We start from the raw sequence: 144,179 nt of genomic DNA on the forward strand, positions 1-144,179 counted from the left end.
AGCAAAATATGTGAGAGTAATTTTCTCCATTTGCTAGAACTATTTGAATTAAAAGATTAAGGAATTTAAAAAAATAAATAAGAATCAAATTAATTAAGTTGTAAGAAGCAAGAGTACCTTGATTTAAAGGAGTGCATTTGCCCATGCGAGGGGTGGTGCTAGCTTCCAACTGCATCACCATACATACCCCATTCAGTGAATAATAATAATAATAGTAAAGATTTTAAGATCAAAATCTACAATATTTATTAGTTTAAAAAAGAGTTTTACCAACTATTCAACTAATTAAATAATTAATTAAGTAGACACATATACCAAACAAATATATATATCCTGCGAATTGATATTTGGTTAATTAAATTATTAATTACTTATCTATAAGAGTATGAATTCAAATTAGATTATACATCTCGTGACATATAATTTACTGATTAAACTGTATAAATTTTTACTAACAAAACTTGTACTTGAGAATTTTTATTATTAAATATATATTATAAGATCAATAATAACATACATAAATATATGAAATTAAAGAGTTTTGTGCTGTGATGATTAGTATTAATTATATATCTTGAGGAGGCTTCTTTAATCTTGAAGAAAGTTCACAAATGCTAGAAAAATATGCATCAGATACTTTGTCTCTGTAAATTAAGAGAAGAAAACCAAATAATTAGAACCCATTAACTAGTCAAACGTGGTTAATAACTACTCAGATCTTTATCGAGATGTATATTATCTACACATACAAAGCTTTAGTCAAGTCTGATAAGGCGATTTCAGATTCAACTACAAAAGTAGAGAGCAGATCAGAGAAATAATTAGGATCACAAACAAGTACTCCTTTCATTTCATATGCTATTCCAAAAAAGTGATCTATCGTACCCATTAAAAAAAATCAAATGCAAATCAATCAATGGTATCGATATATATACATGATCGGTAAACAGATATGAAAAAAATAGATAAGATGTTTAAGCACTAAACCTCTTGTTCCATCGAGTGGATCATGTTGAGGAGCTGCGTGCTTCGATCCACCCTATTTGAAACGATTGGAGAAGAGAAAAATGGTTTTGCCTAGAGATGGGAGATTGTTTTTTTTTTTTTGAATCTGTAATGCTCACCGAAGTGGCAGAGAGTTATAATGAGTTTAGTATTTATAATAAATTGGTAATAATCTAGGTCATTTCTAGTGATTGATATTTAGGTTATAGATATTCTATGCATTAATGAACTTACATATTTTTGTATTTTGTGTTATGAGTTTGGATTAATCTTGCGAACAGTTTTACGAGAAAAAATATAAGTTTAATTTAATCCATTTATAATATTGTATAAACGAAAAAATTGGGTTTTCTCCAAATAAATTACTTCAACTGATAAAAGGCATTATATTGGCACCTTAACAACGGTTAATTGCTATTAAAAATTAGACAATAGACGAAAAAATTTTACCAGCAGATTTATATTGTCACTAAAAGTCAAAATGCCACAAAGTAAATTTGCGGTAGATAGAGGAAGACATATCCATTTCATGCACAACCTTTCTATTTCTTTATTTGAAAAAAAAATTATTTAACTTTTATATTGACAAAAAGAAGTACAAAAGAAACCGTAAATAGTTTATCCTTATGTTCTAAAACCTAAAACAAATTCAATCTCCTTTGTTGCAAGACCCTAAAACTTCTCTCTCTCTGTTAGTTGCATCTCATTGCAATCATCACCATCACCTCTCGTTATTCAATGGAGTATAAACCTTATTAATCATTAAATATTGTATTTTAAACAGTAAATTTACGTTACTTAATTCACTCATTAGTATGAGATTAAATTATTTATTCAAGTTAAATCATATCTTATTATTTGACTAAAGTACAAATGTAGCCATATTTCTTTCTAGTACTGTAAAAGTCAGTAAACAACGTAAGTTAGTATAATAACATCCAATACAACATATACTTTTTCCTTTTAAAAAAAATCATGGATAAAAACCATTCTGCTTAAGCAAGTGAACAAAAAATTGAGACTCATGAACAACTATATATCTTTCATAAGTCTTTGCTACATCTCTAGCTATGTTATATGCTATATGATTACACTTTTACATCCAATTAAGAAGAAAAGAAACAAAATGTGGAATGAAAGTTACTTTTAAATCCAACTAAAAATTAGACAATAAATGACACAATTTTAGTGGGTGATAGAGGTTATCACTAAAATTCAAAATGTTGCTAAGTAAATAAATATATAGCAAATAGAGGAACCCACTTGTCCATTTCATGCACAATCTATCCATTTATTTAGAAAAAAATTATTTAACTTTTATATTAGCAAAATAAATACATAAGAAGTTGGAAAAAAAATAATTCATTTTTATGTACTCAAATCTAAAGAAAATTTGATCTCTTCTATTATAAGACATCAAAGCTTCTATCTTTGTACTAGTTGCATCTCATTGCAGTCACCATCAATCACCTCTCATTTTTTATTAATGCATCAGTTTTCCTGATCAATTGTCAAAACACTGTATTTTTAACAATAAATGTACATCATTTGATTCATTCATTTGTATGAGATTAAATAATTTATTCAAGTTAAGTTCTACTTTCTTATTTTATTGACCTACAAAATTAGTCGTATTTCTTTCTAGTAGGGTATTAGTTTATATAATGGAAGTCAATACAATAACAACGATTACTACATTTACTTTTTTTTCAAGAAAATGTCATCATCCATAAATAGTAAAAACCATTTTTGTAAAAACCCGACCTGAGAGAAACAAACCCAGTCCACCTGCTTCTTAGAATTAGGAAGAGCCAAAATGACGTCGTTTTGGGAAACCCCAAAAATGACACCGTTTTGACATGAAGGAAGGAAAACTACAAGCATGTGAAATGACGTCGTTTTGGTGACAGAAAACGAAAAAAATATTAGGGCAACCAGAGGCATGTATGCCTCTGGCTACCAAAGAAGAAGAGGAAAAAGAGGAGTGTATGCCTTTTACCTCCACCGAAGAAAGACGAAGAAGGTCGTATGGGGCTCTCCTCTCTCTAACTATAAAAATAGTGAGAGAGCAAGCCATGGAAGAGAGATCCCATGCATGAAGAGAAAAAGAGCGTATGTAGAGAAAGAAAGTAAATCGAAGAAGAAAATCGGCGTGCGGCGAAAAGGGTCGTTCGTTGCACGAAACTAAATGTTGGATCTAAGAGACCAGTCCGTCTGCATCAAAAATAGGAATCTGAAAAAAGAATACTGCAACAGCATGCATGGGAGAAGGAGACCCGCGCAGTGCCCAGGTGCGACTTCACGATTTATGGTGCGTTCCAGACCCGATTCCACAAGATCCGTGCCATAGTTGGATGCACGAATAGTTCTATGGTGATCTCTAGTCGAAACGTAGTAGTTTGTGGCTGGTTTTGGTTGTGCGTTTTGATTCTCGTAGCCGCACGTGAGGCGAGTGGCACTTCGACAGCGACGCATAGTGAACCGGTAGCACACGCATGGTGACACGGGGTGACTTTAGAGATTGGGATTGCATGCCCAAGGTAAAACTAGTTTTGTTGGGTTTGTTTCTAAAAATTTCTCATCGTTTACTATGCATGTTATATATTTATGAATGAGGAAATTAATCAAGTGACAATGAAGATTCAGAAGAGAGCGTAGACCCAAGTCAATAAGGATTCTGACACTTTTTCTGACTCGACTATAGGTAAGGGATTGGGTTACTCTAATTCAGAGGCCCCCATGTTTTTATGAAACCTTATTTTCTATTGAGATGACTTGTTTATAGACTGTTTTGAACTGTTCATGTTTTCCACTACGAGTTCTATGAACTCATCATATTCGAATGTGCACAATTGCATATGATTGGAAACCTACATGATGTTGTGTATGATGTATAATTGTGTATTCATAGTTACTTGTATGTATATGCAGATTTTATTCATGCTAGTTATCGAGTTATAAATGTGTGTGACGCATATATATATATATATAAATGTATAATTGTAAGTTGTGCCATGTGTGTACGTATGAGTGAACAATTTGTATGTGTCTGTTTATGGAATATATATATGTCTTGTGTGAACATACAAGCATACTTATGTTATATGTATTGCGTGTTTATATATATACTTATTTGAGTCCATAATTATACATATAAAGTATATGTATTGTGCTTATTATATAGGCTTTTTGATGCATAATATATATGATATATAAGCAGGTGCATGTCTAAGTAGGTCATCTAGTAGCAAACCTAATTAGCAAAAGAATAACATAAGAATCTTTAAAAGACAAAAAAATTCATTTAACCGGTATCACCAAGGGGTGTGTGTGTGTGTGTAGCCTTTTGGCATGTGACTGTGGTGAACCCTACCCATGGATACGGCTTCAGCCAGACAAGGCAAAGTGATAAGAACTGTAAACTGTATGCTGTGTACTGTAAACTATATGCTGTGAATTGAACTGTAATGTATTCACGTGGTAAAGGAGATCCTTACTGCCCTCGTTGATGCCGGCAGAAATGACATCGCGTAGTGAAACTATTCTTAATAAAATATGAGCTGATAGGAAGTCATGAGTGAAGTTTACGATACTAAAATACAAAAATTGATATCTACTGACTTGCTTACTACTTAAATTATGATACTAAATACTAAATTATGTTATTTATGGAATTATTATGCCCTAAGTTATGATACTGAAATAAAAAATTCTGAATGTTTACTAAATGAACTGATTTAGAAGATTTGGTGATTGAGTGTGTGCATGTCTTTGTTATGGGCACTACTCCTTTTCCTTAGTGAGTCCGTGAAGCGCACCCCAATTCACACCCCCAATGCATATTAGTCAAGATCAAGAGTAAGTTCAAGGTCGAAGGAAGACTTTGAAGAATGTTAGTAATTGTAAGAGTTCATCTTATAAAGTCAGTTAATTATATGATATCGATGTTATGTAAAGAATCTTGTAAACCTTATGTCTTGTAATTCCGTATAGGGATGATTGAATCTTAAGTTTTTGTTTATTACTGCGTAAATTTTATCAGGCTATATATGTGGATTATTGCTCATTTCTCTATGGAGAAAACGAGTCGTTACAATTGGTATCAGAGTTCACGTTCCTCGGAACCATCCCTTATATCATGAGGTTTAGGATTCCTATAAGGTTTAAAGTCAAAAGAAATTAGATAATACACACCTTATGAGATGTTTTGGAACTTCCTCCAAAACATCCGCGGATGTGAAGTAGGATTATAGTCCCAAAAGCCTGAAAGAATAAAAGTTACAAGAGTTAGAATATGATGAATCTAGAGATCCAAGAAGTAGGGCTTCACTCCAAAGCTAACTGGAGATGGTGAATAAGCAATAACCATAATCTACCATATTACATAAAACTATAGAAAGCTTAAGTACTACCAAATGAGATTATCTAGTAGGAGTAAGTTGATAAATTTTTGGGGAAGACCACAAATTTCCCTTAAGTAAGGAAATGAGTTTTAAAATAGGAAGATTCCCAAAGTGAGAAAAAAATCCCTCGAATGGGAGAACGACCTTTGGTGGGAGAGAATTCTCCTAAGTGGAAGAAAACCCCCCAAGTAAGTGGATTTTGGAAAGTTCTTTTATATAATCAGATAATTACTGTAATATTCTAAAGGGTTAAATGATAAGAATCTTCTCTCATCCTTGATGCATCCAATATAACATTATTTCTTTTAAGATAAAATCATTATTCATTAACAATAAAAACCATCATGCTCAAGTAAATGACCAAAACCATCATGCTCAAGTGAAGCAAAAATTAAGGAGGTTCATGACCAATTATCTATCTTTCAAAAGTCCTTATTCATCTCTAGCTAAGCTATGCATTATTCTTATTATACTTTTGAATCCAACTAGAAAGGAAACAAAATGCAAAATGAAAGCTTAAACATCCTCAAATATAAACCTAAACTCATAAAAATATTCATGAAGTATAAAATTTATACTTGGTACAAAATTTACCATATAATTAAGTAAAACAAAATCTATACTAAATTAGGTTTAAGGACAAAAAATTTGTATCATAGTGCAACACTAAGAAAAAAAAGAAAAGATTAAAACCTTAAGATTTAGATGTAACACCGTAGTTTTAGAGCTTTATTAAGACTTAATACAAGCTCAAAACTTCATAGTTGTCTTAAGAAAGGTCTACAATGTGAGAATAGTTTTAAAACCCTACACAACCTTTTGGTAAAGCTATCTTGTAACCTCATAGGTATCTCAAAATAACTCTACAAGCCATAAGTTTCCTTATCCTCAACTACACTTGAACCTTAACATTGTTTATCCCAAATTAGGTAAGCAGTAATGAAGCACTGCACAAGGACCCATGAGTTTCCTTTCTTGATGTTATCATGACCATGATGCAATACATTTTGGTTTTATCTAAGAAATACCATAAAAAGAGTATTACTACCTCTTATACAACATATTAGAGAAATTAATATTACTTTTAGACTGTTAAGTAAAGACATTAATTGAGAACAATTGAAAATGCTATATCATTTGTTAGATAAAATGATCAAGTAAATTCTTAATTATATATTTTTATAAATATTGAACCTTTCAACATGAATTTCATTAAAATTTCTTGCGCCAATATACAAATTACTTAAATCTCACTTAAGTTTGGTTATTAAAATTTGATATACATAAAAAAAGCATATATCATGTAAATTAAAGAATAAATTTTTGCTTCCTAGTAATACTCTATTGAACTCTCTATAGTACTATCAAATGCAACAAACTCCTTACAAGATACAAGAGATGGAACAAATGGTGATTTTATACATCTCAAAAGTTGGGAATTAAGCCCATTAAAAAATTGATGTTTTTTTATTACCGTTGCACCCATTGTGGACCCTATTTTCCTGGTAGGGTCCTTGATTAAAGTCGTGTGATCAAATCCTTTGCTGGCTCCAAAACCATAGTTTCTTTAGGAAACTCAAGTGCTCGAGCCACAATATTCGCTAGGGGCAACTCCTAGTAAACTCCCTTACACGATGTTATCCCATATAACATTTTAAATATGAATATCCCTAGTGTCCATCAATCAACCGTGTTTTTATGCCTTTCACCATACACAATTTCTAGTGCATAGTACTCATGGGTCCCAACAAAAGACATTCATTGGACATTGATTGACTCTGTGATGACTTCCACAATCGTGTGATATGTTGACTTTTTTTCTATTTGTCTTGGCTAGGGTGTAAGCAGGAGGCTACTGCAGGTGCAATATAATTGGGTAGAACGCATGATGAATTTGAAAAGTTGGGTTGCTCATCAAGATAACATTTTTTGTGTGATTGATGATGCATTTTGATCAGAAATTATATGGATCGTTGATGTGGAATTATCGTCTTTTTATGAGAGATTGAAGTCAGTCAATGGAATGTGGCATCGAATCTTAATAACACATTTTTGGGCTTCAAATCATGGTAAACTATCCTCATCATATGTAAGTATTCTATGGCCACTGTAACTTCAGATGCATAACACTTGTGTAAAAAAGGGAAGATCACAAATCTTTTAAAAGAATAAATAAATGAATAAATTTAAATGACTTTGAAATATATAAAATTGAGTTTGATAAGTTATGCGAATAGCTTGTTGAAAATTTTAATACTTTATTCTATTTAATAGATTTAAGAATATGTTTAATATACTATTGAAATATAACTATCTCTTGTAATATTAACTAAATTAGTAAAAATATATAATACATTTAATTTATTAATATATAAACATGTTCATGAACTTGTAAACCAAATTTGTTCATATTTGAATTTGGCTCTTATACTTTAACATTTTGGGACCATATGAAAAGAAGATTTTATTAATTAATAAAGATAAAAATGAGGATGGTATCTATATATATATATCCATAAATACGATAGAATCAAGAAAGTGCAAAGGGGGTTAGAAACTTCAAAGAAGATACTTATAATGTGGAATTATATAAATATATTGATATAATATCATCCTGTTCGAGCTAAATAAATTAAAATTTTATAAGAAATTCTAATTACAAACTGATATGGGAGAAATTTGTTTTATTAACTTCATTAACTATAAATATTAAAAAAATGATTATTACTTGATGATTATTTATCAATTTTCAATTGAAAATACTTTTAAAATTCAAATTATATAGTTTCTAAAATTAACACCTTAACAAAAGAAATTGCAAGATTATCAAACCTAGTTAATGTAAATATAAGTGTTGTATCATATTTGTATTTTATAGCTTGCAAATCCATCATATTTCCTGCTTGGTTCATATCTCAAAAGGAAAAATAATTTACTCTATAATTAAGAAAGGTCTCACCAGGAACATAATTGCAAGATAATTAATGAAAATGCCACAAAGGAACCAAAAGTGAAACCCCACTAAGCTTATATTTATTTATTTTACATACCATAAATCTTACGTATATACTAAAATTGCACAATTCAAATTAGAATTGAAAAAGTTTTGAATTTTCAAAAACCTATGGTTTCAAAAAATTGTGAACACGACAACACTAGAGTTTTTTGCCATTTTGTATTTTTTGCCTAAATTTTGTCTATAAAACTAGTTTATCCATGTATATTATAAACTTATCAAAAATACAAAGATTGCATAATTTTGGACTAGAATTAAAGAACTTACAAATTCTAAAAATAAGGTACTGTTGTAAAATGTACTTAACATGCATTAACTTTTTTGCCGCATTTTTTTATTTCTTTGGCAAATTTTTGGCTACCAAACTATTTTATTTACATTGTAAGCATTTCATAATACTAAAACTATATGATTACCATTAGAATTGGAGACTACATGAATTTTAAAAAATTGAATGGTGTAACTAAATGTGATTAGCAAGTAGTAATATTTCAGTCACATTTTTTATTTTTTTAGCTAATGTTTCATCATCAAACTATTTCAATGTCTTTTACCATACATAATTTTTGGTGCTAAGTACTTGTGGGTCCCAACAATGTGATGATTTCCATAGCCACACAATGTGTTGCCTTTTTTTTTTGTTTGTGTTGACTAGGATGTAAGTAGGAGGCTATTGTAGGTGTGATACAATTGAGTAAAATGCATGACGAATTAGAAAAGTTGGGTTGATCATTATGATAACAACTTGTATTTATGATTGATGATACATTTTGATTGGAAATTATGTGGATCTTTGATGTGGTATTATTGCCTTTTAGTGAGAGATCAAGGTTAGTCAACAAAATCTGGCTGTCGAATCTTACTAATACATTTTGGGGCTTCAAATCATGGTAAACTATCCCTATCATGTGTAGGTATTCTAAGGCCACTATGACTTCAGATGCATAAAACTTGTGCAAGAAAGAGAATGTCACAAATCTTTAAAAAAGAAAATAAATGATTAAATTTAAATAAGTGCGAAATATATAAAATTGAGTTTGATAAATTATGCAAATAGCTTATTGAAAATTTTAATATTTTATTCTATTTAATATATTTAAGAATATATTTAATATACTATTGAAATATAATTATTTCTTGTAACAATACACGCAATAGTAAAAATATATAATATATTTAATTTATTAATATATAATAGGTTCATGAACTTGTAAACTAAATTCCTTGGTATTTGAATTTGGCTCTTGTACTTTAACATTTTGAGACCATATTAAAATATGAAAAGAAGATTTTATTAATTAATAAAGATGAAAATGAAGATGGTATCCATATATACATATATATTTATGCAGAAATATGGTAGAATCAAGAAGATGTAAAGGAAAAATGTTAGGAACTACAAAGAAGATACTTATAATTAGGAATTATATAAAAGCCGGAGCTGTCTTCACATGTTTTGGGGTCACCTTCGATTCTTTTCACGTGAGATGTTTGGATTTACTTCCTTAATCCTCCACTTACCTCTACTATATATATATATGTATATATAAATTGTATTAAATTAATTATATTTTATTCAACAAAATATTTTATTTCCAATTATGGTGTCTTCTATAAGATAATTATCAATTTCAAAATATGTGGAATTTGTCTATGAAAATGAAAAAAAGGGTATAGACATACCAAGCAATAGCTTCGTTGAATCGTTTCTTCAACTGCTGTTGACGGAGGAAATGGAGATCACGGTTTGGACAAAACTCAGTGAGTAAATAGGACCACCGATCACAATCCAAACTCACATAAAGACATGACAAAGATGGATGATCCAATAATTCCAATATTTCCCTCTTTGTCCTTGCTCTTCCTTCCTTATTTCTACCCGTCAGCTCCTTCCTATCCACCAACTTTGCTGCAAACCATGATCCCTTTAACTCCATCAGGTAAATACTTCTAATGTTGCTGCTTCCTAGCTACCAGAGAAATCGTAGGTTGTTTAGAGTGATAACGTCAGGACCCTCATCGAATTTTGATGACGGTGTGTGGGAGGAGGAGGTGGTGGTGCGAGTGGTGGTTTTGAGCTTGAACTGGTGGTTGAGTTGTCAAGAGAGTCGACGAGGTTTTCAACCATGGTGGTGGTGGTGGTGGTTGAAGGAGTTGTAGAAAAAATGAAGGCTTGCGAGAGGGGGAGAGAGGGAGAAGAAACAATAATAGGAGGAAAGGGAAAATAGGAAATGAGGGAGGAGAGGAGATTTTTTTAATGGACCAAAAGAATAGGATTGGGCCATTTGGTGGCCCGTTGGCCTTGGTGGGTTAATGTGGGCCCATGATTATATCATTGTTTTTTTTTTACTTTTGTTAAGTCTTGACATGGAAAAGTTGTATTTTTTTGAAAAAAATAATAATTTTAATGAAAATCACGAGGGAGATCTTGTGAAATAAAGAAATGTCATAAGGTGTCCTGTAATACTCGAGGCCAAAAATTGGCCCATGATAATTTTCCTATTAGATTAATTATCTAAAAATTATATAAAAATATATATTTAATTTATTTTTTTATTTTATTAAAGTTTTGAGAAAAAATGAATTAGAGATGAGATTTAAAATAATTTTGGGGAAAAGAGATTAAAATTTGAGTTCGAAGGGTGTTTTTGAAAGAAAAATTAGAAACAATGGGTCAAAGTTGAAAAAAGAAAAATTTGGCCATGTGGGACGATCCAGTCAACAACCTTGACGAACCAAAGCACACCGCGTGTCAAAACATTCTAGTGTCAGCGCCACGCGGGTAATCCGCGTGCCCAGTGATTCGGTGGCCCAGGTTTGATCTTGCGTGTGTAAACGGCTTATATTCGTTCCCTCCTTAAGCGCGATTAGACGAACGAGATCAATCGTGATGAGCAGCCTAGATTAGATGACCCTCTTCACTCCATGTCGACATAAATGGATGGTCCAGATCAACACAGGATTGGTATAAATACCTCACGTCATAGGGGAACCCAAACCCTAACCATCAGTTCCCGCAAGAGAAGAAGAACCAGGCGCCGCATTAGAGCCATCACCGACTGTCAAAAAAGGTAAAATTTTCCCCTACCCGCTCAGAATTCCATTCCAAGCCTCCCTATGGCCATATGGATCAAGAGGGACGGCGAGTGAGCCAAAAATTACAAGCAAAACCCGGCAGAGTTGTCGTGGACAAAACCCAAAAATTCCTCCTATGAGCCCCTTCTCGCTTCCTATTTCACATGAATTTCTGATCATTATGTTCACTATCTTTTTCTATGTAGGGTAACTAAAGCATGAACCCCAGCCGCGAAGGAGGATCGGTGAAGTTGCCCCGCCCGGAAACTCCTCTGCCGGTAGGTTTGCGTTTTTATGATTTTTCGACCAACCAATGTCCTCTAACGTATTTTTCCGCAAGGATACATGTAAAACTTGCCAAAACCAGCCAAAACTAGCTAAGCTGGGGCAAACCATTGTTGTGGGCGGTAGAACCAATGCCGTAGCACGGCGGCGGAGCCGTGTCGAAACCCAAAATTGGCTGGAAAGAGTTTTAGACACCGATTTTGGATTTTTGGAGTATTTTTAGGTACGTGACGAGTATTTTGGATTCCACAAAAATAATTCAGGAAACCCATGGCACGTTAGGAGGTGTAGTAAATAGTGCAGCGTCTCGAAACACCGATCTAGATAAGGGTCCCTCACCTTATTCCCCGTTATAGTAAAATAAGACTTAACGATGTATAATTTTGTATTTTTTATGAAAATTTAAAAAACCTTAAAAATAATTACAGGTCACTAGTGGAGCCAAAACTGGTTAGTTCACAATGGTCCTGATTTCTTGTTTATTTTTCTATATTATTCTACTTGCTTGTTATCATATTGTGCATGTTCTTAATTTATAGTTTCTATGGTCTTATCGATTTATATGGTTTATTTGATTTATCTGGTTACTCGATCCCTTGTTATAATAACTATATCATCTGCATAAATGTCTTCTAATTAATCTAGAAATATAATATGAGGTATTGATATGTGTTTGTTGGTTATTTTGTTGATGGAAATCTTTATGTGAAAGACTTATTAGGTACCTAGGGAAAAGGTGGACAGGGTCAGTACGTAGAAAACCCTACCGTGAACGTTATCTCAGTTGAACAGGGTTAGAAAGCCCCTTACTGGAAAGATTTAGGAGATATCGTTTACCCTCATACCGAATGGGTTATCAAGACAATAGAATGTTTGACACCCATTACCAGACTGGATATAGGGACGATCGGTTAATTGTTAAAATTAGACATTAGGTTCACGAGTAGGAGAACATCCTTATAGACCCTCAGGAGTACTAGACAGCAAGTAAGAAAAGAAAATTGTCATTTCTTGTTCTCTTGTGCATGAAAATGAAAAGTGGTGTAGATATAGGTCTTTATAGGTTATTTTTTTAGAAAACGCATAACGGTAAGTATCAAACAAAAGTTTTTAAGTTAAATGTATTTAATTAAAGTAAGGGCTCCATTAGTTATTTTTCTGATTTTTACAAATCTTCAGTTTTCGTATCAGTGAGTAGTGTGATATTCTTATTGGGCTAGTGTAGCTCATCATTTCATTAACCATTTTAGATTAAGAGAACCAGAATCGAGACCCCGATCAGTAAGAAGGCTATGAGTAGTTTACCTCCCAGACTCCTTTAAGAGTTAGTGGAGGTTAACCCTAAGATATTTATCTATTTTTTTAAAATCATTTAATTGCTTCCTTTTTTACGAGCCACTTTAGTAGGGAGATTCCCATAGCCCTATTGGGCATTCTAATTTACTATGTAAGAAATGTAAACCCTAAAATATTATTCGCTTCCACATTTAAATTATAAATTCATTTCCATTAAGTTTTGACCCTTTAAAGTTGGTATTAGAGTCGCGTTCCTCGGAACCATTCGTTACACAAAGACTTAAAAATACCAAATACAAACTATTGCTCAACCCTTCCTTATGAAATGTAGGTAGAAAGATATGAGGAGAGGAATTCCCCCACTAAATCGAGTAGTCCAGGATGGTTCACTTCGAGAGGATGTTGACCGACTCTTTGAGATGCTGGACAGACTCATCTCTACCCAGTAGGCCTGGGAGGAAAGGAAGGAGTTGTCTGACCCTCCCCAACTACCACAATTTGCACCACCCTTGCAGTGGAAAGATCCAGAGCCACCCCGGTACAACCCTGCTCCTTTCACATATCATTTCGAACCACCATAATACAATCTAATGCCTCTACCACATCATCTGGCACCGCCTCAGGGCTACCCAATCCCTCCACAGTGTAATGCAGTCCCTCTTCCACGGGACCCAGTTCTATCCATGATGGACTCAGGCTACATTAAAAGGTACAAAAGACTAAAGCCATTTATCTTTGTAGGGATATCCTCTTTTGAAGAGGCCGAGTGTTGGTTAGCTGAGACAGAGAAGGCCTTTGTGACTCTTGGGGTAGTTCCTGAACGAAAAGTTGTACTTGTCACCTACATGCTTGTGGGAGAGGTAGGTTATTGGTGGCAGCTTAAGCTAGCCACCCTGCCCGTTCCAGTCTCTTAAGAACAGTTCTTGATTGTTTTCAATGTAGAGTACCTCCTAGAGCACCTCCGGTATTTGAAGAAAATAGAGTTTGCACACCTAGTTCAAGGTGATATGACTGTGTCAGAGTATGCCTGAAGGTTCCTACAGTTGGGGCAATATTCCCCTGAAAGCATGATGGATGAAGGCAGGAAGGCAAGGAAGTTCGAGCGGGGCCTCTGTCCTAAGATTAGACAGCAGCTATATATATTTGAGCTCAGTACCTACTCAGCCACTCTGACCAAGGCACAACTAGTGGAGAGAAACCTTCGTATCTTTCCTCTAGTAGTGGGGAATCCTAGACCCTCAGTTTCACACCGAGACCAGCACCCACTGCATCGGTTTAGTATAACAAGAGGCCTAGGCTAGTGACTCAAGCTCCTCCTCAACCTCTAGTAATAGGACGTGGTAAGACTTACTAGTATTGTGGCAAGGATCATGGGGACTGACCCTGCTATCATCTCAACAATACCTGCCGCATATGTAAGAGTGTCCAAAACTACATGACAGAGTTCCCACGAAATCAGAACTAGGTCAGACCTCCTATTTAGGGCAGAGCTTACAATCTCACTCAATAGGATGCTGAAGCCATCTCGTAGGTGATACAGAGTATATACACTATCTGTAATTACCTTACACATGTTTTGATTGATACTAGTGCTTTACATTCATTTGTCTCACATACTTTTACACAAAACTTGAATATATCACCTGAAATACTTGATATGTGTTGTTTGTGTCTACTCCTGAAAGTAGGACACTACTAAGAGAGGTTATATATAAAACTTGTATCATAAATATAGCAGATAGAAAATTGAGTGTGGACTTGGTAGAGATTGACACAGGGAACTTTGATGTAATCCTAGGAATGAACTGGTTAGCAGCATACCATGTTCCCGTAGATTGTTTCCACAAGAAACTTGTATTCAACCCTCCTAACGAGGAGCTGTTTACAAGTTAATAAAAAAATTTTAAACGTTATTTCCTCATGGCAATTTCCTTATTATATAATGATTTAACTCGGTTGTCTTCTCTATATTAGGCAAACTTAAGAAAGAATTTTGTATTCAAGAGGTCCTGGTAGACAATGCAAGTAACTTTCAAATAATGACACACATGAAAGTACAATCTGACTCGAACTTATGATCTCTTGTAAAAGAAGAAATGTATCAACTATTCAACTAATTAAGTAATTAATTAAGTATACACGTATACCAAACAAATATATATATATATATATATATCATGCTAATAGATATTTGGTTAATTGAATTATTAAGTATTTATCTATTGGGTGGATTTCTATATACTTTATCCTTATCTATAAGAGTATGAATTCAAATAAGATTATACATCTCATGACATATCATTTAACGATTAAACTGTATGAATTTTTACCAACAAAACTTGTACTTGATAATTTTTATTATTAAATACATATTATAAGATTAATAATAACACACATAAATACTCCAAATTAAAGAGTTTTGAGCTGTGATGATTAGTATTAATTATATATCTTGAGGAGGCTCCTTTAATCTTGAAACAAAGTTCACAAATTCTAGAAAAATCTGCATAAGATACTTTGTCTCTACACATTAAAAGAAAAAGACCAAATAATTAAAACCCATTAACTAGTCAGACGTGGTTAATAACTACTCAGATCTATATCGAGATATATATTATGTACACATACAAAGCTTTAGTCATGTCTGATAAGGTGATTTCAGATTCAACAACGAAAGTGGAGAGCAGATCAGAGAAATAATTAGGAGCGCAACCAAGTACTTCTTTCATTTCATATGCTATTCAAAAAAAGTAATCTACCGTACCATTTAAAAAAATTCGAATGCAAATCAATCAACAATATCGATATATATACATGACTGGTAAACATATAAGAAAAAGCTAGATAAGATGTTAAGCATTAAACCTCTTGTTCCATTGAGTGGATCACGTCGAGGAGCTGCATGCTTCGATCCACCCTATTCGAAAGGATTGGAGAAAAGATAAATTGTTTTGCCGAGAGAAAGGAGATTTTTTTTTTTCGAATCTGCAGTGCTCATTGCAATCCTCATTAATCACCTCTCATTATTTATTAAAGCTTCAATTATGCTCATCAATCGTCAAATATTGTAGTTTAAAAGTAAATGTACGTCATTTTATTTATTCATTTATATGAGATTAAATAATTCATTCAAGTTAAGTTTTACTTTGTTATTTGATTGACGTACAAAATTAGTCGTATTTCTTAGTACTACAGTATCAGTTTATACAATAACATTCATTACAACATTTACTTTTTTAAGAAAAAATCATCATCCATTACTAGTAAAAACCATTTTGCTCAAGCAAGTCAACAAAAAACTTAGGCTCATGAATAAATATATTTCTTTCAATAGTCCGTACTACATTTCTAGCTAAGTTATATACTATTCGATTAAACTTCTAAATCTAATTAAGAAGAAAAGAAACAAAATACTGAATGAAAGCTTAAACATCCTCAAGTAACAACCCAAACTTTAGAAAAATATTCATCAAGTATAAAATTTATACCTGGTACCTTTAAAAATGGTCCTATTACAGCTAAAAGTTAGATAATAAACGATATAATTTTAGTGATTGATTTAGACTATCACAAAAGTTGAAATGTAACACCCAACATTTCATTATTTTTAATTTTATTAATTATAATTATTATTTTTTATATAAATATAATTATTATTTATATTATTTTAATTTTATTTATTTATTTTTAATTTGATTTAATAAAAATAATAATAAAAAGGGTAAAAATTAGTTAGGGATTTAATTGAAAATAATTTTGGAAAAAAGGGATGAAAATTTGGGTTCTGGAGGTATTTTTGAAAGAAAAATAAAAAATCGAAGGTCAAAACATACTTTAGAAAAGTTACGCAGCTGCCCAGTCAGCAGCCCCGACCAACAAGGATGCGCCAAGTGGCAGAGGTGCTGATGCAGGAGGCCACGCAGAGGCAGCCACGTGGGCAATCCGCGTGTGTACGATCAAACAGCTGAGATTTGTTCCTGCGCACACGGACGACCCAGATCAAAAATGCGCACGAATAGCCGAAATTGCATCACGCACAGACGGTTCAAATTGAATCGCGCACGGACGGCCCAGATTGAATCGCAATGAACAGTCCAGATTCACTCCTTATTTAATCGCGATCAAACGGTTCAGATTAAAAGTGATGGACGGCCCAGATCAAAAGCGGATGGGTATAAATAACCCCATTCGCACCCAAACCCTAACCCTAGCCGCCAGAGCCCCTCGCCGGAGAAGACATCCTAGCTGCCGGGGAGCCGACCGCACCACCCACCGCCGTACTGGAGCAATTTCCAATTGCCAAACGAGGTAAAAATTTTCCCTCTTGCATGAAATTCAATTTTAAACCCACCCATGGCCCAGTCGGAGCGAAAGAACCTGCCGATTGGCCGAAAAATACCACCGCAATCGCGATCGAACGATCTAGATTTAATCTTGATGGACGGTTGAGATTAAAAGGCAAAGGGTATAAATTCCCCCACCCACACCTGACCAAAGAAACCCTAGCCGCCAGTGCTCGCTGGAGAAGAAGAACCAGACGTTGGAGGAGCCGGCTGCCGCCACCCGCCGCCGCACCGGGGAAGTTTCTGACCGCCGATTGAGGTAAATTTTCTCCCTCCCACTCATTTTTCGACGCTGAGTCCGTCTATGGCCAAACCAGAGCCAAACCAACGGCCAAACGGCCAGAAAACCCAGCCGAAACCCAGCGGCGCCGCCGCGATCCTCTTCGGTTTTTGCCTCCGATGAGGCCCTTCCCGGCCTCCGTTTGATGCAAATTTTATACCACTGTGATCACCGTTCTTTTCTCTACAGGTTGATCAGAGCAAAACATCAAAACGCAACTCACGTTAGAGGAGCTGCCGCACCCGAGAGCACCGCCACCGGTAAGTTTTAGTTTTTCGTAATTTTTTGGCCCACTGAGGGCCCTAGGGTTGTTCTATGGCAGGGACCGATGCAAGCGTGGCCGAATTCGGCCGAAAACAGCCAACCCGAATGTGAGCCAGAGAAGCTGCCGCACCGGAGAGCCCCACCGCCGGTGAGTTTCGGTTTTCTTTATTTTTTTGGTCCACCGAGGGCCCTAAGTGTGTTTTCTCGCAGGAACCGGTGCAAGTTCGCCTGAATTCGGCCAAAAACGGCCAAAGATAGCCAACCCAAGCCAGAGTGCCGCCACTCGTAGGTACCGTAAGCACGTTTCAGTTCCCGAAGAAAAATTCAGAGAACCTAGGGACCGCCCATTTGCGCAGTAACCGTCTAGTTTTTGGCGGCGAATCAAATAAGGACCCCTCACCCTATTTCCTATCATCAAATTAAAGGTCAAATAAATAATAATACAGTGCTTTGTACAAATTAAATGGATGTGATTGATTAATTACGGATTGCTAATAGAGCCCAAATCGGACATTATTTTCTGTCAGTTACTGTTGATTTATTGTACAGTATAAAAGCATGATGATATTTGTTTGTCTATTGTATGGTTTAAATGCATGTATATCTGTCTTACTTGACTACTGTTTGATTTTGAAAATCTAAGATATGATTGCATTGTTGGATGCATGTTACTTATTTATGTATTTATGTTTGATTTGGTGACGGAGACTAAGGACAAACAGGAATAAGATGTGATCTGATAAATGGATAAAATGACAGCCTCACTAGATATCCTGGGAGATGGTGGACAGACCAGGTTCATAGGGAACCCTACTGTGAACGTTGTCTCATACCGGACGGGGTATGGAGACTTGGTCATTTGGCGCTCATACCGGACGGGGTATGGGGATGGCCTGCTTCACCTTCATATCAGACGGGGTATTAAGGTTTAATGTCTTAGTGCTCATACGGGACGGGGTATGGGGACGGCCTTGGAATCAAGATTGTTAGGAAAAATGGTTCACGTGTAGCAGGGACACCCCTATAGATCACCATGGATACTAGTAGGCTGGTAAAACGAGAAACGGTAATAATTAGTTATTGTTAATGAATACGAATTTATGATATGTTCTATGTTACTGATTTTGCATCAAATTGTGATCTGTATGATATTATTGCTTCTATAAATTATTTCCATAAATTCCCCAATGGTAAGAAAAAGGGTAAATGGTTTTATTTTAAATAAATGTATTGGTTTAAATCAACTGCTCCATTGGTTGTTTTAATTTTTTACCAACCTTTACTTCTGTGACGATGATATAGTGTGATGTCCTTACTGGCCTAGTGTAGCTCACCCCTTATTTAACCATTTCAGATCAAGAGGACCCGGTTCCCGAGCCCGATCCGCAAGAAGGCTACGAGTAGATGTTAGATACTTTATAGTTTCCTTTATTTTTCTATTTTTCGTATTTCTTTCAGAGAATTTGTTTCGTGATGTTTGTTAGTACTTTTGAGTTATCGTGTAAGGGATATTAACCTTAACTTTTATTTCACTTCCGCACTCAAATTATTATATGCATTTGCTTTTTAAATTTTCGGGGTCGTTACATGAAAAGTTGCTAGGTAATATGCGAAAAATAGAGGAATTCATATGTCCATTTCGTGCCCATCCTATCTATTTCTTTATTTGAAAAACAAAAGTTGTTTAACTTTTGTGTCAACAAAAAGGAGTGCAAAAAAAATTTAAAAATAAAATAGTTCATCTTTGTCTTAAAACCTAAAGAAAATGGATTCTACTTAGTTGCAAGATTCTAAAGCTTTTATTTTTGTGTTGGCTGCATTTCATTATAGTCACCATCAATCGCCTCTCATTATTTACTGAAGTGTCAGTTCTCATAATTGGTCATTAAATACTATATTTTAAACAATAAATATACATCATTCGATTCACTTATTTATTATAATATTAAATAATCCATTCAAATTAGGTTCTATTTTATTATTTAATTGAACCATAAATTTAGTGCTATTTGTTTTTAATACTGAATCAACTTATACAATGGAAGTCAATATAATAGCATCCAATAAAACATTATTTCTTTTAAGATAAAATCATTATTAATTAACAATAAGAACCATCATCCTCAAGTAAATGACCAAAACCATCATGCTCAGGTAAGTGAAGCAAAAATTGAGGAGGTTCATGAACAATTATTTATCTTTCAGAAGTCCTTACTCATCTCTAACTAAGCCATGTATTATTCTTATTATACTTTTGAATCCAACTAAGAAAAAAAAAAACAAAATGCAAAACGAAAAGTTAAACATTCTCAAGTAATAACCTAAACTCATAAAAATATTCATGAAGTATAAAATTTACACTTGGTACAAAATTTACCATATAACTAAGTAAAACAAAAATCTATACTAAATTAAATGCATAAAACCTGTGCAAGGAGGAGAAGGTCACAAATCTTTAAAAAAAATACATGAATGAATAAATTTAAATATGTTCAAAATATATAAAATTGAGTTTGATAAGTTATGCGAATAGCTTGTTGAAAATTTTAATACTTTATTCTATTTAATATATTTAAAAATATGTTTAATAAACTATTAAAATATAATTATCTCTTGTAATATTATTTAGATTAGTAAAAATATATAATATATATAATTTATTAATATATAAACAAGTCCATGAACTTTTAAACCAAATTCCTTCATATTTGAATTTGGCTCTTATACTTTAACATTTGTGGACCATATTAAAATATGAAAAGAAGATTTTATTAATTAACAAAGATGAAAATGAAGATGGTATCTATATATACATATGTATATATTTATGCAGAAATATGATAAAATCAAGAAGGTGCAAAGGGAAAAGATTATAAACTTCAAAGAAGATACTTATAATTGGGAAATATATCAATATATAATGTGTGTGTGTCTACATATATATATAACCTTCTCAATTTATAAATATATATATGTGTGTGCCTGTGTATATGAATAATGTATGTACGTATATTTACGATACTAATTGCGCTGAATATTATAATAATAAATTAACAATTTATATAATCATATAATATCTATTAATAGATATAAATAATTAATACTGTTGTACGTACGTACCAAGCAGCAGCTTCGTTGAAGCGTTTATTCGGCTGCCTTTGACGAAGGACGTGAAGATCGCCGCTGGGATAGAACTCAGTGAGTAAACATGACCACCGATCACAAATGAATTTCATACTTATTGGTGCCACATATGATTTATACCAAATATGATTGTCCATACACCATCATGTATATGAATTATATGTTTATATATATATATATATATATACGCACACATATCAAAGCATCTAATGAAAAGAGTAAGGAAGAGTAAACTTTCATACATAATTAACAACGTCATAAATAATATCAATTAGTGAATATAATAAATGAATTTCATATTTATTTTTTATTATACATATTATTTATAGATATTTTTTACTGAGTTTTTTTGAAACTTTTTAAATTTTTTTTAAAAAGGTGCATAGGCAGTGAATGCAATCAAACATGAATTTTCAGTAATGAAGGAAAAAATAAAAACTTTTCTTGATGTAATATTCTATTTTATATATTTTATAAAATTTATTTTTATATATATTTTTTTCTCTTATAAATTTCGTAAAAATTTTAATTGATTTTAAATTTAAAGACTTATACAGTATAAAATATTCTATATTTTTAATAAAAGTTAAACTCATAAATTTTAAATAGAACATAAGAGTTTCAACTACGATCATATTATTATAATTCATTATAATTATCAATAGCTATAATTATGCACTAGGCAAAACAGATTTTTAATGAAGTAAAACTCATGCTCTATAAGTATACAAATTTAAATTCAGTTAAAATTTTTACAAAGTCCAAAAGAAAAAAAATATGAATGAAAATTAAATTTCATAGACTATATAAAATAAAATATTACCTTGAGAAGGATTTTCATGTTTTCCTTCACTAATGAGAATTCATGTTTGATTGCATCTAATGCTTCCATGCACTTTTTTGTTTAAAAAAAGAAATTTTAAAAAAAGAATACTCAGTAAAGAGATATATTAGTAACATCTGCAATAAAAAATAAGTATAAAATTCATTTACTACATGAATATATAAAGACCATTAATTGATTTATGACGTCAATTGTATATAAAAGCTTATCCTTTCTTACTCTTTTCATCAAATGCCTTGATGAATTCCTCATATTTCAATGCCATTTGACAAGCGCAAAGGCTGCAATTAATATCAGCTAATTATTTTTTAGAAAACAAAAATTTAGTACATCTATTAATTAAGTGATATGCATCAATCATAACACAATACAAATAATCTCCAAGTAAGAATACACATTAAAATACAGTTTGACCCGAGATTAGTCAAGTGATATAAACTAATTACAATACAATACAAATAACTTTTAAATGATGATAAACATAAAAATACAATTTGACTCAAACTTATAATCTTTTGTAAAAGAAAAAACACATCAAGTATTAAACTAATTATTTAATTAATTAAGTATACACACATATAGTTAATTAAATTAATAATTATTTATCTTTTGGGTAGATATCTAAGTACTTTTATCCTTATCTATAAGAATATGAGTTCAAATCAGACTATATATCTGATGACATATCATTTACTATTAAAATGTATGAATTTTTACTTGCAAAAATTGTAGTTGAGAAGTTTTATTATCAAATATATATTATAAGATCAATAATAACATACATAAATACTCCAAATTAAAGAATTTTGAGCTGTGATGATTAGTATTACTTCTATACCTTAAGGGGGTTCCTTTAGTCTTGATGCAAAATACACAAATCTTGAGAAAATCTGCATCAGATACTTTGTCCTTGCAAATTAAGAGAAGAAACCAAATAACTAAAACCCATCAATTAATCAACTATGGTTAATAACTACTCAAATCTATATTGAGATATATATTATGTACACATACAAAGCTTTATACATCTCTGATAAGGTGATTTCATATTCAACCACGAAAGTGGAAAGCAGGTCATAGAAATAATTAGGACTGCAACCATAATCTCTTTTCATTTCATGTGCTTCTATAAGAAAGTGATATACCATATCCTTTAGCAAAAATCGAATACAAATCAATCAACAACATCGATATATATAAAAAATCAGTAAACAAATAAGAGAAAAATAGATAAGATGTTAAGCACTAAACGTCTTGTTCTATCGAGTGGAGCATGTGGAGGAACTGTGTGCTTCGATCCTCGTATTCATTGGATAAGAGCTGTAACAACCCATACGGAGATAAGAAGTCGGGGTACCAAAGAATTTATATTCCCAGCACAAAAAATACAATAAACTTCTATCTCCAAATAAAAATAAGTACGTCCAAGCACAGTGTTCACATCCCTCTCCAGTGAGGGTTAACCATTACATCTATCTAAAATCAAGAAAACATCTAATTAGAGTTTGTGTAATTCATCCTTTCTTATACGTGCATCACACAGAACATTGTCTCTGCTCAACAAGATCAGCTCCCAGAGTTTGTTTGTTCTATTGTTAATCCCATTCCTACTTCCAAACAACATCACTTTCACCCTCACAAAAAATACTATCTCTACTCACCTAGATTTGCCTCCCAAAATTTTACATTTATTTTGTTTTTAATCCTTTTCCAGTTTGTTTCCCTATCTTTTCTCACCAATACCACCATTTTCCAAATAGACATCAAGAGAATTAAATACAAAAGATAACAGAATAATAATTCCCAAACAGACATCAAATTCAGACCACTATTTCCCTATTTTTTTTATTTCCTATCCCTCTCTCGTTCTCATCCCTTAAAATTTTCTCTTATGGTTTTAGCATATCTCATCTGTCCTCTTTTCATAGCTGTCCACAAGATAATTCCATCATTTCGTTTGATCTTCTGTTTATCTCCAAATCTCACTCTTCATTTTTTTTGTTTTTACTCCTGGTTCTAATATAATTTCAAGAAAATGTCCTTATTCCAAGATCAATACATTTCTACCCAAAAATACTTCAAAGAATTTAAAAGATAAATTCTACTCAAGCAGTGAGAGTCAAATTTCACTTACCTTTGTTCTCGGTGATGATGTTAATTTGATTGACAGATTCCTCCCTTGTTCCACTTTCGATTCCACTGCTAGTTGATTAGTCTGATTAAAGAAATCACATAAAAACTTCATCTTGGTTTACCCTGACTACGAATTTTCTTCCTCTCCCTCTTCCCGTGCAACCCAACATCTTCTTTTAAAGTGAAGGAGGAACCATCAGAACCGTTGAGGATGGCAGCGAAATCCCTAAATTAAATAGAGATTTCACTATAGTTTTGGATAATTGAGGCATAATCAATATTTTTACTTTTAATAATTAAGGTAGAAACTAATAATATCTGCTTAAATATAATTTATTATTAATATATTTACTTTTTAAAAACAAGATTTTTATCTCTTTAATTGCTTAAGTCGTAATCAAATATTTAAATTTTAAAGACTACTGAAGAAAAGAAATCTCTAAAATTTGACTTCTAATAAGTATTCAATTCTCTAAATTTAGATATTCTTTAAGTTTATTCTTATGATAGTTGTTTTACAAATAACATAATGAAAATAATTTTAAAAATCTAAAATATTTGATTACATAAGTTCAAAATAATAAAAATAAGATTTCTGTCTCTTTAATTTTTAAATTTTAAAGACTGATGTAGAAAGAAATCTCTAAATTTTGACTCCTAGTAAGCATTGAATTCTCTACATTTAGATACTTTTTAAGTAGAATCTTGCAATAATTCTTTTAAAGATTACATACTTTAGAATGAAAAATAATATAACAACTCTAAAATATTTGATTACATAAATTTAAAAATAGATTATGACACTTATATTTTTTTCTTCTTTTTTGATGCTTTCAGCATTTTTTCAATCTTTCTTTAATGTTATGATTTATATTTATGATGCAATATTTAGATAGAAAATAATAAGATAGTTTTTTTTTTATAAAATTAGCTCTATTAATTTCTTCACCACAATATAATTTCTTCATAATCTTATCCTCATATTTGTTATTGTGTTACAGAGTGATCGATTTTAGGTGATCAGGAAATAAAAGAAGAGTTAGAAAATAACTGGTAGAAAGAGGAGGAAAAACATAAGGAAATGAAATAGGAAAACAAGAGTTAAACTGGAAGCATTATAGAGGTAAGTTCTCTTTTTTTTTCCTAATGCATAACGTACAATTAGGTAGTAATTATAAAGCAGATTCATTATAAACAGTCATATTCTTCCTATGATTCCTAAGTTTCAGACTGCGAACTAACTCAAATTACAAATTTGACTTTCTATGAAATTACCTCTTTACTCTAAATAACATAAAAATAGAAAAGTACAATCTAAATTAAATATGTCAAAAAGTATATACGTGTACTTACATTAAGTGATATTAAATCTATCTTGTTCATTCGATTCAATTTTTACTTTTTATGTATTTACTAGTAATCCTTTGCATGCTGAATATATTCTATATTTTATTTTTGAACCACTTAGATTTTTAGCTTGAATTCATTGAATGAAATTTTATTTCATAATCCTTCATATATAAGAAGATCAATTAGAATTCAGCTCTTAAAAAACATAAATAAGAGAGTTTAAATATTAAAATTGTGATATATTTTTAAATTATAAAATATGGGAGAAATATAGCAATTAAATTTCTTAAGAAAATGATGAAGCTTGTTTAGAAATTAAAGCAAATGGGACAATTAGATACATATACAAATATTTTAACTTCTAATACTATACTATACTATAACTATTTTTACAATATAGTTTCTCAATGAGTAGTGTAATTTGACCCACAACCTAAAAATTTCTATGTAATTTCTTCATTTACAAATTGAAAATATATACATATTTATGAGGTTAATTTCTATTGTTGTTGGAAATATATTTATTTTTTTATTTTTGATATTTCTTCATTTGTGTGAAAGCAGCTTCAGAATCTTATATTACGTAAGTTTTTTAGGAGTTTTTCTGACCACGCTTTCTCTTAGAGTTAGCACTTATCATGCAAGAAAAGGCAAGATAAGCTCAAAATCCTCATCAGCTATCAGTATTTTGGCTGCATTTGGGTCTGCAAGTAGAAGCTTAGCGACAAGGTATCCAACAATTGACCATGTCTGGAATAACCGTGTTTGCTTCCTGATGAACCTTCCTCTTTTCATCTCATAGTATTAAGGCCACTTGTCTCTTGATATTCGCCTTTCAATAACTTCAACAGCTCTTGCAGTGATTTCTGGTCTTTTCATCTTTATGGCTGCAATAGTAAGCTGTAAAAAGTCCATTTTTAAAATCTTAAGCCGCACTGCCAACATTCCTTCATTATTGCTTTATTTTATAAAACATAAACAAGGTGCCATATTCTATTGGATTCAAGCATGACAACTCAGGAAACGTCTACCTAAATATAACTTCTACAAAGGGTTCTTTGGAGTAATGAACAAATTATTAGCAGCAGAGAGAATATTTAAGCATAACAAACTAACCTGCCATAATAGAGTTTGCCAAGAACAACCATTGTGGTAAGACCAGGGCTAGCATCAGAAGGAAATGTAGTGAGAAATGTTGAAGATAATGAAGAAATAAATCATAAATAAATAATACGAGAGTATCTTACGTGTTCTTAGGATCACTACCAGTGATTATTTGGCACTATAAACTTCAAGAGCAGGATAACATATTTTGAATGGCATGTTTCCTACCAAATCTGCCCATTTCACTTCAATAACATCAAGTATGGTATGTGACTGATCACTGTTGCCACACTACTTACAACATACCACATGTTTCCTAGAGAAGAAAATTAAAAATCCATATGTGTTGTCTGTAAATCTCCAATTAGATAATCTTCTTTATTAGGCATCCATTCCACCAACCAGGGAGAAATTTGGTCTGGGTAAATGTTGAACTTATTAACTGCATCATTTGAGTACTCCTAAGTCTTGTAACGATAAATATCATTCAGTTTTCGCAAATCAATCCAATAATACTCCCTTATGTGGAATGAAAGAGCAAGTAGGTAATTATTCAGTGCCTGGATAAGATCAGTTGATCCATCTTCTGGAGCAAGTATTTTGCGTGCACAGAGTAAGGCAGAATAAAATAGTGCTTGCAAGGAAAAAAAAAGGATTAACTAGAGATACCACAAAAAAAAAATTGTAAACAAATAAAATCTCTTAGTTACCAACTTATAAATTTAAATAATAGCCGATTCATGTAGGCTACTGAGTCAAATTATAATCTGTTGTTTCAACAACATGTTACAAACATACTTAATGCACAAACTAGATCTCTATAGTGTCAAACATTTAAGCTATGAATTATCTCAAAAAATATAAGCTATAAACAATACAATCTCCATCATTATGGGGAGTTACACTATTCGGAAGCTACAATGAGTAAAATTCTAATAGTTGAACATTTTCTGAATTGACCAGACTGGAATCATATACTTATTACACCTGCCAGAAAATCACTTGAGAGGCACCAAGATATGATATTTAACTCAAGCTTGTCAAGTACTTAATCCTTGCTTTATTTTCAAACTTCCACTATGAGTCCTACTTTGTTATTTGATTGACCTACAAAATTAGTCGTATATCTTTCTAGTACGATATTAGTTTATACAAAGTAAGTCAATACAATAACATCCATTAATAGTAAAAACCATTTTGCTCAAGAAAGTCAACAAAAAACTTAGGCTCATGAATACATATATATCTTTCAATTGTCCTTAGTACATTTCTAGCTAAGTTATATATTATTCGATTAAAATTTTAAATTTAACTAAGAAGAAAAGAAACAAAATACGGAATGAAAGCTTAAACATCCTCAAGTAATTACCAAAACTTTAGAAAATATTCATCAAGTATAAAATTTGTACCTGGTACCTTTAAAAATAGTCCTATTACAACTAGAAGTTAGACAATAGACGATATAATTTTAGTGGTTGATTCAGACTCTCACAAAAATTGAAATGTTGCTAGGTAATATGCGACAAATAGAAGAACTCATGTGTCCATTTTGTGCCCACCTTATCTATTTCTTTACTTGAAAAAAAAATTTGTTTAACTTTTGTATCAACAAAAAAGAGTACCAAAAATAAATAAATAAATAAAATAGTTCATCTTTGTCTTAAAACCTAAAGAAAATGTGACATACTTTGTTGCAAGATACCAAAGCTTTTATTTTTTTGTTGGTTGCATTTCATTGTAGTCATCATCAATCACCTCTCATTATTCACTAAAGTGTCAATTCTTATCATTGGTCATCAAATACTATATTTTAAATAATAAATATATGTTATTCAATTCACTTATTTATTATAATATTAAGTAATTCATTCGAATTACGTTTTATTTTATTATTTGATTAAACTATAAATTTAGTAGTATCTGTTTTTAATACTGAATCAACTTGTACAATGGAAGTCAATACAATAACATCCAATATAACATTGTTTCTTTTAAGATAAAATCATTATTCATTAACAATAAAAATCATCATGCTCAAGTAAATGACCAAAACCATCATGCTCAAGTGAAGCAAAAACTAAGGAGGTTCATGAACAATAGCTATCTTTCAGAAGCCCTTGTTCATCTCTAGCTAAGCTATGTATTATTCTTATTATACTTTTGAATCCAACTAAGATAGGAAATAAAATGCAAAATGAAAGCTTAAACATCCTTAAGTATAAACCTAAACTCAGAAAAAAATTCATGAAGTATGAAATTTATACTTGGTACAAAATTTACCATATAACCAAGTAAAACAAAATCTTTACTAAATTAAATTTTAGGACAAAAAAATTGTATCTTAGTGCAACATTAAGAAAAAAAGAAAAGACTAAAACCTTAAGATTTAGATGTAACACTGCAGTTTTAGAGCTTTATTAAGACCTAATAGATGCTCAAAATCTCATAGCTGTCTTAAGATAGGTCTAGAATATGAGAACAATTTTAAAACCCTACACAACATTTTGGTAAAGCAATCTTGTAACCTCATAGGCATCTCAAAATAGCTCTACAAGCCAAAAGTTTCGTTATCCTCAACTACCCTTGAACCTTAATATTGTTTATCCCAAATTAGGTAAGCAGTAATGAAGCACTACACAAGGACCCATGAGTTTTCCTACTTGATGTTATCAGGACCTTGATGCAATACATTTCAGTTTTATCCAAGTAATACCTTAAAAAGAGTATTACTACCTCTTATACCACATATTAGAGAAATTAATATTACTTTTAGACTGTTAAATATTGAGAACAATTGAAAATGTTAAATCATTCTTTAGAAAAATTGATCCAGTAGATCTTTAATTATATATATTTTATAAATATTGAACCTTTCAACATGAATTTCATTAAAATTTCTTGCCCCAATGTACAAATTACTTAAATATCACTTCTATTTAGCTATTAAATTTTGATATACATAAAAAAAGGCATATATCATGTAAATTAAAAAATAAATTTTTTACTTCCTAGTAATACTCTATTGAACTCTCTATAGTACTATCAAATGAAACAAACTCCTTACAAGATACAGGAGAAGGAACAAATGGTTATTTTATACATCCCAAAAGTGGGAAATTAAGGCCATTAAAAAATTGGTGTCGTTTGATTGCCATTGCACCCATTGTGGACCCTATTTGCCTGGTGGGGTCCTTGATTAATAGTCGTGTGATCAAATCCTTTACTGGCTCCAAAAGCATAGTTTCTTTGGGAAACTCAAGTGCTCAGGCCACAATATTCGCCAGGGGCAACTCCTAGTCAACTCCCTTACACGGTGTCATCCCATATAACATTTTAAATATGAATATCCCTAGTGTCCACCAATCAACTGTGTTTTTATGCCTTTCACCAGACAAAATTTCTGGTGCTAAGTACTCGTGGGTCCCAATAAAAGACATTTATTGGACATTGATTAACTCTATGATGATTTCCACAATAGTGTGATGTGTTGACTTTTTTCTATTTGTGTTGGCTAGGGTGTAAGCAGGAGGCTATTGCAGGTGTGATATAATTGGGTGGAATGCATGATGAATTAGAAAAGTTGGGTTGATCATCAGGATAACAACTTGTTTTTGTGATTGATGATGCATTTTGATAAGAAATTATATGGATCGTTGATGTCGAATTATCATCTTTTCGTAAGAGATCGAAGTCAGTCGATAATATTGAGGCCGTCAAATCTTAATAATGCATTTTCGGGCTTCAAATCACGGTAAACTATCCCCATCATGTGTAAGTATTCTATGGCCACTATGACTTCAGATGCATAAGACTTGTGCAAAAAAGAGAAGGTCACAAATCCTTTTAAAGAATAAATAAATGAATAAATTTAAATGACTTTGAAACATATAAAATTGAGTTTGATAAGTTATGCGAATAGCTTGCTGAAAATTTTAATACTTTATTCTATTTAATATATTTAAGAATATATTATCCATGTAACGACCCCAAAAATTCAAAAGGGAATATATAAAAAAAGATATGTGTGCAGAAGCAAAATAAAAGGTTCTAATTAATATCCTTTACACAATAGGTTAAACGTACTAATAATATCAAAGAATAAGTCCTCTAAAGGAAATACTAGAAGTGAAAGACTGTAAAGAAAACTATAAGACATCTAGGCATCTACTCACCATCTTCTTGTGGATCGGGCTCGGGAACCAAGTCCTCCTGATCTGAAATGGTTAAGTAAGGAATGAGCTACACTAGCCCAGTAAGGATGTCACACTATATTACTGTCACAGAAGTAAAGGTTGGTAGAAAACTAAAAACAACAAATGGAGCACAAATTTTAAACAGATTCATTTATCAATAATCAAACCATTTACCGTCCACTTACCTCAGTGAGATTTATAAAAAACAACCCATGAAAACAATAACATCATAGATATCATGAATTCATACATAATCTATAACATAGCACATGTCATACTTTTATATTTCAATCATCAAACTACAGTTGCCCCCATTTCATTAGCCTACTAGTATCCATGGCGATCCATAGGGGTCCCCGCTACACGTGAACCATTCCCTTAACAAACTTAATTTCCAGGGTCGTCCCCATACCTCGTCCGATATGAGTGCCAAATAATTAAGTCTCCATACCCCGTCTGATATGAGAGAATGTTCCCGATAGAGTTTCCTATGGACCTTGTCCGTCCACCATCTCCTAAGATATCTAGTGAGGCTGTCATCTTATCCAGTTATTAATTCACACCCCTTTCTGATTTTTTTCTTAGTCTCTGTTACCCATTCAAACATGAATACTTCAACAAGCAACGTGCATCCAACAAGGCAAGCATATCTTAGATTCACAAAATCAAGCAGTAGTGAAGTAAACAGTGATTCATGGATTCAAAACCATAGAATAAATAAACCAGATACCATAATGCATTTAAACTATAAAATAAATCAAACAGGAACTGACAGAGAAATATGTCCGATTGGGGCTCTATTATTATGCATATCTACTCAATTTGTACAAAATACAGTTTTATCATTTATTCAGACTTCAATCTCATGATAGGAAATAAGGTGACGGGTCCTTACTTGATCTGACGTCGAAAACTAGATTTTCACTGCGCCTACGGACGGTCCCTGGGTTTCCTGAATTTTTTTTTGGGAATTGAAACACGCTTATAGTATCTACACATGTCCCAAATAACCCAAAAATCAGACCCAAGGTCTACTCGGCCAATTTTGAAATTCTGGCACGGTGGCTTCGTCGTGCTCCGGCATCGGTGCCGCCGCTCACAGCGGTGATCCACCTTGGGTTGGATATTTTCGGCCGGATTCAGCCAAACTTGCATTGGTTCCTGTGAGAAAACACCCCTAGGGCCCTCAGTGACCTAAAAAAACACAGAAAACTAAAACTTACCGGCAGTAGGGCTCTCCGGTGCGGCGACTCCTCTAGCTCGCATCGCGATTTGGTATTTTGCTCCAGTCAACCTGTAGATGAGGGAACGATGGTCACAATGGTGGAAAAATTAAATCGAATGGGAATCGAGAAGGGCCTCATCGGGAGGCAAAAATTTAGACAACTCACGGCGGCGTCGCTGGGCTTCGGCAGCATTTTTCAGCCAATTGGCCTGTGTTTTTGCTCTAATTTTACCATAGGTGGGTTTAGAAATCGAATTCTGAGCAAAGGGTAGAAATTTTACCTCGTTTGGTGGCCAGATATTGCTCCAGTACGGTGGCGAGTGGCGGCGGTCGGCTCCCCGATGGCTGGGCTATTCTTCTCCAGTGAGGGGCTTTGGAAGCTTGGGTTAGGGTTTGGGTGCGGATGAGATTATTTATAACCATCCAGTTTTGATATGAGCCGTCCATCGCATTTAATCTAGACCGTCCGATCGTGATTAAATAGGAAATGAATCTGGGTCATTCATCGCGATTCAATCTGGGCCGTCCGTGCGCGATGCAATCTGGACCGTCCGTGCGCGCGGGAACGGATCTTAGCCGTTCGATAGCGCGCACACAAATTGCCCACGTGGCTCCCTTCTGCGTGGCCTCCCGCATTAGTGTCTTTGCCACCTGGCGTGTCCTGGTTGGCCGGGGCTGCTGACTAGGCAACTGACGTTGCACAATTTTTTAAAATTTTATTTTGACCCCTGATTTCTAATTTTTCTTTCAAAAATACCCCCAGAACCCAAATTTTCACCCTTTTTTTCAAAAATTATTTTCAATTAAATCCCTAAACAATTTTTATCCCTTTTTATTACTATTATTATTATTATTATTATTTCCATTAAAATAAATTAAACTAAATTAAATTCAATATATTATTACATAAATTAATCATTATATTCATATAATAATTACAAAAAAAAATTAAAATTAAAAAAAAAGGGTTGGGGTGTTACGACTCTCCCCCCCTTAAAGAAATTTGATCCCTCAAATTTGCCTCTTACTCTTGATCGAACAAATGGGGGTATTGGGCTCTAAAGTCTGATTCTAGCTCCCATGTAGCCTCCCTTGGTGTGTGGTTCTGCCATACGACCTTTACAAAGGATATTTTTTGATTGCAGAGTAATCTACTCTTTCGATCCGTAATGTCGACTGGTACTTCCTTGTAGGATAAGTCCTCTTGGAGTGGGAGAGGTTCGTGGGCCAAGACATGAGAGGGGTCCGGGTTGTACTTGCGTAGCATGGACACATGGAACACATCGTGGACCTTGGAAAGCTCTGGAGGTAATACTAGTCTGTAGGCGGCGGTACCAATCCTCCTCTTCTCATCTCTCCGTACTTGCATTTCACAAGAAAGGGTTGAGTAATGATTCATTGGTTTGGTATTTCTTTAAGTATCATTGTGTAAGGGACGAGTCCGAGGAACTTGGCTCTGATACCAACTGTAACGGCCCTGGAAATTCAAAAGGGAATATATAAAAAAAAATCTATGTGCGGAAGCGAAATAAAAGGTTTTGATTAATATCCCTTACACAATAGCTTAAACGTATTAACAATATCAAAGAATAAGTCCTCTAAAGGAAATACTAGAAATGAAAGACTATAAAAAAAACTATAAGACATCTAGGTATCTATTCGCTGTCTTCTTGTGGATTGGGCTCGGGAACCAAGCCCTCCTGATCTGAAATGGTTAAGTAAGGAATGAGCTACACTAGCCCAGTAAGGACGTCACACTATATCACTGTCACAGAAGTAAAGGTTGGTAGAAAACCAAAAACAACCAATGGAGCACAAATTTTAAGCAAATTCATTTATCAATAATCAAACCATTTACCGTCTACTTACTTCAGTGAGATTTATAAAAAATAACCCATGGAAATAATAACATCATAGATATCATGAATTCATACATAATCTGTAACATAGCACATGTCATATTTTTATATTTCAATCATCAAACAACAGTTGCCCCCTTTTCATCAGCCTACTAGTATCTATGGGGACCCATAGGGGTCCCCGCTACACGTGAACCATTCCCTTAACAAACTTAATTTCCAGGGGCCGTCCCCATACCCCATTCGGTATGGGCGCCATACAATAAAGTCTCCATACCCCGTCTGGTATGAGAGAACGTTCCCGGTAGGGTTCCCTATGGATCCGATCTGTCCACCATCTCCCAGGATATCTAGTGAGGCTGTCATCTTATCTAGTTATCAATTCACACCCCTTTCTTATTTTTCCTTAGTCTCCATTACCCATTCAAACATGAATACTTAAACAAGCAACGTGCATCCAACAAGGCAAGCATATCTTAGATTCACAAAATCAAGCAGTAGTGAAGTAAACAATGATTCATGCATTCAAAACCATAGAATAAATAAACTAGATACCATAATGCATTTAAACTGTAAAATAAATCAAACAGGAACTGACAGAGAAATAAGCCACGTATTATTCTTATTATACTTTTGAATCCAACTAAGAAAAAAAAAAACAAAATGCAAAATGAAAACTTAAACAACCTTAAGTAGTAACCTAAACTCAGAAAAATATTCATGAAGTATAAAATTTACACTTGGTACAAAATTTACCATATAACTAAGTAAAACAAAAATTTATACTAAATTAAATGCATAAAACCTGTGCAAGGAGGAGAAGGTCACAAATCTTTTAAAAAAAATACATAAATGAATAAATTTAAATATGTTCAAAATATATAAAATTGAGTTTGATAAGTTATGCAAATAGCTTGTTGAAAATTTTAATATTTTATTCTATTTAATATATTTAAAAATATGTTTAATATACTATTAAAATATAATTATCTCTTGTAATATTATCTAGATTAGTAAAAATATATAATATATATAATTTATTAATATATAAACAAGTCCATGAACTTTTAAACCAAATTCCTTCATATTTGAATTTGGCTCTTATACTTTAACATTTTCGGACCATATTAAAATATGAAAAGAAGATTTTATTAATTAACAAAGATGAAAATGAAGATGGTATCTACATATACATATATATTTTTATGCTGAAATATGATAGAATCAAGAAGGTGCAAAGGGGAAAGGTTAGAAACTTCAAAGAAGACACTTAGAATTGGGAATTATATAAATATATTGATACAATATCATCCTGTTCGAACTAAATATATTAAAATTTTATAAGAAAATTCTAATTACAAACTGATATGAGGGAAATTGGTTCTATTAATTTCATTAACTATAAACTTTATAAATGATTATAACTCGATGAATTTTTATCAATTTTCAATTAAAAATACTTTTTAAATTAAAATTATATTGTTTCTAAAGTTGACACCTCAACAAAAGAAATTGCAAGGTTATCAAGCCTAGTTAATGTAAATATAAATGTTGTATGATATTTGTATTTTATAGCTTGCAAATCCATCATATTTCTTGCTTGGTTCATATCTCAAAAGGAAAAATAATTAACTCTATAATTAAGAAAGGTCTCACAAGGGACATAATTGCAAGATAATCAAAGAAAATGCCACCAAGGAGCCAAAAGTGAAACCCAACTAAGCTTATATTTATTTATTTTACATATCATAAATCTTCCTTATACACTAAAATTTCACAATTAAAATTAGAATTGAAAAATTTTTGAATTTTCAAAAACCTGTGGTTTCAGAAAATATTAAACACTAGAGTTTTTCGCCATTTTGTGATTTTCTTCCTAAATTGTGGCTACCAAACTAGTTTATCCATGTATATTATAAACTTATCATAAATACAAAGATTGCATAATTTTGGACTAGAATTAAATAACATACAAATTCTAAAAATAAAGTACTGTTGTAAAATGTACTTAGCATGAATTAACTTTTTGGCCACATTTTTTTATTTCTTTGGCAAATTTTTGGCTGCCAAACTATTTTATTTACATTGTAAGCATTTCATAATACTAAAAGTATATGATTACTATTAGAATTGAAGACTATGAATTTTCAAAAATTGAGTGTTGTAACTGAATGTGATTAGTAAGTAGTAACATTTCAGTCACATTTTCAATTTTTTAGCTAACGTTTGATCATCAAACTATTTCCATGTCTTTTACAAGACATAATTTTTGGTGCTAAGTACTTGTGGGTCCCAACAAAAGACATTGATCGGACGTCAATTGGCTATGTGATGATTTCCACAGCCACACAATGTGTTGCCTTTTTTTTTTGTTTGTGTTGACTACGTTGTAAGTAGGAGGCTATTGTAGGTGTGATACAATTGGGTAGAATGCATGATGAATTAGAAAAGTTGGGTTGACTATTATGATAACAACTTGTTTTTATGATTGATGATGCATTTTGATTGAAAATTATGTGGATCTTTGATGTGGTGTTACTGCTTTTTAGTGAGAGATCAAGGTCAGTCAACAGAATATGGCTGTCGAATCTTACTAGTACGTTTTCAGGCTTCAAATCATCGTAAACTATCCCTATCATGTGTAGGTATTCTAAGGTTACTATGACTTCTGATGCATAAAACTTGTACAAGAAAGAGAATGTCACAAATATTTAAAAAAAATAAATGAGTAAATTTAAATAAGTGTAAAATATATAAATTAAGTTTGATAAATAATGCGAATAGCTTATTGAAAATTTTAATATTTTATTCTATTTAATATATTTAAGAATATATTAATATACTATTGAAATATAATTATCTCTTGTAATATTACCCAAATTAGTAAAAATATATAATATATTTAATTTATTAATATATAAATAGGTTCATGAACTTTTAAACCAAATTCCGTGGCATTTGAATTTGGCTCTTATACTTTAACATTTTGGGACCATATTAAAATATGAAAAGAAGATTTTATTAATTAATAAAGATGAAAATGAAGATGGTATCTATATATACATATGTATATTTATGCAGAAATATGATAGAATCGAGAAGGTGCAAAGGAAAAATGTTAGGAACTTCAAAGAATATACTTATAATTGGGAATTATATAAAAGCTGGAGCTGTCTTCACATGTTTGGGGGTCACCTTCGATCCTTTTCATATGAGATGTTCGGATCTACTGCCTTAATCCTCCACTTACCTCTACTATATATATATATGTATATATGTTACCATATCTAAGCAAACTATTACTTTGTATATAGCTCATATATTTGTAGTTATCCCATTGTCCATAGATAGCTTATCCAGCTGTAAATAGATAGATATCAGCATTAGAATACTGATCTCTTTTTTCATAGATAAATTCTACAACGGTAAATAGAGAGATACCAGCCTAAAAAATGGGTTTTTTGACTAATGTGTATATTCACCTATTTTTTCAATGGAAAGCTAGCAGATGAGATATAGAAAATCAAATTCCTTCACTTTTAAAAGTAATCAATATATACATTGTATTAAATTAATTATATTTATTCAACAAAATATTTTATTTCTAATTATGGTGTCTTCTATAAGATAATTATTAATATCAAACACATTAATCATACTATTTAGCATTCATTCCACTTTATTGATTTTAGTTGTAACTCTCAAATTCATAATTTGGTCCTAATTTTTAAATTTTATATTGATCTTAATATAACATAATCTTTTATATGTTTATTTTGCTTATAAAAATACTATAAATTATTAGTAAGTGAAATATAATATTTTTATTTAGGGTTTAAAATTGGGTCATATTTACATATTTTCTCAAAATATATTTTTTTTCTTTTCATAAAAGAGTGGGACAACATTAATTAAGATGGCTTTCATTGATTTCCTTAATTATATGATTTTCCAATTGTTAAATTTCCACCAGACAACTTAACCAGCGGGTCCGACATTCATTCACCTTAGCTAGCAAATAGTAAAATCAACAAAAAGCAACTTATGGTTGCTCATAAACCATCATATGTATGAATTATATGTTTATATATATATATATATGTCAAGGAGTAAGGAAGGCTAAGCCTTCATTCATATTAATGTAGCACTTATTTTTTATTATACATATTACTAACTTATTTACTCTCTATTGAGGGTTAACCCATCTATTTAAATTCAAGAAAACATCTAATTAAAGTTTGTGTAAATCATCTTTTCTTACACGTGCATCACAGAGAACACTGTCTCTACTCACCCAGATCAGCTCCCAGAGTTTGTTTGTTCTATTGTTAATCCCATTCCTACTTCCAAACAGCATTACTTTCAGCCTCACAGAGAATACTATCTTTGCTCACCTAGATTTGCCTCCAAGAATTTTAAATTTATTTTATTTTTGATCCCTTTTAAGTTTATTTCCCTGTCTCTACTCATCAATACCACCATTTCTGAAACAGACATCGAGAGAATTAAATACAAAAGATAACAGAATAATAATTCCCAAACAGACATCAGATTCAGACCACTATTTTTCTCTCTTTTTTTATTTCCTATCCCTCTCTTGTTCTCATCCTTTCAATTTTCCTCCTATGTTTTTAGCATATATGCTATATCCTTTCCTCATAGCTGTCCATAAGATAATTCCATCATTTCGTCCGATCTTGTGTTTATCCTTAGATCTCACTCTCTATTTTTTTTTGTTTTTACTCCTGGTTCTAATCTAATTTCCAAAAAATGTCCCCATTCCCATATCAATACATTTCTTCCAAAAAACATCTTAAAGAATTTAGAAGATAAATTCTACTCAAGCAGTGAGAGTCAAATTTCACTAACCTTTGTTCTCAGTGACGACGTTAATTTGATTTACGGATTCCTCCCTTGTTCTGCTCCCAATTCCAGCGCTAGCTGATTAATCTGATTGAAGAAATCGCATAAAAACTTCCTCTCAGTTTACCCTGGCTATGAAGTTTCTTCATTTCCCTCTTCCTCTGCAGCCCGACATCCTCTTTTAAAGTGAAGGAAGAACTATCAGAACCGTTGAGGATGGCAGTGAAATCCCTAAGTTAAATAGAGATTTCAATATAGTTTTGGATAATTGAGGCATAATTAATATTTTTACTTTTAATAATTAAGGCAGAAACTAATAACATCTGCTTAAATATAATTACATATTTATATATTTACTTTTTGAAAAGAAGATTTTTATTTCTTTAATTGTTTAAGTCGAATCGAATATTTAAAATTTAAAGATTAATGAAGAAAATAAATCTCTAAAATTTGACTTCTAATAAGCATTTAGATATTCTTTAAGTTTATTCTTATGATAGTTATTTCATAGATAACATATGAAAACAAGGTTAAAAATATAAAATATTTGATTACATAAGTTCAAATTAATAAAAATAAGATTTCTATCTCTTTAATTTTTAAATTTTAAAGACTAATATAGAAATAAATCTCTAAATTTTGACTCCTAGTAAGCATTGAATTCTCTATATTTAGATACTTTTTAAGTATAACTTGTAATAATTCCTTTAAAGATTAGATACTTTAGAATGAAAAATAATATTAAAACTCTAAAATATTTGATTACATAAATTTAAAAATAGATTATGACACTCTATTTTTTTTCTTTCTTGATGCTTTCGGCATTTCTTTCAATCTTTGTTTAATGCTTTGATTTATATTTATGATGCAATCTTTAGATAGAAAATAATAAGATCGTTTTTTTTTTTTTAAAAAAAATAGCTCTATTAACTTCTTCACCACAATATAATTTCTTAATAATCTTACCCTCACATTTGTTATTGTGTTACAATGTGATCAATTTTAGGTGATCATGTAACGCCCAAGTATTTTTTTTTAATTTTATTCTTATTATTTTTATTTTTACTTATTTTTCTTTTTTTTTGTATTTGAATTTTTTAGATTTTTATTTTATTTAATTTAGTTTAATTTAATTTAATTTAATGAAAATAAAAATAAAAATAATGATAAAATTAGGTAAAAATATTATTTGGATTTAATTGAAATTGATTTTGGAAAAAAGGGGTGAAAATTTGGATTATGGGGGTGTTTTTGAAAAGAAAATCGGAAACCGGGGGTCGAAACACAATTTAAAAAAGTTGTGCCACGTCAGCAGCCACGTCAGCAGCCTGGTCAGCAGCCCCGGCCAACCAGGACACAACGCATGGCAAGGAAACCCTGACATGGGATGGGCCACGTAGGCGATCTGCGTGCGTGCGATCAGACGGCTCCGATGAGGGCCCAGATCAAACGTGCGCACGGACGGCCCAGATTCACGCGTATGGACGGTCCAAATTCAATCAGGCACGGACGACCTAGATTTAATCCCAATTAAAATGCGATCGGACGGTCCAGATTTAATCTTGATGGACGGTTGAGATTAAAAGGCAAAGGGTATAAATAACCCCACCCACACCTAACCACAAAACCCTAACCGCCAGTGCCTCGCCGGAGAAGAAGAACCAGATGCCGGAGAAGCCGACCGCCGCCACCCACCGCCGCACCGGAGAAGTTTTCGACCACAGATCGAGGTAAATTTTCTCCCCCTGGCTTGTTTTTCGATGATGAGTCCGTCTATGGCCAAATCAGAACCAAACCACCAGCCAAACGGCTGAAAAACCCAGCCGAAGTTCGGCGCCGCCGCCACGACTCTCCTCTATTTTTGCCTCCGATGAGGCCCTTCTCGGCCTCCGTTCGATGCAAAATTTATACCACTGTGATCACCGTTCTTTTCTCTACAGGTTGATCGGAGCCAAACATCAAAACGCGACTCATGCCGGAGGAGCCGCCGCACCCGAGAGTACCGCCACCGGTAAGTCCCAGTTTTTTGTGATTTTTTGGCCCACCGAGGGCCCTAAGGTTGTTTTATCGACTGATGCAAGTTTGGCCAAACTCGGTCAAAAATGGCCAACCCGAGGCGGATCGCCGCCGCAGGCGGCGACGCCGTCATCGGAGCACGGCAGAGCCGCCGTGCCGAAATTCTGATATTGGCCAAAAGGGGCCCTAGGTCTGATTTGGGATTTTTTGGGACACGTGCAGGTACCGGTAGTGCGTTTCAATTTTCTGGAAAAAATTCAGGGAAATTAGGGACAGCCCATACGCGTACTGTAGAGTTGATTTCAGACCCCGAAACAAGTAAGGATCTCTCACCCTATTTCCTATCACGGTATTAAAGCTAAATAAATAATTAAACTGTACTTTGAGACTTAATAGATGTATAATTGATTAAGGTTGCCAATGGAGCCCGAGTCTGATACAGTGTTGGTATGTTATTGTTTGATCTAATTTTCAGTATTAAATACAGCATGATGCTTGATATAATTATGTTATGGTCTCGTATGCATGAATCATGACTTCTTTTATTATGATTTGTATTATGGTGAACCCGATACTGTGTTGTCTTGTTTGGTGTCAATTATTGGTTTACATGTTATGTATGATTGGATGATTGAGATTAAGGAAAAAGGCAAAAAGGTTATGTGAATTGATAAATAGAAAATATGGACAGCCTGACTAGATATCCTGGGAGATGGTGGACGGACCGGGTCCGTAGGGAACCCTACCGAAAATGTGGTCTCTCATACCGGACGGGGTAAGGAAACCTTATCTGTTTTGGCGCCCATACCGGACGGGGTATGGGGACGGCCCGTTTCACCCTCATACCGGACAGGGTTTTGAGGTTCATGGTTTTGGCGCCCATACCAGACGGGGTATGGGGACGGCCCTGGAATCAGGTTGAAATGTTAATGGTTCACGGGTAGCGGGAACCCCCTATGGATCCCCATGGATACTAGTAGGCTGGTAAAAGAGGAAAATATGTTGTTTAATGATTGGAATACAAAGGTGTGGTAAGTGTAATGTTATAAAGTTTATATGATTTCATGATGATGATAATGTTATTGCTTTTATATGTTGTTTTCATGGATCTCACCGAGGTAAGTGGACAGTAAAGATTTTTATGTTAATAAACGAGTTTGTTATAAATTATGCTCCATTGGTCATTTTTGTTTTCTACGCACCTTTACTTCCGTGGCGGTGAGATAGTGTGACGTCTTTACTGGGCTGGTGTAGCTCATTCCTTATTTAACCATTTCATATCAGGAAGACGTTGTTCCCGAGCCCGTTCCGCAGGAAGACGGCGAAGGGGACGCCTAAAGACTTCATAGTTATATTTATAGTTCTTATTTCGAGTATCTCTTTTAGTTAGTTTGTTCCTTCATGTTTTGAGTACGTTTCGGTTATTGTGTAAGGGATGTTAATCAAAATTTTTATTACACTTCTGCATTTGATATTTTTAATACATACATTTCATTTAAATTTCCGGGGCCGTTACAAATCAGGAAATATAAGAAGAGTTAAAAAATAATTGGTAGAAAGAGGAGGAAAAACATAAGAAAATGAAATAGAAAAACAAGAGTTAGACTAGAAGCATTATAGAGGTAAGTTCTCTTTTTTTTTTCCTAATATATAATGCACAATTAGGTAGTAATTATAATGTAGATTCGTTATAAGGAGTCATATTCTTCCAACGATTCCTAAGTTTCAAATCGCGAATTAACTCAAAACACATATTTGACTTTCTATGAAATTATCTCTTTACCATAAATAACAGAAAAACATAAAAGTACAATCTAAATTAAATATGTCCAAAGGTATATACATGTACTTACATTAAGTGGTATTAAATCTATCTTGTTCATTCGATTCAATTTTCACTTTTTGTGTAATTACTAGTAGTCCTTTACATGTTGAATATATTCATTAATTTTATTTTCGAATCACTTATATTTTTAGCTTCAATTCATTGAATGAAATTTTATTTCATAATCCTTCATTTATAGGAAGATCAATTAGAATTCAATTCTCAAAAAACATAAATAAGAGAATTTAATTATTAAAATTGTAATATATTGTTAAATTCTAAAATATGGAAGAAATGTAGCAATTAATTTCTTAAGAAAATGATGAAGCTTGTTTAGAAATTAAAGCAAATGGGACAATTAGATACATATACAAATATTTTAACTTTTAATACTATACTATACTATATATATTTTTACAATATAATTTCTCAATGAGTGTTGTAATTTGACCCACAACCTAAAAATTTCTATGTAATGTTTACATATATATGAGGTTAATTTCTATTGTTGTTGGAAATATATTTATTTTTTTATTTTTGATATTTTTTGTGGAACAGTTTGAGAGAAGGACAGCGACTAATGTTAGAACAAGATGACACAAAAGTTGTTGAATGCTATATGTTCAGTTTCCTTTATGAGCTGATGCTAAGAACTAAAAACTCGCAAGTCTGTAGTAATGCAAAAATATGTAATGAATAAAAATATGAGTTTACAAGAAATATCTTATCATCACTCTCTAATTATTCTCTCAGACAATGTTTTACAAACTAGTTGAATTTTTGCGACTGATCTGGAATCAACCCAGGAAATATGTTAAAAAGTTCTATTGCCAAGCATTAATTTAGATGGCATGGTGATGATTTACGAGATAGAAAAATACCATAACCAATCCAAAATGATTTACAAGATACAAAAAATATCATAATTGAACAATAGAGTTAAAATAATGTAAGAGTATTCTCGATTTACAGTAAACTCTTTAAAAGAATGCATTTCACTCCTATTGTACTGTGTATATGATTTAAAGTCTGTAAACAGAAAACAATTTGTTTAATCTCCAGTCCAAGAAAATATTTCAAGCTAATGCTAATGCTAACCCTAAATCAACATATCATCTTTACATTAAGATCTTATGATACCCGAATCACTGCTCAGAAGCTTTAGCCCCCAAATAAAATGAAAAATAAACCATTGTTATCATCACCATTATACATTTAAGTTGTTTAGATAGGTAAGTTGAGCCACAAATTGAAGTGACCTATCCTTGTGTGAAAGCAGCTTCAGAATCTTACATTATGCATAGCTTTTGGGAATTCTTTCGAGTATGCTTTCTTTTGGGGTTAGCACTTATCATACAAGAGAAGACATTGACAAGCTCATAATCCTCTTCAGTTATCAGAATTTTGGCTGCACTTGGGTCTGCAAATGGAAGCTTAGCCATAAGGTATCCAACAATTGACCATGTCTGGAATAACCATGCTTGCTTCCTGATGAACCTTCCTCTATTCGTGTCATAGTATTAAGGCCACTTGTCCCTTGATATGCGTCTTTCAGCAACTTCAACAGCTCTTGCAGTGATGTCTGGTCTTTTCATCTGTATGGCTGCAATAGTAAGCGGTAAAAATTCCATTTTTAAAATCTTAAGCCGCACTGCCAACATTCCTTCATTTTTGCTTTATTTTATAAAACATAAACAAGGTGCCATATCCTATTGGATTAAAGCATGACAACTCAAAAAACGTCTACCTAAATATAACTTCTATAAAGGGTTCTTTGGAGTAATGAACAAATTATTAACAGCAGAGAGAATATTTAAGCATAACAAACTAACCTGCCAAAGCAGAGTTTGCCAAGAACCACCATTGTGGTAAGACTAGGGCCAGCATCAGAAGGAAATGTAGTGATAAATGTTGAAGATAATGAAGAAATAAATCATAAATAAATAATACGAGAGTAGATATCTTACGTGTTCTTAGGATCACTACCAGTGATTATTTGGCACTTTGAACTTCAAGAGCGAGATAACATATCTTGAATGGCATGTCTGCTACCAAATCTGCCCATTTCACTTCAATAACATCAAGTATGGCATGTGACTGATCAACCCCTGATAAGGGCTATAATAGTCCATTTTTTCTCAGCTCTACAAAGAAAGTCAAAAACAAAATACGAATAAATTATGTTTGAGGTAATCAAGAGGCTAGGATATAATTTATCAAATGGTCATGGCCCCACCAAGGATCACTCATATGCATATTTACCTAGTACTCAAAGCATTTTCTAAATTACATCACTGCATGGGTTTCGTAGGTGCCAACAGTCACATTCTCGCAACTATAAAACAAGTAGTCAATTTTATTCACAATATGGTTACATATAAAGAATATTCATTAACATAATCATAGTCCTGCAAAAATATTATAGGAAAGGCACATGTTGTCCTGTGTACATTAGACCACACATAAAAACTAGTTACTAAGCAATTTATGGAATTATCTTGCCAGATTTAAAAGGGAGCTCATTGACAAAGGTTTAACTATGTGGACTACTTATGAGCAATTAGATGGATGCTTATTTGAAAAAATATATTTCTTTTATACGATGTTTTTTCATAATAAAAAAACACCTAATCAATAGAGGGATTTATTTGGAAAACCCAGTTGAGATATGAACAATAAAAAGAAAGATTCATATCACATGCATCTGTTGCACGTCTTAATTTGCAGAAACAAGCAAAAAAGTAATTTAGTCCAAGTTGCTAGATGCAAATGATTAATTGCTAGAATAGAAAGCAAATGTGATCCTGCTCATAAAATTTCACATTACCTGCAACTGAAGGGTATGAAGGATCAAATTCCAAACAATGTCATACTATCCCTTTAAAAGAAAGGCAACGCTAGAAGGTGTAAAGTCATGGATAAAGGCCTAATCATAATTCAACACATTAGAACTGGTGGGATCATTGGTAGCAATTGTTCAAATAGGACTCCCAGATTAATAAACCACAGAATCACGTAATAGGTCACATATTTCATCCTCAATAGAATCTACAATGGCCTTTTGAAAGTTAGTAGTACCTGGTCCAACTGTACCATTAGATGTTGAAATCTTCTTATACTGTTTCAATTGTTTAACATCCCTGAATTCCAGAATGTGTTTCCCCCATTATTCAATTTAGTTCCTTAGCACTATCCACAAACCATGCTCCATTTCCTTCAATAGTTATTCCCCTAAAAATTTTCAGCATGTTGTCATTTGCAGCTCAGAAGCTGGAACCTGTCAGTGGTTCTATTCTTATGCAATCCACTTCTTAACCCCTTAACTAGTTGGGATCCCATGGAACCTAGTGGCGGAGTAGGACACATGAAAAATTGGTTATACCTTCGTGCCCTTTTCTTCGAAAAATTTAGTTAGGATGAAATCTTGAATCCAATTTGCTAAAACATGGATCATAACTAAAACGACTAGGAATAATTCCAGATAAAATTGGCAGAATTGCCTCAGAAGTTCTCATATACATAATACTAATCAAATAATTATAACACTCTCAAACCTCAAACCCTTCTTTTATCAAACTGAACCCAAGAGATTCCTAACTCAATCGAAATAATACCTTCCTCCACTTCGATTTCAAGAATGATTAACCTTAAATCAAAAAATAAGCAAAAGAAACAAATAAAGGCATTAGATTCACTGCAAGTATTTTAGTGAAAACTTTCACCTAAATTAGACATACAGCGCAAAAGCCAAAAATTCAACAATTAAAAAGAAAATAAACTTTGACACTTAAGGAAGACTAATGAAATAATGCTACGAATCTATGTAATACAGACTTCTTCCCCTTTATTTTCAAGAACCACAGAAGAATTATCTTTTAATATCCAGAAGTCATATAATAAGAGTATTCAAACGGTGAGAAAAACTCATCAAAAGCCAAATTTTGAAACGATACCTTTTAATTTGTAATTATCTCTGCAGAATAAGTTTAAGTTTCAAAGTAAAAAATTAAAATTTAGGTCAAGAGTTTGACCTATTGTAGTTCGCTCAACTAAGGGAACTTAATAATCATGAAATATTTTTTTGCCTAAAAACATAATAGGCATGTTGAGATTTAACTCTACTTAATCACGACATCACCACCAACATAAAAAAAAAGTTAGAGTTTAAATTTTTTTCCATGAAAAAGGAATACTTATTACAACCTGTAGAGAATTTATTGGTATTGATTTTTAGAAGCTTTCATCCACCCCATCTGCCCAACAAAAGAAAACATAATTACTTTATAATATTGTTATTGAAAGAGATAAAAATAGATAAAACACTAATAGTGAAAAATTAAATATTGAAGTTCAATTTTATAAATTAAATAAAGGATCATAATTACTTTAGTTAACTTACAGTAATTAAAGAAAAAAATAAATCTTATTTTTTTCTTAATTAATTTAAAATCAAATTGAATTAGTTAAAAAGAAACTATATTTGTTACAATAGTAAAGTATTCGAGAGTAATATTCTCCATTTACTAGAACAATTCGAATTAACAGATTAAGGAATTAAAAAAAAATAAATAAGAATTGAATTAAATAAGTTATAAGAAGCAAAGAGTACCTTAATTTAAAAGAGTGTGTTTGCGTTTGCGAGGGGTGGTGCTTGCTTCCAATTGCATGACCATACATACCCTATCCAGTCAAGAATCATAATAATAATAATAATAATAAATATTTAACAATCAAAATCTACAATGTTTAATATTTTCAAAAAATAGTTTTACTTTTTATTAAAATATAAACTTTACATCTTCAGCGAAACTTAAACTCATAAATCATAAATAAAACACAAAATTTAGTTATAACACCCCAAGTGTATTATTATTATTATTATTATTTAATTTATTTTATTTTGTAATTATTGGAATTTTATTTGATTTTTTATTTAATTTAATTTAATTAGATTTAATTTAATGAAAATAAAAATAAAAATAATGATAAAATTGGGTAAAAATATTATTTGGATTTAATTGAAATTGATTTTGGGAAAAAGGGGTGGAAATTTGAATTCTGGGAGTGTTTTTGAAAGGAAAATCAGAAACCGGGGGTCAAAACACAATTTAGAAAAGTTGTGCCATGTCAGCACCACGTCAGCAGCCACGTTAGCGGCCCGGTCAGCAGCCCCGGCCAACCAGGACGCGCCGCGTGGCAAGGAAACACTGACCAGGGGACGGGCCACGTGGGCGATCCGCGTGCGCGCGATCAGACGGTCCAGATCCGTTCCCGCGCGCACGGACGGCCCAGATTCACGCGAACGGACGGCCCAGATTTAATCCTAATTAAATCGCGATCGAACGGTCCACACCTGACCAAAGAAACCCTAGCCGCCAGTGCTCGCCAGAGAAGAAGAGCCAGACGCCAGAGGAGCCGGCCGCCGCCACCCGCCGCCGCACCGGGGAAGTTTCCGACCACCGATCGAGGTAAATTTTCTCCCCCTTGCTCGTTTTTCGACGCTGAGTTCGCCTATGGCCTTCCGAACCAGGTACGAACACTATGAGTTCCTGGTCATGCCATTCGGGCTAACCAATTTCACGCGTATGGATGGCCCAGATTCAATCAGGCACGGACGACCCAGATCGCATTGCGATGGACGACCCAGATTTAATCCCAATTAAATCGCGATCGGACGGTCCAGATTTAATCTTAATGGACGGTTGAGATTAAAAGGCAAAGGGTATAAAAAACCCCACCCACACCTGACCACAAAACCTTAGCCGCCAGTGCCTCGCCGGAGAAGAAGAACCAGATGCCAGAGGAGCCGGCCGCCGCCACCCGCCGCCACCGTCGCCGGAGCACGGCAGAGCTGCCATGCTGGAATTACGATATTGGCCGAAAAGTGCCCTAGGTCTAATTTGGGATTTTTTGGGACACGTGCAGGTACCAGTAGTGCGTTTCAGTTTCCTGGAAAGAAAATTCAGGAAAAATTAGGGACAGTCTGTAGGTGCACTGTAGAGCCGTATTCAGACCCCGAAACAAGTAAAGACCCCTCACCCTATTTCCTATCACGGTATTAAAGCTAAATAAATAATTAAACTATACTGTGTGACTTTATAGATGTATAATTGATTAAGGTTGCCAATAGAGCCCGAGTCTGATACTGGGTTTGATTTAATTTCCAGTATTAAATGCAGCATGATGTTTGATGTAATTATATTATAGTCTCGTATGCATGAATCATGATTTCTTTTATTATGGTTGGTATTATGCTTAACCCGATACTGTGTTGTCTTGTTTGGTGTCCATTACTGGTTTACATGTTGTGTGTGTTTGGATGATTGAAACCAAGAAAAAGTGCAAAAAGGTTATGTAAATTGATAAGTGGATAATGTGGACAGCCTGACTAAATATCCTGGGAGATGGTAGACAGACCGGGTCCGTAGGGAACCCTACCGAGAACGTGGTCTCTCATACCGGACGGGGTATGGAGACCTTCTGTGTTTTGGCGCCCATACCGGACGGGGTATGGGGATGACCCGTTTTACCCTCATATCGGAAGGGGTATTGAGGTTCATGGTTTTGGTGCCCATACCGGACAGGGTATGGGGACGGCTCTGGAATCAAGTTATAAATGTTAAGGGTTCACGGGTAGCGGGACCCCTATGGATCCCCATGGATACTAGTAGGCTGGTAAATGAGAAAAATGTGTTGTTTAATGATTGAAATGCAAAGGCATGGTAAGTATTATGTTATACAGTTCATATGATTTCATGATGATGATAATGTTATTGCTTTCATATGTTGTTTTATGGATCTCACCGAGGTAAGTGGATAGTAAGGGTTTTTATGTTAATAAACGAGTTTATTATAAATTATGCTCCATTGGTCTTTTTTGTGTTTTCTACCCACCTTTACCTCCGTGGCGGTGAGATAGTGTGATGTCTTTACTGGGCTGGTGTAGCTCATTCCTTATTAACTATTTCAGATCAGGAAGACATAGTTCCCGAATCCGTTCCGCAAGAAGACGGCGAAGGGGACGCCTAAAGACTCCATAGTTATATTTATAGTTCTTATTTTCGAGTATCTCTTTTAGTTAGTTTGTTCTTTTATATTTTGAGCACGTTTTTTATTTTTGTGTAAGGGATGTAAATCAAATTTTTATTACGCTTCCGCATTTGACATTTTTAATACACATATTTCATTCTAAATTTCCGGGGCCGTTACATTAACTACTACCATATTGTTATAATTCATTATAATTGTTAGTAGCTATAATTATGAGACGGTAAAACAGATTTTCAATAAAATAAAACTCATACTTTATAAGTCAGCAAATTTAAATTCAGTTAAAATTTTTATGAAATCCATAAGAGAAAAAGATATATATAAAAATAAAATTTTACAAAATATATAAAATAAAATATTATCTCAAGAATGATGTTTATTTTTTTCTTCATAAGTAAGAAGTCATTTTTGATTGCATCCAATGCCGTTATGCGCCTTTGTTTAAAAAAAAAGAAATTAAAAAAGAAAACTTAATCAAGAGATATATTAGTATTATCTAAAATAAAAAATAAGTACAAAATTCATTTACTACATGAATATATAAAGACTGCTAATTAATTTATGACGTCAATTATGTATGAAAGCTTTCCCTTCCTTACTCTTTTCATCAGATGCCTTGATGAATTCTTCACATTTTAATGCCATTCGACAAGCGCCAAGGCTGCGATTAATATCAGCTAATTATTTTTTAAAATAAAAAATGCGAAAATATATTAATTAAGTGATATACATCAATCATAAAATAATACAAATAATCTCCAAGTAAGAATACACATAAAAGTACAGTTTGATTTGAGATTAATTAGGTGATATACACTAATTGCAGTACAATACAAGTAACTTTAAAATGATGACACACATGAAAATAGAATCTAATTCGAACTTATGATCTCTTGTAAATGAAGAAATGCATCAACTATTCAACTAATTAAATAATTAATTAAGTCTACACGTATACCAAACAAATATATATATCCTGCTATTAGATATTTAGTTAATTAAATTATTAATTATTTATCTATTGGGTGGATATCTATGTACTTTTATCCTTATCTATAAAAGTATGAATTCAAATCAAATTATACATCTCATGACATATCATTTAATGATTAAACTGTATGAATTTTGACTAGCAAAACTAGTACTTGTTCCTGCAAATTAAGAGAAGAAGACCAAATAATTAAAACCCATTAACTAGTCAAATGTGGTTAATAACTACTCAGATCTATATTGAGATATATATTATGTACACATATAAAGCATTAGTCGTGTCTGATAAGGTGATTTCACATTCAACAACAAAGGTGGAGAGTAGATCAAAGAAATAATTAGGACCGCAACTAGGTACTCCTTTCATTTATGCTATTCCAAAAAAAGGGATCTACCATACTCTTTAACAAAAATCGAATGCAAATCAATCAACGATATCGATATATATATAAATGATCGGTAAACATATAAGAAAAATATAGATAAGATGTTAATCACTAAACCTCTTGTTCCATCGAGTGGATCATGTCGAGGAGCTGCATGCTTCGATCCATCCTATTCGAAATTATTGGAGAAGAGAAAAATGGTTTTACTGAGAGAAAAGAGATTTTTTTTTCGAATCTGCAATGCTCACTACATCACCATCAATCCCCTCTCATTATTTATTAAAGCGTCAGTTCTGCTCATCAATCGTCAAATACTGTATTTTAAACAGTAAATGTACGTCATTTTATTTATTCATTTGTATAAGATTAAATAATTCATTCAAGTTAAGTTCTACTTTATTATTTGATTGACCTACAAAATTAGTTGTATTTCTTACTAGTATGGTATTAGTTTATACAATGTAAGTCAATACAATAACATTCATTACAACATTTACTTTTTTAAAGAAAAAATCATCATCCATTAACAGTAAAAACCATTTTGCTCAAGCAAGTCAACAAGAAACTTACGCTCACGAATAAATATATATCTTTCAATAGTCCTTAGTACATTTCTAGCTAAGTTATGTACTATTCGATTAAACTTTTGTTCATTACTCCAAAGGGTTCTTAGGAAAATTCGCATCAGATACTTTGTCCCTACAAATTAAGAAAAAAGAAGACCAAATAACTAAAACCCATCAATTACTCAAATATGGGGTTAATAACTACTCAAATCTATATCGAGATATATATTATGTACACATACAAAGCTTTATCCATGTCTGATAAGGTGATTTCAGATTCAGCCAAGAAGGTGCAAAGCAAATCATAGAAACAATTAGGACTGCAACTCGAATCTCCTTTCATTTCATACATTGCTACAAGAAAGTGATCTACCATATCCTTTAACAAAAATTGAATACAAATCAATCAACGACATCGATATATATACATGATCGGTAAAAAAAATAAGAGAAAAATAGATCAGATTTTAAGCACTAAACCTCTTGTTCCATCGAGTGGATCATGTAGAGGAGCTGTGTGCTTCAATCCTCCTATTGGAAATGATTGGATAAGAGTTGTAACAACCCATACCTCCATAGGGAGTCGAGGTACTGTAAGAACTTCTATTCATAGTGCAAAAAATACAATAAACTTCTATCTCCAAATAAAAATAAGTACGTCCAAGCATAGTGTTCACATTCCTTGACAGTGAGGGTTAACCATTACGTCTATTTAAAATCAAGAAAATATCTAATTAAAGTTTGTGTAATTCATCCTTTCCTATATGTGCATCACAGAGAACACTGTATTTCCTCACCTAAATCAACTCTGAGAGTTTGTTTGTTCTATTTTTAATCCCATTCCTACTTCTAAACAACATCACTTTCACCCTCACAGAGAATATTATCTCTGCTCACCTAGATTTGCCTCCTATAACTTTATATTTATTTTGTTTTTATTCTATTTCTAGTTCATTTCCTTGTCTTTGCTCACTAGTACCATCATTTTCCAAACAAACATCAAGAGAATTAAATATAAAAGATAATAGAATAATTATTCGCAAACAGACATCAGATTCAGACCACTATTTCTCTCTTTTTTTATTTCCTATCCCTCTCCCGTTCTCATTCTTTAAGTTTTCCTCCTATGTTTCTAGCATATCTCCTTTGTCCTCTCCTCATAGCTGTCCACATAATAATTCCTTCATTTCATTCGATCTTTTTTTCATCCTTAGATCTCACTCTCCATTTTTTTTATTTTTACTCCTGATTCTAATCTGATTTCAAGAAAATTTCCCTATTCCCAAATCAACTCATTTCTTCCCAAAAAAACCTCGAAGAATTTAGAAGATAAATTCTATTTAAGTGGTGAGAGTAAAATTTCACTTGCCTTTGTTCTCAGTGACGACGTTAATGTGATTAACGAATTCCTCCCTTGTTACGCATCCAATTCCACTGCTAGCTGATTAATCTGATTGAAAAAATCGCACAAAAACTTCCTCTCGGTTTACCCTAGCTGCAAATTTTCTTCCTCTCCCTCTTCTCCTGTAGCCTGATGTCCTCTTTTAAAGTGAAGGAGGAACCATCATAACCGTTGAGGATGGCAACAAAATCCCTAAATTAAATAAAGATTACAAAATAGTTTTTTATAATTGAGGCATAATCAATATTTTTACTTTTAATAATTAAGGTAGAAACTTATATCGTTTTTTTAAATATAATTATATATTTATCTATTTACATTTTAAAAAGAAGATTTTTACCCCTTTAATTACTTAAGTAGTAATCAAATTTTTAAATCTTAAAGACTAATGAAGAAAAAAAATCTCTAAACTTTGACTTCTAATAAGCATTCAATTTTCTAAATTTAGATATTCTTTAAGTCTAATCCTATAATTGTTTGTTTTATAGATAACATAATGAAAATAATATTAAAACTCTAAAATATTTTATTACATAAGTTCAAAATAATGAAAATAAGATTTCTATCTCTTTAAATTTTAAAATTTAAAGACTAATATAGAAAGAAATCTTTAAATTTTTACTCCTAGTGAGTATTAAATTCTCTATATTTAGATATTTTTTAAGTATAATCTTGTAATAATTCTTTTAAAGGTTACATACTTTAGAATAAAAATAATGTTAAAACTCTAAAATATTTGATTACATAAGTTTAAAAGTAGGTTATGACACTTCTATTTTTTTTTTCTTTCTTAATGCATTTTGCTTCTCTTTCAATCGTTCTTTAATGCTATGATTTATATTTATGATGTAATATTTAGATAGAAAACAATAAGATAGTTTTTTTTTTTTAATAAAATTAGCTAAATTAATTTCTTCACCACAATATGATTTCTTCATAATCTTGTCCTCACATTTGTTATTGTGCTACGATGTGATAAATTTTAGGTGATTTAGAAATATAAGAAGAGTTAGAAAATAATTGGGAGAAAGAGGAGGGAAAACATAAGGAACTGAAATAGGAAAACAATAGTTAGAGTGGAGACATTATAGAGGTAAGTTCTCTCTTTTTTTTTTTTCTAATACATAACGCACAATTAGGTAGTAATTATAAAGTAGATTCATAATAAAAAGTCATATTCTTCTAATGATTCCTAAGTTTCTGACTGCAAACTAACTCAAATCACGTATTTGACTTTCTATAAAATTACCTCGTTACCTTAAATAACAGAAAAGCATAAAAGTACAATCTAAATTAAATATTTCTAAAAGTATATAAGTGTACTTACATTAAGTACTATTAAATCTATTTTGTTCACTTGATTCTATTTTTACTTTTTGTGTAATTACCAGTAATCTTTTACATGTTGAATTAGGTATTTATTCATTAATTTTATTTTTGAACCACTTATATTTTTAGCTTGAATTCATTGAATGAAATTTTATTTCATAATCCTTCATATGTAGGAAGATCAATTAGAATTCAGTTTTCAAAAAATATAAATAAGAGAGTTTAAATATTAAAATTATGATATATTTCAAAATTATAAAATATGGGAGAAATGTAGCAATTAAATTTCTTAAGAAAATGATGAAGCTTCTTTAGAAATTAAAGCTAATGGGACAATGAGATACATATACAAATATTTTAACTTCTAATACAATACTATACTATATCCATTTTTACAATATAGTTTTTCAATGAGTTGTGTAATTTGACCCACAACCTAAAATTCTATGTAATTTCTTCATTTACAAATTAAAAATATATACATATATATGAGGTTAATTTCTATTGTTGTTGGAAATATATTTATTTTTTTATTTTTGATATTTTTTGTGGTACAGTTTGAGAGAAGGATTGTGGCTAATGCTAGAACAAGATGAAGCAAAAGTTATTGAATGCTATATATTTAGTTTCCCTTATGACCTGATGCTAAGAACTAAAAACTTACAAGTTTGTAGTAATACAAAAATATGTAATGAATAAAAATATGAGTTTGCAAGAAATATCTTATCATCACTCTCTAATCACTCTTTCAGACAATTCTTTATGTATTAGTTGAATTTTTTCAACTGATCTGGAATCAACCGAAGAAATGTATTAAAAAGTTCTATTGTCAAACATTAATTTAGATGGCAAGGTGATGATTTACAAGAAAGAAAAATACCATAACCAATACAAAATGATTTACAAGGTATAGAAAATATCATAATCGAATAATGGAGTTACAATAATGTAAAGGTACTCTTGATTTACAGTGAACTCTTTAAAAGAATTCCTTTCACTCCTATAGTACTATATATATGATATAAAGTCTATAAACAGGAAACAATTTGTTTAATCTCCAATCCAAGAAGATGTATCAAGCTAATGTTAAGGATTAACATCTTTACATTAAGATACTATGACACTCGAATCACTGCTCAAAAGCTTTAACCCCCAAATAAAATGAAAATAAACCATTCTTATCATCACACTTATACATTTATGTTGTTTAGATAGGTAAGTTGAGCCACAAATTGTAGTTACCTATCCTTGTGTGAAAGCAGCTTTAGAATCTTACACTATGTATAGCTTTTGAGAGTTCTTTCGAGTATGCTTTCTCTTAGGGTTAGCACTTATCATACAAAAAAAGGCATTAACAAGATCATAATCCTCTTCAGTTATCAAAATTTTGGCTGCACTTGGGTCTGCAAGTAGAAGCTTAGCCACAAGGTATCCAGCAATTGACCATGTCTTGAATAACCGTGCTTGCTTCCTGATGAACATTCCTCTTTTCGTGTCATAGTATTAAGGCCACTTGTCTCTTGATATGCATCTTTCAGCAACTTCAATAGCTCTTGTAGCGATTTATGGTCTTTTCATCTTTATGGCTGCAATAGTAAGCTACAAAAAATCCATTTTTTAAATCTTAAGCCGCACTGCCAACATTCCCTCATTATTACTATTTTATAAAACATCAATAAGGTGCCATATCCTGTTAGATTCAAGCATGACCACTCAGGAAACTTATACCTAAATATAACTTCTACAAAGGGTTCTTTGGAGTAATAAATAAAATATTAGCAGCAGAGAGAATATTTAAGCATAACAAACTAACCTACCATAGCAGGGTTTGCCAAGAACCACATTGTGGTAAGACCAAGGCCTGTATTAGAAGGAAATGTAGTGAGAAATTTTGAAGATAATGAAGAAATAGATCATAAATAAATAATACGAGAGTATATATCTTACGTGTTCTTAGGATCACTACCAGTGATTATTTGCCACTCTTGACCTTCAAGAGTGTTATAACATATCTTGAATGGCATGTCTACTACCAAATCTGCCCATTTCGCTTCAATAAGATCAAGTATGGCATGTGACTGATCAGTTGTTGCTAGACTACTTACAACAGACCACATATTTCTGAGAGGAAAAAAATTAGAAATCCATATGTGCTGCCTGTAAGTTTCCAATTAGATAACCTCCTTAATTAGGCATCCATTCCACTAACTAAGGAAAAATTTGATCTGGGTAAATGTTGAACTTATTAACTACATCATATGAGTACTCCTAAGTCTTGTAATGATAAATCTCATTCAATTTTTGCAAATAAATCCAATAACACTCCGTGATGTTGAATGAAGGAGCTAGTAAGCGATTATTCAGTGCCAAGATAAGATCAGCAGATCCATCTTCTGGAGCAAGCATTTCATGTGCATAGAGTAAGGCATGATAAAACAATGCCTGCAAGAAAAAAAAAAGATTAACTGGAGATATCACAAAAAAAGAAAGTAAACAAATAAGATCTCTTAGTTACCAACTTATAAATTCAAATAATAGCTTATTCATGTAGGCTAGTGAGTCAAATCATAATCTGTTGTTTCCACCAACATGTTACAAACATACTTAATGCACAAACCAGATCTCCATAGTGTCAAACATGTAAGCTATGAACTATCTCATAAAATATAAGCTATAAGCTATAAAATTCCCATCATTTTGGGGAGTTGACCATTCGAAAGTAACCACAAATATAATGAGTAACAATTCTAATAGTTGAACATTTTCTGAATCGACCAGACTGGAATCATGTACTTATTACACTGCTAGAAACTCACTTGAAAGGCACCAAGATATGATATCAATTTAACTCAAGCTTGTCAAGTACTTAATCCTTGCTTTATTTTCAAACTTCCACTATCTTTTTCCAAATTGATTTAGTTTTATAATTTCACTTCCAGCATAGTTGCCACAAAAAGCGCCTATTACACCATGTGCAGAATTATTCTGTATGACTACTGTTTTGCTACAAAAGTCACAAGCTCTAATAAATCAAAAATTGAATACCAAATGTCCATTATCATTTTAAATGAACCATAAAGGCAATTTTTTCTTTGCCTAAAATAAATAATTGATGAACATATATGTCTATTTAAATAACTGTTATGACAAAAAATGAATCTACCCAAATGATTCCTTTATTCCACATAATAGAGTTAATTACCCACCCTTTTTACTGAGATTGTTAGGTTTTAAAACTTACAAGTGTAAATAGAATGTAAATAGGAAATGACTTGGTCTAGTACCAAGTCAGTGTTGGATGACCCTCTTCTCCATTTGCTTTGTTTAGTTGCAAGAGGTTTTGTTTCCAGCAGTGAGACCTTTTTACACCATAGACAAGTTATTGTTGTTTCTCTCAATAGTCTGTCGATTGGCACGTAAAGGTGACTATTGGATATGGTGGATGACATAGCGTCGTTATCGATTGCAGAGGAGGATGATGGGGGTTGGGACTTCACTGAACTTATTCGTGAACAACAAGAGTTGTATGACCTCTATTTAGTAGGAAGATTCTTGACGAAAGTGGTTGTAAAGTTTAAACCGATGAAGAATACATTGGCAGACCTATGGAAGTTAAGAGGAGCAAATATTGTAGATCTCAGTTCTGGCCATTACTTATACAAATTTTTTTGTGAAGTGGATTTCTAAAGAGTGCTCAATAGAGGTCCATGGACTTTTAACAACCACTTATTGGTTGTGCACTGCCTTAGGGAGGGAGAACATCAATTGAAAGTAGCCATTGACACGAGCTTTTTATGGATAAATATTCACTCACTCGCACCGAATTTTGTATCAGAGACAATGGCTAGGTAGTTGGGAACCTATTGGGGGGCATTGTTGACTATGATACACGTTCATCTTCTATGGCTGGGATGGAAGGTTGTCTATGGGTTCGGGCGACCATTGATGTCCAAAAGCCTCTATTCAGAAAAAGAGTCTCAACCTGAGAAATGGGGAATCAACATTTGCAATCTTCAAGTACGAACGCCTGCCTTTATTCTGCTTCTTGTGCGGTTGGTTGGGGCATTCAAAATCTTTATACAAACTCCACATCTGTTCCAATACAGCACCGCTGCAGCGGGGGTGGGATGAGTCCCTCCATGCAAATCCCTGACGGAATTCCACTTTGATGAGTAGATGATTACGGGATGAACAAGAGGAAAAACTGACGGAATCATGAGCGAATATCCCAGCAAGTATCTCAAGGATAGGGGAAAGGAAGGAAGAGACGAGTATCTCGGCCGAAGCGGGAAAGAAGGGAGATTCTTCAAATTTTTATTAAAAAATATAAATTTATACATTTTATTAATTATTTGTTACTTATCCACTAATAATAACACAACTTATCAATAATAATATATAGAATGTATAGTTTATAGTCCGAACTATAAATACAACATTTATAGATTATGGTGAAAGTACAAATGATTTATCTAAAAAATTTAACAATTGATAAATTTATATTTAATTAAATTATAAAATGTTCAAATAATTTTTAAGAAATGAAAATTAATTTTATGTAAAATTAAAATAAAAAATTTTAAATTCTATCAATTTTTATTATTTTATAATTTGTTTCATCTCGTAATTGAATGAAATACGAATTTGCTAATCATCTTAGTGAATAAATTGGAATTCACTTATATTTTCTTATGATTCGATAATTGATACATACCCAATAAAAGTAACTACAGTTATTTAACTTTTCTTATCGTTAGATCTTTTTTAGAAATACACAGACAAACACACAGATATATATGTGTGTGTGTGTGTGTTTAATAAATTTAAAGAGCTATTGTAACTTGATATAATACTAAATCACTATAAAGTTTTCAGTGGAATTTATAATAGGAAGCTGATATGATGATGATGATTGTCATATCATACATGAGAATCAATAAATATATATATATATATATGAGAAAAAAAAAAAATTTTTGGTTATGATAACTCAAAGTTGAAAAATAAAGGAAATGAAAATTATAATATTTTGTTTGGGTTAAATTTATAAATGAAAAATAATTACTATAAGAAATAATAAATAATATCAGTTATTAATATAATGATGAGTTAGCTACCGAGATTCAAGATTGAATTTAAAAAGAAAATTAATCCTTTCCTCTTTCCTCTTTTGTTAAGAGTTCTTATGTGAAAAAAAGATTTATCCTTCATGAACGATAGCGTAATTACTATTGAAATAATTAATAATAAATATTTTAATATAAAATCCAAGTCTATTTCTTGTTCTTTAGTATTTATGTTAATAAATAATTTAAGAAAAATGCTAATTCGGATTTTTTTGCTTATTATAATTGTTCTAATTAAAAGAATCTGGTCATTACAGAATATTATTTTCATTTGGATATGTCATGACTCTTTAAGACAAAATGCAATTTGATTAATATATCTCTACTAACACAGTAATAAGTTAAATCTTTTGATTTTATTGAATCAAATATTGTAAATAAATCATCATTAATCCATATAATTAAATATAAAAAGTGAAAAGTTTTACATTTTATAAGATTAAGACTTGTTGTCTTCAAGAAAAATGTGAGAATCTTAACTATTCAAACATCATGTTTATGATAATTTATGAAAATTCTTAAAAACTTCATTGTAGTGTGTGCTTAATTGTGATAAATGAACAATTGTCTCTAACTTTAATGGGGGCATTTTTGGTGCATGAAATGCATGTTCCAATGTTAATGGATGTAAGTGGCTATTTTCTCTTTTTCAATTATATCTTCCTGTGTTTACCTTATAAATAGTTAGCTCCTCTACTCTATCCTATCTTATTACTACATTTCTCTATTGCTCTCCCTTTTATCTCTTTTCTTTCACTTTCTCTTTTCCTCAAATTTTCTTGAAAGATTTCTAACTTTTACTTTTCTAGTTGTGCAAATTAATAAAATCTATGATCTACAACTAAGCTTATTGTATCATGAAATTAACATGTCAAAAAGCTCTTTTCTATACTCACCTTATCTAAATGACCTCAATTCTTATAATGTATCCTCAAACTTCAATTCCTATTTGTATAGAAAGTAAATGTGTAGGGTAAATTCTTATATCTTTTCTCACCCAGATAGTTTTACTTGAAACTATTAAATATCAATAATTCATCTCAACCAACAGCAACAAAATTTACAATTTTTTGAAACAATACCCTTTAGTTTGTAACTATCTCTGCAAAATAAATTTGAGTTTCAAATTAAAAAATTAAAAATTAGGTCAAGATTTTGACTTACTGTAGTTCCCTCAACTAAGGGAACCTAATGATCATGAAATGTTTCTAACCTAAAAACATATAGGCATGTTTAGATTAACTCAATTTAATCACGACATCACCACCAATATATAAAAAAGGTTAGTGTTTAAATTTGTTTTTCTTGAAAAAGAAATACTTATTGCAACCTGTAAACAATTTATTAGTATTGATTTTTAGAAGGTTTCATCCACCCCATCTGCACAACAAAAGAAAATATAATTACTTTATAATGTTGTTATTGAAAGAGATGAAAATAGATAAAATTCTAATAGTAAAAAATTAAATATTGAAGTTAACTTTTATAAATCAAATAAAGGATAATAATTATTTTAGTTAAGTTACAGTAATTAAAGAAAAATATAAATCTTATGTTATTCTTAATTAAACTGAATTAGTTAAAAAAAAAACTGTATTTGTTACAATAGCAAAATACTCGAGAGTTATATTCTCCATTTACTAGAACTATTCAAATTAAAAGATTAAGGAATTAAAAAAATTAAGAATCAAATTAATTAAGTTGTAAGAAGCAAGAGTACCTTAATTTAAAGGAGTGCGTTTATACCTGCGAGGGGTGGTGCTAGCTTTCAACTACATCACCATACATACACCATTCAGTGAATAATAATAATTATTATTATAAATATTTTAAAATAAAAATCTACAATATTTAGTATTTAAAAAAAAGAGTTTTACTTTTTATTAAAATATAAACTTTACATCTTCAGTGAAACTAAACTCGTAAATATTAAATAAAACACAAAAATTTTAACTACTACCATATTGCTATAATTCATTATAATTGTTAATCGCTATAATTATGAGCCAGTAGAAAAGATTTTCAATATATATGAAAATAAAATTTTGCAAAATATGTAAAATAAAATATTACCTCAAGAAGGATGTTTATTTTTTCCTTCATAAGTAAGAAGTCATTTTTGATTGCCTCCACTACTGCTATGCACCTTGGTTGAAAAAAAAATTTCAAAAATTAAAAAAAACTCAATAAAGAAATATATTAATAATATCTAAAATAAAAAATAAGTACGTAATTTATTTACTACATGAATATATAAAGACTGCTAATTGATTTATTACATCAAGTATGTATGGAAGCTTACCCTTCCTTACTTTTTTCATCAGATGCCTTGATGAATTCCTCACATTTTAGTGTCATTCGACAAGCACCAAGGCTGAAATTAATATCAACTAATTATTTTTTAAAATAAAAATTGTGTGAATCTACTGATTAAGTGTTATACATCAATCATAACGCAATACAAATAATCTCCAAGTAAGAATACACACAAAAGTGCAGTTTGACTCGAGATTAATTAGGTAATATACATTAATTGTAGTACAATGCAAGTAACTTTCAAATGATGACACACAAAAGTACAATTTGACTCAAACTTATGATCTCTTGTAAAAGAAGACATGCATCAACTATTCAACTAATTAAATAATTAATTAAGTATATACATATACCAAACACGCACACATATATATATCCTGCTAATAGATATTTGGTTAATTAAATTATTAATTACTTATCTATTGGGTGCATATTTATGTAATTTAATCCTTATCTATAAGAGTATGAATTCAAATAAGATTATATATCTCATGACATAAAATTTATTGATTAAATTGTATAAATTTTTACTAACAAAACTTGTACTTGAGAATTTTTATTATTAAATATATATTATAAGATCAATAATAACACATATAAATACCCCAAATTAAAGAGTTTTGTGTTGTGATGATTAGTATTAATTATATACTTTGAGGAGGCTCCTTTAATAATGAAATTTGTTCACAAATTCTAGAAAAATCTGTATCAGATACTTTGTCTTTGCAAATTAAGAGAAGAAAACCAAATAATCAAAACTCATTAACTAGTCAAATGTGGTTAATAACTACTTAGATCTATATTGAGATATATATTATCTACACATACAAAGCTTTAGTCAAGTTTGATAAGGTGATTTCAAATTCAACTACGAAGGTGGAGTGTAGATCAGAGAAATAATTAGGATCTCAACCAAGTACTCCTTTCATTTCATATGCTATTCCAAAAAAGTGATCTACCATACCCTTTTAAAAAAATCAAATGCAAATCAATCAAAGATATCGATATGTATACATGATCAGTAAACAGATATGAAAAAAATAGATAAGATGTTAAGCACTAAACCTCTTGTTCCATCTAGTGGATCTTGTTGAGGAGCTGCGTGCTTCGATCCACCCTATTCAAAATGATTGAAGAAGAGAAAAATGGTTTTATCGAGAGATGGGAGATTGTTTTTTTTTTTTAATCTGCAATGCTCATCAAAGTGATAGAGAGTTACAATGAGTTTAGTATTTATAATAAATTGCTAATAATTTAGGTCATTTCTAGTGATTGATATTTAGGTTATCAGCATTCTATGCATTAATAAACTTACATATTTTTGTATTTTGTGTTCCAAGTTTGGATTAATCTTGCCAACAGGTTTATGAGAAAAAATATTTTCTTTTTTAAAAAATAAGAGTTTAATTTAATCCATTTATAATATTGTATAAATGACAAAAATGGATTTTCTCCAAATAAATTACTTCAACTAATAAAAGGTATTATATTGGCACCTTTGAGAACGATTACTTTCTGCTAAAAATTAGACAATAGATGATAAAATTTTACTAGCAGATTTATATTGTCACTAAGAGTCAAAATGCCACAAAGTAAATTTGTGGCAAATAGAGAAAGCCATGTATCAATTTCATGCACAACCTGTCCATTTCTTTATTTGAAAAAAAAAACATTATTTAACTTTTATATTGACAAAAAGAAATACAAAAGAAATAAAAAATAAAATAGTTTATCTTTATGTTCTAAAACATAAAAAAAATTCAATCTCCTTTATTGCAAGACCCTAAAACTTCTCTTTCTCTGTTAGTTGCATCTCATTGCAATCATCACCATCACCTCTCGTTATTCATTAAAGTATTAGTTTTTCTTATCAGTCATTAAATATTGTATTTTAAGTAGTAAATTTATGTTACTTAATTCACTCATTTGTATGAGATTAAATTATTTATTCATGTTAAATCATATCTTATTATTTGACTGAAGTACAAATTTAGCCGTATTTCTTTCTAGTACTGTATAAGTCAATAAACAATGTAAGTTACTACAATAACATCCAATGCAACATATACTTTTCCTTTTAAAAAAAAATCATGGATGAAAACCATTATGCTTAAGCAAGTGAACAAAAAATTGAGACTCATGAACAACTCTATATGTTTCAGAAGTCTTTGCTACATCTCTAGCTATGTTATATACTATCTGATTACACTTTTAGATCTAATTAAGAAGAAGAGAAATAAAATGTGGAATGAAAGTTACTTTTAAATCTAACTTAAAATTAGACAATAGACAACACAAATTTAGTGGGTGATAGAGGTTGTCACTAAAAGTCAAAATGTCGCTAAGTAAATAAATATACAGCAAATAGAGGAACCCACTTGCCCATTTCATGCACAATCTATCCATTTCTTTAGAAAAAAATTATTTAACTTTTATATCGGCAAAATAAATATATAAGAAGTTGGAAATAAAATAGTTCATCTTTATGTACTCAAACCTAAAGAAAATTTGATCTCTTCTATTACAAGACATCAAAGCTTCTATCTTTGTATTAGTTGTATCTCATTGTAGTCGCCATCAATCACCTCTCATTTTTTATTAATGCATCAGTTCTCCTGATCAATTGTCAAAACACTGTATTTTTAATAGTAAATGTACATCATTTGATTCATTCATTTGTATGAGATTAAATAATTCATTCAAGTTAAGTTCTACATTGTTATTTCATTGACCTATAAAATTAGACGTATTTCTTTATAGTACCGTATTAGTTTATGTAATATAAGTCAACATAATAATAAGGATTACAACATTTACTTTTTTTCAAGAAAATGTCATCATCCATAAATAGTAAAAGCCATTTTTGTAAAAACTTGGCCCAAGAGAAACAAACCCAGCCCACCTACTTCTTAGAATCAGGAAGAGCCAAAACTGCGTCGTTTTGGGAAATCCCAAAAACGACACCGTTTTGACATGAAGAAAGGAAAAATACAAGCATGTGAAATGACGTTGTTTTGAGAGCATCAAAACAACATTGTTTTGGTGACAGAAAAAGAAAATTAATATGAGGACAACTGAAGGCGTGTACACCTCTGGCCACCGAAGAAGAAGAGGAAGAAGAGGCGTGTATGCCTTTTCCGTCCACCGAAGAAAGAGGAGGAAAGCTATATGGTGCTCTCCTCTCTCTGACTATAAAAATAGTGAGAGAGAGAACCATGGAGAGGAGAGATCTTGTGCGTGAGGAGAAAAAGAGTCGCATATAGAGAGAGAAAATAAGTCGGAGAAGAAGACCGGCGTGCAGCGAAAAGGGTCATCTGCTGCGCAGAACTAAATGCCGAATTTGAGAGACTAGTCCATATGCACTGAAAATAAGAAGCAAAAAAATAAATAGTGCAATAGTGTGCGGTGTGAGAAAGAGACTCGCATGACGCTCAGGTGCGACTTCGTGATCTATGGTGCGTTCCCAACCTGATTCCACAAGATTCATGCTGGAGTTGGATGCATGAATGGTTCTGTGGCAATCTCTAACCCAAAGGTAGTAGTTCGTGACTGGTTCTGGTAGTGCATGTAGGTTCTAGTGGCCGCGCATGAGGCGGTGGGTGACACTCTGCTAGCGGCGCGTGGTGAATCGGGAGCACATGTGTGGTGACACGTGGTTACTCCGATGAGCGGGATTGCATGCCAAGGTAAAACTAGTTTTGTTGGGTTTGTTTCTAAAAATCTCTCATCGTTTAATACACATGTTATGTATTTGTGAACGAGGAAATTAACCAAGTGATAGTGAAGATTTTAAGAAAAGTGTAGACCCGAGTCAATAAGGATTCTGATGTTTTTATCCAATTCGACTATAGGTAAGGGATCGGGTTAGTCTCATTCAGAGGCCCCCATATTTTTATGGAACCTTATTTTTTGTTGAGATGTCTTGTTTACAGACTTTACTAACTGTTCACATTTTTTACTACAGATTCTGTTAACTCATCATATTCGTAAGTGCACAATTGCATATGATTGGAAACCTACTTGATATTGTGTATGATGTATAATTGTGTATTCATAGTTACTTGTATGTATATGCAGATTTTATGCATGCTAGTTATCGAGTTATAAATGTGCGTGACACATATATTTATATATATAAATGTATAATTGTAGGTTGTGCAATGAGTGTACGTATTAGTGAACAATTTGTATGTGTCTGCTTATGGAATACATATATGACTTGTGTGAACATACAAGTATACTTATGTTATATGTATTGCGTGTTTATATATATACTTATTTGAGTCCATAACTATGCATATAAAGTGTATGTATTGTGCTTATTATGTAGGCTTCTTGATGCATAATATATATGATATGTAAGTAGGTGCATGTTTAAGTAGGTCATCTAGTAGCAAACCTAATCAGTAAAAGAATAATATAAGAATCTTTAAAAGACGAAAAATTCATTTAACCAGTATCACCAAGGGGTGTGTGTGTGTGTGTAGCCTTTTGGCATGTGACTGTGGTGAACCCTACCCGTGGATACGGCTTCAGCTAGACATGGCGAAGCGATAAGAACTGTAAACTGTATACTGTGTACTACAAACTGTGAACTGAACTGTAACGTATTCACGTGGTAGAGAAGATCCTTATTACCTTTGTTGATGCTGACGGAAACGACATCGCACAGTGAAACTATTTTTAATAAAACATAAGTTAATAGGAAGTCATGAGTGAAGTTTACGATACTGAAATATTGAATTGATATCTACTGAACTGCTTACTATTTAAATTATGATACTGAATATTGAATTATGCTATTTATGGAACTGTTATGCCCTGAGTTATGATACTGAAATAAGAAATTCTGAATGTTTACTGAATGAACTGATTTAAAAAATTTGGTGATTGAGTGTGTACATGTCTTTGTTATAGGCACTACTCTTTTTCTTTACTGAGTCCGTGAAGTTCACCCCAATTCACACCTCCTAATGCAGATTAGTTCAGATCAAGAGTAAGTTCAAGGTCGAATGAAGACTTTGAAGAATCTTTAGTAACAGTCAGAGTTCATTTTGTAAAGTCAGTTAATTATATGATATCGATGTTATGTAAAGAATCTTGTAAGCCTTATGTCTTGTAATTCCATATAGGGATGATAGAATATTAGGTTTTTATTTATTCCTGTGTAAATTTATCAAGCTATATGTGTGGAGTAACACTCATTTCTCCACGAAGAAAGTGGGTCGTTACAATTTTGCTCAAGCAAGTCAACAAAAAACTTAGGCTCATGAATAAATATTTATCTTTCAATAGTCCTTACTACATTTCTAGGTAAGTTATATATTATTCGATTAAACTTTTAAATCTAACTAAGAGGAAAAGAAATAAAATATACAATGAAAGCTTAAACATCCTCAAGTAACAACCAAAACTTTAGAAAAATATTCATCAAGTATAAAATTTATATCTAGTACCTTTAATAAGGGTCCTATTACAGGTAGAAATTAGATTATAGACGATATAATTTTAGTGGTTGATTCAGATTGTCACAAAAGTTGAAATGTTACTAGGTAATATGCGACAAATAAAGGAACTCATATGTCCATTTCGTGCTCACCCTATCTATTTCTTTACTTGGGAAAAAAAGTTGTTTAACTATTGTATCAACAAGACGAAGTACAAACAAAATTTTTTTTAAAAAAGTTCAACTTTGTCTTAAAACCTTAAGAAAATGTGATCTACTTTGTTGTAAATACCAAAGCTTTTATCTTTATGTTGGTTGCATTTCATTATAGTCACCATCAATTGCCTCTAATTATTCACTAAAGCGTGAATTCTCATAAGTGGTCGTCAAATACTATATTTTAAATAATAAATATACATAATTTAATTCACTTATTATTATAAAGTTAAATAATTCATTCAAATTAGGTTCTATTTTATTATTTGATTGAACTATAAATTTAGTAGTACTTGTTTTCAATACTGAATCAACTATGATTTTTTTAAGGAAAAATCATTATTCATTAACAATAAAAAACATCATGCTCAAGTAACTAAAGCAAAAACTGAGGAGGTTCATGAATAGTTAGTTATCTATCTTTCAGAAGTCCTTACTCATCTCTAGTTAAGCAATGTATTATTTTTCTAATAATTTTCAATCCAACTAAGAAGAAAGGAAAGAAAATGCAGAATGAAAGCTTAAACATCCTCAAGTAATAACCTAAACTCAGAGAAATATTCACAAAGTATAAAATTTGTACTTGGTACAAAATTTTCCATATAACTAAGTAAAATAAAATCTATACTAGATTAAATTTTAGGATAAAAAACTTGTCCCTTAGTGCGACGTAACATTAAAAAAAAAAAGACTAAAACCTTAAGATTTAGATGTAGCACTACAGGTTTAGAGCATTATTAAGACGTAATACATGGAAACGTCATAGTTGTCTTAAGATAGGTCTAGGACACGAGAACAATTTTAAAACCCTACACAACCTTTTGGCAAAGTTATCTTGTAACCTCATAGGTATCTCAAAATAACTCTAGAAGCCAAAAGTTTTCTTATCCTCAACTACCCTTGAACCTTAGCATTGTTTATCCCAAATTAGGTAAGCAGGCCTGAAGCACTACACAAGGACCCATGAGTCTCCCAAATTTGTGTTAATTTAAAGGAGTGCGCTTGAGCTTGCAATGGGTGGTGCTTGTTTCCAATTGCATCAACATATAAACCCCATTCAGTTAAAAGAAGTAATAATAATAATAATAATAATAATAATAATAATAATAATAATAATAATAATAATAATAATAATAATAAAGATTTTAAAATCAAAATCAACAATGTTTAATATTTTTAAAAAATAGTTTTACTTCTTATTAAAATGTAAACTTTACGTCTTTAGTGAAACTTAAACTCGTAAATGTTAAATAAAACACAAAAGTTTTAACTACTACCATATTGTTATAATTCATTATAATTATTAATAGCTATAATTATGCAGTCAACAAAATAGGTTTTCAATTAAGTAAAACTCATACTGTATAATTCTACAAATTTAAATACAGTTAAAATTTTCATAAAATCCATAAGAGAAAAAAATATACATGAAAATAAAATTTTGCAAAATACATAAAATAAAATATTACCTTAAGAAGGATTTTTGTTTTTTCCTCCTTCAATGTGAATTCATTTTTGATTGCATCCAATGTCGCTACACACCTTTTTTAAAAAAAAGAAATTAAAAAAATTAAGAAAAAAAACAATAAAGAGATATGCTAATTGATTTGTGACGTCAATTATGTATGAAAGCTTATCCTTCCTTACTCTCTTCATGAGATACTTTGATGAATTCCTCACATTTCAGTGTCATTTGACAAGCACCAGGGTGCAATTAAAATAAGCTTATTATTTTTTAAATAAAAATTATGTAAATCTATTGATTAAGTATATACATCAATCATAACGCAATACGAATAACTTTCAAGTAAGAATACACGCAAAAGTATAGTTTCACTCGAGATTAATTATGGAATATACACTACTTGCAATTCAATACAAGTAACTTTCAAATGATAACACACACAAAAGTATAATCTGACTCGAACTTATGATCTCTTATAAAAGAAGAAATGCATCAACTATTAAACTAATTAATTAATTAATTAATTAAGTATACACATATACCAATCAAATATATATATTCAGCTAATAGATATTTGGTTAATTAAATTATTAATTATTTATCTATTAGGAAGATATCTATGTACTTTTATCCTTATCTATAAGAGTATGAGTTCAAATCAGATTACACATCTCATGATATATCATTTAACTATTAAAATGTATGAATTTTTACAAACAAAAATTGTACTTGAGAATTTTTATTATTAAATACGTATTATAAGATCAATAATAACGTACATAAATACTCCAACTTAAAGAGTTTTGAGTTGTGATGATTAATATTAATTATCTACCTTGAGGAGGCTCCTTTGATCTTGAAACAAAGTTCATAAATGTTAGGAAAATCTACATCAGATACTTTGTCCCTGCAAATTAAGAGAAGAAGACTAAATAATTAAAATCCATTAACTAATCAAACGTGGTTAATAACTACTTAGATCTATATCGAGATATATATTGTGTAACATACAAAGCTTTAGCCATGTCTGATAAGGTGAGTTCAGATTCAGCTATGAAGGTGGAAAGCATATCAGCAAAATAATTAGGACTGTAATCAGGTGCTCCTTTCATTTTAGATGCTATTCCAAAAAAGTGATCAACCATACTCTTTAACAAAAATTGAATGCAAATCAATCAACGATATTGATAGATATACATGATCGTTAAACAGATAAGTGAAAAATAGATAGGATATTAAGCATTAAACATCTTGTTCTATCAAGTGGATCATGTCAAGGAGTTGTGTGCTTCAATCCATCCTATTCGAAATGATTGGAGAAGAGAAAAATGGTTTTGGTGAGAGGAGGAGATTGTTTTTTTCTTTTAATCTATAGTGTTCACTAAAGCAGTGGAGATTATAATGAGTTTAGTATTTATAATAGATTACTAATAATCTAGTGATTAATACTTAGGTTATCAATATTGTATGCATTAATGAACCTGCATAATTTTTAATTTTGTGTTCCGAGTTTTAATTAATATTGCCAACAGTTTTATGAGAAAAACTATTTTTTTTTTTTAAAAAAGCTTAATTTAATCTATTTTAATATTTTATAAATAACAAAGATGGTTTTTCTCCGAATAAATTACTTCAACTGATAAAAGGCATTATATTGGCACCATTGAAAATAGTTAATTACTGTTAAAACTTAGACAATAAATGATAAAATTTTACCAACGAATTTATATTGTCATAAAAAGTAAAACTGTCGCAATGTAAATTTGTCGCAATGTAAATTTGTCGCAATGTAAGTGAATGGTAAAGGTTTTATTATCGATAAAAGGATTTGTTGTAAATTATGCTCCATTGGTCTTTTTGTGTTTTCTACCCACCTTTACCTCCGTGACGGTGAGATATCGTGAAGTCTTTACTGGGCTAGTGTAGCTCATTCCTTATTTAATCATTTCAGATCAAGAGGACATCGTTCCCGAGCCGCTTCCGCAGGAGGACGACGAAGGGGACGTCTAAGGATTCAATAGTCACATTCGTAGTTTTTACTTTCAAGTTTTTTTTCCTTTAGGTAGTTTAATCTTTCATATTTTGTGAGCACGTTTTGGTTTTAGTGTAAGGGATGTTAATCAAATTTTGTATTCACTTCCGCATTTAATATTTATAATATAATTTCCATTTTGAATCACCGGGGCTGTTACAGCTGGTATCAGAGCCGCATTTCCTCGGACCCATCCCTTACACTAATGTGCCTTAGAGAAATACTCACCGATATATTGTTACTCAATCATTCCTTGTGAATGCAGGTACACAAGAATGAGGAGAGGAAGGCCCCCACTGAACCGAGCGGCCCCAGATAAGTCAATTCAGGAGGATTTATATAGACTATTCGAGATGGTGGAGGCTCTCGCAGCTGCCCAGCGAAGGCAAGAGAAGAGAAGGGAGTTACCGGGACCTCCTCCGCTAGCGCAGGTTGAGCCCCCGCTACAGCAGGCTGATCCCGAGCCACCCCGGTAGGAGCCTGTTCCTCCACGATACCACCCGGCACCACAGCCGCGGTACGATCCGGTACCACAGCCACAGTACCAACAGGTGCCGCCACAGCACATTCCGGTGCCCCCACCACATCAGCAGGCGCCACCACAAGGTCTCCCAGTTCACCCTCAGCCGGCCCCAATCCCTCTACCTCGGGACCCCGCTCCCTCCTTGATCGACCCCGGCTTCATAGAGAGGTACAGGAGACTGAACCCTTCTACCTTTTCAGGGGGATCCTCGTTCGAAGAGGCCCAATACTGGCTGGCAGAGACTGAGAGAGCTTTTGAGACCTTGGGAGTAATTCTTGAGCAGAGGACTGCCATTGCCTCCTACATGCTGGTAGGGGAAGCAGTACGCTGGTGGGAGCTCAAGCGGGCCACCCTGCCTGTACCAGTTACTTGGGAGCAGTTCCTAGCGGCCTTCCATGCGGAGTATCTCCTTAAACACATCCAACATTTAAAGGAATTAGAATTTGCTCAATTGGTCCAGGGTAATATGACAGTGTTGGAGTATGCCCACAAGTTCCTGGAGCTGGGCCGACATGCCCCGGAGACATTGTTGGATGAGGGCCGAAAGGCCAGGAAATTCCAGTGGGGCCTCTGCCCGGCGATCAGACAGCACTTATTGGTGATGGAGCTCGAGACATATTCGGCAGTCCTGGCAAAGGCGTAGATCATAGAAAGGAGCTTCGACACCCGCCCTCAGCTAGCGGGAAGTTCCCGACCCTCAGCCCCGCTCCGTAGGCCAGCGCCTACCATGCTTGTCCAACCCAGTAAGAGGCCCAGGCCTGCCGTTCAGGCCCCTCCTTAGGCTATGGGGACAGCACGTGGGAAGATCTGCTAGTACTGCGGCAGGGATCATGGGGACCGACCCTGCTACCGCCTCAACAACACCTGTCGCATATGCGGCAGTGCCCAGCACTATGCGAGGGAGTGCCCTAGAAACCAGAATCAAGGGAGGCCTCCAATCCAGGGCAGAGTTTACAACCTTACCCAGAAGGATGCCGACGCAGACCCGGACGTGGTACATGGTATGTATACTATCTCTGGCCACATTGCTCATATTTTGTTTGATACTAGTGCATCACATTCTTTTATTTCACATGTTCTTGCTTCCAAAATTTGTGTATCACCTGATAGACTTGATTTATTATTGCTTGTATCTACCGCTGGGGGGGAGACATTACTAGGAGAGGTTGTCTACAGGGCATGTGCCGTGGAGATAGCAGATAGGAAATTGAGGGTAGACCTTATAGGGTTAGACACAGGGGATTTTGATGTAATCCTAGGAATGGATTGGCTAGCGGCGTATCACGCCACCATAGACTGCTTTAATAAAAAGATTGTATTTAATCCTCCCAACGAGGAGCCATTCACAAGTTAATAAAATTATTCGGTACTAATTTTCCCTAATGACAAATTCTTTTCTTCTTAATTCCCAGTGCCTTAATATTGTATTTTCCCTAACTAGGTAAACCCAAGAAAGAAGTTTGTATCCAAGAGATTCCAGTAGTCCGAGACTTTTCAGACGTATTTCCGGATGAACTGCCCGGTCTACCAGGGGACAGAGAGGTCGAGTTCACCATAGACTTACAGCCAGGAACCCAGCCCATCTCGGTAGCTCCGTACCGAATGAGCCGCATCGAGATGGAAGAGCTAAGGAAACAAATCACTGAGCTACAAAACAGTGGCTTCATTAGACACAGCATTTCCCCATGGGGTGCCGGGGTTACTTTTGCAAAGAAATGGGATGGAACGTTGAGACTGTGCATTGATTATAGAAGGATAAACAATGTAACAATTAAGAACAAGTACCCTCTTCCCCGGATTGATGACCTTTTTGATCAGTTGCAGGGTGCACAGGTCTTTTCTAAAATAGATCTACGATCAGGTTACCATCAGGTAAAAGTGAGAGCAGAAGACATCCCCAAGACGGCATTCCGAACCAGGTACGGACACTATGAGTTCCTGGTTATGCCGTTTGGGCTAACCAACGCCCCGGCCATCTTTATGGATCTAATGAACAGAATCTTCAGAGAATTCTTGGACCAATTTGTCATCGTGTTCATCGATGATATCTTAGTCTACTCAAAAAGTAGGGAAGAACATGCTCATCATCTTGCCCAAGTTCTACAGGTACTCAGGGAAAAGAAGTTGTATGCGAAGTTGAGCAAGTGTGGATTTTGGCTCGAACAAACCGCCTTCCTAGGACATGTTATATCGAAGGAAGGGGTGTCGGTGAACCCCGAAAAGGTTGAAGCGGTACTTGGTTGGGAAAGGCTGACAACAGTTAAGGAAATTCGCAGTTTCCTAGGGATGGCAGGTTATTACCGCCGATTTGTCGAAGGGTTCTCTAGTCTAGCAGCTCCTCTAACCCGACTCACAAAGAAGAATGCAAGGTTTGAATGGAATGAGAACTGCGAGAGGAGTTTTTCAGAGTTGAAGAAGCGACTGACTACTGCACCAGTGCTGGCTCTACCGAGTGGATCAGGAGGGGTACACAGTTTATAGTGATGCCTCCTATCTGGGCCTGGGTTGTGTCCAAATGCAGCATGGAAAGGTTATAGCATATGGGTCTAGACAGCTAAAGAATCATGAGAAGAACTATCCTACCCATGACTTGGAGCTTGCCGCCATCATACACGCCTTGAAAACCTGGCGCCATTATTTGTATGGAGAGACCTTTCAGATCTTCACTGATCATAAGAGTTTGAAGCACATCTTCACCCAGAAGGATCTCAACATGCGTCAGAGAAGGTGGATGGAACTCCTCAAGGACTATGATTGTGACATCCTATACCATCCAAGTAAGGGCAACGTGGTGGCCGATGCCCTCAGCAGGAAAAGTGCAGGCACCCTGGCCCATCTGATGGTTTCAGAATGTAGGTCTATTGGGGCTACACAGCAGGTTCGCCTGCGAGACCTGAAGAGAGTCACATGTTTGGGCCACCTAGCAGTCCAACCCGAGTTAATCCAAAGAATAAAGGAAGCGCAGTCAGTCGACCCCGCCCTGGTAACCCGCAAGAAGAGTGCAGAACAAGGAGTGAGCTCAGAATTTCAGATCTCCGCCGACAGATTGATTCGTTTTAGGGACAGAGATGACAGTGAGTTAAGAAGAGACATCATGACAGAGTCCCATAGCTCAAGGTTCGCCATGCATCCAGGAAGTACGAAAATGTACCAAACTATGCGACCTCGGTTCTGGTGGAATGGGATGAAGAGAGATATAGCCGACTTTGTGTCAAGGTGTTTGGTATGTCAGCAGGTCAAAGCAGAACATCAACGCCCGGGCGGGTTACTTCAGCCTTTACCGATTCCAGAGTGGAAGTGGGAACATATCACCATGGACTTCGTATCGGGACTACCCAGGGCACGATCGGGACATGATGCTATATGGGTAATTGTTGACCGACTCACTAAGTCTTCCCACTTCCTGGCCATCAGAATGACTGATCCTTTGGACAAGTTGGCAAGAATGTATATCCGGGAGGTAGTCAGACTGCATGGAGTTCCAGTAACCGTGGTATCTGACAGGGATCCCAGATTCACTTCTCGGTTTTGGAATAGTTTCCAGCAAGCTATGGGAACGAAGCTGTCTCTTAGTACTGCTTTCCACCCCCAAACCGATGGACAATCAGAGAGGACAATTCGTACGCTGGAGGATATGCTCCGAGCTTGTGTCCTTGACTCCGGGGGCCATTGGGATGACCACCTACCCCTGATAGAGTTTGCCTACAACAACAGTTACCAAGCAAGCATCGGCATGGCCCCATACGAGGCGCTATACGGGCGTCCGTGCAGGTCGCCGATATGTTGGGAAGAAGTGGGCGATAGAAGATTGTTTGGCCCGGATTTGGTAGAAGAGACCACGTCCAAGATAGTTAAGATCAAGAAGAACATCCAGACAGCTCAGAGTAGGCAGAAGAGTTATGCCGATACCCGAAGAAGAGACCTGGCCTTTGAGAAAGGCGACCGGGTGTTTCTTAAAGTCACCCCCTTCAAGGGAATTAGTAGGTTCGGCAGGAGGGGAAAATTAAACTCCAGATATATTGGACCCTTTGAAATCTTAGACAAGATTCGCACCACTGCCTACAGACTTGCACTGCCTCCTGAGCTCTCCCGGGTTCATAATGTGTTTCATGTATCTATGCTACGTAAGTACAATCCGGACCCTTCTCATGTCTTGGCTCATAAACCGCTTCCACTACGAGAGGACTTGTCTTATGAAGAAGTACTGGTCAGTATCACGGACCGAGAAAGCAGGATACTCCGCAACCAGGAAATATCATTTATAAAAGTCATGTGGCAGAACCACACGCCCAGGGAGGCGACTTGGGAACTGGAATCAGAATTTAGGGCCAAATATCCTCATCTGTTTGATCAAGAGTAATGAGGCAAATTTGGGGACCAAATTTCTTTATGGGGGGGAGAGTTGTAGCACCCGGAAAGGAGGAGGAAAAAAAAACAAAAACAAAAAAAAAAAAAAAAAACAAAAACAAATGCCACGTCAGCAGCCACGTCAGCAGGCCCGGTCAGCAGTCCCGGCCAACCAGAACCTGCCACGTGGCAATACCACGTCGTTCCAAAAGGGCCATATTGGCGATCCGCATGGGCGCGATCGGACGGCCCAGATCAAGCGGGCGATCGGACGGCCCAGATTTAATCGCACGGACGGCCCAAATTTAATCAAAAACGGACGGCCCAGATTAAAACAAAATGGACGGCTGAGATCAAAGGGCAAGGGGTTATAAATAGAACCCCCACACCAGACCACAAACCCTAGCCGCCTGCCGCTCACCGGAGAAGACGAACCAGAAGCCGGCCGCCGCCACCCGCCGCCGCACCGAAGGAACTTCCAACCGCCGATCGAGGTAAATTTCGTACCCCCGACTCATTTTTCCACGCTGATTCCTCCTGTGGCCAAATCGGAGCCAAAATCCTGGCCAAACGGCCGGAATACACGGCCGAAGCCCAGCGGCGCCGCCACGCCCCTTCTCGGTTTTTGCCTCCGATGAGGCCCTTCCCGGCCTCCGTTTGATGCAATTTTTATATCACCGTGATCACCATTCTTTTCTCTACAGGTTGACCAGAGCCGAATCACCAAAACACGAACCTCGCCGGAGAGCTGCCGCACCCGAGAGCGCCGCCGCTGGTAAGCTCCGTTTTTCCGTGATTTTTTGGCCCCCCGAGGGCCCTAGGGTTGTTTTCTCACAGGGACCGATGCGAGTGTGGCCGAATTCGGCTGAAAACAACCGAAAACAGCCAACCCGAGGTGACTTGCCGCCGCCAGCGGCGGCGCCGTCGCCGGAGCACGGCGGAGCCGCCGTGCTGGAGTTGCGATTTGGGCCGAAAGAGGCCCTGGGCCTAATTTGGGTTTTTTTTGGAACACGTGCAGGTACCAGTAGTGCGTTTCAATTCCCCGTGGAAAATTCAGGGAAAATTAGGGACAGCCTGCAAGCGCACTGTGAAGCCGTGTTCGGACCCCGAAACGAGTAAGGACCCCTCACCCTATTTCCTATCACAGTTTTAAAGTTCAATAAATGATAAAACGGTATTTCATGAATCAACTAATGTGTGAAATTGCTTAAGGTCGCTAATGGAGCCCGAGTCTAGTGTGTTTGTCGGTTAACTGTTATTTGGCCTGTTTTACAGTTTTAAATGCAGCATGAGGTTCAATGTTTCATTTTATAGTTTCGTGTGCATATTTTACTGTTTTATTAATTATGGATTGAATGACCGGGATATTGATGCTGTATGTTGTTTATTTGGCATAAATTATCGTTTTACGTGTTTGTATGTGATTGATAATGCTGACTGAGGGAAAAAGGAGAATGAAAGACTATGTGAATGGAAATTGTATAATGTGTTCAGCCTGACTAGATATCCTGAGAGATGGTGGACGGACCGGGTCCGTAGGGAACCCTACCGGGATTGTGGTCTCCCATATCGGACGGGGTATGGAGATCTTATGTATTTTGGCGCCCATACCGGACGGGGTATGGGGACGGCCCGTTTCACCCTCATACCGGACGGGGTAGTGAGGTCTATGGTTTGGCGCCCATACCGGACGGGGTATGGGGACGGCCCTAGAGTATGATTTCAAGTGTTAAGGATTAACGGGTAGCGGGACCCCTATGGATCCCCATGGATACTAGTGGGCTGGTGAATTAGGAAAATATGTTGTGTAACGATTGAATTACGAAAAGTGTGATAGGTATTATGTTATACAGTTCATATATATGTTTTCATGATGATGATGATGTTATTGCTTTCATATATTGTTCTATAAATTTCACCGAGGTAAGTGAATGGTAAAGGTTTTATTATCGATAAAAGGATTTGTTGTAAATTATGCTCCATTGGTCTTTTTGTGTTTTCTACCCACCTTTACCTCCGTGACGGTGAGATATCGTGAAGTCTTTACTGGGCTAGTGTAGCTCATTCCTTATTTAATCATTTCAGATCAAGAGGACATCGTTCCCGAGCCGCTTCCGCAGGAGGACGACGAAGGGGACGTCTAAGGATTCAATAGTCACATTCGTAGTTTTTACTTTCAAGTTTTTTTTCCTTTAGGTAGTTTAATCTTTCATATTTTGTGAGCACGTTTTGGTTTTAGTGTAAGGGATGTTAATCAAATTTTGTCTTCGCTTCCGCATTTAATATTTATAATATAATTTCTATTTTGAATCACCGGGGCTGTTACAACTTATCCATTTTATGCACAACCTATCCATTTCTTTATTTGAAAAAAAAATTATTTAACTTTTATAGTGACAAAAAGAAGTACAAAAGAAATCGGAAATAAAATAGTTTATCTTTATGTTCTAAAATTTAAAGAAAATTCATTCTCTTTTGTTGCAAGACACCAAAACTTCTCTCTCTTTGTTAGTTGCATCTCATTGCAGTCATCACCCATCACCTCTCATTATTCATTGAAGTATCAATTTTCCTTATATGTCGTTAAATACTGTATTTTAAATAGTAAATTTACGTTACTTGATTCGCTCAATTTTATGGAATTAATTTTTTTTAATTTAAATAATAAATTTAGTTGTATTTCTTTCAAGCATTGTATCTCAGCAAACAATGTAAGTCAGTACAATAATATCCAATACAACATTTACTTTTTCCTTTTTAAAAAAAATCATAGATAAAAACCATTCTTCTTAAACAAGTGAACAAAAAACTATGACTCATGAGCAACTATATATCTTTTAAAAGTCCTTATTACATCTCTGGCTATGTTATATACTATATGATTACACATTTACATCCAATTAAGAAGAAGAGAAAGAAAATGTTGAATGAAAGTTACTTTTAAATCAAACTAAAAATTAGACAATAAATGACACAATTTTAGCGGTTGATAGAGGTTGTCTCTAAAATTCAAAATGTTTCTAACTAAATATACATCAAAGAAAGGAAGCAACTTGTCCATTTCATGCACAACCTGTCCATTTCTTTACTCGAAAAAAAATTATTTAACTTTTATATTAGCAAAAAGAAATACATAAGAAGCTGGAAATAAAATAGTTCATCTTTATGTACTCAAATGTAAAGAAAATTTGATCTCCTGTACTATAAGACATCAAAGTTTCTATCTTTATATTAGTTGCATCTCATTGTAGTCGCCATCAATCACCTCTCATTATTTATTAAAGAATCAATTCTCCTGATCAATCGTCAAATACTATATTTTAAACAGTAAATGTACGTCATTTAATTTATTCATTTGTATGAGATTAAATAATTCTTTCAGGTTAAGTTCTAGTTTGTTATTTGAGGACCTACAAAATTAGTTATATTTCTTTATAGTACGGTATTAGTTTATATAATGTAAGTCAATATAATAACATCCATTTCAATAGTTACTTTTTTTAAAAGCAACAATCATCATCCATTAATAGTAAAAACTATTTTGCTCAACCAAGTCAACCCAAAACTTAGGCTTAGGAGTAAATATATATCTTTCAATAGTCCTTACTACATTTCTAGCTATGTTATGTACTATTCGATTAAATTTTTAAATCTAACTAAGAATAAAAGAAATAAAATATGGAATGAAAGCTTAAACATCCTCCAGTAACAACCCAAACTTTAAAAAAATATTCATCAAGTATAAAATTTTTACCTGGTACCTTTAAAAATGGTCCTATTATAGCTAGAAATTAGACAATAGATGATAAAATTTTAGCGATTGCAATGCTGCTAGGTAATATGCAACAAATATAGGAACTCATGTGTCCATTTTGTGCCCACCCTATCAATTTCTTTACTTGAAAAAAAAAGTTGTTTAATTTGTATCAACAAAAAGGTATACCGAAAAAAATTAAAAAAAAAATTAGTCATTTTTGCCTTAAAACCTAAAGAAAATGTGATCTACTTTGTTGCAAGATACCAAAGCTTTTATTTTTGTGTTGGTTGCATTTCATTATAGTCACCATCAATTGCCTCTCATTATTCCGTAAGTGTCAGTTCTCATAATTGGTCATTAAATACTATATTTTAACAATAAATATACATAATTCAATTTAATTATTTATTATAATATTAAATAACTCATTCAAATTAGGTTCTATTTTATTATTTGATTGAACTATAAATTTAATAGTATATGTTTTTAATACTGAATCAACTTATATAACGAAAGTCAATGAAATGGCATCCAATATAACATTATTTCTTTTAAGATAAAATCATTATTCATTAACAATAAAAACCATCATGCTCAAGTAAGTGAAGCAAAAATTGAGGATGTTCATGAACAATTATCTATCTTTCAGAAGTCCGTACTCATCTCTAGATAAGTTATGAATTATTCTTATTATACTTTTGATCCAACTAAGAAAGGGAACAAAATGCAAAATGAAAGCTTAAACATCCTCAAGTATAAATGTAAACTTAGAGAAATATTCATGAAGTATAAAATTTATACTTGGTACAAAATTTACCATATAACTAAGTAAAATAAAATCTATACTAAATTAAATTTTAGGAACAAGAATTTGTACCTTAGTGCAACATAATATTAAGAAACAAAAGAAAAGACTAAATCCTTAAGATTTAGATATAATACCACAGTTTTAGAGCATTATTATGACCTAATACATGCTCGAAACCTCATAGTTGTCTTACGATAGGTCTAGAATGCGAGAGCAATTTTAAAACCCTATATAACCTTTTGGCAAAGCTATCTTGTAACCTCATAGGTATCTCAAAATAGCTCTAGAAGCCAAAAATTTCCTTATCCTCAACTACCCCTGAACCTTAACATTGTTTATCCCAAATTAGGTAAGCCAGTAATCAAGCACTACACAAGGACCCATGAGTATCTTGCTTGATATTATCAGGACCTTGATGCAATACATTTTGGTTTTATCCAAGTAATACCATAAAAAGAGTATTACTACCTCTTATACCACATGTTAGAGAAATTAATATTACTTTTAGATGGTTAAGTAAAGACATTAATTGAGAACAACTGAAAATGCTATATCATTTATTAGACAAAATGATCCAGAAAATCCTTAATTATATATTTTTATAAATATTGAACCTTTTTAACATGAATGTCATTAACATTTCTTGCCCCAATGTATAAATTACTTGAATCACACTTTTGTTTAGTTAAGAAAATTAGATATACATTAAAAAAACATATATCATGTAAATTAAAGAATAAATTTCTTGCTTCCTAGCAATACTCTATTGAACTCTATATAATACTATTAAATGCAACAAACTCCTTACAAGATACAGGACAAGGAACAACTGGTGATTTTATACATCTCAAAAGTGCCCAATTAAGCTCATCAAAAAATTGGTGTCGTTTGATTGCCATTGTACCCATTGTGGACCCCATTTGCCTAGTAGGGTCCTTGATTAATAACTATGTGATCAAATCCTTTGCTGACTCCAAAACCATGGCTTCTTTGGGAAACTCAAGTGCTCATGCCACAATATTTGCCAGGGGCAACTCCTAGTCAACTCCCTTACACGGCGTCGTCCCATATAACATTTCGAATATGAATATCCTTAGTGTCCACCAATCAATTGTGTTTCCATGCCCTTCACCAAACACATTTTTTTGGTGCTAAGTACTCATGGGTCCTAATAAAAGACATTGATCGGACATTGATTGGCTTTGTGATGATTTCGACAGCCGTGTGATGTGTTGACTTTTTTTTCTATTTGAGTTGCCTAAGGTGTAAGCAGGAGGCTACTGCAGGTGTGATAGAATTGGGTTGAATGCATGAGGAATTAGAAAAGTTGGGTTGATCATCAGGATAACAACTTGTTTTTGTGATTGATGATGCATTTTGATCAGAAATAATGTGGAATTATTGTCTTTTCGTGAGAGATCGAAGTCAGTCAACGAAATGTGGTCATCGAATCTTAATAACAAGTTTTTGACTTCAAATCACGCTAAACTATCCCCATTTTGTGTAAATATTCTATGGCCACTATGACTTCAGATGCATAAAACCTGTGGAAAAAAGAGAAGGTCACAAATCTTTTTTAAAAAATAAATCAATAAATTTAAATAAGTTCGAAATATATCAAATTGAGTCTGCTAAGTTATGCGAATAGCTTGTTGAAAATTTTAATACTTTATTCTCTTTAATATATTTAATAATATGTTTAATATACTATTGAAATATATTTTTCTCTTGTGATATTACCCGGATTACTAAAGATATATAATATATTTAATTTATTAATATTTAGACAGGTTCGTGAACTTGTAAACCAAATTCTTTAATATTTGAATTTGGCTCTTATACTTTAACATTTTGGGACCATATTAAAATATGAAAAGAAGATTTTATTAATTAATAAAGATGAAAATGAAGATGGTATCTATATATAGATATATATATTTATGCAGAAATATGATAGAATCAAGAAGGTGCAAAGGGGAAAGGTTAGAAACTTCAAAGAAGATACTTATAATTGGGAATTATATAAATATATAATGTGTGTGTGTCTATATATATATATATATATATAACCTTATCAATTTATCTATATATATGTATATGTGTGTGCGTGTGTATACAGATAATGTATGTACATATATCGCGATGCTAATTGTAGTGAATATCATAATAATAAATTAACGATTCGTATAATCATATAATATATTTTTATAGATACAAATAATTAATGCTGTTGTACATACATACCTGGCAGCAACTTCATTGAAGCGTTTATCCAACTGCCTTTGACGGAGGACGTGAAGATTGACACCAGGACAGAACTCAGTGAGTAAACACAACCATTGATCACAAATGAATTTCATGCCTATTGGTGCCAGATATGATTGCTCATACACCATCATATGTATGAATTATATGTTTATATATATATATATACACTTGTCAAGGCATATGATGGAAAGAGTAAGGAAGGATAAACTTTCATACATAATTGATGACGTCATAAATTAGATCAATTAGTGAATATAGTAAATAAATTTTATACTTATTTTTTATTGTACATATTATTTATATATTTCTTTACTAAGTTTTTCTTAAAAATTTTTAAATTTTTTTTTTATAAAGGTGCATAGGCAGTGAATGCAACCAAACATGAATTCTTAGTAATGAAGGAAAAAATAAAAATCCTTTCTGGAGTAATATTCTATTTTATATATTTTATAAAATTTATTTTCATATATACGTTTTTCTCCTATAGATTTCGTAAAAATTTTAATTGAATTTAAATTTACAGACTTATACAGTATAAAATATTCTACATTTTTAATAGAAGTTAAACTCATAAATTTTAAATAGAACATAAGAATTTTAACTATTATCATATTATTATAATTCATTATAATTATCAATAGCTATAATTATGCAACGGGAAAAACATATTTTCAATGAAGTTTCACCAAGTCAAAAAAAAAAAGATATATATGAAAATAATATTTTACAGAATATATAAAATAAAATATTACCTTAAGAAGGATTTTCATTTTTTCCTTCACTAATGAGAATTCATGTTTGATTGCATCTAATGCTTCCATGCACTTTTTTTTCTCAAAAAAGGAAATTAAAAAAAAATAATAATAAAACTCAGTAAAGAGATATGTTAGTAATATCTGTAATAAAAAATAAGTATAATGTTCATTTATTACATGAATATATAAAGACTACTAATTGATTTATGACATCAATTACATATAAAAGCTTACCCTTCCTTACTCTTTTTATGAAATGTCTTCGCGAATTCCTTACATTTCAATGCCATGACAAGCGTAAAGGTTGCAATTAATATCAGCTAATTATTTTTTAAAAAATAAAAACTGGGTACATCTATCATCAATCATAACACAATACAAATAATCTTCAAGTAAGAATACACATAAAAATATAGTTTGACTCGAGATTAGTCAAGTTATATACAGTAATTACAATACAATACAAATAACTTTCAAATGATGACACACATAAAAATATAATCTGACTCAAGCTTATAATCTCTTGTAAAAGAATAAACACATTGACTATTAAACTAATTATTTAATTAATTAAGTATACACATATATAGTTAATTAAATTAATAATTATTTATCTTTTTGGTAGATATCTAAGTACTTTTATCCTTATCTATAAGAGTATGAGTTCAAATCAAACTATACATATCATGATATAGCATTTAACTATTAAAATGTACGAATTTCTAAAAGCAAAAATTATATTTGAGAATTTTTATTATTAAATATATATTATAAGATCAATAATAACACACATAAATATTCCAAATTAAAGAGTTTTGAGCTGTGATGATTAGTATTACTTATATACCTTGAGGAGGCTCTTTTAATCTAGATGCAAAGTGCACAAATCATAGGAAAATCTACATCAGATATTTTTTCCTTGCAAATTAAGATAAGAAGACCAAATAACTAAAACTCATCAATTAATCAAATATGGTTAATAACTACTCAAATCTATATCCAGATATATATTATGTACAAATACAAAGGTTTATTCATGCCTGATAAGGTGATTTCCGATTCAGCCATGAAGGTGGAAAGCAGATCATAGAAATATTAGGACCGCAACCAAAATCTCCTTTCATTTCATACACTGCTGCAAGAAAGTGATCTACTATATCCCTTTAACAAAAATCGAATGCGAATCAATCAACGACATCGATATATATACATTGATATATATACATCGATATATATTATGTACTAACAAAAATATATCAGATATTAAGCATTAAACCTCTTGTTCCGTTGAGTGGATCATGTAGAGGAGCTGAGTGCTTCGATCCTCCTATTTGAAATGATTAGATAAGAACTGTAACAATCCATGCCTGCATAAGGAGTCGGGGTACTGTAAGAACTTATATTCTTAACACAAATAAAAATAAGTATGTTCAAGTGTAGTGTTCACATTCCTTGCCAGTGATAGTTACCCGTTACATCTATCTAAAATCAAGAAAACATCCTTCTTAATCCATGTCTGATAAGGTGATTTCAGATAGTTGTGAATTTTCTTTCTCTCCCTCTTCTCTTGTAGCCCGACATCCTCTTTTAAAGTGAAAGAGGAACCATCATAACCGTTAAAGATGGCAACGAAATCCCTAAATTAAATAGAGATTGCAAAATAGTTATTGATAATTAACGCATAATCAATATTTTTACTTTTAATAATTAAGGTAGAAACTAATAACATCTTCTTAAATATAATTATATAATTATATATTTACTTTTTGAAAAGAAGATTTTTATCTCTTTAATTACTTAAGTAGTAATTAAATTTTTAAATTTTAAAGACTAATGAAGAAAAGAAATCTCTAAACTCTAACTTCTAATAAGCATTCAATTCTCTAAATTTAGATATTCTTTAAGTCTAATCTTATAATAGTTTTTTTATAGATAACATAAAGAAAATAATATTAAAACTCTACAATATTTGATTACATAAGTTCAAAATAATGAAAATAAGATCTCTATCTCTTTAATTTTTAAATTTTAAAGACTAATGTAGAAAGAAATCTATAAATTTTGACTCCTAGTAAGCATTGAATTCTCTATATTTAGATATTTTTTAAGTATAATCTTCTAATAATTCTTTTGAAGATTACATACTTTAGAGTAAAAAATAATGTTAAAACTCTAAAATATTTGATTACATAAGTTTAAAAATAGATTATGACACTTCTTTTTTCTTTTTCTTTCTTGATGCTTTTGGCTTTTCTTTCAATCTTTAATGCTATGATTTATATTTATGATGCAATATTTAGATAGAAAACAATAAGATAATTTTTTTTTATATAAAATTAGCTCTATTAATTTCTTCACCACAATATAATTTCTTGGTAATCTTATCCTCACATTTGTTATTGTGTTACAATGTGATCAATTTTAGGTGATCTAGAAATATAAGAAGAGTTAGAAAATAATTGGGAGAAAGAGGAGGAAAACATAAGGAAATGAAATAGGAAAACAAGAGTTAGACTAGAGGCATTATAGAGGGAAGTTTTCTTTTTTTTACCTAATGCATAACGCACAATTAGGTAGTAATTATAAAATAGATTTGTTATAAGGAGTCATATTCTTCCGATGATTCCTAAGTTTCAAACTACGAACTAACTCAAATCACATATTTTACTTTCAATGAAATTATCTCTTTACCCTAAATAACATAAAAACATAAAATTACAATCTAAATTAAATATGTCCAAAAGTATATACATGTACTTACATTAAGCGGTATTTAATCTATCTTATTCATTTGATTCAATTTTTACCATTTGTGTAATTACCAGTAATCCTTTATATCCTAAATTAGGTATATATTCATTAATTTTATTTTTAGACCACTTATATGTTTTGCTTGAATTCATTGAATGAAATTTTATTTCATAATCCTTCATATATATGAAGATAATTAGAATTCAGTTCTCAAAAAACATAAATATGAGAATTTAATTATTAAAATTGTAATATATTGTTAAATTTAAAATATGGAAGAAATGTGGCAATTAATTTCTTAAGAAAATGATGAAGCTTGTTTAGAAATTAAAGCAAATGGGACAATTAGATACATATACAAATATTTTAACTTTTAATACTATACTATACTATATATATTTTTGCAATATAATTTCTCAATGAGTGTTGTAATTTGACCCACAACCTAAAAATTCCTATGTAATTTCTTCATTTATAAATTAAAAAAAATATATATATATGAGGTTAATTTCTATTGTTGTTGGAAATATATTTATTTTTTATGGTACAGTTTGAGAGAAGGATTGTGCCTAATGTTAGAACCAAATGAAGCAAAAGTTGTTGAATACTATATGTTTAGTTTCCTTTATGAACTCATGCTAAGAATTAAAAACTTATAAGTTTGTTGTAATGCAAAAATATGTAATGAATAAAAATATGAGTTTGCTAGAAATATCTTATCATCACTCTCTAATAACTTTCTTAGACAATGCTTTACATAGCAGTTGAATTTTTTCAACTGATCTGGAATCAACAGAGGAAATGTATTAAAATGTTCTATTGTGAAGCATTAATTTAGATGACATGGTGATGATTTATGAGGTAGAAAAATACCATAACAAATCCAAAATGATTTACAAGATACAAAAAATGTCATAATTGAAAAATGGAGTTAAAATAATATAAGGGTATTCTTGATTTACAGTGAACTCTTTAAAAGAATACTACTATGTATATGATCTTTAACAGGAAATAATTTGTATAATCTCCAATGTAGGAAGATGTTTCAAGCTAATGCTAATCCTAAATCAACATATCATCCTTACATTAAGATCCTATCATACCTGAATCAATACTCAAAAGCTTTAACCCCTAAATAGAATGAAACATTAACCACTGTTATCATCACCTTTATACATTTAAATTGTTCAGATAGGTAAGTTGAGCCATAAATTGAAGTTACCTATCCTTGTGTGAAAGCAACTTCAGAATCTTATATTACGTAAGTCTTTTAGGAGTTCTTCTGACCACGTTTTCTTTTGAGGTTAGCACTTATCATGCAAGAGAAGGCATTGACATGCTCAAAATCCTATTCAGTTATCAGAATTTTAGCTGTACTTTGGTCTGCAAGTAGAAGCTTAGCCACCAGGTATCCAGCAATTGACCATGTTTGGAATAACCGTGCTTGCTTCCCAATGAACCTTCCTCTTTTCGTGTCATAGTATTAAGGCCACTTATCTCTTGATATGCGTCTTTCAGCAACTTCAACAGCTCTTGCAGCAATTTCTAGCCTTTTCATCTTTATGGCTTCAATAATAAGCTACAAAAAGTCTAATTTTAAATTCTTAAGCTCTACTACCAACATTTAATCATTATTACTTTATTTTATAAAACATCAACAAGGTGCCATATCCTATTGGATCTAAGCATGACAACTCAGGAAACTTATTCCTAAATATAACTTCTACAAAGTGTCTGGAGCAATGAACAAAACATTAGTAGCAGAGAGAATATTAAGCATAACAAATTAACTTTCCATAGTAGAGTTGGCCAAGAATCACCATTGTGGTAAGATCAAGGCCTATATTAGAAGGAAATATAGTGAGAAATGTTGAAGACAATGATGAAATAGATCATAAATAAATAATATGAGAGTAGATATCATACGTGTTTTTATGATCACTACCAGTGATGATTTGCCACTCCTAACCTTCAGGAGCGGGATAACATATCTTGAATGGCATGTCTGCAACCAAATCTACCCATTTCGCTTCAATAAGATCAAGTATGGCATGTGACTGATCAGCTTTTGTCAGATTGCTTACAACAGACCACATGTTTCCTAGAGAAAAAAATTGGAAATCCATATGTGCTGCCTGTATGTTTCCAAAGAGATAACCTCCTTTATTAGGAATCCATTCAATCAACCAAGGAAAAATTTGAACTAGGTAAATGTTGAACTTGTTAACTGCATCATATGAGTACCACTTAGTCTTGCAACAATAAATCTCATTCAGTTCTTGTAAATCAATCCAATAATACTCCCTAATGTGGAATGAACGAGCAAGTAGGTGGTTATTCAGTGCCCGGATAAGATAAGCTAATCCATCTTCTGGAGCAAGCATTTCACGTGCACAAAGTAAGGCAGAATAGAATAGTGAATGCAAGAAAAAAAATAGGGATTAACTGGAGATACCACAAGAAAAGAAGTTAAACAAATAAGATCTCTTAGTTACTAACTTATAAATTTAAATAATAGCTGATTCATGTAGGTTAGTGTGTCATATCACAATCTACTATTTCCACCAACATGTTACAAACATATTTAATGCACAAACTAGATCTCCATGGTGTCAAACATGTAAGCTATGAACTATCTCAAAAAATATAAGCTATAAACTATACAATCTCTATCATTCTGGGGAGTTGCACCATTCGAAAGCAACACAAAATACAATGACTAACAATTTCAATTGTTGAACATTTTCTGAATCGACTAGACTAGAATCATATACTCACTTGAGAGGCACCAAGATATGATATGAATTTAACTCAAGCTTGTCAAGTACTAGGGGAGTAAATATTGTAAATCTCAGTTCCGGACATTACTTGTACAGATTTTTATACAAAGTGGATATCTAGAGAGTGCTGAACACAAGGTCATGGACTTTTTACAACCACTTGTTAGTTGTTCACCACTTTTGGGTGGGAGAACATCCAATGAAAGTAGCCATTGACACGAGCCTCTTTTGGTTACAAATTCACTCACTCCCGTTAGGTTGGGTATCGGAGACAATGGCTAGGCAATTTAGGAACCAGTTGGGGGGTTTGTGGACTATGACACACATTCATCTTCTATGGCTTGGATAGGGGGTTATCTGCGGGTTTGGTGGCCATTGATGTCTGAAAGCTTCTGTTCAGAAGAAAGAGATTCAACCTGAGCAATGGAGAATCAACATTTGCAATCTTCAAGTATGAACACTAGCCTTTATTTTGCTTCCTGTGCAGTCCGTTGGGGCATTCAAAATCGTTATGCAAACTCCACATCCATTCTAGTGCGGCACCGCTACAGTAGGGGTGGGATGAGTCCCTCTGCACAAATCCCTAACGGAATCATGCTCCGACAAGCAGATGGTTACGAGATTAATGGGGGGGGGGATTTGACAGAATCATGGGCGAATATCCTGACAAGTATCTCGGGGATAGGGGGAAGGAAGGAAGAGATGAGTATCTCGGCCGAAGCGGGAAATAAGGGAGATTCTCCAAATTTTTATTAAAAAATATAAATTTATACATTTTATTAATTATATATTACTTATCCACTAATAATAACACAACTTATCAATAATAATATATAGAATGTATAGTTTATAGTCTGAACTTTAAATACAATTTTTATAGATAATGATGAAAGTACAAATGATTTATCAAAAAAATATTAAACTTTGATAAATTTATATTTAATTAAATTGTAAAATTTTAAAATAATTTTTAAGAAATAAAATTAATTTTATGTAAAATTAAAATAAAAATTTTAAATTCTATCAATTTTTATTATTTTCTAATTTGTTCATCTCGTAATTGAATGAAATAAGAATTTGCTGATCACTTTAATCAATAAATTGGAATTCACTTATATTTTCTTACGATTTGATAATTGATACATACCCAATAAAAGTAACTATAGTTATTTAACTTTTCTTATCGTTAGATCTTTTTGAGAACTACAAACACGAACACCCAGATATATATGTGTGTGCGTGCATTTGATAAATTTAAAGGGTTATTGTAACTTGATGTAATGCTAAATCACTATAAAGTTTTCAGTATAATTTATAATAGGAAGTGCATATGATGATGATAATTGTCATATCATACATGAGAATTAGTAAATATATATATATCGGAGAAAAACAATACGTTTTTTGGTTCTAATAACTAAAAGTTAAAAAATAAAGGAAATGAAAATTATAATATTTTGTTTGGTTTAAAATTATAAATGAAAAATAATTACTATAAGAAAATAACTGATAATATCAGTTATTAATATAATGATGAGTTAGCTATCGAGAATCAAAATAGAATTTTAAAAGAAAATTAATCCTTTCCTTTTTCCTCTTTTGTGAAGAGTTCTTATGTGAAAAAAAGATTTATCATTCATGAACGATAGCATAATTAATATTAAAATAATTAATAGAAAATATTTTAGTATAAAATCCAAGTCTATTTCTTGTTCTTTAATATTTATGTTAGTAAATAATATAAGAAAAATGCTAATTCAGATTTTTTCGCTTATTATAATTATCCTAAATAAAAGAATCTAGTTGTTACAGAATATTATTTTCGTTTGGATATGTCATGACTCTTTAGGACAAAATACAATTTCATTACTATATCTCTACCAACACAGTCATAAGCTAAATATTTTGATTCTATTGAATCAAATATTATAAATAAATCATCATTAATCCATATAATTACATCTAAAAATTGATAAATTTTACATTTTAATAAGATTCAGACTTGTTGTCTTTAAGAAAAATGTAAGAATCTTAACTATTCAAACACCATGTTTATGATAATTTATGAAAATTCTTAAAAACTTCATTGTATTGTGTGCTTAATTGTGATAAATGAACCATTGTCACAAACTTTAAAGGGGGCATTTTTGGTGCTTGAAATGCATGTTCCCATGTTAATGGATGTTAGTGGCTATTTTCTCTTTTTCAATGATATCATCCTATGTTTACCTTATAAATAGTTAGCTCTTCTACTCTATCCTATCTTATTGCTACATTTCTCTATTGCTCTCCCTTTTATCTCTTTTCTTTCACTTTCACTTTTCCTCAAATTTTCTTGAAAGATTTCTAACTTTTACTTTTCTAGTTATGCAAATTAAAAAAATCTATTATCTACAGCTAAGCTTATTGCATCATGCAATTAACAAGTTAAAAAGCTCTTTTCTATACTCACCTTATCTGATTGACCTAGTGCATACCTCAATCCTTATAATGTATCCTCAAACATCAATTCCTATTTGTATAGAAAGTAAATGTTTGAGGTAAATTCTTCTATCTTTTCTCACCAAGATATTTTTACATGAAACTATTAAATATCAATGATTCATCCCAACCAACAGCAACAAAATTTACAATTTTTTGAAACAATACCCTTTAGTTTGTAACTATCTCTGTAAAATAAGTTTGAGTTTCAAATCAAAAAATTAAAAATTAGGTCGAGCTTTTGACCTACTGTAGTTCCCTCAACTAAGGAAACCTAATAATCATGAAATGTTTCTTTCGCCTAAAAACAAAATAGGCACGTTTAGATTTAACTCAATTTAATCATGACATCACCACCAACATAAAAAAAGTTAGAAGTTTAAATTTGTTTTCCATAAAAAAGGAATACTTATTACAACCTACAGCGAATTTATTGGTATTGATTTTTAGAAGCTTTCATCCACCCCATCTACCCAACAAAAGAAAACATAATTACTTTATAATATTGTTATTGAAAGCGATGAAAATAGATAAAATACTAATAGTGAAAAATTAAATATTGAAGTTAACTTTTATAAATTAAATAAAGGATAATAATTACTTTAGTTAAGTTACAGTAATTAAAAAAATATATAAATTTTATTTTATTCTTAATTAATTTAAAATTGAACTAAATTTGTTAAAAAGAAACTGTATTTGTTATAATAGAAAAATATTTGAGGGTAATATTCCCCATTTTCTAGAACTATTTGAATTAAAAGATTAAAGAATTAAAAAAAATAAATAAGAATCAAATCAAATAAGTTGTAAGAAGCAAGAGTACCTTAATTTAAAGGAGTGTGTTTGCGCTTGCGAGGGATGGTGCTAGCTTCCAACTGCATCACCATACATACCCCATTCAGTGAAAAATAATAATAATAATAAAGATTTTAAAATCAAAATGTACAATGTTTAATATTTGAAAAAAATAGTTTTACTTTTTATTAAAATGTAAACTTTACATCTTCAGTGAAACTTAAACTCGTATATATTAAATAAAATACAAAAATTTTAACTACTACCATATTGTTATAATTTATTATAATTGTCAATAGCTATAATTATGAGCCGGCAAAACAAATTTTAAATATATATGAAAATAAAATTTTACAAAATATGTAAAATAAAATATTACCTCAAGAAGAATGTTTATTTATCATAATTACAATCTGATAGAAGAAGAGATAGTGGCAGAGGGTTAGAGAAGGAGAAAGGGAACAGAACCACAAGGTTGACAGAAGAAGAAATAGGAGGGTGATTTCTATGAAGGCTAAGCTAAAAGATGGTTGAATCATCCAACGGAAGGTACGATTAATTCACTCTTGAAACCTGAATTAGAAATAAATATTATAAATTTCCTATATCGTGGATGATGGATTTCTTACGAGTTCTATATGTGCATTTTGTATGATTTTGGTGTGATGGTGAAGAATATTCCTGTGTGGTAACTTAGTAGGGAAGTTTAAGGTAAATGGTGGATGAGAATGGGGATCATCAATCGGGTAAGGGAGAAAAGAAGTCTTGCGGTAAGGACCGTGTTGATAATAATTACTTCATGTATAGCAGGTATTAGTTCCAATCTGAGTTAAGCTTGGGGGTTTAAGGATATATCTTACTTGTGTTATGCAGATCGGTGAAAATCAACTAGTAGACCTCATAAGGGAACACGATGAGATCGGATACACATATATCAATAAGTAGTTGATGTGATTAAGGGCCTACAAAGGGGTAGAAATAAGGGAAATATGGAGAACAATAAGGTTAAAAGATAAATAACATACCGTGGTGCTAGGGAAATAGAAGCGAAGGGGAAGGGAGGACCCAATAGATGAAGTTTGAAACAAACTAGAAGGAAAATGTAGAAAGGGAAATGATAAAATGGCATAACTGAAATCAATGTACTATCAAAATCAATAAATTACAACCTGTTCACTAGTGGTGTGTGTGTGGCCATTTATGAGGTCGTGGAACTGATTCTGGTACGAGTTTAACAGTGATTTTGCATACTTATTGCTCATAGATGAACTGAAGAATTTTCAGGTGACCCATATCATTAAGTGACCAAATCAGCAAATGAGGTCAGCAAATGAGGGTGATAATAGAATAGTAATAATGATGAATGGGTATGAAAAGAGTTGAATACGGAGTTGTGAATGGACTGCGTAGTAGTGTGGTATACTGAGAACAACAAATGACCAAAAACTAGAGAGTAAATATTAAATAAGATTAAACTGAGACTAATCCACATCTTTCTGTATGCTGTTTCCTTTTGTGTGGTGTGAGTATGGCCTGTATTGGTCGTGGTGATGTGTATCAACTAACTAGTGATTAGTCAGTAGAGTAGACCAGATAATAGAGGGTCTGAAGGGGAGTAAATGTCCCAGATGTGTGATGTATATGAGACAAGAAGTGTGGCCGAGAAATAAAAACCCGAAAGGGTCGTGTCGGGTATGCTAAGTGCAAGCTGCGTGTGTTATAATCTGGTGTGACCAATACAGATAGAGAGATAGATTGGGGGAGCCGAGAGTGAAATCTAGTGGAAGTGAAGTTAAAGGATAATAGAGAGAAGGGGTGTAATTATAAAAAAGAAAAGTGAAGAAATAATTAGGTGAATTAAGTCGCTATGTTGAGTGATCTTTTTGATTTGTATATACTGTTTATATATATATATATATATAAACTCCATATTGGATGAGAAAGGATAATGCAGGTAAGCAGAATAGTTCTGCAAAATGGATTAAAATGCAAGTATGTTAAATGTGGGTCATTTTTTTTAATTTGCATAATCTGTTATGGAGATTGAAATTACTTGAAAGTGATTGGAAAAAAGAGAAAAAGAGAAGGAATCTGCAAGAGAGAAAAAAAAAATCAAAATTGACAAGTTGCAAGTTGGAGTCGAAGCAGGGAATTGCTTTTATAAATCTTCATTATATAAGGGTACCAAGTTGGAGAAATGATAGGTGTTGGGGTGAGTATGAGATGAACTTGAGAATGATTTGGTTGAGGGAAGTCCTTGAGGAAAAATGGAGAACTTATCTACATCTATTTCAATTATGTTGGTTTGAGTTTAAATTGATTTTACTTGGTTGTGTAGCTCATTCCTTTATTATATTATAGAAACGGTTAAGTAGGAAGAAACTCAAGAACCTTCGGAGCGTAGCCACGAACTAGAATGTATGTAGAACTAACATTAAACTTTGGTGGATTAATAATTAGTATTATCATTTCTGTTAGTTTGTTATATTTACTGCTTGTTAGGTGATATTAGACACGACTATGGAAGCCCCTTTTTTTGTATGATAGTTGAAAATATAGCCTAATATGTTTACGAAATGAAGGGGACAAAAGGATGTACACTAATGAGATGATAGATGTTTGAAAGAGTAGACATGTCATATTCTATATACTTGTAATGAGTCTTGTTGCAAGTGAACTCTCAGTTGTGTTAAGGTGTAAATCGTCAACATAGAAAGAATGAATAAATACTTTAGTGACATTGAGTCTTGTAGAAAATGTGGAATGTTACAGATATACACTAATTGCAGTACAATACAAGTAACTTTCAAATGATGACACACGAAAGTACAATCTAACTCGAACTTATGATTTCTTGTAAAAGAAGAAATGCATCAACTATTCAACTAATTAAATAATTAATTAAATATACACATATACCAAAAAAATATATATATCCTGCTAATAAATATTTGGTTAATTAAATTATTAATTATTTATCTTTTGGGTGGATATCTATGTACTTTTATTCTTATCTACAAGAGTATGAATTCAAATCAGAATATACATCTCATGATATATCATTTATTGATTAAACTGTATGAATTTTTACTAACAAAACTTGTACTTGATAATTTTTATTATTAAATATATATTATAAGATCAATAATAACACACATAAATACTCCAAATTACAGAATTTTGAGGTGTGACGATTAGTATTAATTATATACCTTGAGGAGGCTCCTTTAATCTTGAAGCAAAGTGCACAAATTCTATGAAAATCTACATCAAATACTTTGTCTCTTCAAATTAAGAGAAGAAGACCAAATAATTAAAATTGATCTACATCAAATACTTTGTCTCCTTTCATTTCTTACGTTGCTGGAAGAAAGTGATCTACCTATCCTTTTAAAAAATTCAATGCAAATCAATCGATGACATTGATATATATACATAATCGGTAAACAAATAAGAGAAAAATAGATCAGTTGTTAAGCACTAAATCTCTTGTTCCATCAACAGGATCATGTAGAGGATTTGTTGAGCACTATTTCCCTTTTTTTTATTTCCTATCCCTCTCCCATTCTCATCCTTTCAATTTTCCTCCTATGTTTCTAGCATTTCTCCTTTGTCCTCTCCTCATAGCTGTCCACACAATAATTCCATCATTTCGTATGATCTTCTGTTTATCTTTAGATCTCATTCTCCATTTTTTTGTTTTTACTCCTGGTTCTAATCTGATTTCAAGAAAATTTCCCTATTCCCATATCAACTCATTTCTTCCCAAAAATATCTCAAATAATTTAAAAGATAAATCCTACTTAAGTGGTGAGAGTCAAATTTCACTTACCTTTCTTCTCAATGACGACGTTAATATGATTGACGGATTCCTCCCTTGTTCTGCTCCTGATTCCACCACTAGCTGATTAATCTGATTGAAGAAATCACACAAAAACTTCCTCTCAGTTTACCCTAGCTATGAATTTTCTTCCTCTCCCTCTTCTCCTGTAGCTCGACGTCCTCCTTTAAAGTGAAGAAGCAACCATTAGAACCATTGAAGATGGCAACAAAATCCCTAAAATAAATAGAGATACAAAATAGTTATTGATAATTGAGGCATAATCAATATTTTTACTTTTAATAATTAAGGAAAAAACTAATAACATCTTCTTAAATATAATTATATATTTATATATTTACTTTTTGAAAAGAAGATTTTTAACTCTTTAATTGCTTAAGTAGTAATCATATTTTTAAATTTTAAAGACTAATGAAGAAAAGAAATCTTTAAACTTTGAGTTCTAATAAGCATTCAATTCTCTAAATTTAGATATTCTTTAAGTCTAATCTTATAATAACTTTTTTTATAGATAACATAATGAAAATAATATTAAAATTCTAAAATATTTTATTACATAAGTTCAAAATAATGAAAATAAGATTTTTATCTCTTTAATTTTTAAATTTTAAAGAATAATGTAGAAAGAAATCTCTAAATTTTGACTCCTAGTAAGTATTGAATTCTCTATATTTCGATAATTTTTTAGTATAACCTTGTAATAATTCTTTTAAATATTACATACTTTAGAATGAAAAATAATGTTAAAACTCTAAAATATTTGATTACATAAGTTTAAAAGTAGATTATGACACTTTATTTTTTTTTTCTTGATGCTTTTGGCTTTTTTTTCATTCTTTCTTTAATGCTATGATGCAATATTTAGATAGAAAATAATAAGATAGTTTTTCTTTTATAAAATTCGTTCTATTAATTTCTTTACCACAATATAATTTCTTCATAATCTTATCCTCACGTTTGTTATTGTGTTACGATCTGATCAATTTTAGGTGATATAGAAATATAAGAAGAGTTAGAAAATAATTGGGAGGAAAAACATAAGGAAACGAAATCAAAAAACAAGAGTTAGACTAGACGCATTATAGAGATAAGTTCTCTTTTTTTGTTCCTAATGCATAACGCACAATTAGGTAGTAATTATAAAGTAGATTCATTATAAGAAGTCATATTCTTCCAATGATTCCTAAGTTTCAGACCACGAACTAACTCAAATCACAAATTTGACTTTTTATGAAATTATCTCTTTACCCTAGATAATAAAAAAACATAAAAGTACAATTTAAATTAAATATGTCTAAAAGTATATAAGTGTATTTACATTAAGCAGTATTAAATCTATCTTGTTCACATGATTTTATTTTTACTTTTTGTGTAATTATTAGTAATCCTTTACTTGTTTTATTAGGTATATCTAATTTTATTTTTGAACCACTTATATTTTTAGGTTGAATTCATTGAATGAAATTTTGTTTCATAATCCTTCATATATAGAAAGATCAATTAGAATTAAGTTCTCAAAAAAATAAATAAGAGAGTTTAAATATTAAAATTGTGATATATTGTTAAATTATAAAATATGGAAGAAATGTAGCAATTAAATTTCTTAAGAAAATGATGAAGCTTGTTTAGAAATTAAAGCAAATGGGACAATTAGATACATATACAAATATTTTAACTTCTAATACTATACTATACTATACTGTATTTTTTTTTTTACAAAATAGTTTCTCAATTAGTGTAATTTGACCCACAACCTAAAATTTCTATGTAATTTCTTAATTTACAAATTAAAAATATATACATATATATGAGGTTAATTTCTATTGTTGTTGGAAATATATTTATTTATTTTTTTTTGATATTTTTTTGGTACAGTTTGAGTGAAGGATTGTGGCTAATGCTAGGACTGGATAAAGAAAAAGTTGTTGAATGCTATATGTTTAGTTTCCTTTATGAGCTGATGCTAAGAACTAAAAACCTACAAGTCTGTAGTAATCCAAATTATATACTGAATAAAAATATGAGTTTGCAAGAAAAATCTTATCATCACTCTCTTAAACAATGCCTTACATACAAGTTGAATTTTCTCAACTGATCTGGAATCAACTGAGGAAATGTATTAAAAAGTTCTATTGTCAAGCATTAATTTAAATGGCATGGTGATGATTTATGAGACAAGAAAATACCATAACCAATACAAAATAATTTACAAGATACAGAAAATGTCATAATCAAACAATTGAGTTAAAATAATGTAAAGGTATTCTCGATTTACAATGAACTCTTTAAAAGAATGCCTTCCACTCCTATAGTACTATGTATATGATATAAAGTCTGTAAACAAGAAACAATTTGTTTAATCTCCATCCAAGAAAATGTTTCAAGCTAATGTTAATCCTAAATCAGCATATCATCTTTACATTAAGATCCTATGATACCCGAATCAATGCTCAAAAGCTTTAACCCCCAAATAAAATGAAAAATAATCCACTGTTGTCATTACCTTTATATATTTAAGTTGTTCAGATAGGTAAGTTGAGCTACAAATTGAAGTTACCTACCCATGTGTGAAAGCAACTTCAGAATCTTATATTACGTAAGTCTTTTAGGAGTTCTTCTGACCACGCTTTCTTTTCGGATTACTCCTTATCATGCAAGAGAAGGCTTTGGCAAGCTTAAAATCCTCTTCAGTTATCATAATTTTGGCTGCACTTGTGTCTGTAAGTAGAAGCTTAGCCACAAGGTATCCAACAATTGACCATGTCTAGAATAACTGTGATTGCTTCCCGATGAACCTTCCTCTTTTTGTGTCATAGTATTAAGGCCATTTGTCTCTTGATTTGCGTCTTTCAACAACTTAAATAGCTCTTGCAGGGATTTCTGGTCTTTTCATCTTTATGGATGCAATAGTAAGCTACAAAAAGTCCATTTTTAAAATCTTAAGCCGCACTGCCAACATTCCTTCATTATTGCTTTATTTTATAAAGCATCCACAAGGTGCCATATCCTATTAGATTCAATCATGACAACTCAGGAAACTTATACCTAAATATAACTTCTACAAAGGGTTCTTTGGAGCAATGAATAAAACATTAGTAGCAGAGAGAATATTTAAGAATAACAAACTAACCTACCATAGTAGAGTTGGCCAAGAACCACCATTGTGGTAAGACCAAGGCCTGTATTCGAAGGAAACATAGTGAGAAATATTAAAGATAATGAAGAAATAGATCATAAATAAATAATACAAGAGTAGATATCTTACATGTCCTTGGAATCACTACCAGTGATTATTTGCCACCCTGACTTCCAAGAGGGGGATAACATAGCTTGAATGGCATGTCTGCTACCAAATCTGCCCATTTCACTTTAATAAGATCAAGTATGGCATGTGACTGATCAGCTGTTGCCAGACTGCTTACAATAAACCATATGTGTTACCTGTAAGTTTCCAATTAGATAACCTCCTTTATTAGGCATCCATTCCACCAACCAAGGAGAAATTTCATCTAGGTAAATGTTGAACTTATTAACTACATCATATGAGTACTTGTAAGTCTTGTAACGGTAAATCTCATTAAGTTTTCACAAATCAATCCAATAATACTCCTTGATGTGGAATGAAAGAGCAAGTAGGCGATTATTCAGTGCCCAGATAAGATCAGCTGATCCATCTTTTGGAGCAAGCATTTCCTGTGCACAGAGTAAGGTAAAATAAAATATTGCCTGCAAGAAAAGAAAAAGGATTAACTGGAGATACCAAAAGAAAAGAAGGTAAGCAAATAAGATCTCTTAGTTATAAACTCATAAATTTAAACAATAGCTGATTCATGTAGGTTAGTGAGTCAAATCACAATCTGTTGTTTCCACCAACATGTTACAAACATACTTAATGCACAATCCAGATCTCCATAGTGTCAAACATGTAAGCTATGAACTATCTTAAAAAATATAAGCTATAAACTACACAATCTCCATCATTTTAAGGAGTTGCACCATTCGAAAGTAACCAAAAATACAATGAATAATAATACTAATAGTTGAACATTTTTTGAATTGATCAGACTAGAATCATGTGCTTATTGCACCTGCCAGAAACTCACTTGAGATGCACCAAGATATGATATCAATTTAACTCAAGCTTGTCAACTACTTAATCCTTGCTTTATTTTCCTATTTCCACTATTGTTTCCCAAATTGATTTAGTTTTATAATTTCACTTCCAGCATAGTTGCTGCAAAAAGCCACTATTACACCATGTGCAGAATTATTCTGTACAACCACTCTTTTGGTACGAAAGTCACAAGCTCCAATAAATCAAAAATTGAATACCAAATGTCCATTACCATTTCAAATGAACCATAAAGGCGATTTTTTCTTTGCTTGAAATAAACAATTGACGAGCACATATGGTTATTCAAATAACTGTTAGAACAAAAAATGAATATGCCTTGATGATTCCTTCATTCCACATAATAGAGTTAATTACCTCCCATTTTTACTCAGAGGGTTAGGTTTTGAAACTTACAAATGTAAATAAAATGTAAATAGGAAATGACTTGGTCTAGTACTAAGTCAGTGTTGGATGACCATCTTCTCCATTTACTTTGTTTAATTGCAAGAGGTATTATTTCCAGCAGTGAGACCTTTTTTCACCATAGATAAGTTATTGTTGTTTCTCTCAATAATCTGTCGATTGGCATGTAAAGTTGACCAATGGATATGGTGGATGGCGTGACATCGTTGTCGATTGCAGAGGAGGAGGATGGGGGCTGGGACTTAACTAAACTTGTCCCTTAATAGCAAGAGTCGTATGACCTCTGTTTGGTAGGAAGACTCTTAACGAAAGCGGCTACAAAGTTTGAATCGATGAAGAATACACTGGCAGACCTGTGGAGGCCGATAGGGGGAGTAAATATTGTAGATCTTAGCTCTGGCCATTACTTATACAGATTTTTTTGTAAAGTGGATTTCCAAAGAATGCTTAATAGAGGGCCATGGACTTTTAACAACTGCTTGTTGGTTTTGCACCTCCTTAGGGAGGGAGAACATCCAATGAAAGTAGCCATTAACACAAGCCTCTTCTGGGTACAAATTAACTCACTCCCGCTGGGTTCTGTATCGTAGACAATGGGTAGGTAGTTTTGGAACCTGTTGCAGGGCTTTGTGGACTATGACACATGTTCGTCTTCTATGGCTGGGATGGGAGGTTTTTTGCGAGTTTGGGCAGCCATTGATGTTCAAAAGCCTCTGTGCAGAAGAAAGAGGCTCAACCTAAGAAATGGGGAATCAAAATTTGAAATCTTCCAGTACGAACGCCAACCTTTATTCTGCTTCCTGTGTGGTCAGTTGGGGCATTCAAAATCTTTATGAAGACTCCACATCCATTCCAGTGCGGTACTGTTGCAGCAAGGGTGGGATGAGTCCCTCTGTGGATTTGACGAAATCCCGCTCTAACGAGTAGATGGTTATGGGATGAACATGGGGAAAAACTGAGGAATCATGGGCAAATATCCTGGCAAGTATCTAGGGGATAGGGGGAGGGAAGGAAGAGACGATACATTTATCTAAAAAATATTAAACATTGATAAATTTATATTTAATTAAATTGTAAAACGTTAAAATAACTTTTAAGGAATGAAAATTAATTTTATGTAAAATTAAAATAAAAAATTTTAAATTCTATCAATTTTTATTATTTTCTAATTTCTTTCATCTCGTAATTAAATAAAATACGAATTTACTGATCACCTTAGTGAATAAAGTGGAATTCACTTAAGTTTTGTTATGATTTGATAATTGATACATACCCAATAAAAGAAACTACAGTTATTTAACTTTTCTTATCGTTACAACTTTTAGAGAAATACACTCACAAATACACAGATATATATGTGTGTGTGTGCGTTTAATAAATTTAAAGATCTATTGTAACTTGATGTAATGCTAAATCACTATAAAGTTTTCAGTAGAATTTATAATAGGAAGTGGATATGATGATGATGATTGTCATATCATACATGAGAATCATAAATATATATATATGAGAAAAAAATACATTTTTTTGTTCTGATAAAGCTCCTCTACTCTATCCTATCTTATTGCTACATTTCTCTATTGCTATCCCTTTTATCTGTTTTCTTTCACTTTCACTTTCACTTTTCCTCAAATTTTCTTGGAAGATTTCTAATTTTTGCTTTCCTAGTTGTGTAAATTAATAAAATCTATGATCTACAGCTAAGCTTATTGTATCATGCAATTAACATGTCAAAAAGCTCTTTTCTATACTCACCTTATCTGATTGACCTAGTGCACACCTCAATCTTTATAATGTGTCCTCAAACATCAATTCATATTTGTATAAAAAGTAAGTGTTTGAGGTAAATTCTTCTATCTTTCTCACCAAGATATTTTTACATGAAACTATTAAATATCAATGATTCATCCCAACCAACAGCAATAAAATTTACGATTTTTTGAAACAATACCCTTTAGTTTGTAACTATCTTTGCAAAATAAGTTTGAGCTTCAAATCAAAAAATAAAAAATTAGGTCGATATTTTGACCTACTATAGTTCCCTCAACTAAGGGAACCTAATAATCATGAAATGTTTCTTTTGCCTAAAAATATAATAGGCATGTTTAGATTTAACTCAATTTAATCACGACATCACCACCAACATAAAAAAAAGTTAGAGTTTAAATTTGTTTTCCATGAAAAAGGAATACTTATTACAACCTACAGAGAATTTATTAGTATTGATTTTTAGAAGGTTTCATCCACCTCATCTGCCCAACAAAAGAAAATATAATTACTTTATAATATTGTTATTAAAAGCGATGAAAATAGATAAAATATTAATAGTAAAAAATTAAATATTGATATCAGCTAATTATTTTTTTAAATAAAAATGGAATAAATCTATTGATTAAGTGTTATGCATCAATCATAATGCAATAGAAATAATCTCCAAGTAAGTATACACACAAAAGTGCAGTTTGACTCAAGATTAATTAGGTGTCCATTTCGTGCCCACCCTATCTATTTCTTTACTTGATAAAAAAACTTGTTTAACTATTGCATCAACAAGAAGAAGTACCAAAAAAAAATTAAAAAAAAATAGTTCAACTTTATTATAAAACCTAAAGAAAATATGATCTACTTTGTTGCAAAATACCAAAGCTTTTATCTTTATGTTGGTTGCATTTCATTGTAGTCACCATCAATTGCCTCTAATTATTCACTAAAGCATCAATTCTCATAAGTTGTCGTCAAATACTATATTTTAAACAATAAATATATATAATTCAATTCATTTATTTATTATAAAATTATAATTCATTCACATTAGGTTCTACTTTATTATTTGATTGAAGTATAAATTTAGTAGTATTTGTTTTTAGTACTGAATCAACTATGATTTTTTAAAGGAAAAATCATTATTCATTAATAATAAAAAACATCATGCTCAAGTAACTAAAGCAAAAACTGAGGAGGTTCATGAACAGTTTATCTATCTTTTAGAAGTCCTTACTCATCTCTAGCTAAGCAATGTATTATTCTTCTAATACTTTTGAATCCAATTAAGAAGAAAGGAAAGAAAATGCAGAATGAAAGCTTAAACATCCTCAAGTAATAACCTAAACTCAGAGAAATATTCACAAAGTATAAAATTTATACTTGGTACAAAATTTTCCATATAACTAAGTAAAATAAAATCTATACTACATTAAATTTTAGGACAAAAAATTTGTCTCTTAGTGCGACGTAACATTAAAAAAAAAAAAAGAAAACACTAAAACCTTAAGATTTAGATGTAGCACTGCAGTTTTAGAGCATTATTAAGACCTAATACATGGAAACCTCATAGTTGTCTTAAGATAGGTCAAAGACACGAGAACAATTTTAAAACCCCACACAACCTTTTGGCAAAGCTATCTTGTAACCTCATAGGTATCTCAAAATAACTCTAGAAGCCAAAAGTTTTCTTATCCTAAACTACCCTTGAACCTTAGCATTGTTTATCCCAAATTTGGTAACGAGTCCTAAAGCACTACACAAGGACCCATGAGTTTCCCAAATTTGTGTTAATTTAAAAGAGTGCACTTGCGCTTGCAATGGGTGGTGCTTGTTTCCAACTGCATCAACATTCATACCCCATTCAGTGAAAATAAGTAATAATAATAATAATAATAACAATAATAATAATAATAATAAAGATTTTCAAATCAAAATCAACAATGTTTTATATTTAAAAAAAGTAGTTTTATTTTTTATTAAAATGTAAACTTTACATCTTTAGTGAAACTTAAACTCGTAAATCTTAAATAAAATACAAAAGTTTTAACAACTACCATATTGTTATAATTCATTATAATTGTTAATAGCTATAATTATGTAGTCAATAAAATAGGTTTTCAATTAAGTAAAACTCATTCTGTATAATTCTACAAATTTAAATTCAGTTAAAATTGTCATAAAATCCATAAGAGAAAAAAATATATATGAAAATAAAATTTTGCAAAATATATAAAATAAAATATTACCTTAAGAAGGATTTTTATTTTTTTCTCCATCAATGTGAATTCATTTTTTATTACATCCAATGCCACTATGCACCTTTTTTTAAAGAAAAAAATTAAAAAAAATAAAGAAAAAAAACACAATAAAGAGATATGTTAATTGATTTATGATGTCAATTATGTATGAAAGCTTACCCTTTCTTACTCTCTTCATCAGATGCTTTGATGAATTCCTCACATTTCAGTGTCATTCGACAAGCAGCAAGGCTGCAATTAAAATAAGCTAATTATTTTTTTAAAATAAAAATTGTGCAAATCTATTGATTAAGTTATATACATCAATCATAACACAATACGAATAATCTTCAAGTAAGAATGCACACAAAAGTATAGTTTCACACGAGATTAATTATGGAAAATACACTACTTGCAATTCAATATAAGTAACTTTCAAATGATAATACAGACGAAAGTATAATCTGGCTCGAACTTATGATCTCTTATAAAAGAAGAAATGCATCAATTATTAAACTAATTAATTAATTAATTAAGTATACACATATACCAGTCAAATATATATATATATATTCGGCTAATAGATATTTTGTTAATTAAATTATTAATTATTTATCTATTGGGTGGATGCCTATGTACTTTTATCCTTATCTATAAGAGTATGAGTTCAAATCAAACTATACATCTTATGATATATCATTTAACTATTAAAATGTATGAATTTTTACAAACAAAAATTGTACTTGAGAATTTTTATTATTAAATACATATTATAAGATCAATAATAACACACATAAAGACTCCAAATTAAAGAGTTTTGAGTTGTGATGATTAATATTAATTATATACCTTCAGGAGGCTCCTTTGATGTTGAAACAAAGTTCATAAATGTTAGGAAAATTTGCACCAGATACTTTGTCCCTGCAAATTAAGAGAAGAAGACTAAATAATTAAAACCCATTAACTAATCAAACGTGGTTAATAACTACTTAGGTCTATATCGAGATAGATATTATGTACACATATAAAGCTTTAGCTATATCTGATAAGGTAATTTTAGATTCAACTAGGAAGGTGGAAAGCATATTAGAGAAATAATTAGGACTGCAATTAGGTACTCCTTTCATTTTAGATGCTATTCCAAAAAAGTAATCAACCATACTATTTAACAAAAATCGAACGCAAATCAATCAACAATATTGATATATATATATGATTGGTAAACAGATAAGTGAAAAATAAATAAGATATTGAGCATTAAACATCTTGTTCTATCGAGTGGATCATGTCGAGGAGCTGTGTGCTTCGATCCATCCTATTCGAAATGATTAGAGAAGAGAAAAATGGTTTTGCTGAGAGGAGAGAGATTGTTTTTTATTTTTTGAATTTACAGTGCTACCGAAGTGGCAGAGAGTTATAATGAGTTTTGTATTTATAATAGATTTCTAATAATCTAGTGATTAATACTTAGGTTATCAATATTGTATGCATTAATGAACCAGCATATTTTTAAATTTTGTGTTCTGAGTTTTGATTAATCTTGCCAACAGTTTTATGAGAAAAACTATTTTGTTTAAAAAAGAAGAGTTTAATTTAATCCATTTTAATGTTGTATAAACAACAAAGATGGTTTTTCTCTGAATAAATTACTTCAACTTATAGAAGGCATTATATTGGCACCATTGAGAACAGTTAACTACTGTTAAAAATTAGACAATAGACAATAAAATTTTACCAACGAATTTATATTGTCATAAAAAGTAAAAATGTCGCAACGTAAATTTGCGGCAAATAGAGGAAACCACTTATCCATTTTATGCACAACTCGTCCATTTCTTTATTTGAAAAAAAAAATTATTTAACTTTTATATTGACAAAAAGAAGTACAAAAGAAACCGGAAATAAAATAGTTTACCTTTATGTTCTAAAATCTAAAGAAAATTCAATCTCCTATGTTGCAAAACACCAAAACTTCTCTCTCTTTGTTAGTTGCATCTTATTGCAGTCATCACCCATCATCTCTCATCATTCATTGAAGTATCAATTTTCCTTATCAGTCGTTAAATACTGTATTTTAAACAGTAAATTTACATTACTTGATTCGCTCATTTGTATGAAATTAATTTTTTTAATTTAAATCATATTTTTTTATTTGACAGAACTACAAATTTAGCCGTGTTTCTTTCTAGCATTGTTTCTCAGCAAACAATGTAGGTCAGTACAATAACATCCAATATAACATTTACTTTTTCCTTTTTAAAAAAAATCATGGATAAAAACCATTCTTCTTAAACAAGTGAACAAAAAACTATGACTCATGAATAACTATATATCTTTCAAAAGTCCTTATTACATCTCTGGCTATGTTATATCCTATCTGATTACACGTTTACGCCCAATTAAGAAAAAGAGAAAGAAAATGTTGAATGAAAGCTACTTTTAAATACAACTAAAAATTAGACAATAAATGACACAATTTTAGCGCGTGATAGAGGTTGTCACTAAAAGTCAAAATATCACTAACTAAATATACATCAAATAAAGGAAGCAACTTGTCCATTTCATGCACAACCTGTCCATTTCTTTACTTGAAAAAAAAATTATTTAACTTTTCTATCAGCAAAAAGGAATACATAAGAAGTTGGAAATAAAATAGTTCATATTTATGTACTCAAACATAAAGAAAATTTGATCTCCTCTGCTATAAGACATCAAAGTTTCTATCTTTGTATTAGTTGCATCTCATTGTAGTCTCCATCAATCACCTCTCATTATTTATTAAAGCATCAATTCTCCTGATCAATTGTCAAATACTGTATTTTAAATAGTAAATGTACAGAGCCTTTATCATAGATATAGTAGATAGAAAATTGAGTATGGACCTAATAGACATTGACATGGGGTACTTTGATGTAATCCTAGGAATGAACTGGTTAGTGGTGTATCACGCCACAGTAGATTGTTTTCATAAGAAACTTGTATTCAACCCTCCTAATGAAGATCATTTACAAATTAATAAAATTCTTTAAACATTATTCCCTCATGGAAATTTTTCCTATTATTAAGTGTTTTAACTCGACTGTTTTCTCCAACTAGCCAAACCTAAGAAAGAAATTTGTATTCAAGAGATTCTGGTAGTCCGAGACTTCCTGGATGTGCTCCCGGATGAACTACCTAGATTGCCAGTGGACAGAAAAGTTGAATTCACCATAGATCTTCAACCAGGTACCCAGCTTATTTCGGTTGCGCCTTACTGCATGAGTCGTGTTGAGATGGAGGAGTTAAGAAAACATATCAATGAATTGCAGGATAGTGAATTCATCCAACATAGTGTATCCCCTTGGGGTGCCAGAGTCACATTTCTAAGGAAGGAGGATGAGATGTTAAGGTTATGTATTGACTATAAAGGACTGAACAGGGCCACGATCAAAAACAAGTACCCCCTCCCCCAGGATTGATGACCTTTTTGATAAGTTACAGGGTGTCCAGGTCTTTTCCAAAATAGATATGCATTCAGGTTACCATCAGGTAAAGATCAAGGTAGAAAACATTCCTAAAACAGCCTTTCGAACCAAGTATGGACACTATGAGTTCTTGGTCATGCCATTTAAACTAACCAACGCACCAGCCATCTTCATGGATTTGATGAACAGGGTTTTCAGATAATTCCTGGATCAGTTCTCATTATACTTATCGATGACATCTTGGTCTATTCAAAAAGTAGAGAGGAACATGCTCACCATCTGACTTAGGTTTTGCAGGTTCTCAAAGAAACGAAGTTGTTTGCAAAGCTGAATAAGTGTAGGTTCTGGCTCAAGCAGACTACCTTCCTAGAGCACATCATATTAAGGGATGGAGTGTCAGTGAATCCTGAAAAAGTTGAGGCAGTGCTCGGTTGGGAAAAATTAACCTCGATCAAAGAAATTCATAGCTTTTGGGAATGATAAGTTATTATCGCAGATTTGTGGAAGGATTTTCTAGTCTAGCTACTCCTTTGACTCGGCTCACAAAGAAGAATCTCAAGTTTGAGTGGAACGAGGATTGTGAAAGGAGTTTTTTAGAGCTAAAGAAGCAGTTGACTACCACACCTGTGTTGGCCTTACCGAATGTGACAGGTGAATATATAGGTTCTAGTGTTCCCTCCTACCTGGGGTTGGGTTGTGTTCTGATGCAGCATGGAAAGGTCATAGCTTATGGGTCTAGACAGTTGAAGAGTCATGAGAAAAACTACCCCACCTATGACTTAGAACTTGCCACGATTATCCACGCCTTGAAGACTTAGTGCCATTACTTGTATAGGGAGACCTTTCAGATCTATACTGACCATAAGAGGTTAAAACACATATTCACTTAAAAGGATCTCAACACGCATCAGAGATGATGGATAGAACTCCTCAAAGAGTACGATTGCAACATCTTTTATCACCCGGGTAAGGACAACGTGGTAGCTGACGCACTCAGCAAAAAAAGTGCAGGTATATTAGCTCACCTAATGGTTTCATAATGCAGGGCCGCACAACAGGTATAACTTCAGGACCTGAAGAGAGTCACATGTTTGACCCACCTGACTGTTCAACCTGAGTTGATCTAGAGAATAAAGGAAGCCCAATCTGCTAATTTCACCCTAGCTGCCCTCAAGAAAGATGCAGAATAGGGAGTTAATTTAGAAATTTGAGTCTTTGTCAATGGATTGCTTAGATTTTAGGATATTGTGTGTGTTCTAGGTGACAGTGAGCTAAAAAAGAGACATTATGACAGAGGCCCATAGCTCAAAGTTTGCAATGCATCCCAGAAGTACTAAGATGTATCAAAGTATGCGACCCCGATTTTGACCCCGATTTTAGTGGAATGGGATGAAAAGAGATGTGGTTGACTTTTTTTCTAAGTGTTTGGTATGTCAGCAAGTCAAGGCAGAGCATCAATGCTCAGGTGGGCTACTTCAGCCGTTGCCAATTCCGGAGTGGAAGTGGGAAAATATCACAATGAATTTTGTAACAGGATTGCCTAGGGGACGCTCAGGACATGATGCCATTTGGGTAATCGTTGATTGGCTCACCAAGTTTTCTCACTTCTTAGCCATCAGGATGACCGAACCCTTGGACAAGGTAGCAAGAATGTATATCCGGGAGATAGTTAGGTTACATGGAGTGCCAATGACAGTAATGTCCAACAGGGACCCCAGGTGCACTTTTTGGTTCTGGCCTAGTTTTCAGCAGGCCATGGGAATGAAACTGTCCCTTAATACTGCATTCCACCCTTATACTGATGGACAATTAGAAAGGACGATCCACACACTAGAGAATATGCTCTGAGCTTGTTTTCTTGGCTTCGGGGGCCATTGGTATGATCATTTACCCTTAATAGAGTTTGCCTACAATAATAGCTACCAAGTAAGTATTCGCATGGCTCCGTATGAGGCATTGTATGGCCACCCATGCAGATCGCCGATCTATTGGGAAGAGGTGGGTGATAAAAAATTTTTCGGTCCAGATCTTGTGGAGGAGACTATAACTAAAATAGTTAGGATCAAGAAGAACATCCAGACGACTTAGAGCAGGCAGAAGAGTTATGCGGATACTTGGAGGAGGGATTTGGAATTTTAAAAAGGTGATTGGGTCTTTCTTAAGGTCACTACAGACTGGCAATGCCTCCATAACTTTCTAGGTTCCATAATATGTTTCATGTGTTCATGCAATGCAAGTACAAACCCGAATTCCTCTCATGTCTTGGCCCACGAGTCTCCTTCACTTAAGGAGGATCCGTCCTACGAGGAGATACTAGTCGGTATTGTGGACCGAAAGAGTAGAGTACTTCGCAACTGGGAAATTCCCTTCGTTAAGGTCCTATGGCAGAATCACGCACAGGGAGAGGCCACATGGGAGCTAGAATAAGACTTTAGAGCCCAGTATCCCTAACTGTTTGATTGAGTGAGGGAGAGATAAATTTGAGGGACTAAACTTCTTTTAAGGATGGGAGAGTTATAATACCCAGAATTAATTTTAAAATACTTAAAATTAATGTATAAAATATAATTTTTAAATTTATGAATTTTTATTTAATGTAAAAATTAAGAAAAATAGGTGGAGGATGAAATAGAAAATAATTTTGGGAAAAAGGGGTGAAAACTTGGGTTCTAAGGGTATTTTTGAAAGCAAAATTAGAAACTAGGGGTCAAAATATAATTTAGAAAAAATGTGCCACGTATGACTGCCCAATCAGCAGCCTCGATGAATCATAGCACGCCGCGTGGAGAAGAAGAATCAGTCACCGAGAAGGGAGCCAACCGTCACCCGCCGCCGTGCTAGAGCCATCTCCGACCGCAAACAAAGGTAAAAATTCTTCCAATCCCTTGAAATTTGAATTTGAACACCCCCATGGCCAAATCAGAGTAAAAGAATAGGCAGATGAGCCAGAAACTGCGGGTAAAGCCCGTTGCCGCCGCTGTGGGAAAAATAAAAAATTTCCTCTGATGAGGTCCTTCCTGATTCTCGTTTTGTGCAATTTTTTCACTATTGTATTCACCATTTTTTTCCACAGGTTGGCCAAAGAAAAATGTCCAATTGCGAAGATGAGCCGGTGGAGCCGCTGTACTAGAAAACCCTGCCATTGGAAGCTTCTATTTTTTGACTTTGTTTGGCCAACCGAGGCCCCTTAACGTGTTTTCTTGTAGAGATGAGTACAAAACTGGCTTAAATCAGTTAAAACTGGCCAAAAAAGGCAAGCCCGAGGTAAATCACCGTTGTAAGTAGTGCGCCGGAGCACGGCGACACCACCGTGCCAGAATTTTAAAATTGGCCAGAAAGGGTTTGTAACACCGATTTTAGGTTTTTTGGGGGTATTTCAGGTATTTGGAGCGTGTTTTAATCTCTAAAGAAAAATTCATGGAACCCGAGGATCGCCAGTAGGCGCAGTTGAAAGCTTAGCATTTCAGACATCGATTTGAGTAAGAATCCCTCACCTTATTACCTATTATAAAATTGAAGTTTAATTATAAATAATACGGTATTTTGCGTAATTTAAAAAATATCCATAATTAATTACAGGTTACAAATGGAGCCGAAACCAAATTTTTATTACTGTTTGTTATGTTTTAACTGATTGTTTGATTCTACAATTTTGAATGCACGATAATACACTGGAATTGGCAAGATGATTTGGTTGTATTTTCTTGATGAATGTATTACTTGTTTTTCTGTGATTATAGTTAAATTGGGAATCTGAAAATTAAATGTAAACGAAAAATTTCTTGATTAAGTGAATGGGTGAATAGTAACCTTACTGGATATTCTGAGAGATGGTGGATGGACTGAATACACAGGGAACCCTACCGTGAATGTTGCCTCATACCGGACGGGGTATCGAGGATTGGTATTTTGACGCTCATACCGGACGGGGTATGGGGACAGCTCGTTTCACCCTCATACTAGACGGGGTATTGAGGGATGGTATATTTGGTGCTCATACCGGATAGGGTATGACATCCCTATGGACCCCATAGATACTAGTAGGCAAATAAAAGAGAAAGTTATTATTCCGAATGATTGAATATGAGATTATTATATTGGTTGTGTTATTGCCTCTATCTGTCAGTTTTAGAAATTTTGCTATGGTAAGTATACAATAAATGATTTTATTTATGATAAATAAGTTTACTTAAATTAAGAGCTCCATTAGTTGTTTTCATAATTTTTAGCAACCTTTATTTCTGTATCGGTAAGTAGTGTGACATTCTTACTGGGCTAGTGTAGCTCACTCTTTCATTAACCATTTCAGATCAAGAGGAGCAAGATCTAGATCCCTATCCACAAGAGGGTTGTGAATAGGATGTTCAATTGTTTACTTTTCATTCATTTCTTTGATTTTTCGTTGTTCTTTTAAAAGGGTCATTCCCATAGGCCTATTGGGTACTCTGAATTATTGTGTAAGGAATGTAAATCATAACGCTATTATTTCGTTCCCGCATTCAAATTTATTATTTATTTTCTTTTTAAGTTCTGGGTCGTTACAGCTAAGTTATGCGAATAGCTTGTTGAAAATTTTAATACTTTATTCTATTAAATATATTTAAGAATATGTTTAATATACTATTGAAATATAATTATCTCTTGTAATATTATCCGGATTACTAAAAATATATAATATATTTAATTTATTAATATATAGACAGGTTTGTGAACTTGTAAACCAAATTCCTTCATATTTTAATTTGGCTCTTATACTTTAACATGACCAGTTATAGAGCATAGCCATCATTGGGGTCGTATAACTAGGAAAAACCTTCTGGTTATATCCATCGGGATTGATTAGATCCCTTACACTTTAAGTCTATAATTGTTTCTTGTTCATTATATTCTATTTTTCAATTGTACTTTTGTTCCTAATACACGTTTAAGTGGCTAATTGATTATAGTTACTTGGTCTCCATTAAAAGTGCACAATTCCTTCTTCTATGTGCTTACTTTTGAGCTTTTAGAACCGAGATCCCATTAGAATTCCTTGTTGTTTCATTGAGGCTAACATATAGATAAGGATTTAAGGTGATTTTTTTTTGAATGCTCAACTTGGCAAAAGAAGGTATAATTTGAGAAATTCTGAGTGTGACATCCCAAGTGCTAATTAAGGCAAATGGGTATCAGATACAGATTCAGAATAACGAGTGCATGATAAAAGTTTATGCAGCGGAACAAAACCATTATAAATCCCTTACAAATATATTTAGTTTCTAATACATATATATACTGAGGTTAGAAGTGGCTATAAAATACAAAAAATAAGAGTCACTTCTTTCACTATGTTACTGGACTCATCAGAGTATAGGAACAGTCATGCATTCAGGCTTGTGGATCCACGGGATCCTGGTAGACTTCCAAGGGTAAGTCAGCATGCAGTTCCTCACTATCTTCCTCATCTAGGGGGGCATGAAAAGAGTGAGTTTCATATGTTCAGTAAAGAAAATATTATTAAATTAACATCGTAAGATTTCAAAGTTAATTATTTTATCTTACCTTTTAACTTTCTCATTTACTTATCTCACATTATGAAGAACTATTTATTTGTTAAGAAAACGATACGTTAATATAGACAACCAAATATACATCATGCAAGATAATAGAGAAAATTAAATAAATCATGAAATGCTCATATTTTTGTGTCATGCTTTGCAAAGTCGTTACAACTTCCGTCTCTGAGAGTAGATACAAATTTCCAACTACCCAAGTGAAATGACTAGATCAAAATTTAGATATGACAATTTGTTCAGGCTCATTTCCAACTTGCCAAACCATGGTACGATCTATGACCACAGTCGTATCAGCCATAATAACCCTAACAAATATCTATAGTCATGACATTATTTAGCCACGGGTGATCCCTACAAATAGTGTGACACCACTCTCGTGAGAGGGTATGTCGTCCTTCATTGGGAGCGGTGCTCTTACATCTTTCAAGACCAAATAGGAGAGGGGAAAATAGATACCCCAAAGGGCAAGGAGAACAGATACCCCTCAGAGATAAAAAGCCCATCAAGACACCTGATGCAACATACATGTCAATACATATACACTTCGGACCATATAGGCTTCATTCTACTTTTTTCTTTTTTTTTCTTTCATACTTTTACTTTCACTACTTACATGTTATATTTATTACATATAAATTCATCAAATATCTGCAATTCACATAGCATGCTCAAAAATAAGAACAATTTGATTCATCTGAATACAAAGGCATACAAAACATGCAACATAACAATCATATTAAATTAGTTTATCTAAAAATGCTCTTTAAGACGTCGAAAAAAAATACTAGATTCCTTACAAAAATCTTGATGTTTTCTCCCTCACTGTTCTCTTTTCTTTTTCTTCTTCTTTCACTAGACTACTATATTTTTCTCTCTCTCTAAACCTTTTAAAAATGGATGAATGAAAGTGTGGAAAGTAAGGGAGCGGCGAGGGAAATTTATAGAATATTGAAACTGTTAGATTCGTGCCAAGTGGAAAATTTTGGTGAAGAGAGAGGAGAAAAAAATATTCAACATGAAAAAATGAGGAAGGAGGGCCTCCTCCGTCGGTGGTGGCGGTGCACCACCCAAGGAAGCAACAGTGTATAGCTTGAAGTGGCAATGCTCTGGCCGGTGTGCTGCAGGCTAACCTGTAGGCGCACAAGTATCCTGCCGTGCACAGGGGCTAGCATGTGCATGCGCAGGGCCTCGGCGCGCTTGGCGTCTTGTCGGTAGACCCAAGGCGCACAGGGCCTATCCGCGTAGGCCTACTGGAGAGACAGTGCGCACATAGTGTGCGGTGCCTGTCTGCGCATGAGGTGACATCAAGAGAGCTTGCCTTTGCGCGATAGGATGCGCAAAAAAGTCCTGACCCCATGTCGTGCGTGTGGACTAGAAGTGCACGCTAGACGCATGTCCCTTGCTTGCATGCGTGCAGATGGCAGGTGCATGCTGTGCGCAAGTCCGGTGGCCACTGTGTGTACATGCATGCGCGTATTGTGCCCAGCACCCACGCGGGCATTCAGCCTTCTCGTGGGATTTTTCTTGCAAGATTTTCTTCCCGATTTCTCGTTTTCTGATTTTTTTCTCAATTTTTCTATTTAATTTAAATGGGTTCAAATAAAATTATTTAAAATGAAATAACATAAAATTAATTAAAATAAAATTAAATAAAAATAAAAATCAACTAAAATTATGAATTACAATAAATATCAAGCTGTGTAAATTAATTAAGGTTAACACGGCCAAATGCCCGAATAAGTAGGATTTCCAAATTATTTTAGCATAGTGATGGACTGGGTGTTACATCCCTCCCACCTTAAAAAAATTTGGTCTCCAAATTTGTCTCGAATAAGTCTGGATACTTTTTCCTCATTTCATCCTCCAACTCCTATGTCACTTCTTCCGGGGTATTATTTTGCCATCGTACCTTCACCATGGGAATTGTCTTGTTACGTAAGATCTTATCGGTCCACCTAAGGATTTCCATGGGAACCTCCTCATAGGTCATATTAGCTTGTACCTTCACCTCATCACGAGGAATAACACGAGAAGGATCAAGGTGGTACTTGTTAAACATCGAGACATCAAAGACATCATGTAGACCCGCGAACTCTCAAAATAGAGTAAGGCGGTATGCCATGGGTCCAATGCCTTCGATAATAAAAAAAGGTCCCACATAACGAGGGGTCAACTCCCTCTTTTTCCAAACTGCATCTTGCCTTTGTAGGGGTAGATTTAGGAAAACTTGATCTCTTACGGCAAATTCCAAGGGTCACTTACGATTATCGTCGTAGCTCTTTTGATGGCTTTAGGCAGTTGCTAACTTCTTGCGGATGATTGCAACCTTCTGAATGGTCTTCTGAATGAAGTCTAGTCTTAAGTGGTGTTGGTTCCTGACTTTACTCCAGCAAGTAGGGGAACGACAAAGCCTTCCATACAATGCTAAGAAGAGTTAGAAAATAATTAGGAGAAAAAGGAGGAAAAACATAAGGAAATCAAATAGGAAAACAAGAATTAGACTAGAGGCATCATAGAGTTAAGTTCTTTTTTTTTTACCTAATGCATAACGCTCAATTAGGTAGTAATTATAAAATAGATTCGTTATAAGGAGTCATATTCTTCCAACGATTCCTAAGTTTCAAACTGTGAACTAACTCAAATCACATATTTGACTTTTAATGAAATTACCTTTTTACCCTAAATAACAAAAAAATATAAAAGTACAATCTAAATTAAATATGTCCAAAAGTATATACGTGTACTTACATTAAGCGGTATTAAATCTATCTTATTCATTTGATTCAATTTTTACCATTTGTGTAATTACTAGTAATCCTTTACATATTGAATTAGGTATATATTCATTAATTTTATTTTTGGACCACTTATATTTTTCGCTTGAATTCATTGAATGAAATTTTATTTCACAATCCTTCATATATAGGAAGATCAATTAGAATTCAATTCTCAAAAAACATAAACAAAAGAGCTTAAATATTAAAATTGTGATATATTTTTAAATTATAAAATATAGGAGAAATGTAGCAATTAAATTTCTTAAGAAAATGATGAAGCTTGTTTAGAAATTAAAGCAAATGGGACAATTAGATACATATACAAATATTTTAACTTCTAATACTATACTATACTCTGTCTATTTTTACAATATAGTTTCTCAGTGAGTAGTGTAATTTGACCCACAACCTAAAACTTTCTATGTAATGTCTTCATTTACAAATTAAAAATATATACATATATATGAGGTTAATTTCTATTGTTGTTGGAAATATATTTATTTTTTGTGGTACAGTTTGAGAGAAGGATTGTGGCTAATGCTAGAACCAGATGAAGCAAAAGTTGTTGAATGCTATATGTTTAGTTTCCTTTATGAGCTCATGATAAGAATTAAAAACTTACAAGTTTGTAGTAATGCAAAAATATGTAATGAATAAAAATATGAGTTTGCAAGAAATATCTTGTCATCATTCTCTAATCACTCTCTGAGACAATGCTTTACATACCAGTTGAATTTTTTTAACTGATCTGGAATCAACAGAGGAAATGTATTAAAAAGTTCTATTGTCAAGCATTAATTTAGATGACATGGTGATGATTTATGAGACAGAAAAATACCATAACAAATTCAAAATGATTTACAAGATATAAAAAACATCATAATCGAAAAATGGAGTTAAAATAATGTAAGGGTATTCTTGATTTACAGTGAACTCTTTAAAAGAATGCTACTATGTATATGATCTAAAGTTTGTAAACAGGAAACAATTTGTTTAATCTCCAATATAGGAAGATGTTTCAAGCTAATGCTAAATCAACAAATCATCTTTACATTAAGATCCTATCATACCCGAATCACTACTCAAAAGCTTTGACCCCTAAATAAAATGAAACATAAACCACTATTATCATCACCTTTATACATTTAAGTTGTTCAGATAGGTAAGTTGAGGCACAAATTGAAGTTACCTATCCTTGTGTGAAAGTAGCTTTAGAATCTTATATTACGTTAGTCTTTTAGGAGTTCTTCTGACAACGTTTTCTCTTGGAGTTAGCACCTATCATGCAAGAGAAGGCATTGACATGCTTAAAATCCTCTTTAGTTATTAGAATCTTGGCTGTACTTGGGTCTGTAAGTAGAAGCTTAGCCACCAGGTATCCAGCAATTGACCATGTTTGGAATAACCGTGCTTGTTTCCCAATGAACCTTCCTCTTTTCGTGTGTCTTTCAGCAACTTCAACAGCTCTTGCAGCAATTTCTGGCCTTTTTATCTTTATAGCTATAATAGTAAGCCATAAAAAGTCTAATTTTAAATTCTTAAGCCGCACTGCCAACATTCCTTCATTATTACTTTATTTTATAAAGCATCAATAAGGTGCCATATCCTATTGGATCCAAGCATGACAACTCAGGAAACTTATTCCTAAATATAACTTCTACAAAGGGTCTAGAGCAATGAACAAAACATTAGTAGCAGAGAGAATATTTAAGCATAACAAACTAACCTGCCATAGTAGAGTTGGCCAAGAATCACCATTGTGGTAAGACCAAGGCCTATATTAGAAGGAAATATAGTGAGAAATGTTGAAGATAATGATGAAATAGATCATAAATAAATAATATGAGAGTAGATATCTTACGTGATTTTAGGATCACTACAAATGATTATTTGGCACATCTGACCTTCAAGAGTGGGATAACATATCTTGAATGGCATGTTTGCTCCAAAATCTGCCCATTTTGCTTTAATAAAATCAAGTATGGCGTGTGACTAATCAACTATTGCAAGACTGCTTAGAATAGACCACATGTTTCCTAGAGAAAAAATTGGAAATCCATATGTGCTGCATGTAAGTTTCCAAATAAACAACCTCCTTTATTAGGCATCCATTCCACCAACCAAGGAAAAATTTGATCTGGGTAAATGTTGAACTTATTAACTGCATCATATGAGTACTCCTCAGTCTTGTAACGATTAATCTCATTTAGTTTTCGCAAATATGTCTAATAATACTCCTTGATGTGGAATGAAAGAGCAAGTAGGCAATTATTCAGTGCCCAGATAAGATCAGCTGATCCATCTTCTGGAGTAAGCATTTCACGTGCACAAAGTAATGCAAAATAAAATAATGCATGCAAGAAAAAAAAAAGGATTAACTGGAGATACCACAAGAAAAGAAGGTAAACAAATAAGATCTCTTAGTTACCAACTTATAAATTTAAATAATAGCTAATTCATGTAGGCTAGTCTATCATATCATAATCTACTGTTTCCACCAACATGTTACAAACATACTTAATGCACAAACTAGATCTCCATGGTGTCAAACATGTAAGCTATGAACTATCTAAAAAAATATAAGCTATAAACTATACAATCTCTATCATTCTGGGGAGTTGCACCATTTGGAAGAAATAAAAAATACAATGAGCAACAATTCCAATTGTTGAACATTGTCTGAATCGACTAGAATGGAATCATATACTTATTACACCTGCTAGAAACTCATTTGAGAGGCATCAAGATATGATATCAATTTAACTCAATCTTGTCAAGTACTTAATCTTAGCTTTATTTTTAAACTACCATTATTGTTTCCCGAATTAATTTAGTTTTATAATTTCACTTCCACCATAGTTGCTACAAAAAGCCCATATTACACCATGTGCAGAATTTTTTTGTATAACCACTCTTTTGCTATAAAAATTGCAAGCACTAAAAAATAAAAAATTGAATACCATTTTAAATGAACAATAAAGACAATTTTTTCCTCGATTGAAATAAACAATTGATGAGCAAATATGGCAATTCAAATAAATGTTAGAACAAAAAATGAATCTACCCTGATGATTCCTTCATTCCACATAATAGAGTTAATTACCTCCCTTTTTACTGAGAGGGTTAGGTTTTGAAACTTACAAATGTAAATCGAATGTCAATAAAAATTGACTTGGTCTAGTACCAAGTCAGTGTTGGATGACCCTATTCTCTATTTTTTCACCATAGACAAGTTATTGTTGTTTCTCTCAATAGTATATCAATTGGCACGTAAAGAGTGACCGATGGATATGGTGGATGGTGTGGCATCGTTGTCGATCGTAGAGGAGGAGGATGGGAGCTGGGACTTAACTGAACTTGTCCCTGAACAACAAGAGTCGTATTATCTATGTTTTATAAGAAGATTCTTGATAGAAGCGGTTGTGAAGTTTGAATCGATGAGGAATACACTAGCAGACCTATGGAGGCCGATAGGGGGAGTAAATATTATAGATCTCAGTTTTGGTCGTTACTTTTATAGATTTTTATACAAAGTGGATATCCAAAGAGTGCTCAACAGAGGGTCATGAACTTTTTACAACCACTTGTTGGTTGTGCACCACCTTAGAGAGGGAGAACATCCAATTAAAGTAGCCATTGACATGAGCCTCTTTTGGGTACAGATTTACTCACTCCCACTAGGTTGGGTATCAGAGACAATGGATAGGCAGTTTGGGAACCAATTGGGGGGCTTTGTGGACTATGACATGCGTTCATCTTTTATGGCTTGGATGGGGGGTTTTCTGTGTGTTTGGGCGGCATTGATGTCTAAAAGCCTCTGTTCAGAAGAAATAGGCTCAACCTAAGAAATGGAGAATCAACATTTGCAATCTTCAAGTATGAACACTAGCCTTTATTTTGCTTCCTGTGCAGTCGGGTGGGGCATTCAAATCTTTATGCAAACTCCACATCCATTCTAGTGCGGCGCCGCTGCAGCAGGGGTGGGATGAGTCTCTCCGCGCAAATCCCCGAGGGAATCCTACTCCAATAACAGATGGTTACAGGATGAACAAGGGGGAAAACTAACAGAATCATGGGCAAATATCCCGGCAAATATCTCGGGGATAGGTGGAAGGAAGGAAGAGACGAGTATCTTGGCCGAAGTGGGAAAGAAGGGAGATTCTTCAAATTTTTATTAAAAATTATAAATTTATACATTTTATTAATTATATATTACTTATCCACTAATAATAACACAACTTATTAATAATAATATATAGAATGTATAGTTTATAGTCCGAACTATAAATATAACTTTTATAGATAATGGTGAAAGTAAAAATGATTTATCTAAAAAATATTAAACCTTTATAAATTTATATTTAATTAAATTGTAAAATTTTAAAATAATTTTTAAGAAATAAAAATTAATTTTATGTAAAACTAAAATAAAAATTTCAAATTCTGTCAATTTTTATTATTTTCTAATTCGTTTCATCTCGTAATTGAATGAAATAAGAATTTGCTGATCACCTTAATCAATAAACTGGAATTCACTTATATTTTCTTACGATTTGATAATTGATACATACCTAGTAAAAGTAACTATAGTTATTTAACTTTTCTTATCATTAGATCTTTTTTAGAACTACACACACAAACACATAGATATATATGTGTGTGTGTGCATTTAATAAATTTAAAGGGCCATTGTAACTTAATGTAATGTTAAATCACTACAAAGTTTTCAGTAAAATTTATAATAGAAAGTGGATATGATGATAATGATTGTTGTATCATATATGAGAATCAGTAAATATATATATATATATGAGAAAAAAATACTTTTTTTGCTTCTGATAACTAAAAGTTGAAAAATAAAGGAAATAAAATTATAATATTTTGTTTGGTTTAAATTTATAAATGAAAAATAATTACTATAAAAAAATAATTAATAACATAAGTTATTAATATAATGATGAGTTAGTGACTGAGAATCAAAATAGAATTTTAAAAGAAAATTAATCCTTTCTTCTTTCCTCTTTTGTGAAGAGTTCTTATGTGAAAAAAGATTTATCATTCATGAACGATAGCATAAATAATAAAAAATATTTTAGTATAAAATACAACTCTATTTCTTCTTCTTTAATATTTATCTTAATAAATAATATAAGAAAAATGCTAATTTAGATTTTTTCGCTTATTATAATTATTCTAATTAAAAGAATCTAGTCGTTACAGAATATTATTTTCGTTTAGATATGTCATGACTCTTTAGGACAAAATACAATTTCATTACTATATCTCTACCAACGCAGTCATAAGCTAAATCTTTTGATTCTATTGAATCAAATATTATAAACAAATCATAATTAATCCATATAATTACATCTAAAAATAGATAAATTTTACATTTTAATAAGATTCAGACTTGTTGTCTTCAAGAAAAATGTAAGAATCTTAACTGTTCAAACACCATGTTTATGATAATTTATGAAAATTCTTAAAAATTTCATTGTAGTGTGTGCTTAATTGTGGTAAATGAACAATTGTCACAAACTTTAATGGGGGCATTTTTTGTGCTTGAAATGCATGTTCCAATGTTAATGGATGTTAGGGGCTATTTTCACTTTTTCAATGATATCATCCTATGTTTACTTTATAAATTCTTAGCTCCTTTACTATATCCTATTTTATTGCTACATTTCTCTATTGCTCTCCCTTTTATCTCTTTTCTTTCACTTTCACTTTTCCTCAAATTTTCTTGAAAGATTTCTAACTTTTACTTTTCTAGTTGTGCAAATTAATAAAATCTATGATCTACAGCTAAGCTTATTGTATCATGCAATTAAGATGTCAAAAAGCTCTTTTCTATACTCACCTTATCCGATTGACCTAGTGCACACCTCAATCCTTATAATGTGAGTTTCAAATAAAAAAATTAAAAATTAGGTCGAGATTTTGACCTACTGTAGTTTCCTCAACTAAGGGAACCTAATAATCATGAAATGTTTCTTTCGCCTAAAAACAAAACAGGCACGTTTAGATTTAACTCAATTTAATCATGACATCACCACAAACATATAAAAAAGTTAAGAGTTTAAATTTGTTTTCCATGAAAAGGAACTACTTATTACAACCTATAGAGAATTAATTGGTATTAATTTGTAAAAGCTTTCATCCACCCCATCTGACCAACAAAAGAAAACAAAATTACTTTATAATATCATTATTGAAAGCGATGAAAATAGATAAAATACTAATAGTGAAAAATTAAATATTGAAGTTAACTTTTATAAATTAAATAAAGGATAATAATTACCTTAGTTAAGTTACAGTAATTAAAGAAAAATATAAATCTTATTTTATTCTTAATTAATTTAAAATTGAACTGAATTTGTTAAAAAAAACTGTATTTGTTATAATAGCAAAATATTCGAGAGTAATATTCTCCATTTATTAGAACTATTCAAATTAAAAGATTAAGGAATTAAAATAAATAAATAAGAATTAAATCAAATAAGTTGTAAGAAGCAAGAGTACCTTAATTTAAAGGAGTGTGTTTGCGCTTGCGAGGGGTGGTGCTAGCTTCCAACTGCAACACCATACATACCCCATTCAGTGAATAATAATAATAAAGATTTTAAAATCAAAATCTATAATGTTTAATATTTAAAAAAACTAGTTTTACTTTTTATTAAAATATAAACTTTACATCTTCAGTGAAACTTAAACTTGTAAATATTAATTAAAATACAAAAATTTTAACTACTACCATATTGTTATAATTAATTATAATTGTTAATAGCTATAATTATGAGCCGAAAAAATAGATTTTAAATATATATGAAAATAAAATTTTGTAAAATATGTAAAATAAAATATTACCTCAAGAAGGATGTTTATTTATCACAACTACAATCTAACAGAAGAAGAGAGAGTGGCAGAGAGGAAGAGAAGGATAGAGGGAAATAGAACCACAAGGCTGACAGAAGAAGAAATAGGAGGGTGATTTCTATGGAGGCTAAGCTAAAAGATGGTCTAATAATCAAACGGAAGGTAAGATTAATTCACTCTTGAAACCTGAATTAGAAATAAATATTATAAATTTCCTATATCGTGGATGATGGATTTCTTGCGAATTCTGTATGTGCATTTTGTATGATTTCGATGTGATGGTGAAGAATATTCCTGTGCGATAACTTAGTAGGGAAGTCTAAGGTAAATGGTGGATGAGACTGAGGATCATCAATTGGGTAAGGAGAAAAGAAGTCTTGCAGTAAGGACCGTGTTGATAATAATTAATTCATGTATAGCGGGTATTAGTTCCAATCTGAGTTAAGCTTGGGGGTTTAAGGATATATATGACTTGTGTTATGCAGATCGGTGAAAATCAACTAGTAGACCTCATAAGGGAACACGATGAGATCGGATACACATATATCAATAAGTAGTTGATGTGATTAAGGGCGTACAAAGGGGTAAAAATAAGGGAAATATGGAGAATAATAGGGTTGAAAGATAAATAACATACTGTGGTGCTAGGGAAACAGAAGGGAAGGAGAAGGGAGGACCCAATAGATGAAGTCTGAAGCAAATTAGAAGGGGAATACAAAAAGTGAAATGATAAAATGACATAACTAAAATCAATGTATTATTAAAATAAATAAATTACAACCTGTTCACTGGTGGTGCATGTGTGGTTGCATGTGGCCATTTATGAGGTTGTGGAACTGATTCTGGTATGATTTTAACAGTGATTTTGCATACTTATTGCTCATAGATGAACTGAAGAATTTTCAGGTGACCCATATCATTAAGTGATCAAATCAGCAAATGAGGGTGATAATAGAATAGTAATAATGATGAATGGGTATGAAAAGACTTGAATATGGAGTCATGAATGGACTGGGTAGTAGTTTGGTATACTAAAAACAACAAATGACCAAAAACTAGAGAGTAAATATTAAATAAGATTAAACTGAGACTAATCAACATCTTTCTGTATGCTGTTTTCTTTCGTGTGGTGTAAGTGTGACCTGTATTGGTCGTGGTGATGTGTATCAGCTGACTAGTGATTTGTCAACAGAGTAGACCAGATAATAGAGGGTTCAAAGGGGAGTAAATGTCCCAGATGTTTGCTGTATATGAGACAAGAAGTGTGGCAAAAAAATGAAGGCCCAGAAGGGTCGTGTCGGGTATGCTATGTGTAAGCTGTGTGTGTTATAATCTGGTGTGACCAATACAGATAGAGAGATAGATCGGCGGAGCCGAGAGTGAAATCTAATGGAAGTGAAGTTGAAGGATAATAGAGAGAAGGGGTGTAATTATGAAAAAGAAAAGTGGAGAAATAATTAGGTGAATTAAGTAGTTATGTTGAGTGATCTTTTTTATTTATATATACTATTTATGTATATATTTATTTACTCCATATTGGATGAGAAAGGATAATGTAAGTAAATAAATATATTGCAAATAAAGGAAGCCACTTGTCCATTTTATGCCCAATCTATCCATTTCTTTAGAAAAAAATTATTTAACTTTTATATCGGCAAACTAAATACATAAGAAGCTGGAAATAAAATAGTTCATCTTTATGTACTCAAACCTAAAGAAAATTTGATCTCTTCTATTATAAGACATCAAAGCTCTTTATATTAGTTGCATCTCATTGCAGTCGCTATCAATTACCTCTCATTATTTATTAAGGCATTAGTTCTCCTGATCAATTGTCAAAACATTGTATTTTTAACAGTAAATGTACGTCATTTGATTCATTCATTTGTATGAGATTAAATAATTCATTCAAGTTAAGCTCTACTTTGTTATTTGATTGACCTACAAAATTAGTCGTATTTCTCTCTAGTGGGGTATTAGTTTATACAATGTAAGTCAATACATTAACAACGATTACAACATTTACTTTTTTTTTTTTAAGAAAATGTCATCATCCATAAAAAGTAAAAACCATTTTGCTCAAGCAAGTCAACAAAAAACTTAGGCTCATGAATAAATATATATCTTTCAATAGTCCTTACTACATTTCTATCTAAGTTATGTACTATTCGATTAAACTTTTAAATCTAACTAAGAAGAAAAGAAACAAAATACAGAATGAAAACTTAAACATCCTCAAGTAACAACCCAAACTTTAGAAAAATATTCATCAAGTATAAAATTTATATCTAATACCTTTAATAAGGGTCTTATTATAGGTAGAAATTAAACAATAGATGATATAATTTTAGTGGTTGATTCAGACTGTCACAAAAGTTGAAATGTTGCTAGGTTATTGCAAGAAATAGAGGAACTCATGTGTCCATTTTGTGCCCACCCTATCTATTTCTTTACTTGAAAAAAAAAGTTGTTTAACTATTGTATCAACAAAACGGAGTACCAAAAAAAATTAAAATAAAATAGTTTATCTTTGTCTTAAAACCTAAAGAAAATTTGATCTACTTTGTTGCAAAATACAAAAGCTTTTATCTTTGTGTTGGTTGCATTTAATTGTTGTCACCATCAATCGCCTCTAATTATTCACTGAAGCATCAATTCTCATAAGTGGTCATCAAACACTACATTTTAAACAATAAATATACATAATTAAATTTACTTATTTATTATAAAATTAAATAATTAATTCAAATTAGGTTCTACTTTATTATTTGATTAAAGTGTAAATTTAGTAGTATTTGTTTTTAGTGCTGAATCAACTATAATTTTTTTAAGGAAAAATCATTATTCATTAACAATTAAAAACATCATGTTCAAGTAAATGACCAAAACCATCATGCTCAAGTAACTGAAGTAAAAACTGAGGAGGTTCATGAACAATTATCTATCTTTCAGAAGTCTTTACTCATCTCTAGCTAAGCTATGTATTATTCTTATAATCCTTTTGAATCCAACTAAGAAGAAAGGAAACAAAATGCAAAATGAAAGCTTAAAAATCCTCAAGTAATAACCTAAACTCAGAGAAATATTCACCAAGTATAAAATTTGTATTTGGTACAAAATTTACCATATAGCTAAGTAAAACAAAATCTATACTAGATTAAATTTTAGGACAAAAATTTTGTCTCTTAGTATGATGTAACATTAAAAAAAAAGACTAAAACCTTAAGATTTAGATGTAACACTGTAGTTTTAGAGCATTATTAAGACCTAGTCCATGCTTGAAACCTCATAGTTGTCTTAAGATAGGTCTAGAGCATGAGAACAATTTTAAAACCCTACACAACCTTTTGGCCAAGCTATCTTGTAACCTCATAGGTATCTCAAAATAACTCAAGAAGCAAAAAGTTTCCTTATCCTCAACTACCCGTGAACTTTAGCATTGTTTATCCCAAATTAGGTAAGCAGTCCTGAAGCACCGCACAAGGACCCATGAGTTTCCCAACTTTGTGTTAATTTAAAGGAGTGCGCTTGCATTTGCGAGGGGTGGTGCTTGTTTCCAACTGCATCAACATGCATACCACATTTAGTGAAAAATAATAATAATAATAATAAAGATTTTAAAATCAAAATCTACAATGTTTAATATTTTAAAAAAATAGTTTTACTTTTTATTAAAATGTTAAATTTACATCTTCAGTGAAACTTAAACTCGTAAATATTAAATAAAATACAAAAGTTTTAACTATTACTATATTGTTATAATTCATTATAATTGTTAATAGCTACAATTATGTAGTCGGCACAATAGATTTTCAATTAAGTAAAACTCATATTGTATAATTCTACAAATTTAAATTAGTTAAAATTTTCAAAAAATCCATAAGAGAAAAATATATATATGAAAATAAAATTTTACAAAATATATAAAATAAAATATTACCTTAAGAAGGATTTTTATTTTTTCCTTCATCAATGTGAATTCATTTTTGATTGCATCCAATGCCACTACGGACCTTTTTAAAAAAAAATTAAAAAAAGTAAAAAAAAAACACAAAAAAGAGATATGCTACTTGATTTATGACGTCATTGCAATCCCCATCAATCATCTCTCATTATTTATTAAAGCATCAGTTCTGCCCATCAATCGTCAAATACTATATTTTTAACAGTAAATGTACATTATTTTATTTATTCATTTGTATGAGATTAAATAATTCATTCAATTTAAGTTCTACTTTGTTATTTGATTGACCTACAAAAGTAGTCGTATTTCTTACTAGTAAGGTATTAGTTTATATAATGTAAGTCAATACAATAACATTGATTACAACATTTAATTTTTTGTATGAAAAAATTATCATCCATTAACAGTATAAACCATTTTGCTCAAGTAAGTCAACAAAAAACTTAGGCTCATAAATAAATATATATCTTTTAATAGTCCGTACTACATTTCTAGCTAAGTTTTTAACTATTTGATTAAACTTTTAAATCTAACTAAGAAGAAAAGAAATAAAATACAGAATGAAAGCTTAAACATCCTCAAGTAACAAGCAAAACTTTAGAAAAATATTCATCAAGTATAAAATTTGTACCTGGTACCTGTAAAAATCGTCCTATTACAGCTAAAAATTAGATAATAAACGATATAATTTTAGTAGTTGATTCAGACTATCACAAAAGTTGAATTGTTGCTAGGTAATATGCGACAAATAGAGGAACTCATGTGTCCATTTCATGCCCACCCTATCTATTTCTTACTTGAAAAAAAAAAGTTGTTTTAACTTTTGTATCAACAAAAAGGAGTACCAAAAAAATATAAAAAGAAAATAGTTCATCTTTGCTTTAAAACCTAAAGAAAATGTGATCTACATTTTTACAAGATACCAAAGCTTTTATTTTTGTGTTGGTTACATTTCATTGTTGTCACCATCAATCACCTCTCATTATTCACTGAAGTGTCAGTTCTCATAATTAGTCATCAAATACTATATTTTAAACAATAAATGTACATCATTCGATTCACTTATTTATTATAATATTAAATAATTCATTCAAATTTGATTTGATTTTATTATTTGATTGAACTATAAATTTAGTAGTATCTATTTTTAATATTGAATCAACTTATACAATGGAAGTCAATACAATAGCATCCAATATAACATTATTTCTTTTAAGATAAAATCATTATTAATTAACAATAAAAACCATCATGCTCAACTAAATGAAGCAAAAACTGAGGAGGTTCATAAACAATTATCTATCTTTCAGAAGTCCTTACTCATCTCTAACTAAGCCATGTATTATTCTTATTATAATTTTGAATCCAACTAAGAAAGGAAACAAAATGCAAAATGAATAAATTTAAATAAGTTTAAAATATATGAAATTTAGTTTGATAAGTTATGCGAATAGTTTGTTAAAAATTTTAATACTTTATTCTAGTTAATATATTTAAAAATATTTTTAACATATTATTGAAATATAAGTATCTCTTATAATATTACCTGGAGGAGTAAAAATATATAATATATATAATTTATTAATATATAAACAGGTTCATGAACTTGTAAACCAAATTCCTTCATATTTGAATTTGGCTCTTATACTTTAACATTTTGGGACCATATTAAAATATGAAAAGAAAATTTTATTAATTAATAAAGATGAAAATGAAGATGGTATCTATATACATATATATATATATATTTATGAATAAATATGATAGAATCAAGAAGGTGCAAAGGGGAAAGGTTGGAAACTTCAAAGAAGATACTTATGATTGAGAATTATATAAATATATAATGTGTGTGTGTCTACATATATATATATATAACCTCTACATATATATACATATAACCTTCTCAATTTATAAATATATATATGTGTGTGCATGTGTATATAGATAATGTTTGTACGTATATCACGATACTAATTGTGCTAAATATAATAATAATAAATTAACAATTTTATAATCATATAATATATTTTTATAGATATAGATAATTAATGTTGTTGTATGTGCGTATCGGGTAGCAGCTTCGTTGAAGCGTTTATCTGGCTGCCTTTGACGAAGGATGTGAAGATCGCCGTCAGGACAGAATTCAGTGAGTAAACACGACCACCAATCACAAATGAATTTCATACTTATTGATGCCACTTATGATTGCTCATACACTATCATATTTATGAATTATATGTTTATATTTATATACATACACGTGTCAAAGCATCTGATGAAAAGAGTAAGGAAGGGTAAACTTTTATACATAATTGACGGCGTCATAAATCAAATCAATTAATGAATATAGTAAATGAATTTTATACTTATTTTTTATTGTACATATTATTCATATTATTCTTTCCTGAGTTTTTTTTTAAATTGTTTAAAATTTTTTATAGAAAAGATGCATAGGCAGTGAATGGAACCAAACATGAATTCTCAGTAATGAAGGAAAATTTATTTTATAAAATTTATTTTCATATATATCTTTTTCTCTTGCAGATTTCATAAAAAAATTAATTGAATTTAAATTTACAGATTATTATAGTATAAAATATTCTACATTTTTAACTAATATTAAACTTATAAATTTTAAATAAAACATAAGAGTTTTAACTACTATCATATTGTTATAATTAATTATAATTATCAATGTCTATAATTATGTAGTGGGCAAAATAGTTTTTCAATGAAATAAAACTCATGCTGTAAAAGTATGCAAATTTAAATTCAGTTAAAATTTTCACAAAGTCCAAAAGAAAAAGATATCCATGGAAATAAAATTTTATAGCATATATAAAAACAATATTAACTTAAGAAGGGTTTTCATTTTTTCCTTCACTAATGAGAATTTGTGTTTGATTGCATCTAATTCTTCGATGCACTTTTTTATTCAAAAAAAAGAAATTTTATTTTTAAAAAAACTCAGCAAAAAGATATATAAGTAATATCTGCAATAAAAAAATAAGTATAAAATTTATTTACTACATGAATATATATAAACTGTTAATTGAGTTATGATGTCAATTGTATATAAAAGCTTACTCTTCCTTACTCTTTTTATCAAATGCCTTGATGAATTCCTCACATTTCAATGCCATTTGACAACCATGAAGGCTGCAATTAATATCAGCTAATTATTTTTTAAAAAACAAAAATTGGGTACATCTATTAATTCAGTGATATCCATCAATCATAACATAATACAAATAATCTTCAAGTAAGAATACATATAAAAATACAATTTGACTCGAGATTAGTTAAGTGATACACACTAATTACAATACAATACAAATAACTTTCAAATGATGACACATATAAAAATACAATCTGACTCAAACTTATAATCTCTTGTAAAAGAAGAAACACATCAACTATTAAACTAATTATTTAATTAATTAAGTATACGCATATATAGTGAATTAAATTAATAATTATTTATCTTTTGGGTAGATATCTAAGTACTTTTATCCTTATCTATAAGAGTATGAGTTCAAATCAGACTATACATCTCATGATATATCATTTAACTATTAAAATATACGAATTTTTACTAGTAAAAATTGTACTTGAGAATTTTTATTATTAAATATATATTATAAGATCAATAATGACATGCATAAATACTCTAAATTAAAAAGTTTTGAGCTATGATGATTAGTATCACTTGTATACCTTGAGGAGGCTCCTTTAATCTTGATGCAAAGTGCATAAATCTTAGGAAAATCCATTTAAGATAATTTATCCCTGCGAATTAAGAGAAAAAGATCAAATAGCTAAAACCCATCAATTAATCAAATATGGTTAATAACTACTCAAATCTATATCGAGATATATATTATTTATAAATACAAATCTTTATCCATGTCTAATAAGGTTATTTCAAATTCAACCATGAAGGTGGAAAGCAAATCATAGAAATAATTTGGACCACAACACTAGAATCTTCTTTCATTTCATACATTGCTGCAAGAAAGTGATTTACCATATCCTTTTAAAAAATTGAATGTAAATCAATCAACAACATTGATATATATACATGATTGGTAAACAAATAAGAGAAAAATAGATCAGTTGTTAAGCACTAAACCTCTTGTTCCATCAAGTGGATCATGTAGAGGATTTGTTAAGCATTATTTCCCTATTTTTTTATTTCCTATCCCTCTCCCGTTCTCATGCTTTCAATTCTCCTCCTACATTTCTAGCATATCTCCTTTGTCCTCTCCTCATAGCTGTCCACACAATAATTTCATCATTTCATCTGATCTTCTATTTATCTTTAGATCTCACTCTCCATTTTTTTGGTTTTTACTACTGGTTCTAATTTGATTTCAAGAAAATTTCCCTATTCCCATATCAGCTCATTTCTTCCCAAAAATATCTTAAATAATTTAGAAGATAAATTCCACTTTAGTGGTGAGAGTCAAATTTCACTCGTCTTTCTTCTCAATGATGACGTTAATATGATTGATGGATTCCTCCCTTGTTCTGTTCCCGATTCCACCGCTAGCTGATTAATCTGATTGAAGAAATCGCACAAAAACTTCCTCTCAGTTACCCTAGCTATGAATTTTCTTCCTCTCCCTCTTCTCCTGCAGCTCGACGTCCTCTTTTAAAGTGAAGGAGGAACCATTAGAACCATTGAAGATGGCAACGAAATCCAAAAATTAAATAGAGATTACAAAATAGATATTGATAATGATGCATAATCAATATTTTTACTTTTAATAATTAAGGGAAAAACTAATAACATCTTCTTAAATATAATTATATATTTTTTTATTTACTTTTTTAAAAGAAGATTTTTATCTCTTTAATTGCTTAAGTAGTACTCAAATTTTTAAAATTTAAAGACTAATGAAGAAAAGAAATCTTTAAACTTTGATTTCTAATAAGCATTCAATTCTCTATATTTAGATATTCTTAATGTCTAATCTTATAATAGTTTTTTTTAGAGATAACATAATGAAAATAATATTAAAATTCTAAAATATTTGATTACATAAGTTCAAAATAATGAAAATAAGATTTTTATCCCTTTAATTTTTAAATTTTAAAGACTAATATAGAAAGAAATCTCTAAATTTTGACTCCTAGTAAGTATTGAATTCTCTATCTTTAGATAATTTTTAAGTATAATCTTGCAATAATTCTTTTAAAGACTTTAGAATGAAAAATAATGTTAAAACTCTAAAATAATTTATTATATAAGTTTAAAAGTAGATTATCACACTTCTATTTTATTTCTTTCTTGATGCTTTTGGCTTTTTTTTCATTCTTTCTTTAATGCTATGATTTATATTTATAATGTAATATTTAGATAGAAAACAATAAGATAGTTCTTCTTTTATAAAATTAGTTCTATTAATTTCTTTACCACAATGCAATTTCTTCATAATCTTATCCTCACATTTGTTATTGTATTACGATCTGATCAATTTTAGGTGATCTAGAAATATAAGAAGAGTTAGAAAATACTTAGGAGAAAGAGGAGGAAAAAATATGGAAATGAAATAGGAAAACAATAGCTAAACTAGAGGCATTATAGAGGTAAGTTCTCTTTTTTTTTTCCTAATGCATAACGCACAATAAGATAGTAATTATAAAGTAGATTCGTTATAAGAAGTCATATTCTTCCAATGATTCCTAAGTTTTAGACCGCGAACTAACTCAAATCACATATTTGACTTTCTATGAAATTACCTCTTTAACCTATAAAATAAAAAAACATAAAATGACAATCTAAATTAAATACGTCTAAAAGTATATAAGTGTATTTAAATTAAGCAGTATTAAATCTATCTTGTTCACTTGATTCTATTTTTACTTTTTGTGTAATTACTAGTAATCCTTTACATGTTGAATTAGCATTAATTTTATTTTTGAACCACTTATATTTTTAGCTTGAATTCATTGAATGAAATTTTATTTCATAATCCTTCATATATAGGAAGATCAACTAGAATTCAGTTCTCAAAAAAAATAAATAAGAGAGTTTAAATATTAAAATTGTGATATATTGTTAAATTGTAAAATATGGGAGAAATATAGCAATTAAATTTCTTAAAAAAATGATGAAGCTTGTTTAGAAATTAAAGCAAATGGGACAATTCGATACTTTCACAAATATTTTAACTTTTAATACTATACTATACTATACTATATCTATATGTAAGAGAAGGCTTTGACAAGCTCAAAATTCTCTTCAGTTATCAGAATTTTGGCTGCACTTGGGTATGCAAGTAGAAGCTTAGCCACAAGGTATCTAACAATTTCCATGTCTTGAATAACCGTGCTTGCTTCCCGATGAACCTTCCTTTTTTCATGTCATAGTATTAAGGCCACTTGTCTGTTGATTTGCATCTTTCAACAACTTCAACAGCTCTTGTAGTGATTTCTGGTCTTTTTATCTTTATGGATGCAATAGTAAGCTGTAAAAAGTCCATTTTTAAAGTCTTAAGCTGCACTACCAACATTCCTTCATTATTGCTTTATTTTATAAAGCATCAACAAGGTGCCATATCTTATTAGATTCAAGCATGACAACTCAGGAAACTTATACCTAAATATAACTTCTACAAAAGGTTCTTTGGAGTAATGAACAAAACATTAGTAGCAGAGAGAATATTTAAGCATAACAAACTAACCTGCCATAATGAGTTGGCTAAGAACCACCATTGTGGTAAGACCAAGACCTGTATTAGAAGGAAATGTGGTGAGAAATGTTGAAGATAATGAAGAAATAGATCATAAATAAATCATACAAGAGTAGATATCTTATGTGTTCTTAAAATCACTACTAGTGATTATTTGCCACTCCTCACCTACAAGAGGGGGATAACATATCTTTAATGGCATGTCTGCTATCAAATCTTCCCATTTCACTTCAATAAGATCAAGTATGGCATGTGACTAATCAGCTGTTGCCAGACTACTAACAATAGACCATATGTGCTACTTGTAAGTTTCCAATTAGATAACCTCCTTTCTTAGGCATCCATTCCACCAACCGAGGAGAAATTTGATCTAGGTAAATGTTGAATTTATTAGCTGCATCATATGAGTACTCCTAAGTTTTGTAATGATAAATCTCATTCAATTTTGCAAATCAATCTAATAATATTCCTTGATGTGGAATGAAAGAGCAAATAGGCGATTATTCAGTGCCCAAATAAGATCAACTAATCTATCTTCTAGAGCAAGCATTTCACATGCACAGAGTAAGGCAAAATAAAATATTGCCTGCAAGAAAAAAATTAGATTAACTGGAGATACCGCAAGAAAAAAAGGTAAACAAATAAGATCTCTTAGTTACAAACCTATAAATTTAAATAATAGCTTATTCATGTAGGTTAGTGAGTCAAATCATAATCTGTTGTTTCTGCAAACATGTTACAAGCATACTTAATGCACAAACCAGATCTCAATAGTGTCAAACATGTAAGCTATGAACTATCTTAAAAAATATAAGCTATAAACTATACAATCTCCATCATTTTGGGGAGTTGCACCATTCGAAAGCAACACAAAATACAATGAATAATAATACTAATAGTTGAACATTTTTTGAATTGACAAGACTAGAATCATGTACTTATTACACCTGCCAAAAACTCACTTGAGAAGCACCAAGATATGATATCAATTTAACTCAAGTTTGTCAAGTACTTAAACCTTGCTTTATTTTCAAACTTTCACTATTGTTTCCAAAATTGATTTAGTTTTATAATTTCACTTCCAACATAGTTGCTGCAAAAAGCCCCTATTACACCATGAGCAGAATTATTCTGTACAACCTCTATTTTGGTACGAAAGTCACAAGCTCCAATAAATCAAAAATTGAATTCCAAATGTCCATTACCATTTCAAATGAACCATAAAGGCAATTTTTTCCTTACTCGAAATAGACAATTGACGAGCACATATGGCTATTCAAACAACTGTTAGAACAAAAAATGAATCTACCTTGACGATTCCTTCATTCCACATAATAGAGTTAATTACCTCCCCTTTTACTGAGAGGGTTAGGTTTTGAAACTTATAAATGTAAATAAAATGTAAATAAGAAATGACTTGATCTAGTACTAAGTTAGTGTTGGATGACTATCTTCTCCATTTACTGTGTTTGGTTGCAAGAGGTATTATTTCCAGCAATGAGACCTTTTTGCACCATAGACAAGTTATTGTTGTTTCTCTCAATAGTCTGTCAATTGGCAGGTAAAGGTGACCGATGGATATGGTGGATGGCGTGACATCGTTGTCGATTGCAGGGAGGAGGATGGGGGCTGGGACTTAACTGAACTTTTCCTTGACCAGCAAAAGTCGTATGACCTTTATTTGGTAGGAAGATTCTTGATGGAAGCGGCTATAAAGTTTGAACCGATGAAGAATACACTGGCAGACTTGTGGGGGCCGATAGGGAGAGTAAATATTATAGATCTTAGTTCTGGTCATTACTTATACAGATTTTTTTACAAAGTGGATTTCCAAAGAATGTTTAACAGAGAGCCATGGACTTTTAACAACTGCTTGTTTGTTTTGTACCGCCTTAGGGAGGGAGAACATCCAATGAAAGTAGCCATTAACACGAGCCTCTTCTCACTCACTCCTACTGGGTTGTGTATCATAGACAATGGCTAGGTAATTTTGGAACCTGTTGCGGGGCTTTGTGGATTATGACACATGTTCATCTTCTATAGTTGGGATGGGAGGTTTTTTGCAGGTTGGGGTGGCCATTGATGTTCAAAAGCCTTTGTTCAAAAGAAAGAGGCTCAACTTGAGAAATGTGGAATCAACATTTGTTTAAATTTGTTTTCCATGAAAAAGGAATACTTATTACAACCTATAGAGAATTTATTGGTATTGATTTTTAGAAGCTTTCATCCACCCCATCTGCCCAACAAAAGAAAACATAATTACTTTATAATATTGTTATTGAAAGCGATGAAAATAGATAAAATACTAATAGTGAAAAATTAAATATTGATATCAGCTAATTATTTTTTAAAATAAAAATGGTATAAATCTATTGATTAAGTGTTATGCATCAATCATAGTGTAATAGAAATAATCTCCAAGTATGTACACACGTAAAAGTGTAGTTTGACTCGAGATTAATTAGGTGATATTATAACACCCAGGCCCAGGTAAGCAACCCAGCTCATCTACTTTAAAATAATAATAATAATAATAACTACAACAATAACAACAACAATAACTAGAAGCAAAAAGCAACAACGTCATGTTAATAAACCTTAAAATGACACCATTCTAATTAAAAAAAAATGATTTAACAGTAAAGATTTCTTTTCCCAATTCGATGACCTTGATTTAATCTAGATTGCTATAAATAGGAAATACATCTAAAAAAAAAGAAGAAACCCAAAGAGAGAGGAAGGCTACTGACAGTAGGAGGGAGTGGCAGAGAGGAAGAGAAGGAGAGGTTAAGAGAGCAGCAAGGCTGATAGAAGAAGAAATAGGAGGGTGATTTTCGTGAAGGCTAAGCTAAAAGATGGGCGAATCATCCAATGGAAGGTAAGATCAATTCACTCTTGAAACCCGAATTAGAAATGAGTATTATAAATATCCTATATCATGGATATAGATTTTTAGCAAGTTTTGTATGTGCATTTCGTATGATTTCGATGTGATGGTGAAGAATATTCTTGTGCTTTAACTTAGTAGGGAAGTCTAAGGTAAATGGTGGATGAGAATGGGAATCATAAATTGGGTACAGGAGAAAATAAGTCTTGCAGTAAGGACAATTTTGATAGTAATTAATTCATGTATAGTGGGTATTAGTTTCAATCTGAGTTAATTTTGGGGGTTTAGGGATAGATCAAACTTGTGCTATACAGATCGGTAAAAATCAACTAGTAGACCTCATAAGGGAACATGATGAGATCGGATACACATATATCAATAAGTAATTGATACGATTAAGGGCCTATAAAGTGGTGGAAATAAGGAAAATATGGAGAACAATAGGGTTGAAAGATTAATTACATACCGTGGTGCTAGGGAAACAGAAGGAAAGGTGAAAGGAGGATCCAATATATGAAGTTTGAAGCAAACTAGAAGGAGAATGTAGAAAGGGAAATGATAAAATGGCATAACTGAAATCAATGTATTGTCAAAATAAATAAACTACAACTTGTTCACTGGTGGTGTGTATGTGGTTGCGTGTGGCCATTTATGAGGTCGTGGAACTAATTCTGGTATGAGTTCAACAGTGATTTTGCATACTTATTGCTCATAGATGAACTAAAAAATTTTCAGGTGACCTATATCATTAAGTGACCAAATCAGCAAATGAGGGTGATAATAGAATAGTAATAATGATGAATGGGTATGAAAGGAGTTGAATATGGAGTCGTGAATGGACTAGGTAGTAGTGTGGTATACTGAGAACAACAAATGACCAAAAACTAGAATAAGATTAAACTGTGACTAACCCACATCTGTCTGTATGCTATTTCCTTTCGTGTGGTGTGAGTGTGGCCTGTATTGATCGTGGTGATGTGTATCAGCTTACTAGTGATTAGTCAATAGAGTAGACAAGACAATAGAGGGTTCGAAGGGGAGTAAATATTCCAGATGTATGTTGTATATGAGATAAGAATGTGGCTGAGAAATAAAGGCCCAAAAGGGCCGTGTCGAGTATGCTAAGTGAAAGCTGCGTGTGTTTGTGTGTGTGGCTCTCATGGTCGTTGTGTGCGTGTTATTATCTGGTGAAAATGCAAGTATGCTAAAGATGGATCATTTTATTTAATTTGCATAATCTGTTATGGAGATTGAAATGACTGAAATTGGCTGAAAAAAAGAGAGAAGTGATTGAAATTGGCTGGAAAAAAGAGAAAAAGACAGGAAATCTGCAAGTGAGAAAAAAAATCAAAATCGAGAAGTTGCAGGTTGGAGTGGAAGCACAGAGTTGTTGTTATAAATCTTCATGATACAAGGGTACTAAGTTAGAGAAATGGATAGGTGCTGGGCTGAGTATGAGATAGACCTGAGAATGATTTGGGTGAGGGAAGTCCTTGAGGAAAAATGGGGAATTTCTCTACATCTATTTCAATTCTGTTGGTTTAAGTTTAAATTGATTTTACTAGGCTGTGTAGCTCATTCCTTTATTATATTATAGAAACGGTTAAGTAGGAAGAAACTCAAGAACCTCTGGAGCGTAGCCATGAGCTAGAATTTATGCAGAACTAACATTAAACTTTGGTGGATTAATAATTAATATTATCATTTCTGTTAGTTTGTTGTATTTACTGCTTGTCAGGTGAGATTAGACACAACTATGGGAGCCCCTTTTTTTGTATGATAGTTGAGTTGAGAATATAGCCTAATATGTTCTCAAAATAGAGGGGATAGAAGGATGTACACTGATGAGATGATAGATGTTTGAAAGAATAGACATATGATATTCTATATACTTGTAATGAGTGTTGTTGCAAGTGAACTCTCAGTTGTGTTAAAGTGTAAATCGTCAATATAGAAAGAATGAATAAATACTTTAGTGACATTGAGTCTTATAGAAAATGTGGGATGTTATCTATACACTAATTGCAGTACAATACAAGTAACTTTCAAATAATGACACACGAAAGTATAAAATGAGTCGAACTTATGATTTCTTGTAAAAGAAGAAATGCATCAACTATTCAACTAATTAAATAATTAATTAAGTACACACATATACTAAATAAATATATATATATCCTGCTAATAGATATTTGGTTAATTAAATTATTAATTATTTATCTATTAGGTGGATATTTATGTACTTTTATCCTTATCTATAAGAGTATGAATTCAAATTAGATTATACATCTCGGGACATTTCATTTACTGATTAAATTGTATGAATTTTTACTAACAAAACTTGTACTTGAGAATTTTTATTATTAAATGTATATTATAAGATCAACAATAACACACATAAATACTCCAAATTAAAGAGTTTTGAGCTGTGATGATTAGTATTAATTATATACCTTGAGGAGGCTCCTTTAATCTTGAAGCAAACTTCACAAATTCTAGGAAAATGTGCATTAGATACTTTGTCTCTGCAAAATAAGAGAAGAAGACCAAATAATTAAAACCGATTAACTAGTCAAACGTTGTTAATAACTACTCAGATCTATATCGAGATATATATTATATATACATATAAAGATTTAATCATGTCTGATAAGGTGATTTTAGATTCAACTACGAAGGTGGAGAGCATATCAGAGAAATAATTAGGACCGCAACCAAGTACTCCTTTCATTTCATATGATATTCCAAAAAGTGATCTACCCTACCCTTTAAAAAAAATCAAATGCAAATCAATCAATGATATCGATATATATACCTGATTGGTAAACAGATAAGAAAAAAATAAATAAGATGTTAAGCACTAAACCTCTTGTTCCATTGAGTGGATCATGCCAAGGAGCTGCGTGCTTCGATCCTTCCAATTCGAAACGATTGGAGAAGAGAAAAATGATTTTGCTGAGAGATGGGAGTTTTTTTTTTTTTTCCGAATTTACAGTGCTCATCGAAGTGGCAGAGAGTTATAATGAGTTTAGTACTTATAATAAATTGTTAATAATCTAGGTCTTTTTTAGTGATTGATATTTAGGTTATCAATATTCTATGCATTAATGAACTTGTATATTTTTGTATTTTGTGTTCCGAGTTTGGATTAATCTTGTCAACAATTTTATGAGAAAAAATATTTTCTTTAAAAAAAAAACAGGAGTTTAATTTAATCCATTTATAATATTGTATAAATGACAAAGATGGTTTTTCCCCAAATAAATTACTTCAACTGATAAAAGGCATTATATTGACACCTTTGAGAATGGTTAATTGCTGCTAAAAATTAGACAATATAAAGTTTACTAGCAGATTTATATTGTTACTAAAAATCAAAATGCCACAAAGTAAATTTGTAGCAAATAGAAGAAACCACGTATCCATTTCATGCACAACCTCTCCATTTCTTTATGTGAAAAAAAAAAATATTTAACTTTATATTGACAAAAAGAAGTATAAAAGAAACATAAAATAAAATAGTTTATCTTTATGTTCAAAACCTAAAGAAAATTCAATTCCTTATCAGTCGTTAAATACTGTATTTTAAATAGTAAATTTACATTCATTAATTCACTCATTTGTATGAGATTAAATTATTTATCCAAGTTAAATCATACCTTATTAATTGACTAAACTATAAATTTAGCCGTATTTCTTTCTAGTACTGTATAAGTCAGTTAACAATGTAAGTTAGGGCAATAACACCCAAACAACATATACTTTTTCCTTTTAAAAAAATCATGGATAAAATTCAATTTGCTTAAGCAAGTGAACAAAAACCTGAGACTCATGAACAAGTATATATCTTTTAAAAGTCTTTGCTACATTAGTAGCTATGTTATATACTATCTTATTACACTTTTACATCCAATTAAGAAGAATAAAAACAAAATGTGGAATGAAAGTTACTTTTAAATCTAACTAAAAATTAGATAATAAACGACACAATTTTAGTGGGTGATAGAGGTTGTTATAAAAGTCAAAATATCGCTAAGTAAATAAATATACAATAAATAGAGGAAGCCACTTGTCCATTTCATGCACAATCTATCCATTTCTTTGGAAAAAAATTATTTAACTTTTATATCGGCAAAATAAATACATAAGAAGCTGGAAATAAAATAGTTCATCTTTATGCACTCAAACCTAAAGAAAATTTGATCTCTTCTATTATAAGACATCAAAGCTTCTATCTTTGTATTAGTTTCATCTCATTGTAATCGCCATCGATCACCTCTCATTATTTATTAAAACATCAGTTCTCCTAATCAATTGTCAAAACAATGTATTTTTAAAACTAAATGTACGTCATTTGATTCATTCATTTGTATGAGATTACATAATTCATTCAAGTTAAGTTCTACTTTGTTATTTAATTGACCTAAAAAAATAGTCGTATTTCTTTCTAGTACGGTGTTAATTTATTCAATGTAAGTCAATACAATAACAACGATTACATTTACTTTTTTTAAAAGAAAATGTCATCATCCATAAACAATAAAAACCATTTTCCTCAAGCGAGTCAACAAAAAAACTTAGGCTCATGAAGAAATATATATCTTTCAATAGTCCTTACTGCATTTCTAGCTAAGTTATGTTTTATTCGATTAAACTTTTAAATCTAACTAAGAAGAAAAGAAACAAAATACATAATGAAATCTTAAACATCCTCAAGTAACAACCCAAACTTTCAAAAAAATTCATCAAGTATAAAATTTGTATCTAGTACTTTTAATAAGGGTCATATTACAGGTAGAAATTAGACAATAAACGATATAATTTTAGTGGTTGATTCAGATTGTCACAAAAATTGAAATGTTGCTAGGTAATATGCAAGAAATAGAGGAACTCATATGTCTATTTCATGCCCACCCTATCTATTTCTTTACTTGAAAAAAGTAGTTGTTTAACTATTGTATCAACAAAAAGGAGTACAAAAAAAATTAAAATAAAATAGTTCATCTTTGTCTTAAAACTTAAAGAAAATGTGATTTACTTTATTGCAAGATACCAAAGCTTTTATTTTTCTATTTGCTGCATTTCATTGCAGTCACCATCAGTCGCCTCTCATTATTCCCTAAAGTGTTAGTTCTCATAATTGGTCATCAAATACTATAGTTTAAACAATAAATATACATCATTCGATATAATTATTTATTATAATATTATATAATTCATTCAAATTAGGTTCTATTTTATTATTTGATTGAGCTATAAATTTAGTAGTATCTATTTTTAATACTAAATCAACTTATATAATGGAAGTCAATATAATAGCATCCAATATAACATTATTTCTTTTAAGATAAAATCCTTATTCATTAACAATAAAAACCATCATGCTCAAGTATATGACCAAAACAATCATGCTCAAGTGAAGCAAAAACTAAAAAGGTTCATAAACAATTATCTATCTTTCAAAAGTCCGTACTCATCTCTAGCTAAGTTATATATTATTCTTATTATACTTTTGAATCCAACTAAGAAAGGAAACAAAATGCAAAATAAAAGTTTAAACATCCTCAAGTATAAACCTAAACTCAGAGAAATATTCATGAAGTATAAAATTTATACATGGTACAAAATTTTCCATATAACTAAATAAAACAAAATCCATACTAGATTAAATTTTAGGACAAAAAATTTGTATCTTGGTGCAACATAACATTAAGAAAAAAAAGAAATGACTATAACCTTAAGATTTAGATGAAATACTAAAATTTTAGATCTTTATTAAGACCTAATACATGCTTGAAACCATCTTAAGATAGTTCTAGAACGCGAGAACAATTTTAAAACCCTACACAACCTTTTAGCAAAGCTATCTTGTAACCTCATAGGTATCTCAAAATAGCTCTAGAAGCCAAAAGTTTCCTTATCCTCAACTACCCTTAAACCTTAACATTGTTTATCCCAAATTAGGTAAGCAGTAATGGAGCACTACACAAGAACCCATGTAACATCCTGCCCATCACTATAGTAAAATGATTTGAAAACTCTATTTATTTGAGACTTTGGCCGCTTTAAACTTAATTAACTTATGCTGTTTAATATTTCTCGTGATTCCTAATTTTCATTTATTTTTATTTTTATTAATTATTATTCAAATTTTATTTTATTTTAAATTATTTTACATATTTTAAATTATTTTATTTTATTATAAATTAAAAATTTAGAAAAAATTGAAAAATGGCAAAATGGGAAAAATTATTGTGGTAAAAATCCGGTGAGAGGGCGGTTTGACCACGCGGGTGATGGGCACTGTGCGTGCGCGCATGTGCAAAAAGTGGTTACGAGGCGTACACACAGCGCGCACGTCCTATTTGTACACCAGCACGTGCGCGCACGTCCCCTCCGCATGTACGCGCGTACGGGACGTGCACACTATCTACACGCCAGCGTGCATGTTCCTCTCTGTGTGCAGACATGCACACATGGGACGTGCGCACAACATGCACATCTCATCCACACGCATGGCGCGGGGTCACCTCGCACACGGACCAGGCATCGTACACTGTGTGCAGGCTGTCGCGTAGTAAGCCAACGCAGACAGGCCTTGTGCGCCTGGGGCTTGTGCGCACGGTAGTAGGCCTATGCGCCTGCAGGCTAGCCTGCAGCACGCCGGCCTAAGAGCTACCACCTTGGGCAGCGAACCACTATTGCCTCCGGTGGCACACCGCCGCCGCCGGTAGAGGAGATCCTCCTCCCTCGATTTTTATATCGAGCATCTTTTTCTCCTCTTTCTTCACCGAATTTTACCACTTGTCACGAATCCAACGGTTTAAAAATTTTATAAATTTCCCTCCCCCTTCCCTCCATTCCACACTTCCATTTCTTCCATTTTTCAAAGGTTTAGAGAGAGAGAGTAAATTAGTGAGAGAAGAAGAGAAAGAAAGGAAAATAGTGAAGAGGAAATCATCGAGGTTTTAGTAAGGAATCTAGTATTTCTTTTAATGTCTTAAGGAGTATTTTTAGATAAACGAATTTAATATGATTATTATTTTGCCTATTTTGCGTGCCTCTATGTTCTAATGAGTCGAACTGTTCTGGTTTTTAAGATGTTATGTGAATTGCAGACACTTGATAATTTTGTATGTAATGAATGTAATATGTAATCGGTAACAATAAAAGTAAAAAGAAAAAGAAAAGAGAAAAGTGGAATGAAGCTTGGAGGTCCGAAGTGTATCTGTATTGATATGCATATTGCATCAAGTGTCTCGTTAAGCTTCTTATCTCTCATGGGTATCTATTCCTTTTACCCTTCGGGGTATTTATTCCTCATGTCCTTCAGGGTATCTATTTCCCCTTCCCTATCTTGTCTGGAAAGACGTAAAAAGACTGCTCCTAGTGGATGACGGTGTGCCCTCTGACGAGAGTGGTATCGCACTATCTGTAGGGGTCACTCATGGCTAAGTAATGTCGTGA

The 144,179-nt window shown here is 31.8% G+C and overlaps 4 pseudogenes; all 4 read right to left on the bottom strand.

The window, feature by feature from the left end:
* Nucleotides 1-26,074: 26,074 nt before the first annotated feature.
* LOC110810521 (neutral/alkaline invertase 3, chloroplastic-like) lies at nt 26,075-27,429 on the bottom strand (annotated as a pseudogene).
* Nucleotides 27,430-44,399: 16,970 nt separating this feature from the next.
* Nucleotides 44,400-45,986, bottom strand: LOC148240143 (neutral/alkaline invertase 3, chloroplastic-like; annotated as a pseudogene).
* A 9,532-nt stretch (nt 45,987-55,518) lies between these two features.
* On the bottom strand, nt 55,519-115,569 carry LOC110826015 (alkaline/neutral invertase E, chloroplastic-like; annotated as a pseudogene).
* On the bottom strand, nt 87,365-88,470 carry LOC110810526 (neutral/alkaline invertase 3, chloroplastic-like; annotated as a pseudogene).
* Nucleotides 115,570-144,179: the final 28,610 nt, after the last annotated feature.

The sequence above is a fragment of the Carica papaya genome, chromosome 9 (genome assembly GCF_054855325.1).
Source record: "Carica papaya isolate Zhongbai chromosome 9, ASM5485532v1, whole genome shotgun sequence".
Classification (NCBI taxonomy): domain Eukaryota; kingdom Viridiplantae; phylum Streptophyta; class Magnoliopsida; order Brassicales; family Caricaceae; genus Carica; species Carica papaya.